Source organism: Natator depressus, chromosome 5 (genome assembly GCF_965152275.1).
Source record: "Natator depressus isolate rNatDep1 chromosome 5, rNatDep2.hap1, whole genome shotgun sequence".
Classification (NCBI taxonomy): Eukaryota; Metazoa; Chordata; order Testudines; family Cheloniidae; genus Natator; species Natator depressus.
Genome location: NC_134238.1, coordinates 32463279 through 32585174, shown reverse-complemented (window position 1 = coordinate 32585174; position 121896 = coordinate 32463279). Strand labels below are relative to the sequence as shown.

General features: G+C 42.8%; 1 long non-coding RNA gene across 1 annotated transcript; it reads left to right on the top strand.

Annotated features, from left to right (window-relative positions):
• The first annotated feature begins 222 nt into the window (after positions 1-222).
• Positions 223-77805, top strand: LOC141987313 (uncharacterized). Its single transcript, XR_012639492.1, has 4 exons — positions 223-305; positions 10737-10868; positions 74340-74530; positions 77386-77805. It is a non-coding gene; the product is annotated as an uncharacterized LOC141987313 (long non-coding RNA).
• Positions 77806-121896: the final 44091 nt, after the last annotated feature.

The window sequence follows — 121896 nt, the reverse complement described above, 5'->3', positions numbered from 1 at the left end:
CAACATTGTTCAGTTGAACAATGTGGCCACCCACTTCTTCTGAGGGAGCCTCAGATAAAAAGCACATGACAGAGTTCCAGACATTTCACTGGCTGTAATATGTGACTGAATGGAATTCAAGGTGTTCGTTTTAACCTATAGTATAAACCCCTCCATGGTTTGGAATCTTGTTACAGGAGAAATGGCTTCTCTTTCCATACCACAGGTGTGATCTTTTGGAGTCCTCTGAGTCTAAATGGGAGAGGATGGCTGGCAAAGAATTCTTGGTAAAGGTCCATCAGCTTTGGAACTTGCTCCCATCCATGGTACGTCAGACCCTAGATTCATGAACTGACTGAGAACACCTTTTCTTGTGGGGATTTGGGAAGGGACAGGGCTTTTAGAAAGACTTTCAATAGACAGATACTGGTTAGGGCTAAAATGAAGCAAATAAAACTTTTTTTTTCACAGGGGTGATTTTGAGAGTAAGAACATGTCTCCACTGCAACAACCACAAAAAAAAGCATGTTCTTAATGTGGGTTGGCTAGTAATTCAGCGAAGGCACAGCAAATCAGCTTTCAACTTGGGATAGCAACTCAAGTTAAGCCTATAGCGGAGCTTGGAGTTGAACTCAAGCAGCTTACCAAGCTAAAAGCCAAGCTGCCCTGTCTTAACTGACATTTTAATCCAAGTTAGCTAATGCAGGTTACCTAAAAACATACTCGTTTCCCCTTTCTCAGTGTAGACATACCCTTAGATAATTTGTAAGTTTTTTGATATCTCTGGATCCAAGGCACAACAACAGATTGATTCTCAGCTACACCCAATATCTTCTATTTGAAGAGAAAATCAATGTCCATGAGATAATTTCTCTGAAGATGTGGGCCACACCACAAAAGACTGCAAAAATCCCTATTCTAGGTGATCAAGGGATAGAAAAACAGAATCATTGTCAATTTCATCTTTTACGGAGAGCACTATTTCCTCCCAATGAAAAAAACAAAAAGAACTGAGGTATCAAAATAGAGCCACATAGCAACAACTCTTTGGCATCTTTTATCCACATGATTCCACAACTGGTAAGCTATAGGCGGGGGATAGAAATCCATTCTGTGATACAAATCCTGACTTCTGCAGTGTTGCACAGGTGTAAACTGAATGCAAAATTTGGCCCAATGTCAAATTTAACCCATATGCAGTAGGTATTTTATCACTGCACATTAGCATGAAAACTCCTATTTTAGTGCTCTAGAATTCATGTAGCACTCAAAGGTTTGAAACCTCCTGATTTATTTAGCAGTTTAATTTAATTTCTATTCTTAGCATAAGGAGTTAATAACACAATTCAGCAAGCAGAAAGCCTTTTGGAATTCTGTAGTAGTAGGAATGAGCGGTGTGCTAATTTGGTGATTGTACATATCCCAGCTTGGGATCGGGATTTTAGCAGTAGCTCTAGTAGTAAGTCATGCATATAGATTTTGAAGGTATGACCTCAGGAGCTGCTTCAGACTGTGAAGACTACTGTATTCTGTTACAGAGATAGCATACGTTGTACCTCTATAGTCAACAAGTAAATTCTCAAAGATATACTGCACTTTGGCTCTGGTGAAAAAATTTCCTGAAGATCTTTTTTTTTGTTGTTCGAAAATACCTTTGAGAAACATGTCAGCTTTGACAATTTCATTGTGAAAAGTGTGTTTATTAGGCTTGGAACATTCCCACCCTATTGAAAGGTTGAAGCTTTCCAACCTTATCAGAATGGAACATTTCAAATGACTTGATTCTGGAAGTTTAAAATTTATAATATAAATAAGATAAAATTTACATGTCAATTAATGTTTTATTGTTTTGCTTTTTGTTTTACCAAAAGTTTTGTTTTGTGGGAAATTTCAAAGTTCTTTGGTTTTGTCCTGATTCAGAAAGAAAACAATTTTTGAAATCTCTAAATTTCATGCAGAACAGAAATTACAAGCTTTGACCAGCTCCCCTGCTCATCTGCAATCACACAAGCTGCCATTACTTATCAAATATATTTGTTTAAAAGTCTCAAGGGACTGCCTTACCCTTTAACATGCAAGGAACTGGTATGTATCATTTACACTTAGAATTTCATCAATTTGACAGATTTCTCATGAGCTACTGTAGTTAGATCATACTGGCAGAGCAGTTTGGGGAAGATCAAGTTGTCATTAACCGTCTTGTACCTGTTCTCTGAACAAATCAAAGACCTGTTTTTGTAGTGTATAAGACAGAAGGTGATGAGCAATTTTGGGTGCCTTAAAGAGGCCCCATTTTCAAAAAGTGCTGAGCACCCAGACTCTCAACATCAGGTCCCCTTATAAGGCCACGGTCACACAAACTACCACTACTGATCAAATATATTTAAGTATTAAGGGACTGTTGGCATTTCCCATGAATTGGCTCTGCACATATAGTTAAAACAAGTAATTCCATTATTTAAATATTCCAGGTTACAATATCAAGTGGCTTCCAATTAAGTTTCTTCTAGTAGGTCAAACACTCTCTCAGGGCACAGGCACAAATAATTCACAATTATTGCTACTTATTAGTTTTGTCAAGAAAACCAGTCAAGAATCAGGACCCCATTTCTCTAGGTCTTGTAGAGAGAGACAGTAAGAAGATAGTCCCTTCCCTATAAGAAGGAACAGGTCAACCAGACAAAAATACTTGGCAAGCATCTATCTATATCATTTACATACCATTTATCAATAACCAGGGTGTCACGGCACCTTATAAGTTAAGACTTTCGAGATTTCAGTGAGAGATACCAACCATACCAGGAAACCAAGATAAGATCAGCTGGGAAGACCTAGGTAAAGAGGAGTATTGCAGCTTTGTTCTCTTCTTCAGAGACCAATAACATAACAGATCCAAAGGTCAGAAAATGAATATTTTAAATGGACTTTCATTTCCCACTCCAAACTACTACATTAGTGTTACAGAAATTCCATGCCTGATGGGTAAGGCTATAATAAAAAAATATGGGAGAAACAGAGTTCAGCATCCTTCCTACCTCCAACCCTTAGCAAGGTAAGATTCAAATTCAGTTACGACATCTGAAGGAGCAACTCCATTATGTTAGATCTAGCCCTATGGCATTTATTGAAAATGTGCTTTTTCTGCATCAGCCACAAGATGGGAGTGTTGACTTTTGAAGTTGTGCTGCAATATTTATCCTTCATGCTATGCCAATGAAAGGACTCTGAGAAAGTGTTTTGTTCCCTCTGGAACAAGTTCCCTGTGCCACAAATGAAATTGGAGTTCTTTTTAAATAAAACCTAGTATATCTTGAATTAATGAAATAACGCAGTCAGTCCATTTCCTACTGTCAGCCTACGGTGCAAGTATCAAATGATCCTTAAATGAAGTTAATCCTATTAAGTGTCAGATTTCTCCTATAAAATTCTGGCCCAATTTTTATTCAGTTTTGATCTGACACTTTTTCAGATAATGGCTTCCCCTTAGCACTCTCATTTGGCTGTAAGGATAAGTGGAGTAACAGCTCAAACCACTTGACAGTATATTTGCAGGTCAGTAGATGCAATATGCGTAGAAAGTAGCTTATTTTCTAAAATGCCTAGGTCTGGGTAATTTGAGAAGTAATAAATTTGTAAGGTGACTAAATTTACAATTCTCAACATTTTTGGAAAAATGGCAAATGTGACATTACAAACACCATATTCTTCATTAAAGAGTAATAGTGAAAGGTCACTGGGCTTCAGAATAAAGCGATAAAGTCCCACTAGAAACAATACATACAGCAACATCTCCCCACTTCAGAAAACTACAGAACTACAGAACTGCAGCAGGGATAAGCCTAAAACAAAACCACACATCCTAAAATCCCTGACAGTTGGGGAAGTTTACATCACAATCTTGGATTTGAATGCTTTCAAACTCTGGAAAAAGGGGGTGTCTGGATTCAAACTCTATGACACAATCATGTCTCTAGATTCCAAATGTATCTTCCCATTTTATCACCAAATATGTTAGAGGCTGTCCATTGCTTTTCTGATTTATATATTTTTTTCCCTTTGAAGAATCTTTCCCCCCAGGTGCAGAGAGAAGGAAACATTTGCAAAGAAGAACATGCATAAATTCTGTCACCAGTCAATGGGATTTGTGTATGTACAGAACCACTTGTAGGCAACTTTGAAAAATTGCTCTGAAAAGCAGACACATTTATCTCAAAACAACTGGTACTAGCAAAATAGGAAATAGCTTTTGCCTTAACAGACTACATCTGAATATTAGAGCAAAAAATGAGCATTCAAACAAAATCACTGGATTGGGTCAATGGAATAATTTCATAAATTAGGATTGGCTACTGCAGTGGTCTCAACTTTTCCAGACTATAGGACCCCTTTCAGGAGTCTGACTTGTGTTGGGTACCCCAAATTTCACGAGGAGTCCGGTGGCACCTTAAAGACTAACAGATTTATTTGGGCATAATGCATCTGAAGAAGTGGGTTTTTTACCCACGAAAGCTTATGCCCAAAGAAATCTGTTAGTCTTTAAGGTGCAACCGGATTTCTTCTTGTTTCTGTGGATACAGACTAACACGGCTACCCCTCTGATACTTGGTACCAAATTTCACCTCACTTATCTCTGGCTTTGGCTTCAGCCCCGTGTGGTAGGGCTTGGGCTTTGCTTTCTGTCCTGGGTCCCAGCAAGTATAATACTAGTCCTGGCAACCCCATTAAAACGAACGTGTCCACAGTTTGAGAACTGCTGATATAATATATAGAACAAGTCATTGTTTGTATGACATTTTAGTTTGTACTGACTTTGCTAGTGCTTTTTCTGTAGCCTATTGTAAAACTAGGCAAATATCTAGATGAGTTGATGTATCTCCTGGAAGACCTCAGCATGCCCACAAAGGTACACTGGTTGAGAACCCGTGGTTGAGAACCAGTCGGCTAGTGCCTGCCAGGGTTGGCTACAGCTTGGAAAAGTACCTGTAAAAGCTACTACACCTCTACCCCGATATAACACGGTCCTCGGGAGCCAAAAAATCTTACCGTGTCATAGGTGAAACTGCGTTATATCGAACTTGCTTTGGCCTTGAGCATTTCTGTTATTAACAGTCACTTCCTGACCCCCGACTGACCTCCTCAGAACACCTGACCTATCCAACCCACCCCGCACCTTGTCCCCTGACAACCCCCTCCCGAGACCCCCCACCCCAACCACCCCTCCCAAGACCCCACCCCCTATCTAAGCCCCCCTGCTCCTTGTCCTCTGATCGCCCCCTCCAGAGACCCCCCCATCCCTAATCACCCCCAGAACCCCACCCCCTAATCAACCCCCCTGTTCCCAGTCCCCTGACTGCCACGACCCCTATCCACACCCCCGCCCCCTGACAGGCCCCCCCGGGACTCCCACGCCCTATCCAACGCCCCCGTTCCCCATCCCCTGACTGCCCGCCCCCAGAACCTCCGAACCATCCAACCTGTCCTGCTCCCTGATGGCCCCCCGAGACCCTCTGCCCCTTATCCAACCCCTCGGCCCTGGCCTGGCACCCTTAACACAGCGTGTCGGAGCGAGTCACACTGACACACTGATCCGCCGGAGTGCGCAGCCCTGCCCCCCAGAGCGCTGCTTTACCGCGTTATATACAAATTCGTGTTATATCAGGTCGCGTTATATCAGGGTATATGGCTAGGTTTTCAAAGGAGTTCAGTTCCCATTTCGGCACATAAATGAAATGACCACATTTTCAAAAAGCACTCAGCATCTAACACTTCACCTTGAGAAAATCTTGCCCATTCACACTCAGGGTATGTCCGCTGCAGTTGGAGGTGTGATTGCAGCTTGGGTAGGCATACCTATGTTATCTTTAATCTAGCTAGAGCAGCTAAAAACAGCAGCAGCACAAACTAGTGATGCAAGTATATACCCAGGATTCTGAGCAAGCTTGTACATTTTGTGCTGAAGCCACATCCTTGCTGCTATTTTTAGCCATGCTAGCTAGGTTAAAGCTATATAAGAGCAACCATATTGTGTCAGATCAATGGTCTGTCTAGCCCAGATTCCTGTTTTCTGGCAATGGCTGGAATTAGATGATTTAGAGGGAATTAACAGAATGGGACAATTGTCGAGCGATCCATCCCCTGTTGCCCACTCCCAGCTTCTAGCAATCAGAGGTTTAGAGACACCCAGAGCATGGGGTTGTGTCCTTGACCATCTTGACTAATAGCCATTGATAGACCGATCCCCCATGAACTTTTTTTGAACCCAGATTATACTTTTAGCCTTCACAACATCCCCTGCCAATGAGTTCCACAGGTGGAGTGTGTGTTGTGTGAAGTAGTACTTCCTCAAACCTGCTGCCTATTAATGTCATTGGGTGACCCCTGGTTCTTGTGTTATGTGAAGGGGTAAATAATACTTCCTTATTCACTTTCTCCACACCACTCATGTTTTTATAGACTATCATCTCCTCCCTTAGTTGTCTCTTTTCTAAGATAAATAGACCAATCTTTTTAATCTCTCATTTTAAGGCAGCTGTTCCATACCCCTAATAATTTTGGTAGCCCTTTTTTGTACCTTTTCCAATTCTAATATACCTTTTTTTGAGATGGGGCAACCAGAACTGCATGCATATTCACGATGTGAGTGTACCATGGATTTATGTGGTGGCATTATGATATTTTCTGTCTTATCTGTGCATTTCCTTATAGTTCCTAACACTGTTAGCTTTTTTGACTGCTGCTCCACATTGAGCAGATGGTTTCAGAGAACTATCCATGATGACTCCAAGATCTTTCCTGAATGGTAACAGCTAATTTAGACCCCATCATTTTGTATGTATAGTTGGGATTATGTATTCCAATGTGTGTTACTTTGCTTTTATCAATCTTCAAATTCATTTTGCAGTCAGCTTTGGTCTAAAATATCCTGAATAATTTGTACTGTCCACAAAGTTTGCCACCTCACTGTTTATCCCCCTTTCTAGATCATTTATTAATATTTTGACCAGCACAGGTCTACTACAGATCCTTGAGGGACTCCACTGTTTACGTCTCTCCACTGTGAAAACTGACCATTTATTTCTACCCTTTGTTTCCTAACTTTTAACCAGTTACTGATTCATGACCTTTCCTCTCATCCCATGACTGCTTACTTTTCTTAAGAGCCTTTGGCAAGACTAATAGATTTGTAAGGTCATACGGGACCATCGTGATCATCTAGTCTGACCTCCGACACATTGCAGGCCATAGAACCTTACCCACCCACTTCTGTAATAGACCCCAACCTCTGGTTGAGTTACTGAAGTCCTCAAATCATGGTTTAAAGACTAAAGGTTACGGGGAAGGTACCTGGCACCAAGGTACTTTGTAAAAGGCTCTCTGAAAGTTCAAATACACTATATCAACTGGATCACCCTTGTCCACATGCTTGTTTACCCCCTCAAAGAATTTTAATACATTGGTGAGGCATGACTTCCCTTGACAAAAGCCATGTTGACTTTTCCAACAAATCATGTTCACCTATGTGTCTGATAATTCTGTTCTTTCCTATAGTTTCAGCCAATGTGCCTGGTTCTCAAGTTATGCTTACCAGCCTGTAATTGCTGTTTAATTTATTAATTTGTTCCAAAACCTCCTCTATTGACCTCAGCCTGGAACAGTTCCTCAGATCTGTCACCTGAAAAGAATGGCTGAGGTGTAGGAATCTCCCTTACATCCACTGCAGTGAAAATGGACAAAGAATTTATTTAGCTTCTCTGCAACAGCTCCTTTAGCACCTCGACCAGTGCCCCCACTGTTTGTTTAGCAGATATCCTGCTTCTGATGTACTTAAATTTTTGGGTAGTTTTAGTGTCTTTTGCTAATTACACTTTAAATTCTTTTTCTGGCCTGCCTAATTATACTTTTACATTCAACTTGCCAGAGTTTAGGCTCATTTCTGTTTTCCTCACTACAATTTGACTTCCATTTAAAAAAAAATGTCTTTTTGTCTCTAATCTCTTCATTTACTCTCTTTAGCTATGGTGGCCTCGTTTTGGTCCTCTTAATGTTTCTTATTTTTATTTTTTTAAGTGGGCATATATTTAGTTTGAGCCTCTATTATAGTGTTTTTAAAAAGTTTTTGTGTGGTTTGCAAGCATTTCACTTTTGTAACTGTTTCTTTTAATTTCCATTTTACTAGCCTCCTCATTTTGGTGTAGTTCCTATTTTTAAAGTTAAATGCTACTGTAGTGGGCTTCTTTGGTATTTTCCCCCTACAAGGATGTTAATTACATCATGGTCGCTATTACTGAGTGGTTCAGCTATATTCCCCACTTGGTCCAGATTCTGTGCTCCATTTAGGACTAAATCAAGAATTGCCTCTCCCCTGGTGGTTTCCATGGCTAGCTGCTCCAAGCTGCAGTTATTAATGGTGTCTAGAAATTTTCTTTCTGCATCATGCCCTAAGGTGATATGTTCCCACTCAATACGGGGATAGTTGAAAGCCCCCACTGTTATTGGATTTTCTGTTTTTGGAGCCTCTCTAATCTCCCTGAGAATTTCACCATTCTGGTCAGATAGTCAATAGTATATTTGTAATGCAATTCTCTGATTATTCAAGCATGGAATATTTATCCAGAGAGATTCTATGATAATATTTAATTCATTTAAGATTTTTAATATGTTTGACTATGTTTTCTTTCATATATAGTGCCACTCCCCCATCAGTGTGACCTACTCTGTCATTCCTACATATTTTGTACCCTGGTATTACTGTGTACGACTGGTTATCATCAAGTTTGTGATGCCTATTATATCAATATTTTCATTTAATAGCAGGCACTCATGTTCACCCATCTTAATATTTAGACTCCTTGCATGGCTCTGCCAACCTGAGCTGGAATCCCACCTCTTACTGTAGCATAGACACATCCTAAATTGTAATTTTTTTTAAAAAAAGAGTTCTATTTCACTTTCTCCCTCCCTCTCACTCCCACGAAAGGCTACTGAACTAATGATGCCTTTAAATTAGTTTTGAATGTGGCCATGGTAAGGAAGCAGAATCCCCTTTTTAACTAAAACCAATAAACTGTTTAATTAGATATGGCAGATATAATCAATAAAGACCATCTTTTCAGTTACGATCACCAGCTTGAGCTAACAAGATGGATATAAACAGCTGGAAATTACTGAAGTTAGAAGGGGGCAGAGGGATGGCTAATTGAAAACTTCGGGTTTTTTTTCCATCCACACTTTGAGGTATGCTAAAATTAACCACCTCTGGGCTCCCATCTTTTCTGAGCAGAGCTGTATTTATAGTCTTGTGAATACAATATCATCCTAAGTGGGCACTTTACAGATAAATTGAAGAGGTAAGATTCTGGCCAGCAGTGGGGTTTGGGTTCATACTGCAGCTAGCACAAGCTATATAGTGATGCCCTGATGCCATCATGCATTCCCTATGTTTCAAACCATGAAAGTTGCCCCTTTCCGTTTCTCCCATCTGGAGGGGAACTGTTCATTTCTCTTCAACTTGATGCAAGCAGTAGCAGGCCCATAAGTACCGAAAGAAAGACAATGGTTTTTTGGCAAGCAGTAAAGGGGCTGAATGCAGCAGATTCATTTGTGCTTTCCCTGCAGTCCTGGGCTTCCGGTTAAACCTGAAACTAGGACAACTTGTTTTCCCCTTACTGTGATCCTACTGGTAACCTGATATTGTGGGCTCTCTAATGATAACAAAGAACAGACAGTCATGAGACATGAGTCTGAAGAAATACAGGCCTCAGAGAGAGACAGTATTACTTTTAAAGAAATGAAAATAAATCTCAATAAAATCAGTTCACCCTCAAAATTGAGAGAGAAAGGAAAAGGCACCTTCCAACATTTCTCTGGCAACGGCACTCTCTGGTCCTTCAGCAATTTCAGAAAAAGGTGCTTTTCTGCAGCTGTTTATGAGCTGCCAGGCTCTCCTTAAAATGCAGTTTTACTCTGAAAATGGCACCCTTTGAGACGGATCTGCTCCCTGCACGTATCCGGAGTTGGATCTGCTCATTTTAATTTCCTCTAGTACAGCTGGATGAGATTCTTTTCCTCCTTGGCCATCAACTGAAGTATTTACTAAGTTACAATCAGTTACTCCTGTGCAAATCCAGTCACAATATCAAGGCAGCCCAGGTGTAACTAGAGGAATGTTTTGAAGACAACAGGGTTTGTGAAAGGGCACACAGGCTGTTCAGGGTTCCTGGAGGAGATGCTGAAGCCCTGCCATAACCTTCCCCAGTCATGCCCCTGAAAAAAGGCTCTACTGAACCATCCTGTTTATTTTCTGAGTGGAGGAGAGGATTCCTAGCTAGGACTCAGAGCCAGTTCAGGATGATAATGCCAGCTAATAGCTGACCAGGTGCTGGGTTACTCCCATGAACAGGGAAATCTTGGGGAATAAAAAGAGCTATTCTGTTTTCTTAGCTTGCCTTGGTTGGGGAACTATAAAGCTACATGAAAGGAATGCAGCCAGAGACCTTTACCAAGTTTGTAGCATTACCCATTTTTGACCCAAGCAACTAATCAAAGTTGGAGGCCTTGTAAGTTGTTCCAGTTGGGAGTAGAAACTGATGAAGAAAAGCATCTGGTATTTTCTTTGATGCAGTCTTGTTTATTTACAAGGAATGTACAAAGTCCTGCTTCTCAAAACACAGGGTGATCCAAGAACAAAAACAGTTTCTTTGCTTGCAGGCGCAAACATCTTTCAGCCAGCAACAAAGCTCTTTCTCTGCTTCTTCCAGTGCCATATCATGCTGACAGGCTCCTGCTTGGCTTTCTTGCTGTGTCTCTGTCCTTTGTTGCCTCCAAGTGTGTCTCTTTCCACATAGACAGACACCTGGTCACAACGGTACCCAGTGGAACCCTCCACCCAGGTATGCTAGTTTCTGGGCAGAATGTGTTATGCCTTGTTTTAGGTGTGGCCCCATAGCTGTCTCATACATTTAAAGTGAAGGATGCAGTCACACATCAGTTCAGAAGAGAAGAATGAGGGGGGATTTGATAGCTGCTTTCAACTACCTGAAAGGGGGTTCCAAAGAGGATGGATCTAGACTGTTCTCAGTGGTAGCAGATGACAGAACAAGGAGTAATGGTCTCAAGTTGCAGTGGGGGAGATTTAGGTTGGATATTAGGAAAAACTTTCTCACTATGAGGGTGGTGAAACACTGGAATGAGTTACCTAGGGAGGTGGTAGAATCTCCTTCCCTAGAAGTTTTTAAGGTCAGGCTTGACAAAGCCCTGGCTGGGATGATTTAGTCGGGAATCGGTCCTGCTTTGAGTAGGGGTTGGACTAGATGACCACCTGAGGTCCCTTCCAACCCTCATATTCTATGATTCTATGATTCAACGAGGCTTTAAAAGCTCAACTTATAATAAGGTTTAACCAGCTCACAACAATATCACATTGATGAAACCAGAAGTTTTTTGATGTGGAAAGGAAAATAATGAGATACAGATAGTTAAATATGAAGGCCACCACTCTATTTAAAGACTATTACCTAACTGGGGGAACAACCCCAAACTACTTAGCAGGGTTGTTTCAGTGTGGATCTCAGTGGACACTAATAGCTCTATTTACTATAAACCTGAGGGTGATTATGAAAACCATGCTCCCTCTACACCCTCAGGTCCAGAAGTCAGAGTCCCAACCTGCTCCCCTCTTCCATGCCAACACAGGAGAGATGAGATGAAGCAGACACAGAGGCATACCTAGTTACCATGCGAGGCTGTACCCAGCACTAACACCCAAGCAACCTCAATTGGACCTTTTCTAACCCAGAGTCATGACAGTTATAACAGACAGACAGAGTCTAACCCAGAGTCATGACAGTTATAACTTAAACCCTCAAACCAGATGCCCTGGATACTGAGTGGAAGTGGAAAAAAATCCACAGCAGCTTGCCTTAAGGGTAAAATCTCTCTCAAAACCGGTGATCAGTGTAGCCCCCAGCCTGAGAAGAAATCCAGCAACATTGGAAAATGTAAGGCTGAGCACTGTATTTGAATTTACCCACTTGTTTATTTATCTAATCCTAGCTTTAACTATTTTTCAATACAGTGGATTTTCTTTTTAGAATCGTGGTAGAGTATCTTAACGCAACACGATGGAGGTCTGAGAGGTGACAATAGTTTGCAACAGCTCCTACAGGCATTTGAGTCGGTCATAGACAGCAGTTATCTACAAGTGGCAAAAAACATCTGACTCTTTTGAGACCTATTATGAACTATAAAAATTCAGATAAATTTTTGATTCACTAAAATCATTGGGCGAACAAAGTCATTTCATACACATTGTGCAAGCTCACAGAATGCTGAGAACTGGAACTAAAACTAGCCAGCTAATATTGTGCAGAAGTTGTGCAGGGCAACCACAGCTCTAGTGGAACAGCATTCCAACTTGTTTCAAGAGAGAGCAGATGCATGTGGGGAAGGGTTGGGGGAGGAGGACATATTCAGTTGGCACGGCATGGTTCCTCAGCTTTCCATGATGACCCACAGAGTGTGGGGATGGAAGAGAACATGTAAGGGTCGGTGTTGTCATGACAGGGGTAGGAATTCACTTAAGAGTTTGCTGCAGAGCCACACTCCACCCATCTGCCTAAAACCTGGCCTGGCTACTGGGATATGGATTTGAGCTTTAATCCATCTACCGACCTACCTCTAATACCAGAGAAGGTGAATGCATGTTATACATCCTGCCCCACCAGTATTTCAGGCAAGCTTCTATGTTTCAGATAACAAAAATCTAGTTCTTTCAGGAACTAACAGCACACACTGTCTACAGCTCCTAGAAGTGTACAGGATCTGTTTGCTGTAAAATCACTGAGCTGCAGCCCAAGGATAAAATTTCTTAGAAGAGAAAAATTAAATCAATTCTCTTCTGTTGCTGGGGTAAAGTTGGTCAATAGCTGATACTCCAAAGCATCTCCATCAACAATTTATGAGATTTATTCAGTTTATGTGAAAAAGCACTCCACAATCATCAGTACACAGCGATGGCCCAACAGGGTGTTGCTAACTGGATATCATTTAATAAAAGTTTTTCAAGTGCTCAGCATGCTTTCATCAGAGGGTGATTTTTGTTTTTATCCTTGTTTTGTATGAACATTAGGAGGTAATCAAGAAGTTGTAAAAGTTGATGATTTATGAAGCTTTTCAAGTGGTGGGTGCAATTCCAGGCTAGAGATGTTGCTTATATCCATCAAATTGTTGGTAAAAGCATGATAAGACTATTGACTAAAAGTGCTATTAAAATGGGTTTTTATGGCACCCTGCTAAAGAGATACAGTATTATATGTGGCTCAGTTTAATAGTAAGCTTAGTCAACATGGAGAGCATTTATAAACAGCTGATAGGGGCCCTAACTTCATCAAAAGTTCTATAACCTTTTGTCAAAGCTTCAATGACTTAACATAATGTGCTGTGTGTTCAGAAGCAAGAATGGAGTCACATTTAATCTTCCTCAGCAGCTACAGAAACACTCCCATATCTACTCCCACGTTTCTCAGACTATCCACCACATTCTTGTCCCTCACGGTCTTCTCTTTTCCTGTGCCTTTTGGATTTTTTTTGCGCTCTCTCTCTTTAATATGTTTATTCTGATCTACTATTCTGATTTCTTGGCTCTCCTCTTCCTTTATTACTTTTTCAGCAACATCTCCTGCCCCTCCCTGTGGCTTCTACCCTTGGTCCCCTTTACCTCTGTTCTCGCTTTGAAACCAAGGGAGAAGATGAGGTTGCAACTGTAACCTTTATGTAGAATCATCTGTTTTCACCTCTCTGCCCAGTCTCCTTTCTGAAGTCCCAAAACTGCGCTTCTCATTCACTATCTACTGCCTCCCTTCTCTTATCACCAGTAACTAAATGATCCTTCTTGTGCCCCAGGCTTCTCTCAGTTTTGAAGACAGGTTCAACACTTGACTCTCCTCCCTCCTCCTCTTCCCCAAATATTTAGTGTTTTGGTAAGTCCTCACTGCAAAGAAAGTTCTGGGGAGCATTTGGTCTCTTACACTGAGTACTGTTACTTTCTCCTATAGTATTGATATACATCCAATTCAAAGTTCTACATCCTCCTCATCACTGCTCTCTCAATTTGCTAGTTATTGGTTAAGAGAGATACAATTCACATAGCACACTTAGTGCTCTAGTACACATACCTTGGACTTCCAAAAGGAAACTAATTATAGCCTCCTGCTTTGGGCAACTCCCTTCTTTTGCCATGAAAGTTCTCTTTGGAAGTGAACTTTCCGTTCACAACGTAACAGGATTTTTCAGATAGAAGAATTTTGAGTCACCATAGTTTTAGGATGAGATCCAGTTTCCATGACTCATTTATATCATCCCAAAATCTGATATGTAATATATCAGTGCTTTGAGAACACAAGTCCAATGTTATCATGATTTGCATACCCAAATAGGGTATTGATCTGAAACTTTTCCCTGAAAGTCTGGTTGCTACTAGAGCTACTGATCCCCTGGGCTTCTTTCCTGCAGTCCTTCTCGTTGTCTGGCTCGTTATACCCAATCTACTTCCATCTGCCTGCGGGTTGGCTCTTCCTCAGACCTGCCCCAGGAGTTTCCTATCCCTCTTTTTCTTCAGGGCAAATCACAGAAGACAACTAACCTCCACCCTGCAGTTGTCCTCTGCCATCCCTTTACAGAAATCACCAAACTCTTCCCCAGCTGAATGTGAAAATTGTGAGTCATCTGATCCCCACCTAAATAGGATCAACATCTGGGAGAGCTGATCCTTCACAGCCAAGGCTGAGCCACACTCCTGATAAAGGTCCAGTCAACCTCTTACTCTGCCACAACAGGGAGAGTCTGAGTAATGTCTTCCTCCTCAATGTCTTTTCTTTCACTCAGATCGGAATGAATGGACCCTTTGCAATATGGTAGACAAGGAAAGTCAGCACAAGCCTCAACTAGATGTATGCGCAGAACTTTGATGTTCTGTCAGCCAGATCCTCAGCTCCTGTAAATCAGAACAGCTCTAGTGAAGTCAATGGAGCTATGTTGATATATAACAGCTGACGATTTGGCCCTGTCTGTGTTGGGAGGGGAGCTGTAAGAAGGGAAAAGCTTCACTACAATATTAGAAAACGCAAGTACAACTGTTGTGTGTACCACCTGCACTAACATAACTCCAAGTAGCGCCGTTAATGTACCCAATTGTCATGTCTCTTGTGCGTCAGTCTAAACACTGCTCTTTGGAAAAATCCCTGCCTCCCGGCTAAGCTAAAGAATTATGCAGCTTTGACGGCAAACAATAGAGCCTTTGAACTAGAGATTAGCAGCCATGAAACTATTTATGTATAGGGAAAAGTGACCCACTTCTCCTAGGAATATGACCCAATTTAATCCACTGGAAAAAAACTGAGTGGCTATTTGACCTATATTTTTTGAAGTAAGAGGCATGTAGCAAACAGGAAACTGCCCAGAGAGTTCAAGAAGCAGCAACACTTATAATCACTGGTTCCATAGGTGAGTTTGGATTTTGCCTCTATTAATAGGCAGAGATTAGAAATGTGCAGCAACTATCTGCCAAATACCTGCAGTACCTCCACAAAGCTTCAATCCACCATGCTGGAATCTCTTTCCCTTAACTGCTGTCTCTGGGAGGCCATTACATCCCAACACCAACTCATATCTCATATGTCATATCTTGACAGTACCACTTACAGAAAGGACTTTATATTTCAAGGACAATGCCTACAGTCAAGGCATAGCAATTGCTGATAAACTATTTGCCTTATCTAGCATTCATTGAACGCTCCCAAAGTTCTGAGGAGTTTAATCTGGAGAACAAGAGGGTACGTCTCATAGTACAATCTAACTAAAATCTAAGGCTGTAATACCATTCCCTACTAGAAGTGGGTCAGAGGTATAATGTTCAGCTCTGGGTTAGTTTGAGTTAAAGGCTGAGCAAGAGCAAAGGTATGGGTCCAATTCAGCCATCTTGAATGGTGGATATCTCAAATGACTTGGTGTTTTGAAGAAATTCTTGCCATCCTGTGCCAGGTATGAACCGGATCTTAAGGATAGGTACAAAGTCAGAAGAGGCCTAACTTAGATGTTCAGGCTTGGCCCCCATCTCTTGTGCTATCTATCCCATATCTAGCTATGGGCCTGATTCTTTTATTCCTGAGCAGGCAAAACTCCCACTTACATGGACGAGAGCTTGCTTCTGCAAGGACATAGATTTGGAATGTATCAATGAAAAGTCATTCCAGATACTTCCTTCATTGTGAATGGCAAATGCTGCCTTTTTAAAGGGACGTGTAAGAGAGCTTAGTAATGTACAAACCTTTCATGATATTTGTGTCAGAAGCATTTGTGAGCCACTTTGAAAATTCCCTAAGTGACACTTTTTCTCCAAGTAAGTTTAGAGCTGAGGAAAAAAAAAAAAGATGCCAGCTTCACAGCCCTGGAGAAGCTAAGCCTCTATCTGCAGAGCAGTTATTGTTATTGCCTGTGTTTTACAAGGTCCCAAATGCTGTCTTGCCAGTGATGTTCTGGAGACACCACTGCTAAGGATGAGAGGGCAGTGCGGTCTCCATGCCCATTCAGTTCTAGTACAGCTGATTGAATGAGCTATTTGTGGAAAGCAATTCCAAGAAGATTGCAATTTCCCTACTCACATTGAGTAGTGCCTTACTTCATGAGTAGAATTGAAAAGGAGGCACTGTTCAACATGAGTTAGGATATCATAACCTGAGCCAGAGTCACTTTTAACCCACGTGAATAAGCTATGAATTTTTACAGACTGGTTGCTATTTGCAGCTGTTCCACACACTTAATGAAAACAGCTTTCAGTTTATGAATTGCTCTCACCCCCGTGAAGTATTTATTTGGTTGGTACTCACTATTTGGGGTTCCAAAGTCAGATGGGTATTGTTTCTGTTCCTTGATTTGATGGCCATTGCTGCCATGATATATACGGAATCAGTTTATCTTAAAAAGGCATTTAATAAAGAAAATAACTGCATACCTCGGAGACAAACAAATAGTCTCAAACATACAGTGTGAGCCCCCAAATCATCTTCTTTGTTTAACAGATGCGGCACCCTGTCTGGAGTTTGCTTACACATCACACATTGAGAATGACTGCTGCTAGATAAGAGACACACAAGGTGTGTGAGGTATCATCTGTTGGACCAAACCTCTGTTAGTGAGAGAGACAAGCTCTGTGTAAGATCACAAGCTTGTCTCCCTCACCAACAGAAGTTCGTCAATAAAAGATATTACCTCACCCACCTTGTCTCTCTAATATCCTGGGACCAAGAGCTATCACACCACTGCAAGTAAATATCTCATTGAAGTCATGTAGCAAGTAAGGTTCCTGAGTGGCCTTCTCCCAGAAGGCCCTTTAAATTGCTCCCACCTGGCTGCAATGAAACTGGCTGCAAAGTTTCTCAAACAAACAAGAACTTATTCCTTTCTTTCCCCCTGCTCACCCCCCAGCATTTCTGCAGGGGTGGAAGTTTTCAAAGCTCCTCCAGTTTCTTCCAGTCTCTCTCTCCATAATGAAGGAAGAGGAAGATTACGTCCTGCCCTCTGCTACAGAACTTGCCTTGGCTGGTTGAGAGAGGGGAGCTCTGCTTCACCCTATGCTACAAAGCTACTGAGCCCAGGCCCTAAGAAGAACAGCATCTGAGGTTTTTCCAGACCCCTCCACAACTGCTACCCCATTCTCTCTTAGCATCTGACTGTGTCATTCCCTGGGTCTCATTCAGCCCCAGAACTCCTGGAACAAGATTTCACTCTGTTACTTTTTTTGCACTACTAGCCCAACTCTAATTCTAGACTGCTCTGCTGAGACAAGGTTGTTTATTTGTGCCAGTTTTGTTGGTGACTTTGGAGATATGGATCCTTAGTCTCCAGGAACCACGCTAGTGTCATCACTCTTTTCCACACAGGGAAAACACCCAACAGATGGCGATTACTTTAGTCAGTTTTTACTGCACCTCTAACAAATTCAAACAAGTGATCTGCAGATGTAGGGCTAACTCTCCTGAGATCGCCAGTCCCTTCCCACCCTAGAGAGACATCTTAAAAAGAAGAAAAGTTAAGATCTTCAAGCCCTCCATTCTTATGTGCTGCCCTTGTTCTAAGTGTGGTGCCAAACACAACATGTTTGTCAGAATGACAGATTTACAGTCTCGATTACACATAAATTTCATAGTCATCAAAAGTGTGCATTTGAATATGAATCTTTCACAACAGAATCATCTTATTTACAGGAAAAATGTCAGAAAGCATGTGGTTCACTTTTGAATCTAATGCAGGGATTTAGCGCTAGAAACTGAAGCTAATTAAGTCAAGATACGAGCACTGCCAATTGTTATATAACAGAAAATAACTGAGATTGGTGGCTGAAATAATCTGAACATTGCATTATTTGGGCTGAGCATTTTTCATTATTAACGTAATACTTTAAGGTGAATAATTTAGTCAAATACAGCTGCTAAAATTCTGTATTTGGAATTTCCAGAGATTACAACTCCAAGAAAGACAGACTTTTACCCACGGAAAGCTTCTTTGTTAACAAGGATCAACAGAAGCATTGCATAGGCGAAAGTGGGCCCTGAGGTATTTGAGGTATCCAAAACTCTATTCTAGGTCTGACTTGGCCCTTCCTGGAGTTTCCATCCACTGCAGCATTTACACTCTACCTGTAAAAGGATAACGCTTTATCACCTGTGAGACCAACATTAATTCTACTTCAGAGTTTCTTTCTAAAGGTGTTAAATAGAAACTCTGAATAGAATTAATGCTGCTGGCACCCACTCCCTAGAGAGACTGTACAGCTTGTGTCACATGCAAGCCACACAGTTCAAATTTTAGTCACATTCGTTTGCAGCAAGACTTTCTTGAAATATTCCTACACACTTTTTGGGGCTTTTCTCTCTCACTTAGCTCCACACCTCATGTGGCCCCTTCAGTTCTAAGTGCATGGTTTAAATCTGAAGCCAGGTGCGTGGTGACAAAGTTGCAGCTGTTTTGTGGCCTATGGGAAATGAGCTTGTGACCCAAGTCTAGTTCCTACGAACAGATGCACGGGAAACAAAAAGACACTATCAAAATTGGCAACTTTATTGGCAGTTCTTAGTACTGAACAGGCACTGGAGTGAACTATCCCATTGCCCCTGGAAGTGTTCTCCTGAGTCTGTATGTTGAGAGTATAGTGCCATTGCCTGTTCTGCACTCTCTGGAAAAACAGAACGCTTTAGTTCCCACATCTGTCAATTCAGCATTTTAAGAATGCTCTCCTCACAGTGGAAGGCTTTATGAAACCCTGGAGGCAGGTCCTGAAAACAATTCCCATGAATCCTGAATCCCCCAGTTCCCTTTGGGCTATCAAACCCTGGCAGCATGGCTCCAAGCTCTACCTTTCCCCTGCCCCCTCTAAGGTGACAGAGCCCCATACATGTGGTTCTCATACACAGGGATTATAATGACAGGTTTCAGAGTAGCAGCCGTGTTAGTCTGTATCCGCAAAAAGAACAGGAGGACTTGTGGCACCTTAGAGACTAACAAATTAATTTGAGCATAAGCTTTTGTGAGCTACAGCTCACTTCATCGGATGCAGCTGTAGCTCACGAAAGTTTATGCTCAAATAAATTTGTTAGTCTCTAAGGTGCCACAAGTCCTCCTTTTCTTTTTAGGGATTATAATGTCAGTCTTTTTCCTCCTGAAGACCACAGTCCAATAAACACTTAGGTACATGCCTAACACTATTCACACACATCTCATGGAACATCATGCAATTATTCACGTGCATAAAGTTGAGCACATGCATAACTATTTGCAGTATTTCCTTTGTCTAATTTTCTTGCTCTTACTAACAGTCTATTTACATTTGGGTGCTGCTGCTGCTTTGCAATGTTCATTTCAGCTAATCTTCCCACCCACCTCCACACACACTTTTGCTTTTTTTTTTAAACAAAGCTTAAATGTCAGAAGTAAACTTACACTAAAAAAGTGAATCCTTCTGGCTTTGGCCCTACCGCTCACAGAATTTTTAGCATGGAAGCATAAAGGCCTTCTGTATATTCCTATAAAGGCATTTCTGCCCCATGCTGAAAATTTCACTTAAATGCAATTGAAGCAATGCCGACTGACTCCATTGCTAACACATAAGAAAGCTGGATGTTCCTGCCTGTCACAGGATCCATTCACCGCAAGTGGTATCTGCTCCTGGTCACTCTGGGGAATAGTTCTCTTCCAGGTCTGATGCCTTTCCTCATGGGTATCTCCCTCCCATTGTCCTCTTTCTTGCTCTGGGGCCCCTCTCTTGCTCTGGATGCTGCAGCCTCCTCTCCGTGACTTGGCCCTCTGGCCAGGTCACTATCCGTGTTGCCCCCTTCTGGGGTACCAAAGTCTCTCCTAAGAAATGGGTTCAGACAGTCTTCTCATTCACTGCCCAGACAGTGCCACTTCCTCAGCAGACGATAGGGGAACATGGGCGCACTCTCTACTCTGGATTTCAGCTCAGGGCCCTCTAATCAGCAGCCAGGGTCTGCACTCCTACTCCTTGTTGCTTTTCCCCTGAGCCTTTTCCTTCACCTGGCCTCCATTAATCCCTTCAGGGCAAGTGTCGGATGGACACCCCATGACCCAGCCATTCACTTCACAACAGTTTTTTTTTTAAAGAAGAATTAATGATGTTTGGGAGGTGTTTCTCGAATTCAAACTTGAGTTAATTCATGGAAATCCTATGGCATCCTGTGCTCTGCATGAGGTCAGACTAGATAATGGTGCCTTTTGGCTTTATACTCTATAAAATGCATTTGCATTAGAAGTAGTCTATACATTCAGAAGGGTTCTAGTATTAATATAAGACACAACATATCTTAGGGTTTGATCCAAATCCCACTGAAGTCAACAGGAGTCTTTCCATTGACTTGGATCACACTCTCACTGACTACTGAAAAACCCACAAACTCAAACTGTGATTGAAAACTTTCAGTTTTCATCTCCAGAAATGTTGTATGTATATTACATGTTATTAAATGTCATTAGGGACAATCCACATGTACAAAAGGAAACATTCTGTTCCAAATTTAAGTATATAGGATACACTGCATCTAGACTAACACCCTTTCAGCCGAATGACAGAGATCCATAGGCAGGTAGATAAGAACCTGTTGGCCTCAATTCTGAATGCAGTTGGGAGGTTATGAAGACAAATCCTTCACACATAGTCCATGACCATCCATAGTGGTGGGTGAATCTTGGAGTTCAAATTTGGTTCAGAAGTACACCCAAGAGTTTAGATGTTTATTAAAAATATATGAACATCAGTCTGAAAACAGTGGGTCAGGAAATGTCACAAGTTTTAAAAATCTGGTTGTAGCCAGATATAGGTCAAAAACAATCTCTCTGAAGGTATTTCTAGTTACCATTGGTTTTATAGGGCAAATATTTTTCACCAGTAGCTGCTTCCTTAAACATGAAGTTTATTTAAAATTAAAGTTAATCTCTACATTTTTCATAATTATGTATCCACAATTATCTAAATTTTCATGAATCTTTACATACAGTTACTTATAACTAAAGGCACTTAAAAGTAGGAGACTTATTTTACATAATTACAACACATACGGTAATTAGCCAAGAGGTATTAGTTATTAGAGATTGAGATTCACTTTGTATGGTTTTTATAATAAAATCCTTCTTGTTTTTATTAATAGCTGAATTCCTCTCAGAGTCCTGCATTAAAGTGTACATTTAAATGAAGCTTTTATATGGAAGGCATATAAACATATCTTTTTGATGAAGGGAAAATTTGATTTATGCACACAGTAAGTGCTTCTGGAATAGAGTTTTGTAGATTTAAGTTGCTTCAACTCCTGTATCTCTGAATAAAGAGTTACAAAGCTATAATTCATCCCTAGACTAACCAGACTTGGCAATATAGAACAAAATAAAACAGGAAACAATCCCCCCCCACACACACACCATACATCAACACTCTACACTCAAGTAGCTGTGTCCATCAAGTCCTTCTAGATCAGTGAGTCTGCTCACAGCTGAAATAGAAGGTATATCTCTTTAACAGCACTGATTTCACATTGACATTTGTGTCTGGTCTTTGGCCAAATCCTGACCCCAGCTCAGAGCCCAGGTATGTGATCTTTCTTCCATAATAGCTAGGATTAAGATGGAATGAAATCCCCATCCCAAGGCTGTCAGTCTGCAGCAGAAGTGCTCCATCAGCTTCAGAAGCCTCAGCAGCCAATGCTCCATCCACCCCGTAGCAGCCATCTTACCTTCTCTGTATTAGGTGTTGCTGCACCCCAGTTCTCCAACTGACTGGCAATCTTCCTCTCATTGGCTGGGTAGTTTAATTTAGCTCTGTAGATAAATAAGAACATCTCCATCCCCTCCAGGATAAAAGAGTCCCAATACAAACATCAGATACAATGAAAATTCAGCTTCTACACTGTCTCTCTTCTCTGGGTAACAGCCCACCCTCAGTGGTGCATCCTCCTTCTTCCCTCTCCAAGGGGTGAAGCACTTCACCTAGCATCTCCTTCTGTGTCACACCCCTTCCTCAAGAGTCTGTACAACCTCCTCCATCCCCCTTTGATGCAGGGATATCGTGGGTGAAGTCACATCACTTCTAGATGGCATCTCTAAATCAAAGGAGAGCTCATTTCTAACATGAGTTCCCTACACTCTAAACAGTGAAGCAACTGTCCACTCCAAATACAACCTATTCCCATTTCATTTCCCTCCCCACTCCAAGGGCTACTTTCTACAAATGACTGTCTTCCTCTTTAGGGCTTTTATCCCTAGCTCTTCCACAAACTTCTCTCCACAACCCCTCCCAGGATTCTCAGTTGCAAGACATCCCCTCTAGCATTTGCTATTCTCTCTAAGTCTCTCCAAAGCTGAGGGAAAAAGCTGCTTCTTATACCTGGTTTCTTTTTTCCCAGCAGGCCCAGGGGTGCTGGAACAATTTGAATAGTGGGGATGCTGAGAGACAATGAACCAAACTTGTAAACCCTGTATCAGATGGAAATCACTTCAAGCCAGGGGGTGTGGAAGCACCCCCAGTTCCAGCACCTATGATCAGGTCTTACCCTAAGCCCATCAGCTTGTCTGGAAATTACCACCCCCAGAATGCCTAGGTCTGAACTGACCCAGGAACAGCACCTTGCTGAGCTTGTAGCTTCCCAAAAAGGACTAGCACATCCTGTTATAAGTCCCTAGCAGGGGATTGCCGAAAGGAGCTCAGCTGTGTATTCCCTGACCATAACTTCACTTCTCTCAGCTCAACCTCATTCCTCACTTCATTAGAATGAATGAGACTCTCAGATGATTAGCTCCAAGACTGAGTGCAGACAATTGCTACTGGAGGTGTTCTCCATTGAAGTATTCTCAATTAATCATGGTATGTCTGACACCAAAATTTGACCCTTATACTTGGAAAAGGCTTTAAATCTTACACCTTCTTACACCCTAATAGGTTGTTTTTCTTACTAAAATCCATTTTACGGTAATCTAATTTACCAGTCTGTAGATTACTGTAAACCACCATTTACAGAACCTCTGAATTAGGTCCACTTTTGGTAATTCTTTGCTTTCCATACTCAATAAAGTATAGTACAATATAGAATAGTATAGTATAGTTGGGTGCGTGTGTGCGCGTGGTGAGTATAGACAGAGACAGAATTCTGTTGCTTTTCTTATTTCTTTCGTACTGGATTTTTGTAAAGTTAAAAATGAATGACAAATGTCACCATCAACCAATCATGACAAAATAAAGTAAAAAAAGAAAAAATATTGTAGTTTTTAAGGAATATAGAAAAAATTAAATTATACTTACAGTTATATGTTACAAATACCTTATCTATGCATTACCCAGCAGCACACACTTAATCAGATAACAAATACCTTATTTTTAGAAAGACTCTCCCAGATTTGATTTACATTTCACAGTTCAAGTATATAAGTGAAGGTTGCCAAATTTTACCATATAAATCTTATAATCTTATGTGTTTTCATAATAAATATTGGGAAAATGAGACTTTTTACAGTTATTATGGTGTGCCTGCAAAGGGTTGGCTTCTAAACTCTTTTGGAAAAGCAAATATTACAAGGTGTAAGCACATGAAAGTATATTATCTATGAAACATCAAAGAGGATTTGGGGTGGGGGAAGTTCATGTTTTATTTTAGGTTAATAAAATTTGGTCTCACCATTAAAAATAAGCTTTCACCTGTTGTTAACTTTCTTCTTAGTTACAATTGCCATTGTTTGAATGAAGAAGAAAAAGGGGCTGTTAGAAACTGTTTACATAGTCCAAGAGACAGGAAGGAGACACATATGTCTTTGATCAGAGCGCAGCTCTAAGCACAAAAATATCTCCTTGAATTTCATAAATTCTAACAATGGGCTGCTAATGTGATTTTATTTTTTATTGATTTTATTTATTGTTTTTATAGCTCCATACAAATTATGAGCATCATTTTCAACAGGTAAAAACATATACATTAGAAACTAAGAACTGGATTCTACCAACACTTACGATGTGAGCAGTTTTATTCATCTGAATAATCCCATGACTGGTGCCATAAACCACTATTGCCATAATTGTGATTAGCAAACTTTGGATAATCAAATGATACACAAGAAGCAGTACAAAAGTAACCAAGAAAACAATCAAAACTAGACCAAAGCAAAGTTTTGTATTCTAAATGTAAGAAGTAAGCCCATACTTTCAGTCTGAATTACTTATAGATGAAGGGGCTTTTTCTTATATAGGTATCTATTACTCCCCACCCCCATCCCAGTTTTTCATACTTGGTCACCCTAGAGTTAAGTAGGAGTGTGCTTAATACCTAACTGAGGTATTAGGTTGGTGTTGTTTGCCCCACTGGGGCACCTGGCATAGGCCACTGTCAGAAGACAGGATACTGGGCAAGATGGACTTTTGGTCCAACCCAGTATAGCTATTCTTATGTTCTTATGTTTGTTGCAATTTGCAGCATTGTGGTTTCCAGCGTGGTTAAGAGAATAAAATGAACAGTTACCAGAGGTAAAAGTCCTGGGCTTTTGGTGATGGGCCTTGGGCTCATGCAATAAGGTGAGACATTGTGGCCTTCAGAGGACGAGGTCCTCGTCTTGCTGCACCCCTTTCCCGCCTCATGGCGGTGGGGGGACGGTGCTAAGGCTAAAAGAAATGAGTCCTGGGGGCTAGGCTGAGGAGAGTCACCCTTTGGTATGGTTTATATGCGAAGGAGCCCTGTAACCTTAGCACTGGAACCAATTAAATGCCTGGTGGGCGGGTAGCGCCCCTCCCCTGTGTTAAAGTTTAATAAAAGTTGCAGCCTGCTGCTTAATTACATGCATGTGTCTGTCCTCATTTTGCTGCTGTGTCCACATCAATGGTGCCTAGACAGAACAGCAGTCAGATCTGCTATGGAGACTCCTATAATTCAGAGTTATAGATTTTAAGGCCAGAAGGGACCATTATAAACATTTAGTCTGACCTCCTGCATTACACACACAAGTCTTATAATTTCATGCAGTAATTCCTACATCAAATCTAAAATATGTTCCTAGGCATTTGAATAACATCTTTAATAGTCCATTAAGCATGGGCCAGATCCTGACGTCTTTATTTAGGAACAGAAAATAGGATGGAAGTCAATGGGAGTTGAGGGCACCTTGAAGACTCATACTTTAGTCCTTATTTTGTTCCATTGAAATAAATGACAGTTTTGCCTGAATAAGGACTGTATTAAAAGTGAGTAAGGAGTCTATCCAGGGAAGCAGTGACTCTGAAAAAGATTTGGGGGTCCTGGTGCATAATCAGCTGAACATGAGCTCCCAGTGTGACGCTGTGTCCAAAAAGGCTAATGTGATCTTAGGATGCATAAACAGGGGAATCTGGAATAGGAGCAGAGAGGTTATTTTACCTCTATAGCATAGGTGTGACCGCTGTTGGAATTCTGTGTCCAGTGCTGTTGTTCACAGTTCAAGAAGGATGTTGATATATTGGAGAAGGTTCAGAGAAGAGCCACAAAAATGATTAAAGAATTAGAAAACATGCCTTATAGTGACAGACTCAGTGAGCTCAATCTGTTTAGCGTAATTAAGAGAAGATTAAGGGGCGATGATAAGTACATCCAATGGGGAACAAATATTTGACAATGGGCTCTTCAGTTTATCAGAGAAAGGTATAAAATGCTCCAATGGCTGAAAGTTGAAGCTACACAAATTCAGAGTGAAAATAAGGGGTAAATTTTTAACAGTGAGAATAATTAACCATTGGATCAATTGTCCAAGAGTTGTAGATTTTCTGTCATCGGCAATTTTAAAATGAAGATTGTATCAAGATATACCTAGATATACTCTAGGAATTATTCTGGGGAAGTTCTATGGCCTGTATTATACTGGAGGTCAGTCTAGATCAGTGATACTCAGACCTCAGTGGTTCAGGAGCCAAACTAGCATTCAACGATACCCAAAAGAGCCATAGCAGTTTGAATTCATTGTTTCATTTTCTATTTATGTATACATATTATTCTCAGCAAAATGGCTAAGTATTATTATTTTATCAGCTACAATTGGTTAATAACATTGTAAAAGAATCCTGATTGGTTTAGAACTTAGACTGGTTAATAATTAAATCATACAGTGTATTAATACCACATGCTCAACGAGACGCAGGAAACATTAAAGAGCCACTTGCGGCTCCTGAACCTCAGTCTGAGTGTCAATGGTCTAGATCAGTGGTCCCCAACCTTTCTGTGGGAATAGCATATTGCTATTCCCAGAAGAAAGACTGTGGCAGGCGCCACACACCCTGCCGCTGAAATGCTGCCGAGAAGCGGCAGCGGCAAGAAGCGTTGCCACCGAAATGCCGCTTCTCGGCACTGCATTGGGGACCACTGGTCTAGATGATCACAACAGTCCATTCTGGTCTTGGAATATCTATCTATCTATCTATCTATCTATCTATCTATCTATCTATCTATCTATCATCTAATTTCTACGTCACCTGTAGCATCTTAGTGCTATTTACAGCACAGCTATTTACTGTCACGGCTCTTTTACTATTCTAAGTACACATTTTTGTTTTGGCACTTAAAAGATATTACAAGATACACATTGCTGCCTGCTTGCATTAAGAATTGGCTCATCACTCAGGCAACTATGCTGTTTCTAAATCATCAGCATTCTTACTTGTCCTGCTCCTATCGCTGGCTTTTTTCACAGACTGGTTTAGCTAAAAGATATTCACACGCTTAAGCTGACACATTCACACTAAAAAAATCACTCTTCTGTTTTTTCATTTCCCATTTCCCCAGATGTTTTATTATTTTTTCCTGGGGGGTAAGGGTGACCGTTTTGCATACAACTTTCCTAAGAAGGCAGAGGAAGAGCTGTTTTCCTAGACGACAACAGTGCAGCAGGCAAGGAGTGAATACATATATTGTGACTACCCTGGGGACAGTCCAGACAGCAGGAATTATATTTTATACAGTTTCAGAAGTAGCATTTTCATTCCTCACCCCCTTTCACTTTTTCTGTCTCTTTATCTCTGTTGCACACATCTATCTTCCCTTAAGAACAGCTATGCTCATCATATACTGCCCTGTACATAACATGGTACTGTACTTTCAAATCTTAGAAGGTGACAAGACTGAATAACTGGAAGATTGTAATGGCAAAGAAAATTACACTGTAAATTCTTCAGAGACGGGATGTGTAACTCCTATGTGTTTGTACATTGCCCAGCATACCTGGGCCTGAACCTGACTGGCACTTCTGAGTGCTACATTAGTATAAATATTAAATAAATAATAACAATAGTTAATAAAACATTATAAACCAGTATCGTTGTCACTTGGTTAGCACTCTTGCTAATCTGAAAGATTTTCTAAAATATGGAATAGTATTTGCTCACATAAATTATGTAGGAATGTTGGAATATGTTCCACTATATTACAGATTAACTAACATAGACTGTTCATGATAATACCTTTATTTATCTAGCCTGCTACTTTAAAGTAACACACACACACACACACACACACACACATATACATGTGTGTGTGAGGAGTGAATTGGTTAAGAACGTAAATATTCTTTCTAGGCTCTTTAACGGGGACCTTTAAAATGTTGTTAACCTGGATTCCAAAATGTATACAGAAAGTCATGAATATGTTGGTTATTTTTAGACAACAGCTCTATGTCACTGTTTTCTCAGCAGAGATGTATATTACCAAACACTGGTGAAAACAGATCCTAGTAAGAACTCAACAGACTTGTAAATGTGTTTTTAATATGTTGGTGGTGGAAATTCCAATATTATTAGTCTTACACGTAAATAGACAAGCATAAACACAGGAGGCCACATGCTCCAACTTTTCCTGTTTGTTATGACTATGCTTCAAACCTTTGTCATGCACAGTATTTAAATATTTTGCAGTTGCTATTCAGTTTACCCTGAGAGACAAGGACAAGATATAATAAAACTTAGCTTTCATAGAGTTCTTTCCACCAATAGATCTCAACGTGCTTTAAAAATATTAACCTCACAATAGCCTGGTGGGCTAGGGAAAGGTTACAATCTCCAATTCTAGGGATGGGGAACTGAGGCACGGGGAACATAAGTGATAGCCCCAAGGTCAAACAGGAAGTCTAGGGTAGAGTAAGGAGTTGAACCCAGTCATCCCCATTCCTAAGCTAGTGTCCTAACCAATGGACCATCCTTTCACCAGGTAGTCAGCTGATGTAAATCAGCACTCTTCTACTGAATGCTTTTTTTGCCTCTGTCTTCACAAACAAGGTCAGCTCCCAGACTGCTGCGCTGGGCGTCACAGCATGGGGAGTAGATGGCCAGCCCTCAGTGGAGAAAGAGGTGGTTAGGGACTATTTAGAAAAGCTGGACGTGCACAAGTCCATGGGGCCGGACGAGCTGCATCCGAGAGTGCTAAAGGAATTGGCGGATGTGATTGCAGAGCCATTGGCCATTATCTTTGAAAACTCGTGGCGAACGGGGGAAGTCCCAGATGACTGGAAAAAGGCTAATGTAGTGCCAATCTTTAAAAAAGGGAAGAAGGAGGATCCTGGGAACTACAGGCCAGTCAGCCTCACCTCAGTCCCCGGAAAAATCATGGAGCAGGTCCTCAAGGAATCAATTCTGAAGCACTTACACAAGAGGAAAGTGATCAGGAACAGTCAGCATGGATTCACCAAGGGTAGGTCATGCCTGACTAATCTAATCGTCTTCTATGATGAGATTACTGATTCTGTGGATGAAGGGAAAGCAGTGGATGTATTGTTTCTTGACTTTAGCAAAGCTTTTGACACGGTCTCCCACAGTATTCTTGTCAGCAAGTTAAAGAAGTATGGGCTGGATGAATGAACTATAAGGTGGGTAGAAAGTTGGCTAGATTGTCGGGCTCAACGGGTAGTGATCAATGGCTCCATGTCTAGTTGGCAGCCGGTGTCAAGTGGAGTGCCCCAGGGGTCGGTTCTGGGGCCGGTTTTGTTCAATATCTTCATAAATGATCTGGAGGATGGTGTGGATTGCACTCTCAGCAAATTTGCGGATGATACTAAACTGGGAGGAGTGGTAGATACGCTGGAGGGCAGGGATAGGATACAGAGGGACCTAGACAAATTGGAGGATTGGGCCAAAAGAAACCTGATGAGGTTTAATAAGGATAAGTGCAGGGTCCTGCACTTAGGACGGAAGAACCCAATGCACAGCTACAGACTAGGGACCGAATGGCTAGGCAGCAGTTCTGCGGAAAAGGACCTAGGTGTTACAGTGGACGAGAAGCTGGATATGAGTCAGCAGTGTGCCCTTGTTGCCAAGAAGGCCAATGGCATTTTGGGATGTATAAGTAGGGACATAGTGAGCAGATCGAGGGACGTGATTGTTCCCCTCTATTCGACATTGGTGAGGCCTCATCTGGAGTACTGTGTCCAGTTTTGGGCCCCACACTACAAGAAGGATGTGCATAAATTGGAGAGAGTCCAGCGAAGGGCAACAAAAATGATTAGGGGTCTGGAACACATGACTTATGAGGAGAGGCTGAGGGAACTGGGAATGTTTAGTCTACAGAAGAGAAGAATGAGGGGGGATTTGATAGCTGCTTTCAACTACCTGAGAGGTGGTTCCAGAGAGGATGGTTCTAGACTATTCTCAGTGGTAGAAGAGGACAGGACAAGGAGTAATGGTCTCAAGTTGCAGTGGGGGAGGTTTAGGTTGGATATTAGGAAAAACTTTTTCACTAGGAGGGTGGTGAAACACTGGAATGCATTACCTAGGGAGGTGGTAGAATCTCCTTCCTTGGAAGTTTTTAAGGTCAGGCTTGACAAAGCCCTGGCTGGGATGATTTGATTGGGGATTGGTCCTGCTTTGAGCAGGGGGTTGGACTAGATGACCTCCTGAGGTCCCTTCCAACCCTGATATTCTATGATTCTATGAAGTCAATGACCCTATACTGAGTTATACCTTTGGAATATTTGGTCCACAAAATATACATTTACTTGGTCTCCCCTTATTTCTGTACTAACAACAATAGAACAAACTAAGATAAGTTGAAAAATCTAATTGTTTAATTTTTTGCACCTCACTCAGCGGGGAAACTGAAACCAAACTGGTTCATTTCCCTTTCAGTTTATAGTTGCTTTCTTTTGTTTATCAATTGTTAATACAATGCTGTTGTGGTTAGGGGTCCAATGCTACAAGGGAATACATTTTAAACTTTTGCATTACTTCTTTTGAATATCATGGGAATTTTTCAGTTCATACTAGATTTTATAGCACCCCCTATAACTTTCAAATTGTAGCATTAAAATATCCCTTTAACAATCCACTAATGATGAAGAGATTCATTAGAAATATCCTGGCAAGCTGACCAGGGTTGCCCATGTCAGAGAAACACATAAGGGAAAGGTGGGTTTAAGTCAAACTCATTTTCTCACTCCTTGGTTGGCAATGGCAGAAATTACACACATGAATTCTGGGAATGAGGAAAGATTTGATTCACTGCACCTTTGAAATGCTCCAATGGCTCCGAGAATCTTACTGTTTGCCCTGATGAAATAAAAAAGTAGATGTATTTGAGTCACGAAGGTGTGAGTTGAAACTGAATTTTACCCAAATTCCAAGAGAACTGTCATTTTTGCAGTTGTCTTGGGATTGACACTCACCACAGCAGCTTGCAGATGTATCTGATCTTTCCCAAGAGTGACCAGCCTGGGAGAAGGTCCACTGTAGAGTGTGTTGGGTGTAGGGGATAAGAAAGTATATAGGCTGAGGACCTTGTGTCTCTGAAAATGGGGGCGTACATGGTTTTACAAAAGCCTAGTGATCCATAAAGATACAACCTGTGCAGAATTCTCACTCCTGGGACATTATCTCCTTAGCTTGAGACTGTAGAACTCTTGGCTTTTAAGGTTTTTGATTGTTTAGAGCAGCAGAAGTGTCACAGAACACAATCTAGGTCCCCTTCTGGCCATTGCGCATCACCACTACTAGAGTAGAAATGCACACTCTAAAGGACTCAGTCATTTCCTTCATCTGTGTGGGAAGTGAAGCTCCCAGAAGGATAGGTCTATTCCTGATGACCAACATATAGGCCCATGGATATACTCAGTGCTTAATTTATGCCAGGGCTTGTCGGGGCTGAGTCCCGACACTTCTAGGCTTGGCAGTTTATAGTCCCGGCACTTCTGAGAATGCCACTTTAGTTATAAAAGTTAAAAAAAAACTGCTTGAGCCCTGGCATCTCTATCATTGCAAATTAAGTATTGGATATACTTCATAATACAGGTGCATCCGTGACTGCATAGTTTCACTGTAATTACACTATGGTTCTAATTTTTGATACCTATATTATGCCCAATTCACATATCCATAAGCATAACTTAAATACTAAATTATTTATAATTACTTCGTTGGTCTCCTAATTAATACACATATTTTGGAATTCTGGTACATTAAGTGGCAGTTAAACTAATTTCTCTGAAGTTAAACTTTCTGATATATGTACTTATCACAGAATCCTACAGTCAGAGGCTTAAATGTAGGGATGAATTGCTGTGTTTTGAAGCAAACCCTTATTCTGGTCTAATTCCTGTTTGAGCTGTGTACTTACATCTGCAATTGGACTCTAATATCCTATTCTTCTGCACTGGAAATGGAGTACTTCAACTGCCATTTCACAGCATTCTGGTGTAACTACACATACTTTTTAGGAAAATAGTTCCATTTAGTCTATATTTACATGGGTCTGCATACATAAAGAAAAAAATACATAACACAAGAAGGCCAGAAGTACGTCTGAGCATACGTAACTCCCTTGGAAGAAAACAAGTGGATGAGACTTTTGGACATGTTAGTTTTTATCTGTATTCAACCATACAATGTACTGAACTGTGCTGGCTGAAAACCAGTATGTGGCAACTACTGGGACCAGACTGTAACTACAGTTTCCAGAAATCTTCACATTTTAGCTACACTATAATTAATGTACCTCTCCATGAACTGTAGTTGATTAAGTCTTAAAGAAAAAACAAACAAAAAAGCAGAGTGCAAGAGAAGAGAGGGGGGGAAAAAACCTAGAAAAAGGTAATCTCCAAATAAGGGAGGCAGGGATGTGAAAGAGAAACCTTCAGGATGATACTTTCAGAGAAGCAGAATCACAAGGCAAATAATTTTCCCTTTTGTTCTTGCTTTGGTAATCCTTGCAGACGTGCCATTTGAAGGAATCTTTAGCCTGCTGAACTGGTAAAATGGACTACAGTCTGGATGAATGCATATACACCCCAGGACCTTCTCCACCCTTTTGCCACTTGCTGACACATTGCCTACCTTCCAGTACTTCCCCTCATTCTCTCCATGGGCCTGTCAACTAGCTCTCTGCAGACTATAGAGACAAATCCAAACTGGCACAGAAGAAGAATGTGGGGCTTCTAGAATGAGAACTGGGGAACCTTAATGTCTCTTTCCCTTTTTCATGCACCTCCCCGATGTACAACAAAACCATCCTCTGTGTGCCTAAGTTGTTCCTCCCATCTATCCCAGTAGGATAAATTTGATCCCACCCCCCAAAAGATGGAAGCACAGAAAAAGGGAGGGAAAATAGTCCATATAGTTGCCTATTAATATAGTTGAATAAAAAATGCACAAACTCCCGTGGGATAGTGCTTGGGGTATGCTATAGACCGCCGGGCTCTAATTTGGATATGGATAGAGCCCTCTTTAATGTTTTTAATGAAGTAAATACAAATGGATCATGGGAGACTTTAACTTCCCAGATATAGACTGGAGGACGAGTGCTAGCAATAATAATAGGGCTCAGATTTTCCTAGATGCGATAGCTGATGCATTCCTTCATCAAGTAGTTGCTGAACCGACTAGAGGGGATGCCATTTTAGATTTGGTTTTGGCGAGTAGTGAGGACCTCATAGAACAAATGGTTGTAGGGGATAATCTTGGCTCAAGTGATCATGAGCTAATTCAGTTCAAACTGAACGGAAGGATTAACAAAAATAAATCTGCAACTAGGGTTTTTGATTTCAAAAGGGCTGACTTTCAAAAATTAAGGAAATTAGTTAGGGAAGTGGATTGGACTGAAGAATTTATGGATCTAAAGGTAGAGGAGGCCTGGGATTATTTAAATCAAAGCTGCAGGAGCTATCGGAAGCCTGCATTCCAAGAAAGGGGAAAAAATTCATAGGTAGGAGTTGTAGACCAAGCTGGATGAGCAAGCATCTCAGAGAGGTGATTAAGAAAAAGCAGAAAGCATACAGGGAGTGGAAGAAGGGAGGGATCAGCAAGGAAAGCTACCTTATTGAGGTCAGAACATGTAGGGATAAAGTGAGACAGGCTAAAAGTCAAGTAGAGTTGGACCTTGCAAAGGGAATTAAAACCAACAGTAAAAGGTTCTATAGTCGTATAAATAAGAAGAAAACAAAGAAAGAAGAAGTGGGACCGCTAAACACTGAGGATGGAGTGGAGGTCAAGGATAATCTAGGCATGGCCCAATATCTAAACAAATACTTTGCCTCAGTCTTTAATAAGACTAAAGAGGATCTTAGGGATAATGGTAGCATGACAAATGGGAATGAGGATATGGAGGTAGACATTATCATATTTGAGGTAGAAGCGAAACTCAAACAGCTTAATGGGACTAAATCGGGGGGCCCAGATAATCTTCATCCAAGAATATTAAAGGAACTGGCACATGAAATTGCAAGCCCATTAGCAAGAATTTTTAACGAATCTGTACACTCAGGGGTTGTACCGTATGATTGGAGAATTGCTAACATAGTTCCTATTTTTAAGAAAGGGAAAATAAGTGATCCGGGTAATTATAGGTCTGTTAGTTTGACATCTGTAGTATGCAAGGTCTTGGAAAAAATTTTGAAGGAGAAGGTAGTTAAGGACATTGAAGTCAATGGTAAATGGGACAAAATACAACATGGTTTTACAAAAGGTAGATCGTGCCAAACCAAGCTAATCTCCTTCTTTGAGAAAGTAACAGATTTTTTAGACAAAGGAAACGCAGTGAATCTAATTTACCTAGATTTTAGTAAGGCGTTTGATACCGTGCCACATGGGGAATTATTAGTTAAATTGGATATGATGGGGATCAATAGGAAAATTGAAAGGTGGATAAGGAATTGGTTAAAGGGGAGACTACAACGGGTCCTACTGAAAGGTGAACTGTCAGGCTGGAGGGAGGTAACCGGTGGAGTTCCTCAAGGATTGGTTTTGGGACCAATCTTATTTAATCTTTTTATTACTGACCTCGGCACAAAAAGTGGGAGTGTGCTAATAAAGTTTGCGGATGATACAAAGCTGGGAGGTATTGCCAATTTAGAGAAGGACAGGGATACCCTACAGGAGGATCTGGATGACCTTGTAAACTGGAGTAATAGTAATAGGATGAAATTTAATAGTGAGAAGTGTAAGGTTATGCATTTAGGGATTAATAACAAGAATTTTAGTTATAAGCTAGGGACGCATCAATTAGAAGTAACGGAGGAGGAAAAGGACCTTGGAGTATTGGTTGATCATAGGATGACTATGAGCTGCCAATATGATATGACCGTGAAAAAAGCTAATGCGGTCTTGGGATGCATCAGGAGAGGTATTTCCAGTAGGGATAAGGAGGTTTTAGTACCGTTATACATGGCACTGGTGAGACCTCACCTGGAATACTGTGTGCAGTTCTGGTCTCCCATGTTTAAGAAGGATGAATTTAAACTGGAACGGGTACAGAGAAGGGCTACTAGGATGATCCGAGGAATGGAAAACTTGTCTTATCAAAGGAGACTCAAGGAGCTTGGCTTGTTTAGCCTAACTAAAAGAAGGTTCAGGGGAGATATGATTGCTCTCTATAAATATATCAGAGGGATAAATACCGGAGAGGGAGAGGAATTATTTAAGCTCAGTACCAATATGGACACAAGAACAAATGGATACAAACTGGCCACCAGGAAATTTAGCCTAGAAATTAGACGAAGGTTTCTAACCATCAGAGGAGTGAAGTTTTGGAATAGCCTTCCAAGGGAAGCAGTGGGGCAAAAGATCTATCTGGCTTTAAGATTAAACTCGATAAATTTATGGAGGAGATGGTATGATGAGATAAGACGGTTTTGGTAATTAAATATTAATGGTAAATAGGCCCAATGGCCTGTGATGGGATATTAGATGGGGTGTGATCCGAATTACCCAGGAAAGAATTTTCTGTAGTATCTGGCTGATGAATCTTGCCCATATGCTCAGGGTTTAGCTGATCGCCATATTTGGAGTCGGGAAGGAATTTTCCTCCAGGGCACTTGGAAGAGGCCCTGGAGGTTTTTCGCCTTCCTCTGTAGCATGGGGCACGGGTCACTTCCTGGAGGATTCTCTGCTTCTTGAAGTCTTTAAACTACGATTTGAGGACTTCAATAGCACAGATATAGGTGTGAGGTTTTTTGCAGGAGTGGTGGGTGAAATTCTGTGGCCTGCGTTGTGCAGGAGGTCAGACTAGATGATCATAATGGTCCCTTCTGACCTAAATATCTATGAATCTATAAACAAGAAAATATAGGAATAAGGAAAAATGGGAGAAAAGGGTAACAAGAAAGATAAACTATGGTAAAATGGAAAACTAAAGTTAAAGAACACTACTTCATTAAAAAAAATATGGAATTAAACAAAAGGAGCTGAGAAAAAACAGCACAAAATATAGATTTTAAAACTGATTCTCCAGCATTTTATCCACAAGCAAACATATTTTTCCTCTCAATCTAAGTACACTTTGAAATCTAAAACTTTGATAATAAATTTAACATCTTTATTCAAACTGTGTGGTTCACCTTGCATTAGGAAGAGGTGAATTTTAAATCAAGTAGTGTATTGTAAAAGATTCTCATTTTGTTTAATGTGTTTTTATCTCTTATGATCATATCATCCCAGATCAATTAGCTCAATGGTGACTCCTGGGTTTTCTTCAGATTTACTGCAATAGGTTTCTCTTTCTCTGGCATATCTGATATGCCCAGGAGTTACCTCATGTCATTTCACTCAGAGAGAGATAGCAATGCTAATTTCCTGGGGAGGAAATCTTTGTCTGCTGCTTTATTAGTAATGTGACTCCACTTTATCTTACAGGTGTTTTTCACTGTGGGGTTAGAATCCATCTCAATCTGATAAGGTATCCCTAATCAGAGGAAATTAGTCCTGTACTCACAGAAAGGATAAAGTGCCATATGTCTTGACTTTTCACAGCAACTGGTAAACCCCAAGAGGCCATGTACATGACATATTTAATTCTGAAGAAAACAAAGAAAGTCTTTATGAAGCAGTTACAGTTTTCTAATAAACAGGTCATTAGTATCAAGGTATTAGTTTTTTTGTTTAACATAAGGGGAGAAATTGTATAAGACTTCAAACAAATAATTCTATAAATGTGGGGATTCTGGATTTTTTTAAAAAAATTTTGGTATGTGGATATGCAATCATTTGTAAAAGTGTTAAATTCAGAAATCACTATATATTGGGGGAAATGAGTTGAAAACCCATCCCCCCTCCTGCCACAGCCCTGAATTGATGATAAACTTTTTCTGTTAGCTCACCATTTAAGTACTTCTATTTTCCAACACTTTTAGGAGCTCTAAGGAACTGTAACCAGAGCAGCATTGGCTCCACTTCTATGGAAACCACTGTGATTGCTGTTTGTGTTGCAGTCATTTGAAAAAATTGTTGTTTGTGTTGCTTGAAGAGAACTGCTTCACCTGTCTTTTAGCCAAGGTACTAATATGTATGAGGTGCAGCTCTGCCCTCTACTAGATAGAATGCATGATGTGCTCAGGTGTTTGTGATCAACCTACTAATAATCTTCTAGAGACTGGCTCAAGAAGACAGTAGAAGTCTTACTAGTACAATAGCTAAGAGACATTCTTCTTTGCTCAGGTGGTATTGGCCCATGTTTTTGAAGCCAAACATTTCAAGCTATATTTACTGATGTGTGAAACCTGGCATGAACCTGAAACCTTGTTGGTTTTATTTACCTTTTAGCTTGTGATGGCAGGCGTGGAGTTCATGAAACTGCCCCGGTGTGTCAGACACAGCTTTAATGGAAGCTTTTGGGTCCTCCCAAGATTCACCTCAGATTAATGAATCGTAGAGATTTGGAAGGGAAGTATCCAAAACTGACTGGGGAAGCTTTGCTAAAATGCAGGCCAATGCCTCCCAGTAGGTTTCTCACAAACCAGTCCAGCCTCATATTCACCATGGTTCGGGATTTATCCTCAAGCCTTGCACTCGACTAGTTTTCTCTTCAACGCCACACATGTAGAGTCCAGTAGATGTACTCTCTGAATGTGGACAATTAGTATGTACAAGTGCACATTTCTTTATGCATATTTTTAATTTATAGAATATGCCTCGTATAATGTTTTTGGGCACAGGTAACAAAATTAACATGTATGACATCTGAAAACCAAACATTTACATGCTCTTCTCACCCAAGATAAACCAATCTATCATACAGTCAAAAGTCTGAGAAAAGAAATGGATTTTCCACCATACCTTGAAGATAAATTTAGTTGGGCTCTAGGAAGCAAATACCAGATGCCACAGCTCCACTGCAGCTGATTTATAGAAGATGGAATCATTGTTACTGCTAGGTGAAGTAAAATCTTCACAATGCTCAGTATTGCTTAGCTGATGCATTACATTAGACAGCCATGGATTTGTTACAGGAAGCAGTTTCAGTTTTAAAACAGATGATTTTTCCAAAACACAATTTGTTTTATCCTTTAGAGTAGCTATAAAATGCCACTACAATTTAACCTAACATAACAACAAAATATAAAGAAATAGGAAATAAACAGTATTTTCTTATGGAATAAATAGTCCTATTCATTTTACCTTTCCATAACAGCACATTCTGGAAAAAAATGAATACAATTAATTTTTTTTAAATTGCAAACACCAGAAATATTTGTCCTTTTAAAATTCCAGTGGTGCATGGCCACCTCTGAAATGTGCTGTAAATGTAACTTTAAAAAAAAAGTTAAATCCATTCTGCATAAAGCAATTATTCAAGCTGTCAGCAGGAGTAACATTTACTAACACAGGAAAGCATAAAAAGGCTAATGTGCTCATGGAAAATATAGAGTAAGCTATGTGTAAATTAAAACACACCTCATAGCAGCCCTACATGCTCCTGTTTGCCATTGTAGATGCTCAAATTCAGAGCACATTGCTCAGAAGCTGTTGGAAAATAGAGTAGTTAGCTATCTGAGCAGGGGTGCTGGAACAATTTCTATCATGGGGGTACTGAGAGCCACTGAACCAAACTGTAAACCCTGTATGTAATGGAAACTACTTCAAGACATGGGGTAGTACAGCACTCCAAGTTCCAGCACCTATGTACCTGACAGGAAAGTAGTTATCTGAGATGACCATACTTTATGTACCATTTGACCTGCCCTTATTTCCAGAAAATCTGTTTACCTGCTTTAGAAATAGAGCTCTAAGTATTTTTATTCTATATACTTTAAGAATAATATTTCCCACATGGAGATACATCAAGAAAAAGTTGATGTATTGTACTTTCTAACTGGTTCAATTTAAAGACACACCCACAGTTCAGTTTGAAGCTTCTTAGGCTAGTAAATCACATTCTAATGCGTCTTTCATCAGGCTTTGCCCTAAATATTCCAAGACCCATACCTTAAATATGTTCCCTGCCTTTGAAGGGCTTCGTCAAAAGACACTAGGCTCAAAATTTTCAACCTTAGGCACCTTAAGTTGGCACCTAAATAAACGGTCTGATTTTCAGAGATGTTGAGCCTCTGGAATGTCTCAGGAAAACAGGCAGATTGTTGAGGTACTTGTATCTGAATTTAGGTTCCCAATTTTAGGCACCCAAGTTTGGCTTCTTTTATAAGGGAGATGGTCCTGCGCACTAGGGCTGAGATCCAGATCTGAACGTTCTTTGTTTGCAGTGTTCTGACGTGGGCTTTTCTTTCAGTTCATTATATATCAAAAGGAGCTAGTTGTAAAGTTTGGATCTAGCTTGCAGCCAGGATTGTGGTTCAGCCCCATCACTGTTTTCTTTGATTCCAGGCACCACATGGGTTACATGTGATTCAGATGTCTCTTTACTGTGTACTTACCTCTTCAACTCACCTACTGATGAACACTCCTGCAGAACCTATTGCCTTCCAATGGTCTTGTACAGCGGCAGAAAATATGTCCCAGGACCACCATCAGAACACATTCCAGATGTTCAGTGATATGCAGGCAAGGTGGAAAGGAGACTTTTCTGAGGCTGCTGAACAGCAAGCCTTTGGCTGAACAGTGCTAGCTTTGAATAGTACCGCAAACTGAAAAAAATGACAGGTTGGCATTAGTAACTTTGAGTAGGTAAGGACAACCTCTTAACTCATTGATGGGAGATCAGTTCATTGCTGGAAGAATAAAACAATGAAAATACAGGAACTTTTGCCAATTAGGATCCAGTCTCAGTACTTTTGCTGTTAAGAAAGGCAGATATTGAAGATTTACATGTTGAAATGGTTGGATTTGTGAAGGAGATAATTGTTTAGCAGAATGCAGGCCCCTGCAGATTCTTCTCTCTGAAACTCTACAAACTTCCAATCTGTGGAAGCACATAGGTAAATAATATATAATTATTTTTTTCCTGAATAGAGTTATGAGATGTCAACATTACCTTATCCCTTTGTTCTAGAAGATAGCAGCACAGTTAATTATTTACTGTAGAATTCCAGTCTGAAAAGTACAGTTCATCTCCTAGCCAAGGATGTAATAAGTTACAGTGGGAGGTCTGCAGCCTTAAACAGCCATCACACTACATTTTGTGAGTGGAAATGTTAGGAACACTGACAGTATTACTAAATTACAAAAGTCACTTAACTTGGTAAGAACAGCTGCAATAGCAGGGCCATCACACAGAGCGCATGTTGCTCTGTGCTCAACCCCTGTGGCACATTATTGGATGAACTTTCTCTGTGAGCAATTTTTGCACTTTGGAACATACTGATGTAAGCTACGGCTTGTGTCATTGATTTGAACTTAATCTGCGTGTTGCATCTTTATTGTATTGCCATGATTCATTTAAAAGCAAACGTTTTTGAGCATGGCTGGCTGGCTTTCACGATAGGGTAGGCAGCGAGGAAGGGAAAACACTTCAATGCAGCTTTTTTGGCTTATGTCTTAAAGGGAAAATGGCTAAAAACATTAGTCTCCCTGCTATTCAGAATTTTGACTCTTTTAGCTGTGGAGGCTGCATTCATGATCCCATCTACTGTTTCCTGTCCAGCATTTAGTTGGTACATTATGTTCCATGTCTCTTTCCATTAGCTGAGACCTATATGATGTCAACTGAGAAAAACAGTACCTGTATGTTATAAAATCCTTGCAGTAGTGTGACAGTGGACATGGTATAGGGGCCTTTTACTTTGTTCTATTGTACATTTTGCCATTGTATTTCATGCCTGCAGCTCAGCTGCTGTGAAAGAAAAAAGTTTATCTACAGATCAGCTGGGGTTTTAAAATTTTTCTTTGAAATGTTTGATAAGGGAACTAAGATAGTAAACTCTGACATTCTTTTCAGTTTACCAAATGTAGGACAAAAAACCCCCCATAAGGGACCTAATCACAGCTCAGATACTTTACTTCAGAAAAAACCTTACAAATGTCAAAATAATCTACTGTTAAGTGTGAAGTTTTCTGTAACTTTCATGTCACAGATAAAGCACTTCCACTGAGGGTAACGTACAGTTAAAGAAAGTCAGCTCATCTCATGTTTCTGAGGGATGCAGGCAGGTTTGGGTTGAGAATGGGGAGCTGGCATTTTCTGATTTGGGAGTGGGGAACAGTAGGAAGCCCCACCTGTGCTCAGGTAAAAAAGAGTGTGTCCAAGTGATAAGTGGATTGTATTTTGACAGGGCATTTATAAACACCAGGATCAAAACACAACAGCAAATAAAGTTCATATCCTGTTTGTTTTATATCCCTAATATTTAACACTGATATTTTGTATGCGGTAAAGGCTTGTCTACATGCTGCATTAGTCCGAACCTGAGGGATGTAATTTTTTAGTCAGTATTATCATGTCACGTACTAACTAACTTATGTGGACCCTGCTAGTGTGCACTAAAGGTTCCCTAGAGCACATTAATGTAGTACTGTTTGAAATAATAGTATGCAAAGGGGAACTTTTAGTGCACACCAGCAGAGTCCACATGGGCCAGTTAGTGCAGACTAAAATTTACATCCCTCTGGTGGGGACTAAAGCATCATGTAGACAAGCCCTAAAATAGTAATCAGTCAAGTGGCTTCTACTTTTGAGAATCCCAGGCAATGTATGTACAAGCCAAGAGTGAAAATAATAGTGTGGGAAAAACCTTCAAGTCTGCCTGCCTAAGCTGCACTGACAACATCTGTGAGTGTCCCCACAGTGTTTGGAAACCCACATTTGAATACTCAAAAAGGCACTGCATGCACAAAACAGGTAGTTACACATATGACACTTACTGAAGCAAATGTGAGGTCTGTATATGCAACCAAGCAAATTTGTAGGCTAAAACACACCTTGCCTCCTTCACTGCAGGAGAATAGAACCCAATTTCAACTGTGATCTAATGGTTACTAAAATATAAAAAGAAATATGGATTATCATGCCAGTGTAATTTAAAGTATCATCAGGGATTAAATTCTTATAAAGTATTTCCTGGAGCCCCCCCGCTTATCCCCCCTAACATGATATAAAAACTCCAGGGAGGTTGAAAATATTTACCAGAGTTCTGCTCTGGACAGCTCCAGCTGAGTTTAAGCTCTGAGTATGATTGAGAAGCACCAATAATAATTAATGCTTTTCATGCAGATCAATCCCAGAGTATTTTACGAATTGTATTATAGAAGGAAAGCACAGCAACAATGTCAAGAGTTGGGATTACATCAGGGTTTCCATTCTCAATCATTCTTTTCTCTTCCAGGATGATATTTGGCAGGTTTATTCTTATAAAGGATCTGGGTCATTTCCTCTGTATTGTATTCAAACACATGCTATAGTACATATATATTTCTTTAAAAACTGGGATGATTGACAAACACTATATAACAAAGCCTGCTAAACCCTCTGCATCACTTTTAATGCTATGCATCTGAGATCTTATTTAATATTGTATGCTAGTATACTGAATTATTTGTGAAATAGTATCAGATCATATAATGAACATGAAATCAAAGGCCCAGAGCTTCCTGATGTCAATCAGTCCATCTCCATTTGAGCTATGCTGATTTACACCAGCTGAAGACCTAACCATAAAGCCTATGTACTAGAAGGCATGGTTAAGATTGTCTATGCAGATTTAACATAGCCATTTCCTGATTGTGACTTTAATGTAATGTATATTTATGGAATATAAAATAGCAATGGAATGCATTAGAATATTAAAACAGTACTTTCATGTAATATACACATTACAATTCTACACTATATTAAAAATAACATAGCACTCAAATGATCCAGTTATCCTCTCATGATTTGCTTAGGAGAATAGTCATGATCATAAGAGATCCTTTTACTACTTGACCTTTCTTACTGCCTGTTTGTAATATTTCTTGTTTTACTTGGTATAAGGAGGTAGAATTCCTGGCCTGCTTCAAATGGAATATATGCCCATGATTTATAATCCAAATATATTCCTTTCCTGGAGTTTGGTTTTATTGGTCACTCATTGCAGTAATATAACACAATCCTAAACCTAAATTTTCTCTCCATGCTTGGCTGTTCCTAGTGTTGTATATTCCTAGGGTTTCCCTGCAGGGCTTCTTCTGTCCGAGCCCCTAATTTCTTCTACTCAGGAGAGACTCTACCCTTCTTATATCCTGATTGGAGCTCATGGGCATCATTGTAAGACAGCAGTAATTATATTGTATCTTTATATAGGTCTCTAGCCCCAGTCTTAAAGTAGCTCATCAGAGGAGCCTTGTTCCTGTGCAAGGTCCTAAAAACTCTCACCCCATGATGCTAAATAATCCAAAAGCAGACAATAACGGATCTGGGTGAAAAAAAGAGAGACAAAGGTCTACTTTTCCTTTAAAAACTGGAGACGGTCATGAGACTCGAATGTGAAAATGTGAAATACAGACTAGGAATGAACAATAGTAGAACTGAATCTCTGAGAAAGCAGAAAACAACTGAATTTCTGATGTGACAGCATTTTAAAGAATTAAATCTGGAATAAATTGTGGTTGCTTCAAAGAAAGGGCTCCCATAGCATTAACTGAAACTTCATCTGAAGGGGTTACGTGTTTGTCCGTGCCTGTTTTTTGCTGGTGTCTTTTGTAAGAAGCCATTCTTAACTGTACAGTATTTGTAAAAGTAGTGGACAAATGAAGATTTAAGAACAGTTAGCTGTCTAGTTGCTATGGAAACCAACAGTAATAGACACTGATTGCTGAACACAGTAAAGTAGAAACAGAATGTACCATTTTAAAAAGGGTACCTCTAGAAAACATAAAAGTAAATTAGTCACCGGAAATAACCAATTTATGTAAAGTTTATTGTCCACGTAAAATGCTTTCTATGCATAAAACATGTTTTATGGGTGGCAGGGTGCTAAAAGGACACTTTCACCTTTTTGAAGAAGATTTATAAATAATGTATCTGTTTAGTTGAGATTATGTGTGCACACGTGTATATCCATTGTATAGTAGCAAACAGATAGTGTCCTTTATTCCAGACGCTGATAATAGCCTACCATTTCATCTACATTGGGTACAGTGAAATGGTTTGTATATTTTGCTAGATCATAGAGAACTGACAAAATCATGTTAACTATTGCATAGGGGACTGGATCAATCAGTTACAGTGGCAATGCTAGTATGAAATACACAGTTTACTTATTTACTTATAGGCAGAAACAAATGATACTTTTAAAGCTCTTCAAATTATGATTCTCCAGTATCACAGTGCAGTAAACTTTCATCTCTTAACAGTTGGCACACTCAGACTGTCACTACACATTCAGAAAAACAAAACTTGGGTTTGTTGCTTTTTTCTTTCTGTTTTATTCCTACACAGAAATAAGAGAATTTGGGAGGACTCAAATAAGGACAATTCATTTGGTGATCCAGATTATCTTATTTTAAAAGATGGTTTACATTTTAAACTAGGTATGACTTAATTCTAGGATCTGTGCATAATGGACCAACATGTATTTAAATTTTTTTTGCAAGAGACAGTTGTCCCTTAAACTGGATCTGGGGAGTCACTCAGATCCTCAAAGGTATTAAGGCACCTAACTCCCATTGAAATCAGTGGGAGTTAGGTGCCTTAATACCTTTAAGAACCTGGGTCCCACTGTACATTAAAGAGTTCTCCACACACCCTGGTGAATTTGAGTCTTTCTGTAATTCTTTACAAATATTAACTAATTAATTAACAGCTAATTTATTTATCATTATTAGATTTTAATAATTAATTAATTAAAAAGATATTATCTCACCCACCTTGTCTTTCTTATATGCTGGGACAACATGGCTACAACAACAATGCAAACAACTAATTACTTGTCAGAACACTTGCTGTACAGGTATGAAGCATAATAGCACCATGTTGGGGAAACTAAGATAGAAAGATTAGGGCAGATTTTTCAAAGTTGGCATTGAAGTTAGGCCCTTAATGGTAAAATTTTCAAAAGAGCTCAGCTTCTATTTGGGCACCAAAATAAAGAGCCAGTGTTTCAAGACAGCTCAGCATTTTGGGTGCAGAACAGTTTTGAAAAATCAGATTCTTATTTAGATGTCTAAAGTGGAGCAAAGCACTTGTGAAAATCTATTCCCACTTTCATATGTAGAAACCTCAATAAGTGACCTGATGGCAGCGGTATTAAGCACTCAGAGCTCCACTCACTTCAGTGGACATCTGTGACTAAGAGCAGAAGGTGGTCCTGTGTTCAGTTTCCCAGTTCTGCTTATGACAATGCATGCATGTGGTTAACTGGCAACTGTGGTGTCTTTATGCATGCAGTCCTGGCTCTTTGCAAAGCCTCACTAAAATCAATGGAGTATTTGTCAAGAAAAGGTGAAAGCAGCCAGAACTAATAAATAAAAAAACAGTTAGTGAAAAGCAGCCCTTCCAAAGCCAAATGGGCTGGATGCCATCTAGTCTGAGGGAAGGTAGAAGCCAAGGACAGGAACTTCCATAAGAGAACTCCAGTGAATCAATATCAGGGAGACAAACTTACCTATTCTTTAATGGCAGCCAGGCTTAATTAATCAGAAGTAACTATCTTCAGGATAGATCCATGCTAACAGTCCTGACTTATGCTAGGAAAAATTGCTATATATGCGCAGTGAACCCAGATTAGGAAAACAATATCCCATCTGCTTGCTGGCTGCCCTGATCACACAGCCCTCCCCAACTCTAGGGATGCACACCTTCTTTCTTTCCTCCTTTCACATGGTGTTTGGATCTGAATGGGACCTGGCCCATGGTCTTGTTTCCACAGAGTTCTCTTAAATGTCCAGAGCTTATCGATCCTGTTTGGAATGGAACACAAAGTGCAGCCTTGGCATCAGTATTATGACCAGGATGGGTGAGCGTATTTGGTCTGTTTGCAAACCTGCTTGAACACTGGGGCTCAAAATGAAGAACACAAATCAAGGCTTTTGAAGTTCGTGATTCACTTAGGCCAGGCAAAATGCCAGTTCCCAGCTGCTGCTAACAGCAGCAGCCCTGAGCCAGTAGTGCATAAATGACAAAGGTAGGGGGAAGGAGAGAGAACATAATTTTTGCCACTAGAGGAAAGAAATAAGAGAAGGGTGACCATATGTCCCATTTTAGCCAGGACAGTCCCTTTTTTAAGCCCTATTCCAACTGTCCTAACTTTTCTGGCAAAAGCGGGCATTTGGCAAATGCCCACTTTTGTCAAAAAAGTCAGCTGCAGAGGGCGAGCGGCGATGCCAGCCCCATGCAAGGCGGGAAGGCAGGGCATGGGGCAGGCAGGGCTTGAGCGAGCAGCGATGCCAGCCCCAGGCTCTCATACAGGGGGCAGGCAGGGCTTGAGCGAGCATGGGGGAGGAGGGCTCAGATGAGTGGCTCAGGCCAGCCCCACACGGGGGAGGCGAGGGCTAGCCCCAGATAGTGTCCCGTTTTTCCTTTGGGAAATATGGTCACCCTAAATAAGAGGATCTCTTACCTTGTCCCCTTGTAGAGAGGAAGAGAAGGAATAGCCTCCATCAGCTCCCTTAGCACCTTCATTGTTCCTGGAGGTTTGAGAATGAAGATGGCAGCCCCTCTTAGCCCCTAGACTTCATCTTTTCCCCAGCAAACCTCAGGCTACTTTCCCTTCCCTATCATATCTCTTGGAGATGCAGAATGCCCCTCCATTTTCAGTTTATGGCTGGAAAGAAGCCCATTGCCCTACTCCAAGGAAGGCTGTTCTAGGGCTGGTGGCTTGCTGCTCTACCCTGCGGCAGCTGGTAGACAGGAAAACATTCCTCCCGCTCCACTTCACTGTACCATTTGGTACCATGGGCCTCTGATGCCCATGTTGCACTGGACTACAGGAGAACCCAGCCAAGTACAGAAAAAACCTTGTCCAGACTTCTCAGGCTCTGGGGAAAGTCCATTTCCAAGTAGGACCTGGTGTTTCTCATAGCCTGGTGCTCTATAACTGCCTCATAGCATTTAAAGAGTCAATGTATGTTTTCTAGTCTCACTACTCTCTGACAATATCAAGGGCTGAAGTGAGCTGGCTTGAGGGTGTATTCAGGTGCCAGGCACTAACATACAGCTTCGTTTTGGAGCAGCAGTGAAGAATGCTGAAGAATGTGTTGCCCTAATATCCCGAAGAGGAAGGCTGGGTCAGAGATCCTTCACTCAGTTCTTAGCACTCACCTTCCCCCCACCCTCCCACTCCCCATCTCCTAAGAAGACTCATAAGGGCCCCTAACTTCTAAAGTTTCTGACATACAACAACAATTTTTTTTTCTGGTTTCTATTGTTTTCACAGTTTTACAGTCAGTTGCAATTAATTCTCATCCACGCCCAATCACATGCTAGAAGATTGCTTTTTAGTTTGAAAAAATATGTGATCCTGCTAGTTGATAAATCTGCTGGAAGCACCATGTGACAGTAATAGTTTCACTCCACATAACAAAACATTATCCACAAGGTTTAATTTTATTATTGCTGTTAGTTTCTGCAAAGGATGCCGAATAAGAAAGGTCAAGGTATCATCAAAGCATAGACAAATTTTTGCTGAATGACATAAAACTGTCAGAGATGCTGAGCTTTGATGTTCCATTAAGTGATCAATGTAGATTACTGACTTTTGGCTAAATGCTGCTCAACTGTATAAGGTCAATATTTGTTAGTTCATTGGTAGAATAATTAATCAATCAATACAGGATGCCTGAAGACAGGAAAAAAAATATTGCCAGGCCTGTATTTCTGGCTTTGGTAACTAAAATTATTTCACAACATCTTCACAGCATTATTAACTCCCTGTGTGCAGAATTTATTTGTAGCCATTACATTTCTTGTGGAAGGAGGAAAAAAATACCCAAGTGAAGAGCACTTCTTGTAACCTTGAGCTCACTGGAAAGAAAAGCCTCTAACAAGCAAAGTGCATCATCATTAGTTCTTCCCTTTCACATCATCACACTCAGCTTGGAAAATAATTACATGCAATTTTTCTATTTTACAGTTGGGCCACATGACACAATGTTCTTTCTGCAGAATTGTTCTGCCATTCATCTCATTTTGTCTTTTATTGTAGTCTATAGCATCTACAGTAATCTCTGAAACACCTCAGATGTCAGATATGATACAGCGCCAAGCACAGTAAGACCCTGAACCTTGATTGGGGCCACTTGCCACTACTGCAATACAAATAAATAAGAGCAACAATAATAATGACTAGTACTTCGGTAGCCATCTGCTGCATTTTCTGAATACAAGAGAACTTGCATGAAACTTCGCAGTTCCACTAGTACTTATCCCTAATGCACCATAGGTTCCTTCAACTGACATGAAAGAAACTTGCATGATTCCAATATAGTATTCAAAATTAAGGCTAATATTCTGTCCTTCACTTCAGATATCCTAGTTGCTCTGAGACCATGAAAAGTAAAAGAAAGAAGTCCTTCAAAATAGGCTACAAAGTGGGCATTTGCTTGAGACATGGTTCCAGTTAAATAAGTATTTAGATGTTTTTTAAAAAGCATCCCGGGGAGGTAGGCAAGTGCTATCTCAATTTTACAGATGGGAACTGAGGCACAGAGAAACTAAATGTCTCACAGGAAATATGTGGCAGAGCAGGAACTTAAACCAATGTCTCCTAAGTCCTAGGCTAGTACCCTAATCACTGGACTTTCTCCTTTCTGTCAGGGGAGAAAAGCCTCTTATTACTTTGCTAAAATTATTAGAACTATTTTGTGAGCTCTTTGATGCCATGTTAGCTGCACAAAGGGCATTGTAGTTATCTTGAGACAAGAAGGTGCTGGCAAGATAAGGAATTATAGACCTTTATTAATTATTTAACTTTCTCAGTGACACTAAAATTCAAATTTTGTAAAGATTTTTGGTTATGATATTTCCTCATGTGTCTCATGATGAGACACAGACCCCAGAGACTAAGCTGAAAAGACCAAATTCTCAGCTGGTGTAAATCACTGTAGCTAGAGCTAAGCTAATTTACTAGCTCAGGATCTATATTTTATTGTTACAATGAGGCTTGTAATATTTTACTTCAACATTATTTATACAGACTCCATTAGTGGCTCAGTTACTTGAAAAATCCATTGATATTCGGTGTACAAAAATATTCGTATCTGTCTGGATTTAAAATTAGCCGACTCCAGATTTAAAATATACTAGATACCACAAGAACAGAGTCAATGTATTGTGGCAGGAGTCTAAAGTATTCTGAAGGCAGCACCATAACTGTGCTTTAAATCGGCCAAATATTTTAATGCATTAACATGCATTTGTTATTCTTCTTTGGAGGAATTTTTTCAAATTGTATTAATTATTGTTTTAACCAGTATAGATATTTTATATATATCTTGTTATAACCCTCCTCCCCAAAAGTAAAAGAGCCAGTGGCACATTATGTATTGATCAATTGCAGCATACTTTCATTTTAGGGAAAGAATCAGATTTTTGAGTATATAACTGGAAATTTCACAGGGACTATAACTGTTCTAGCTTCCATTTATTATGTATTTGAACAGTGCCATTAATATACATAGTGAGGAACAGAGTGAGAACTGTACCCAGCAAGTAGCATGCGTCCTGCCCCCAATGACCTAGCTTTTTTCTTTGTTTTTTGTTGTTGAATGCTCTATGAAATCAGCTTCTAGTCCAAGATCTCAAAGTAAAATTGTTCAAAAAATGAAAACAGAATGTGCTGCCACACCCTCTCCAGCAGGGCATAAACTGCACTGTGCTAACACCGGATTTTTCAGTTTCCGGATACTGCCAAATACTACTTTCTCAAAATATTAGCCACGTTGCTTAGCTTCTGGGATGTTCATGTCTAGTAAGCTGAATGTGACTTTCTTTTTGAAATCCGTGGTAACACTAGAATTCGGTGTGCTTTGCACTGTCATGTATTCATTCATTTGAGTTGACTTATAGTGTCAGATGTTCCTAAGCATTATCAGAAGGGAAAAGAAGCACTTCAGTGAAGTTTCTTATGCACTGTGTTTCACTGGGCTACCCTGGGTTATTGTGCCATAGCAAGTTATGTCACCTCACAACTAATGTATCATGACAGAAATGAGCCAATGAGGACATGAAGTTCCACAGCACTTAGCTCTAGCTAACGGTGCAGAAATATTATTTGTAGCTTAACAACTTTAATTTGGTTTTCATTCGGGGTTTGGACAGAGCTGGTTTTAGGATTTTTACCCCCACAGGAAAAGCTTCAGGATTTCACTCTACTTCAAAGGAAAGATGTCAATAGCAGCACATACTCTTTAAGTTGCAGCATTAAGTAGAGATAGAAAATGCCTCTGACATACAAGCACAAGAAACCCTGCTTTGTGCGAGAAGCAATTTCTTTAAATGTCAGAAGACTGAGTGGTGATTTTTTTTTTTTAAATGGGAGACCAGCAAACTGCAATGTCCTTGCTCCTGTGATGACTCCTTCTGTCATGGTGTTTATGGAAAAGAATGCTGTGCATTATTGTTGTTGTTTTTTATTGTGGTAGTTCCCAATAAGGATCCAGGACCCCTTGTGTGAGGCACTGTACAAATACACAGGAAAACTTGTTCCCTAATGCAGTCCGAGAAGGAGTTTGCAATCTAAGGTTTCAGAGTAACAGCCATGTTAGTCTGTATTTGCAAAAAGAAAAGGAGTACTTGTGGCACCTTAGAGACTAACCAATTTGATAAATTGGTTAGTCTCTAAGGTGCCACAAGTACTCCTTTTCTTTTTGCAATCTAAGTTTTTCAATATGCCCCATACAGCTACTTACACTGAGTATCCATAGAGACTGGATTAGCGATGAGGATATAAGTGTACAACATAACAATCTTTTATATATTATCCATTTGCACATTATTACAAATATACCCTGCCACTAACACTGTTGGAGGGCTGTGGCAAATAAGAACACATTATTTGCTCCAAAGTGTGCACATTCTCTGGCTATAAGCTAGTATAATATAGGGTGATAAAGGATAGCATCTTTAGGGAATCACATTACTGAGAGAAAAGGCTTCTTCAAGAAACATGCAGGTTTCTGTGCAGATTTGAGAATCTCTGAAGGGACGCCTTTGAGAGTTTTACATTATTTAGCCTGTGTCCCCATTTGGAGAGATGCAGCATATTCACTGGGATATCTTGTCACCTTATTGTTCAAGAGGAGGAACATTTCACCTTCAAGGATCTGTCATTCTTCTAAACATTTTCAGATAGAGTTCCCCCTTCAAAACACTCATAACAATTACCGTTCCCAGACTTGAAGAAGAGCTCTGTGTATCTTGAAAGCTTGTCTCTCTCACCAACAGAAGTTGGTCCAATAAAATATATTGCCTCACCAACATTGTCCCCATAACAATTAAGGCATTTAGGGCAATTCCTTTGCCTAACAGGAGTCATTGCTGAAGAATTTCCTCCACCTCTGTGAGTTCTTGGCAGTAGTGGTCTACTTTGGCTGACAGCCCTCACCTAAGGATAACTACAACTTGTCTTTCTCAGGGAAACATTCTCCCATGAGATATGATTTATGAGTGAGGGAATAAAAAGCCAGAGGAAAATAACTGAAATGAAAGTCATTGAGAATTTCAGTCCTGATGATCAAGAATTTCCTACTTGTATGTCTGTTTTGTTTATTTATTAGTTTTTTAAGAAAAACCTTTGGAGATTTTGACTAGCATCTATAGCTGTATGTTGAATCTTGAGACCTGTGAGAACTTCAGTGAATCCCAAATGGATATCAGTTTGTGATTAAAGATTAAAACTGTAAAATATGGAAATTATCCAACTGTTTAGAAGAGGTAGTGGCAGTGGCACTAGCAAATGTAACGAACAGATTGAATCCCTGGCTGCTTGGATGCTGTCTTTAGCATTAGCTACGAATTCCATTCAGGTCTAGCTGGTTGTACGGATGGATAATAATGTTCTAAAAGCAACAAGTTCAGCAGATAGTTTTTCTAAGGTGGATTGGCCAAGTTAACTTGTGAGTTTGGAAGAAATGAAACAGCAACTAACTTGTTGGATTTGTAGATGATAAAGGCGATATAAAACCACCTTTGCCTCTCACTCTCACCTTTCATAGAGCACAGTTTATCTGGGCCTATATACACAAATGGTAATCCTCAATATGTTGAACTATATTTCCATACATTATTTAACACGTTGATATACATATATATAGGGAAAGTACATATCTGTGATACACCTACCAGGGTATACATTTTCCAATATGTCTTATATCGAATAAGGAAATGCTGCTATGATTGAGATCATAGGCAACCTCTGGATTATGGATTCTGAGAGGAGACACTAAACAGAAAAGTGTTGTTCTCCTTCATTGCCTGGGGGCTGCCTTAAGTGCCAGGTCTTTGATCACAGAGACAGTTTTAAACTTAAGAAAACTAGAATTGAGAGTAAAATAAATGACAGATGTGGTTCACCTTTCTCTCTCTCTCTTTCCTGTTCTCTTAATCCCTTGAAAATCCCTGGAGTTTATACTGTACACATGATGAAATGGCATGTGTCATGTGGTCCTTGGAAGCAAATTATATGTCCTTTTACTTCTGCCATGTTACTGAAGTACTAAAAGATATGACCCACCATATATATGGGAGTAACGCACAAGGATTTACGGTGCTGCAGACTCCTGTAAAATAAATATCCTTACCTCTGCATAATCTTATTTAAATTGGAATCCTTTTCCATTTTCACTCATTTCCCCTCTCCTCCGTGTGTTGCTTAAACTTAGAAAGTCCCATATATCAGTGTATATTCTGAAATCCAAAAGTCATTTTTCAATGAATTTCAGGTACCAACAGCTGTGATGTTTAATCAAATCAGATTGAAGCGTGTGTGTATGTGGGGGGGAAGCCACTCATTTAGTATCAATAGACAGTAGATGTAAATAGACAAAGACAGAAAATGTAAATAGAAAAGTAACTTTTAGATTGAAAAAAATATATTTATGAAGTTATGATATAATTTAGGATCTTGATAGCACCTTTGGCTGATATACTAGACCTTCACTTATGGACAGATGGGATCAAATCAGAGTAGACTAAACAAGTTAATATGTTTGTTGTGGTCTTAATTGTACCCCTTTTAGAGTTTTGTTATTTGGATTTAAATGCAGCAATGCAAAATAGGCCAGTCCTGAGCCCTAGGTGCTTGCTCCTGTGTTAATTAAAAAATACAATGTAAAAATCATTGATGAGCCTGTCTAATAAATTCTTGGAAAGACTCTAAGCATATCCGCAGGTATATGCAAAATCTACATATGCAATCACCAATTGTACATGCACAAATGCATATTTTTGCAAATGCAAATATACGTGATTGCAATTTTTGCAGGTACAACTAAGGAGGCTTGCTTAAAATGGGACCAATAACAGCTACTGTAAAATAACCTATTGAAGACATTTTTTTGAAACTCTAATGCCACTAATACAAATATTTTATGTGCATTAATGCAGCTGAATAGATATAATGAGGACTGCCAAGATAGAATGTTTGGCCATTCTATCAATGTCCTTGTAGGACATTATGATGATCTTATGATGGTCTATAGTCCTAGATCATCAATAGGTGCCTCCTACACTCCCTTTCCCTATAAATCATCTTCAAAATTCACCAGGATTTATGGATGACTATGACAGACTGAAAGCTTGTCTACAAGCAACAAGCTGGGGTGTGAATCTAGCCCACGCTTGCCTGCTGCCACTTTAATCTAGTCCTCTTTGAAATTAGACTAATGAAAGTGCATTAATGAACTCTTAATGTGCATCAGTAAATCCACAGCCAGGTAGTGCAGGGTAGATTCACACCCCAGTTTGTTGCCAACTAAATGTTTGTGTGGGCAAGACCTGTATGTATGGGACATAAATTAGAGCACCACTGGCAGCAGTTGCACTGCATTTGCAGCACAGAAAGTTTTTAAAGTTCTGTACCATAGCTGTGATGGAAGTGAAAAAAAACATTGCCTTCCTGCTCTTCATGCAAAGAATTTTCTCCAGTGGAATTCTTCAAATGTAGGTTGCTGACAGATTAGTAAATGACTGCTTCTTCTTCTTCTTAGTAACAATTAGATTTCTTCTTCTGTAAGGAAATTTTCTATTGACTTCTGACCTTCTGTGGTGGAAGAAAGGCACTATCTTATCTAGTTGGGTTCCAGCCAACATCATTCGCTAAGGTTCTAGAGATGCACCTAAAGATGCAGCTAAGCACCAGTGGTCCATTCATTACGTACCTATCTCCATCTTTAGGCACCAAATTATTTAAAAATCTGGTCTTGAGTCCATTGTTGGTTGAGATTGTTGGTGCCCACCTCCTGTAAATGACTGGAAATTGGATGAGAGGAAACTTGCAGAAGAATTAATCCAGAAAGAAAGTTAGGTTTAAGGCAGCATCTAGTTTGGGTGACACCGAAGAGCTCAGAAATGCAACCAGAGGCTAAGCAGCTATCTCACAAATTGTAACACTGGCCATTCAGCACACTTCATGAGGATCTCTTTCCTACAGTGCTACCTGTTCCTCATTCACATTATTTATTACCAATGAAACAAAGATCACATAGGAAACCTGGCAAAGATAAAACTGATCCCAGGTCTTCTAAATCCCAATCCAGGGGCTTAATCACAAAACCATCCTTCTTCTCTAACACAGGTTCAAACCCTACCAGCAAAAACATGCCACCGTTTATTTGGTAGTGTTTTGTACCCCTCACTGAACTTTTAAATTAAGCTTTTTGGCATAGGGTCCTGTTACTTGCATGTCACACCTCACCTATTGTACAGTACTTTGTGCACTGACTGTGCTAGATAAATATTTACATGCTAGTACTCAGGATGACCTTCCTGTCTCTTGAGCAAGTATGTAATGTAACCCACTTGTCTGTGTATATTATGCATCCTCCCTCTTTGCCTGATCCACAAGGATGTAGATCTATTACAGCTCTTAGCTACATAAAGAGTCTGGCTTTTAAGATCAAGCTGTACAGAATCATGCTTTTAGTTGTGGAGGTCCCTGGTTCAGTCCCCAGTGTTGGCCAAGATTGCGGCCTGGTAAACATTTTCCAGTGTTGTTGTAGCTGTGTCAGTCCCAGGATAGTAGAGAGAAAAGGTGGACGAGAAAATCTTTTATTGGACCATCTTTTATTAGGGAGAAAGACAAGCTTTCGAGCTTATGGAAGAAGAGCTCTCTGTAAGCTCAAAAGCTTATCTCTCTCACCAACAGAAGTTGATCCAAGAAAATATATTACCTCACCCACCTTGTCTCTCAAACATTTTCCATTCATTTTAGGTTTACAGGGAAAGATAGTCACCCCTAGCATCCGATGAAGTGAGCTGTAGCTCACGAAAGCTTATGCTCAAATAAATTGGTTAGTCTCTAAGGTGCCACAAGTACTTCTTTTCTTTTTGCAAATACAGACTAACACGGCTGATACTCTGAAACCTATTAATATTGTTGTGTTTGTCTATTATAAACCCTCTAACACCTACTAGCATATGGCAATGCTGAGTCTTCATTTGTCATGGTGTGCAAAAGCAAGGGAGCCCCACAAAGTCCTAACAACATTTGAAATACTGGCCCCCAACTTACTTGACTTCAGTGGGGCTGCTCCTATGCTTAGAGTTAGGGACGTACTTAAGTATGTGCTGAATTGGGGCCATTGTACTGGACACCAGATAAGCCAGTGTGCTGTTTGCTGTTTAAGACTTTAAAACTGTCAACTTCAGGTATAATTAACTTCAAAAAAAAATATCCAGTCACATGAAGTCCTCTTCTTCATGTTTGATCACATTGAAATATATTCAAATTTTTTCATTAGATTGGCAGCCTTAATGATAACAAACGCATAAAGTGATATCATCCAGTCTAGACTCTAAGGCCATTAATTTTTTCCAGCTCTAAATCAGCCAGGCTACACACACTGACACCCAGGATTTTGGTTCAGTCTGTTATAAACATATAGGCCAAAACAAGATGATGAGATCTTGATTACCCTAAAGTTTGGGGAGTGTCTGGTTTGGGGTCTGGGTTTGGGCCCCATTATATTGAAAATATTAGTCATTTGGGCTGTAGTAGATTTATAATTATGAATGGCTTTTGCAGCTAATTTTATAAAGGACTAAATTGTCATGTTTTGCTTTTAATAAATGACATGTCCAATAAAATTGCCATTTTTATACATGACACATTCTTTAAAGTAAAATCTTTATTTAGGATAAAAACGGTGATTTAGACAATCCTTATTTACTTGGTGATTCCCTGTCAAAGATTTTAAATGGTAGTGAGAATGGTATCCATTTTTTATCATCATAATAGACAGATTGTACAGGAAAGCACATCGGTACAGATTAACCTGTGTGTACAGTGACTGTTTGTAGGGTAAGTGGACTTTCTTTGAGCATACAGTAACGTTATCTTCAGCAACCTGTCCTGCATAGCAGAATCTCCTTAATTTAGAAACTCAGCCAGTCACAAAACATCCTCTCCCAGCATACGCTAATGGCTCTCTCTTTAAACAGCCATTTGGGTTTCTAATATTAATCATGATGTCCTTCGCCAGTGTCAGAACCTGCTGCTATTGTCCTAATGCCCCAATTAGATTCCCTGATAGCCTGCTGATGTTTTCCCTGCAGCATTATAGACCATACCATCTCTGAGAGCATGCTAGATATTTTCCTGGAGCATTTGAGATTAAAATTTCACTTTGCATCTCATTTGTCTCTCAGTTCATTAGATCTCAATTTCAGTAAAAGGCCCATCACTGAAAAAGAGAAATTAACATGTTTTATTAATTATTTTCACCTATTGCCAGCCACAAGAAGACTAACTTCATTATTTTTTCTAGTACACCAGTCAAATTTAACTAATATTTATTTAATCAAAATCTATCCTAGTGCAATTAAATAAGAGCTTACATGTGAGTTATAAGTTTTGAGTAACCAAGCTCTTATTTTTGAATAGATGTATTCAATGTAAATATATTTATCTAATGCATGTAATGGAAACCACCTGGCTTAAAGTGTTTTCTCTTTTTATTGTTTTTGTTTTGGTAGGGGTCAATCAAGGCAAAGTGCCCAAGAACAATAATGTATTTTTAATGCAGTATACTTAATAGCTGAGTGATAGCCCTTTGTCTATGAGCAATGTGGCAAAGGAAAACAGCTGATAATAACAAAACAAATGGAATCAACTGCTGTATCTTCCCTTATTTGTTCCAAAAGAGGGCAGCAAACGTCTGTTTTGTAGATGTGGTATATTTTGAGCTCATCAACAGCTGTCACTGAATGACAGATAAATACATCTTACAGTTCAAGCAACCCTTCCCCCTACATAAAACATAAAGTATGTGTATTTAAAAAAAATGATTTTAGGGTAAACAATATAAAAAGTGATAGGCTTATATAGTCCAACATATGGTATTTAAAATATTAGCAGCAAATGGATATTAAATACTGTAATTTTCTTTTGTCTTCACTCAGCTCTGCTAGACTTCAAGTCAAAATAAAATATCTCTCGTGTCGTTATAATACACCCACAGAACTCCCTCTTATTGGTCAGCTTTCTCTTATGTGTCCTTATTCATTAAAAAATAAATCTACAAGCCCTTTGGATGGCACCATTTTGTGCAAACTAAAAGCGGATTATTTAAAGTACAGTACAGCGATGTGTAGCAGTAGTGCTATTTATCTAGGTGTGTGTTAGTAAAAGATGGGAGGCGGTTAAGTTCAGACTTTATTCTTAAATCACATGAATTCTGGGGAAACAACTACTTTTCTCATAGAACTAGTACAACAGGCAAGATACAGAATTTATATAATATTGAGTTCAGTATTCACCGTGTGGCTGTGGCCTCCTAAAGATAACCTTATGGCACAGAAACAATAACCATCACTTCTGCGCTCTCTTGTTCTCTCTCTCTCTCTCTCACACACACACACCTGTTTGTCTCTGAATTCCCCCCCAGCCATCATATGCAATTCTTCATTTTTTTTTGGTACAGGAGCTTATTATAAAAATAGCTAATCTTTAAAATGGGAAAAGGAAAACAAAACAGTTGTATTGTCAGATAAAAGTGAAATAAACGGTGTGAAAGTAGATCTTAAATAAAAAGTAGGGAGAATAGGTTTGGTTGTTGTGATTTGAACTCTGTGAGATTTCAAATTCCTGCTTCTCATAGCAAAATTAGAAAGTATTTTACAAAAGATCCTTCAGAGCAAAATTTCACACAAAATATTGAAAATATTTTGAACCACTTTTGCAGGCATTTACTGCCATTTTTTTTGAGAAATTACTTGCCAAGGGATTACATGTATGACTATGAGCTATTAGCTGTAGTTGGCATAGTATGTGCTATTCATTTTCAGGTGATTTATTGATGAAAGCATTATTAAACTACTAAAGTCTGAACTCAGTGCTCTTGAGCAGCTACCTAAACAAATAATTTTCCCATTGAAGCAACAAATACATTTAATATCAAGAATAACACAAAACAAATCAATGGCCATGTTAGGCAGAGAAGAAGACTTCACATTTTTGTTTTAGTTAGACTCCTCTGAAGGTAGCCAGGGAAGGAAGGAGTAGTGGAAAGTTACCCAAAAGCCAAAACAAAGGAAACAGATAGGGCTTTAAATAGCAAGTCACAGAGGAACAGAGGGAGCCAGGAAGCATGGGGGAGGAGAAAGCTGGGTCACAAAAACTGGGTAAGGGACTCCATGAGGGAGAGATTATGCACCATTTAACAGCCTCCATGAGGCAGGGGATGCTCTGCCTGCCTGCCTTCCTGGACACCGATGGTCCCTAATGACTCCTGAGGGAATGGTCACGAGCTAGAAAGTGAGGTAAATAGTGGTTTAAGATGCTGATGGTTTTATACGATCTGTACTCTTGTGCTTTACATGATTAAATAATAAAGAGCAATAAAGTGCTACAGTCTGTGCAAATCGGATGAATGTGTGTTGACTACTTCAAAACTGCTGTGTGTCCCTGAGAGCATTAAACTGTAAACCAGAAGCTTCACTCCTTTGCAGTGGAGTTCTGGGACAAGGTTTGTTTAAGTAACCAGGGTATCTCTGGGGTCAGCATTGTTCCTCAGGGTTTCAGGCAGGTGGGGTGAGGAGCTCCACTTCCATGAAGGGGTAGAAGACTAGAGTCAGTGCCCAGGAAATGTACCAGAAAGCCCAAGGGAGGAGTCAATACTGGAGCTTACTGAGGCTTAAAAAGCCTAAAACTCTTAGAAATCCAAAGCAGTGGGGACTTGGGCTTCTCTCGCGCTGTCTTAGTGGATGACACATGAGAGGCTGCTCATGAGCATCTGTGACTTGAACACATCAGGTACCGTGCATTTTCAGAAGAGTAAAATATTTTTATTTGCTTTGATTTTGGTGTGTCCATCTTGAGGCACCTTATTTTCAAAAGTGTTGAACATCAGCAGCTGTGAGTCTCTCTCATGGAGGTACAGGTCCTCAGCTCCTCTGAGAATCAGGCGCACGCTGCCTGGAGTTGGGGTACCCAAAGATAGAGGCATACAGAATGACTGGAAAACTCTGGGAATGCTGTCCACAGTCAGGGCTGTCCCTAGCCATTTTGGGCCCCCAGGCCTCCGCGGGAAGGCAGGACCAGGCTTGGGGGTTAGGGGGGAAACCGCCGCCCAGCACGAGCCGGCGGAGCGGAGCAGGTTGGGGCCGGGTTGCTCCACTTGCTGCCTCCCGGTGAGTGCAGGGCAGGCCTGACCCCGCACTCACGGGGCGGTGGGAAGTGGAGTGACCCGACCCCAGCCCAACCCAGCCCGCTCCGCTCCCCTGGCTCCCGGGCTTGGGCGGGGGGGGGAACGCACCCCCAGCACCAGCCGGCGGAACGCAGCAGGCTGGGGCCGGGTCGCTGCACTTACCGCCGCCGGTGAGTGCGGGGCGCCTGACCGCCGCTGCAGTCCTCAGGGGAGCTGGGGCGGGCGGAGGCGGGGTGGGGGCGGAGCAGGGGTGGGAAGAGACGCGGCCGGGGCGGGGGCCATGGGGAAGAGGCGGAGCAGGGGCTGGAGCAGCAGGGTGCTGCTGCGTCGGGCACTATGGTGCCGCACGGTAGGGGCGGCCCTGTCCATAGTACATAGGTCAATGCTCGTTTAGTTTAGCTTTAGTCAAACACAAATGGTTGGTCTCAAATTACTGGGCGAAATATAATGGCCTATACGGAGGTGAGAGGAGATGATCCATTCTGGCCTTAAAACTCTGTGACTATGTCTTCCAGTATGATGCCTATGGGCCCAGATGATGGAGCTGTAGAGGAACCCACTCCGACCATGATTGTGACCGGGGGGGAGTTACATTTGCCTCCCACATAAAACCATAGACGTCAACTACTTTAAAAAATGACTGGTAAAGCCACATTCTTTCCCACCACACACTCCTTGGCCCTAAGGCTGTCTCTGCGCTTGGAGCTGGGCCGGGAGGAGGGATGATTCCCAGCTTGCATAGATATACTTGTGCCAGCTCTCATCCAGCAGTGTAGCTGCTTTATCACACACAGTGGTGAGCAGCAGCACAGGTTAGCTGCTCCGAGTACATACCCACAAGGTCCAGGAAGGTTTGGATTCAGGGTGGTTAAGCCTGTATGTTTCTTGCTGCTGCCCATGCTACCATAACTTCACTCCTATTTTTAGCATGCTAGCTCTATGAGAACAAGCTTGAATATGTCTACACAAGCTGGGAATCACACCCCCAGCCCCAAGTGTAGACGTAGCCTAGAATGGGGAGTGGGCAGAACCGCCATAGAGCCCATGTTTCTGTGTATATATCAGTTCCATGCCTGCAGATCCCCACCCAGTTGAACAGAACCCCACCCTTCTGTGCTCCCTTCATGTGACACTCAGCTGTGCTGTTGTTTGCTGCCAACCAATGCCAATGGCCTTTGATCACCACATAGGATGCAACAGAGCTTGCAGGCCTACCTAGGGTTGCTTCAAGCACTATTATCTAACCATGTTTATGCGCTTGGGCTTTAGTCTCTGTACTAGGGGGGAACATGTGGCTTACAATAGCCATCTAAATTATTTGTAGAGTGCCAATAGTAGACAGAGAATCAGCAGTTTTCCAGCTCCTCCCTCTTTCCTCAGTCCCGTTTTTGGCTTGCAGCATGTTTGTGGGATGCTTGTGGAGAGCACAGTGGGGCTTTAGAGTCTATTCTGTGCCTAAATCTCAAGAATGCACACATTCTCTAACAGGCATTCCTGTTCTCTTCTGGCTAGTTGGCTGAAGGCTGCTGTCTATTTCCATGGTAGAATAGCATAAGCCTATTTAAGACGTCATCTTAGGGTTTACAATGTGCCAACAGTGTCTTCTGGCTTTGTGCTTAGTCCCAATGAGGTCTGTTCCAACCCATGCATGGGAGCCAGTGCCAGTAAAACAAATCTTGCATTTCTCCCTCCCTCCCTCCCTCGCTTAGGAGGAGGCAGTGAACAGTTCTATAGCCAGAGGCTGATGTTGTGCCTTTTTAGAGATGAGAGGTTCCTATTAGAGTGGTGTCCAATGAAAGAAGGGACAAAAATATCTTGTGAATGACAACAAAGAAGGTCTCCTAGTCTTTGTGTCTGGCAAGCTACCGGAGAAACTAGAGAGCAACTGAATGGGGTTTTCCTAATAGGAGTTCCAGTTGGCTCAGCTTGAGTCCTTCAGCTAATCTCTATTGGTTCCTGGTTTCAGATCATTTCTACTGAAGGCCAGCAAACAGCAATGAATATGTTGCTTTGTTCCAAAATGTTAACTGAAACCAGTAAAAAATTTCCATTCAGGTATGTGTGAAGGGGACAGCCAGTGCTCCTGCAAATACATAAAAAATAAAGGCATCTATTGTTTCAGTTCATGGTTGGATACCAAGGAGGTTTAATGGGCCAGATTCTATTCTTACTCAAACTGACTACAACTTTACTCCATGAGTACTCCCACTGAAGTATTGTTTGTAAAGTGTTACTCAGCATGAGTAAGGATATCAGAAGCTGAGTCTGAGAGTAACATTTTCAAAAGCATGTCAGTGACTTAAGATCCTAAATCCATTAACTTTCATTGTGATTTAGTCTCCTCAATGCCTAATCACTTTTTTGAAAATAGGATTTAGGCACCTAAGTCACTTAGGTACTTTTGATAATGTTACCTTAAGTCTTTAGTACTTAGATCTTTTGCTTTTCCACCATTAATGAAATCTGTGGGTTCTTTATTTGAGAGTTACATACAATACACCTAATTATTTAAAGTGTTTTGAAGTATCAGATAGTTCTAACCAACATATAGGAAAGGTAAACTCCTGACTTAGGAGCAAACAACATCGATCAACTGAGCCCCCATGTTGGTTAGCAAATATCTAGTTTTTTAATTCCCCAATCAGTAGCTAAATATATGTAAACAATTATAATGCTTATGTTGCCATTGCAGCTAATTGTGATATTAAATTCCCCCTGTGAATGGAATTTTAATGTTGTTGGTGGCATTTTGTCAGCAGTTTTCCTGCTGTTTAAAAGATCAGTGTCTAATGGGATTAAGCTAGATAATCAAATCACAAACTGGGATCTGGGTACAATGTTTGGATGCCTGGCGAGTACTTCCTTACTGAATATGAATGAAAGATGTTTAGGGAGAAAGAAAAAATAGGACCACTATTCTTTTAACACTCTGCTGCTAACACAGAATTCTTGGCATTGTCCTCAGATTCTTGTTCTGACATTTTGATCCTCAGTTATTAGGAAGAGCAAATCCAGCTGAGCATCAAAACTCTGGAATGGAAAAACATTTAAGGAGATATTATAGTACATCAAGTGTTATTTAGAGAATGCTACCCAGGACTTTTATCTGCATTGCTACATCTTTCTACGGGACCCTTTAACTCCTTCCTCTGTTCTCTTTAGCTTTACTGTGGACTTGCAGTGTTATTGCTAGTGATTTTAATTCTCTCAACACTGGTCAAATTCTACTGTGTGTCTGTTGGAGGGTGGTTCTCATTTAAATGCATATCCATTTGATCCGCTTATATTAGGTGTAAAACCTGCTTTGCAAACTGGATTAAAATAATTGGTAGTAACTAATATTCAGCTGGGGGTTGTTATTATACCTATGTTGTCATTTGCCTTTCCCCCACCTTTGTTAATGTAAGAGCTGTGCAGTCTCCTGTTGATCTTTATATATATATATATTATTGTAGCCTAGTCGTGGACCAGGACACCATTTTACTAAGTTCTCTACAGTCACAGGTCTGCTTTGTGTACTGTAAATACCTTACAATATAGTGACAAAATGCAGGTGGGCTATTGGATAACAGTATCTTTTATCTTGTGTGTTTGGTGGGGTCCAAAGGTTGTGCTCCAGGAGTAGGAGTTATCAGTGTATTCTGGTTCCTGCTGTGCCACTCACTCACTGTTTCACCCTTGGCTAATCACTTAACTATTTAATACTTTAGCGTCTCCATCTGAAATGGAGGTATTAATACTTACATATGCTGCTCCTGGGGGAATTCTGCACCACTGCACAATGCAGAATTTGCACAGAACTAATGTTCTGCACAGAATTTCATTCCCCCTCCCCCCCCCCGCAGAATTGGTGCTGCATAGCTTCTGGCCACCATTTGGGGCCGCTGTACCCGGCAGAGCCCCCAGCTTCCCAGCTCGCAAATAGAGAACATTGCTGGAGGGTTTCTGACAGTTGCCATTTCTGGCATGCCCTGAAGGAGGGAGGCGGTATGTGGGCCATGGCCACACAGTGAGCGGAGTGCCCAGACCATCAGGGATGGAGACCCTGCACAGTGTGAGCCCTGCATATCCCAACACTGAAATCACCACAGAAAACTCCTTACAAGCCCAGTCTGACCAGCATCAGGCTGTTTCTCCCTCTGGATCCCTGGGCTCTGAGGGGAGGGGGTGCAGATGTCTGAGCCAGGTGTCTGGCCCTGCAGCTGGGATCTGGGTGGAGTGGGTGTGGGTTTCTGGGCTAGGGGTGCCCTGCACAGCCCCCTCCAGCACTCCACAAACCCCCCCCCCCAGAACCCTCCAACTGTACCCCTCTTTGATCTCCTCCTCCCACCACCAGCAGTGTCTGCTATTTGGGAACCTCTATATGGTAATTCTATAGGGACAGAGTGTAAAAACGAGAATAGACTAAAAGACTGGAGGGGCAGAGTTTTCCCCCGAGATGTGCGCAGCTGGCACATGGGACGCATCCAGACTGAGGCGCCCAAGAAAAAGCACAACAAATAAACAGGAACTGGGTTGTCGTAGGGGTTCCTTTAACTCTCTACTCCTGGAGGAATTTTTTTGTTGTCTGTATTGTTACAGACATACTTGCTGACAGGTATTTTGAAATAACTTACCAAAATAATTGAAACTGGCATGATTACATTTTGTTAATTTCACAAATAAAATATGCAGAATTTTGCAGAATTTTAAGATATTGCGAGCAGAATTTTTAATTTTTTGGTGCAGAATTCCACCCAGAGTAATATGCAGTGGCCACCATTGTGGCTGACACAGCATGTCTGGAACTGAAAACATAAATTTGAGTAGACAGCCTGAGTTAAAGAACCAGGCTTTGTAGTTGAGAGCTCTGACATTCATATCCTCTGTGGATTGGACACAGAGAAGTACACATAATGCACACTGTCCATTGGTTACACACATGCCCACACAGAGTAGCAGATTTAATTAAAGCCATTCTGAGACTCTCGTACAATATAAATGTTCTGTAGAAGTACATTGGTCACCTTTAAAAAGTCAGCTGTTCACCTGCTGTTAGCGGAGATCTCTCAGTTGGTCTCTCAGATGTAACTGTGGGTAAACATTTACTTTTAAATGGTGACCAGTGCAAAGTATTAAATTTTGATGGGACTGTTTCACTGCTGGCTCACTCCTGATTTGCACTGGTGCAACTTCACTGGTTTCAAATGACAATTATTGCACTCATAATTAATCATTTCTAGACCCAAGTAACTTATCACAGCAGTTTTACACCTCTATAACTCCACTAAGGTCAATGGAGTTACTCCTGATTTACACTGGTGTAAGTGAGCAGAGAATCAGCCCCTATATGTTCTCTTCAGACACAAAACACCTTCTTTATATCCTTACTGTATTGATCCAGTATAAAATCCATGTACCATAGAATCGGGAATTCTGATGTACATTTTGATTAAACAAAGTGTATATGCTTAATGTTTCCCATACATTTTGGGTCTTTATGTTAATCCTTTCTTCAGTGAAAAGATACCTAATTGCTTATTCTCGCTCTTTAGTGGAGAATATTAGTATACTCTCTACCTAGTTCATCTAGTTAGTGTCTGTATGGAGAAGGTATTTATACACACATCTTTTCTTAATAAGCTGCTTGGTAATTAATATATAATCATACAGAATATGGCACTGCACACTTTCCATTTTAAAGTTCCTTTCCATAGAATTGTGCATGAGCAAAAGGCAATTTGTTTCACGTTAACACTTTCTTTAATAGAAAATAGTATTTGACAAACATAAAAGATTTCTTTCTTTCTATAGAAAGAAAATTCTATGGTATTAGCTTGTTCTAACATTAAAAAATGTTCTAACGCAAAGGGTAGATCGTCTTCCTCCTCCGCTAGTTTTCCCATTGAAAGTCTGGTTTTAAAGAAAACTTTTGCTAATCTGGAAACACCCACCAGTTGGTTTTCTTCTTTTCACACTCAATGGATCTTCAAGTACCTTACAAAATAAGTAGTTGTTGCTATGCAGGGCTATATAGGGCAGAGGTGTGGGGGGGCATAAATGGCAGTTTGCTCTGGGCCCCCTGTTTGAGAGGGACCCCAAACCTGTGGAACAATATGGCAGGGAGGTAGCCAGGCCAAACTGGAGTGAGTGGTGTTGTAACCTGGCATGTGGGATTGCAGTGCTGCTCAGGTTTTTGCCTGGCTCCTCCTCTGTCATGGGGTGGAGGGGTGGGGGTAGGGGGGGATGGCATGGGAGGGATGATATGGCAAATTTTGAATGAGTGATGTTGAAGCTTGGTGCAACCTCTATAACTAGAGATGCTCCTGTGTACACCATGCCGCATCCTGCATGCCAGGCCCTGACCTGCCAGTTGCTGAAAACGCTGTGGCTCCTGTTAGCACCAGGGACTGGCCAGGAAGTGGGATGGACCAATCACCCAAGGGTAAGGCACACCAACAGTGAGAGCTAAGGGACGGGGTGCGGGAGGCAGGGGCTCTTGGGAGGGAATGTTAGGCTTTGGGGGGGTGGTTAGTTTTCCCCTGGGCCCACATATATGGAAATCATTGTGAATCTAGCAATAACTCTCTCACAGCATTTGACACTTGAACGTATTGCAACGGACAGTAATGGACAAAACCATGTTTTTGGTTTTGCAAAATATAGAACCCCTTAGATTTGGGCTGCATTTTTGCTAAAACAAAGGGGGATTTTACATTTTTCAGAAAATGCTATAAACTTACCTTCTACCTGCAAAGCTTCCGAAGATGAGCAAGCTGAGAATAAAGGGAGAAAACGTCCAGCGGAGGGCTACAAAAATGATTAGGGGATGAGGCTGAGGGAACTGGGATTGTTTAGTCTGCGGAAGAGAAGAATGAGGGGGGATTTGATAGCTGCTTTCAACTACCTGAAAGGGGGTTCCAAAGAGGATGGATCTAGACTGTTCTTAGTGGTAGCAGATGACAGAACAAGGAGTAATGGTCTCAAGTTGCAGTGGGGAAGGTTTAGGTTGGATATTAGGAAAAACTTTTTCACTAGGAGGGTGGTGAGGCACTGGAATGCGTTACCTAGGGAGGTGGTAGAATCTCCTTCCTTAGAAGTTTTTAAGGTCAGGCTTGAGAAAGCCCTGGCTGGGATGATTTAGTTGGGGATTGGTCCTGCTTTGAGCAGGGGGTTGGACTAAATGACCTTCTGAGGTCCCTTCCAACCCTGATATTCTATGATTCTATGTCAATTTGATGACCTTCATTCCATCAGGAATGGCACCGCAAGTATTGCAGTCAGCATACAATTTACATTCAGATGGTAGCTTTTATTTTAAATGAATCAGAGGAGGGGACAGAATAAGAAGAAAAATATTCAGCTCTGGATTTTTTTATTTATTTGAAATCAGTTGTGCATATTCTTAGATAGCATAAATCAGCATAGCTTTATTGACTGCAACAGAATTACATAAATTTACATCAGCTGAGAATCTGACTCATTGATTACAAGTTTAAATATTCCCCTGCGGTGCTGTAAAGCCAAATACAATAGTGTTGTGCTCGTTCTTGAGAACAAGAATGTGAAACTGAGCAGCCTATTTTTAACTGTCCAAGGTGAGTGAAATGAAGAAAGTAAATGATGAAGAGTATATTTGATTTTTAGCAAAGAGATGAAAGGCCTAATAAGTGTTGTGCAACTGGAAAAGGAAGTGTGATGAACAGCAAAAAATATTGTACTGGAATACTGCTTGGTGTCTACTGCATAGCATCATTGCTCTAGGTACATGCAATACCAAGAGAATAGGTGTGCACACAGCAAAAGGGAATAGGGACACGCTGTAGATCATAGCGTTATGTGATATGTTCTCCTTATGTACACAAAACAAGAGCAGAAAAACTGTTAAAAGAAGCCACAGGCAGCTTTCAGATCCAGGTTACTACATCCAGACTCTCTTTGGTTGTCCTCCTCGACCATTTTCCTGGTCACTTTGCACCACTGTCATCACCTAAACAGTGACTTCACATTTTGCACGCTCAGTGACTCATCCCCTATTGATGATAGACCCTGATAAGTTTCTGGAAATGTCTGGTAAAGCGTGGATCATTTGCTCTAGCTCAGATTCAGGATTTTATTATTTGGATCCCATCTCTAGTTAAAAATAGATACCAAGCACTGTATATATTTGCCTATGCAAGTTCTGTAAATAAGTAAATATGAAACAGAGCTCTTCTTTACTGTTGCCAATTGGCTGAATCCCCTGAGGAGTAATGGTCTCCAAAGGGCTTAATGAGATGACAAACTGCTCAGCCTTAAGCTTGTAAGAGCCATGTTATGAGCATTAGCAATAGCTGCATAGTTAAGAGCAATGGATTTGCTAACATTTTTTACCATCTGTACACAGAAACACAGTAATTCACTGAAACAATGCTTGTTGTTTGTAACAATACTCTGCAAGCAGATCATTCTTCTATCTTTTTTCCCGTCCTAACATTGATTGCAACATTCTGCTTTCTCCTGGAGCTGATATTTTCTTTGAACACTTTCTTTTTTAAAGGGAGTTAGTGCTAGTGTGGCAGTTCTCAACTGTTCCCCTACGGGACCCCCATTCCATTCCCTTTTCCATATTGGGACTGCCCTCCAATTTAGCTGGGACACCTAGACTAGAAACATGAGAAGGGCAAGGTTATCCGGACAGCTGTCCATGATCCCCTGTAGGTTACAACCCACAGGCTGAGAATGAGTGTGCTAGTGAAAGGTACTAAGCACACATCTTGGAAGACTGAAGTTTATCTACAGAAATTGTACAACATGGTAGCAGAAATGCATTGTTACTCTGCATTACTCCACCACTATCATGTCTCAGCACTGTTCTGGAGTGATGAGCCCTGGGTATAGGACAGGAATTCAGTCTTCAAGGCTTTCGCTGTTCAGTCTCTGATATGCCTGCTAATAAAAATGATTATTAGTGCCAATGAGGACATCTAGTACCTACAAACTAGAGTAGGAACACAAATTCATTCTACATGCCAACAAAGCAGCTGTCAGCTGGAAATGTCACTTGGGTTGCTACTGATGTGTCCAAACTTTGGCCACTACTGACCTGGATCAAACAAGTGACCAAGAGGTCAAATTCTCTGCATCCATTACACGTCATGCCGTGCATGCCTCTTGGCAATATGCACTTAAATATACCAAGTAATGTAACTGATGGTTATTTGCTTCTTATCTGATTATAAATAATAATATTAATAATAATAATTCTGAAGCTCCGTTTCATAAAGATATACTATAATATATGTATAATATAATATTCTTCGTCCTGCACTTAGGACTGAAGAATCGCATGCACCGCTATAGACTAGGGACCGAATGGCTAGGCAGCAGTTCTGCAGAAAAGGACCTAGGGGTTACAGTGGACGAGAAGCTGGATATGAGTCAACAGTGTGCCCTTGTTGCCAAGAAGGCCAATGGCATTTTGGGATATATAAGTAGGGGCATTGCCAGCAGATCGAGGGATGTGATCATTCCCCTCTATTCGACATTGGTGAGGCCTCATCTGGAGTACTGTGTCCAGTTTTGGGCCCCACACTACAAGAAGGATGTGGAAAAATTGGAAAACGTCCAGCAGAGGGCAACAAAAATGATTAGGGGACTGGAACACATGACTTATGAGGAGAGGCTGAGGGAACTGGGATTGTTTAGTCTGCGGAAGAGAAGAATGAGGAGGGATTTGATAGCTGCTTTCAACTACCTGAAAGGGGGTTCCAAAGAGGATGGATCTAGACTGTTCTCAGTGGTAGCTGATGACAGAACGAGGAGTAATGGTCTCAAGTTGCAGTGGGGGAGGTTTAGGTTGGATATTAGGAAAAACTTCTTCACTAGGAGGGTGGTGAATCACTGGAATGCGTTACCTAGGTGGTGGTATCTCCTTCCTTAGATATTTTTAAGGTCAGGCTTGACAAAGCCCTGCCTGGGATGATATAGTTGGGGATTGGTCCTGCTTTGAGCAGGGGGTTGGACTAGATGACCTCCTGAGGTTCCTTCCAACCCTGATATTCTGTGATTCTAATGACCACTCCATTGCTCTTTACAATGGAATAGAATAATTAACTACATTAGCTATTCTGCCACTCCAAAGCAGTAAAGCCTATGGCTTGCCATAGATAATATGCAAACAAAGAGAAAAAAGGCATCCAACTAAAGTGACACAAAAACTAAACCATGTTTTTATAGACATTATATAAAGGCCTTCACTAAAATATAAGAACCTACTAGGAATTGCTTTTAAGGTGCATATACTGTAGCATTGTTACAGAGAGATTGATATAATGATTCAAATTATGACTTTCTTCAGTGAAAAATGTGGGGGGGGCTGTTGTTTGTTTGTTTTTGTCATCTAATTATAGAATATGAAATATATCATTTTAAAGAACTAAGTTTTCCACATGCTATCCCAGATCATATGTATGAGTAAAAAAATTCCACTTGTATAAGAAAAAGCCTCAATTCTATATTACTCAAATGCTCTCAGACCACTGAAGGCTTCAGAAGGCAGCAGAAATTCTATTTCACTTTTGTTTCTAATGAGCTTCACATTGTGGTTCTCTTAGATTAGTAACACATTACAATTACTGTGTCAGGGCACAGTTTTTCCTGGAAAAATGATCTATTTAATTTAATTTAAAAAAACATGGGAATTTTTCACACTAGGCTTTGTAAAAGCATATTTTTTAATATCCAAAATGTTGGTCCTAAATTGACCTGTCAGTGTCCCTTTAATGGTATTTCTAATCTTGAGATAAGCATTCATTTTTTTTCAAAAATGTGAAACCTAGTTGGGCTTTGATGCTTTAAAATTCCTGAGGTGAAAAGAAAAATCATTTTTTCCGCAAAATCCTTAGGAATCCCCAGCTACGCAAAGGCTGTGGGCCACATGCTGTTCTCAGTTACACCGTGGCAAATGCAGAGCCGCTCCAATGGAAGCCACTGGATTTACACCAGTGTAACTGAGAGGTGCATTTGTTCAGAGGCTCTACAGTCAGTTTAAAGTATTAACTGGTTACATCTGCAGCTCTGTATTTATATTACCAAAAAAAAGTGCATGGATTATCTGGGAATAGAACAAATTCCTTTTACTTTTATGAACTAATATTGATAAGTGCAGCACTGCAGGAATTGATTCCTTCCACAATTTGCAGTGACTCCAGACTACGCCATCACCTGCTTCACCTTTGTTCCACAGTATAAACTTACCCCAGCTGCAGTCCTTCATCGTTGTTGGATTTGGCCATTCCCTCTGGCAATGGTTTCCTATTATATCTTTGGTCTTTATGTAAACAGTGCAAAGAAGAGAAAATAAAGTGTATTAACAAACAGTTACTGTTTGAAAATGCTGGTTTTCAAACTTGTTCTCAAGACATGGTGGTGAAAACACCCATGCCCACTCTTCACCAGCACTTACACCATGCTGTTCTACTGATGCAGGAAACAGGCAGTAATTTGCTAGTGTGGAAGCATCCATAAAACATGGGAGACAGATTTGAAGAAACAATGGCAAAACTCTTTCTGTCTCTCTGCTGTCCATTCTCTCACTAGCATCAGCCTCTTTCTTTTCCCCCCATGCAATCTCCATACAGTTGGTTGGTGTAAGAGCCTCCTACATGACAATGCCCACTCTCTGGACCAGCCTCAGTGTCTCTCTCCTAGTCATTCACCCTGTCTCTTTTCAAATGTCATGTGACAAATGAAAGCTTTGTGTTTTGTAGGATTCTGAGTTCTGCTGGCTCTTGGGGGTAAACTCATGGCTGTAAACTGCTAGTTAATTTTACTTGTGACTTAGAAACTATGCCAGGAGCACCTAGCTCCTATGGGTAGGTCCCTGTTTTTATGTCAATCCATATAAAGCTTAACACAGTGTTCTGATTATTTAACATTTATTCTGACATAGCACCCAGAAGGCCCAATCAATATTAGGGCTCCATTTTCTGGGTGCTCTAAACACGAGAACACAGTCTGTACCCTGAAGAGTTGATAATCTAAGAAAATATAGGTCATATTCTCTGTGTGTGTAAATTGGGGGCAGCCCCTTTGAAATTAAAAAAGCCGCACCAAATTACATCAGAAAAGACTATGGCTCCATATCTTTTCTCTTCTCTGTACCCGATTATTTCTCTTTCATTTTGGTATTGGCTTCATAACTAAACCCTTTGGATTTTGTTGACATATTTAAACATCCTGACTCCCTGGAAGTGGCACTGCTCTAAAGGTTAATTTATTCACCTTACCATCATTGTATGCCACTGCTTTCAGAACTATACCATTCAGGCCTTGTGTTATTTAACTTTGCAAAGTGTTTTGTGATACATGTTATAAAAAGAACCACACAAAGTTGCATTGTAAGAGAAGCTGCCGTACTTGACTGTGGTTTGGCATAGCAAAAGAGAGGGAGTTTTTATTACCATTTTCTTGGGAGTCTACTTTTAAAGAATCACTCATTTCCTTGTGAATAATTTATGCTATCACTCTTGTTTGCTATTTGCCTTAGAAATCACTGCTATTGCAGATTTTAGGTTGATATTTACTGGTATTTTGTACACTGTTGTGTTATTTTTTAAGGTATATAGCGCATTTACAGTTTAACATTTATCAAATGCATGAAGGGACATCATGTTGTTGTGCCACTTTCTCAGCAGGCTTCTGCGAAAGCTGCTTATTATATATTTATTTATTCATCCCTACATAATATAATTAGGAAGGATTGTCTTGTGGTTAAGTAGGGAGATGCGTTCTATTCCTGGTTCTGTCACAATCATCTTCTGTGACCGTGGAGAAGTTAGCTATAGCCAGAGGTGAAAGTAAGCCGGTATGGGTCTGGTATGGCATACCGGTAAGGAAGTGGCTGCCGATACATAATCGATGGTACCGGCAGAGCCCCTGATGGGGGTGGAGGGGGGGAGAGAAAGGGGAAGCTGCCCTGGGCCCAGCGATTTAAAAGGGCCTGGGGCTCCCGGCAGCGGTCGGAACACCGGGCCCTTCAAATCGTCGCCAGAGCCCTGGGCGGCACAGGCCCGGCAGTGCTGAAGGGCTGGCTGGGGGAGTCTGGCCCCAGCCCTGCCCCTTCTGCCCAAGGCCCTGCCTCTTCTGGGGGCCCAGAGCTGCCCCCTCACCTTGCCCAGGACCCCGGCTGCCCTGCGTACCGGTAAGTCCTTTAAGTTACTTTCATCCCTGGCTATTGCCACATTTTCAGATGTGGCCACTGATTTTGGATGCCTCTGTTTTCAGGTTACTAATTAGTGGTACCTTTGGCTGGATTTACATATTTCAATTAAAGCTGTGCGTGTTCAGCTCTTCTGAAAATCAAGCCTAATATATGTCTTACACTGGTCACCCCAAAATTGAGACACCCAAACACCAGTGGCCACATATGAAATATTTGGCTTCTGTTTCCCACAACCATAAAATGGAATAATACATATGTTACCATACGGACTGTTGTTCATGTTTATGAAGAATATTGAGATCCACAGAGACAAAGTTCTAAAAACATCAGTAGAGTAGCTTTACTCCTTTTGATAAATTTTTCTTTTCATGTTAATATATTATTTTATTTTCTCTGACTTTCAGAATTAGGTATTTATTCCAAGGACATCTTTTTGCAGCCCTTTATCTGTTGTTCTTATGAGCTGTTTATAACATTAATATACTCCAAGCCATGCATTTAGTCTGATTTTTTTTTATTCTTGTTTGAGTAGTCACAAATGTTCCTCAGAAATGAAGGTTTAATGTCTTCTAACCATATATCATTTATACAAGTGTGCTCCGGTTGTAGGACTTCCACTTCTGGTTAATTAGGATGTTGCTCTTCTAGTTTCCTTTCATCTTCCATCTTTCCAACACCACAATTCTCTAGTTCTTGCTAGCATTTATTCCATCTCATTTCCAATTTTCATTTGAGTTGAAGAGCTTGCCCATTCTTAATGTTCTACTACTTCAGAGAACTTTCCTTTTACATGGCTTCAAAATGCATAGTCGCTCACAGAAAACCAGTGCTGGCAAAATGCACAGCTCAGTTATTTATTCTTCCCTAGAACAAAGGAAAAAAGAAAATGTGCATCAAGAATGAAGGAGAGGGGCTTTGTGTGTATGTGTGTTTTTTTCACAACAAAGCATGAGAAAGAAACAATATGAACTTATTTATTTACTTGGGAGGCCACTCATAATAACGCCGACACAAACTTTGGGATGTCTCTTTAATCCCGAGAGCAGTCATATAGTCGAGCAGTAATGAGTTTCTCCACATTTTTCAATGTGCTTTGAACACAGTGTTTATGCTAATCTCTTCTTCCAAGTGTCTGTTGTTAATCATGATCTTCATTTTTCTTAAGAACATCCACAGTAATACTTCTCTCTCTCTTTCATGGTCAAGATGAAGCATCTGCCGACAGCCATCTTCATTAACATCAAAAAGGATAAGAGAGCAGGAGGACCGGCAAACCTGTGCAGCATGCACTCGAGAGAGAAGTATCCTGGAAAAACAGCTAATTGAGGAATACACCAAGACCCTTCCTTCTGTTTATAGAAGCAACTTAGCTGAACTGCAGAATGGGCCAGAAAGTGGTAAATAGTTTCAGCAAAAAAGTTTGGAAGAAATGGGAGTTTTTTATTTATAGCTTAAACTTTGTCTGTGGAAAATTTCCATTTTTTTTCAACAAAAGGAAAAAAATAAACTAAAAATGGTTAGTTTCTGAAAACCAAAAATGTTTCAGCCATTTGGTGTTCAGAAGTGTTTGGATTTTCATAAAAAAAGAAAGAAATTTTTAAAAGGTTTTGACCAGCCCTAAAGAACTTGTGGGGTTCCATTGCACAGGTGGGCAAAGAGTAGTAAGGGGTTCCCACCCTTTGCACAATTCAAAACTCAACTCTGCGTGGAATCCCCCTGCCACGGTAGCACTGAAATCCAACATTTGTCGACAAGGCACTTTATATCCATTTGAAGGGCAAGCTGTATACCTGCAAGGTGATACACTAAAGAGGAGTGAGGCAGAAAAATCAAGTTTTTATATAGTCATCCTGATTTTTTTAATTGGAAAAGCAATTTAAATTTCTTTTGCAGTTTTAGGTCCATATCTCAAAGCTACTGAAAACAAATCTGAGATTACTTTCTCACTTTTTTTGGCTCCTTTAGTTATTACCTGTGATCTCAGAATGCTGTGATAAAATTAAGAAAAGGAAAAAATTTATTAAGAACATGAGAATGGCAATACTGGGTCAAACAAATGGTACATCTATCCGTGTATCCTGTTTCTGACAGCAACCAGTGCTAGATGCTTCAGAGGGAATGAACATACCTGGTCAAATTTGAATGATCCATCCCCTGTCATCCAGGTACAGCGTCTGGCAGTCAGAGGCTTAGGGACACCCAGAGCATGGAGTTGCATCCCTAACCATCTTGGCTTATAGCCATTGATGGACCTATCCCCCATGTACTTATCTAACTCTTTTTAGAACCCAGTTATACTTTTGACCTTCACATATCCCTTGGCAATGTGTTCCACAGGTTTACCTTATGTTGTGTGAAGAAGTACTTCCTTATGTTAATTTTAAACCACCTACCCATTAATTTCTTTGGATGACCCCTGTTTCTTGTGTTATGAGAAGGAACAAATAACACTTCCTTATTTGTTTTCTCCACACCATTCATGATTTTATAGACCTCTATCATATTCCCCCATTCATCATCTCTTTTCTAAGATGAACAGCCCCAGACTTTTTAACTTAGCTTTTTAACTTTAACTAATTTATTTTTAATGATAGATTGATTTTTATTACAGCAGCATGAAGAGGCCCCACTTATGATCAGGTCCCATTGTGCTAGAGGCTGTACATACATAGTCTGGTCTACACTACGAGTTTAGGTTGAATTTAGCAGTGTTAGATCGATTTAACCCTGCACCCATCCACACAACGAAGCCATTTTTGTTGACTTAATGGGTTCTTAGAATCTATGTCTGTACTCCTCCCCAATGAGGGGATTAGCGCTGAAATAGACATTGCCTGGTCGAATTTGGATTAGTGTGGATGCAATTTGATGGTATTGGCCTCTGGGAGCTAACCCACAGTGCTCCATTTGACTGCTTTTGCCAGCACTCTCAACTCGGATGCACTGGCCAGGTAGACAGGAAAAGCCCAGTGAACTTTTGAATTTCATTTCCTGTTTGGCCAGTGTGGCAAGCTGATCAGCACAGGTGACCGTGAAGATCTCATCAGCAGAGGTGACAATGGAGTCCCAGAATCGCAAAAGAGCTCCAGCATGGACCGAAGGGGAGGTACTGGATCTGATCGCTGTATGTGGAGATGAATCTGTGCTATCAGAACTCCATTCCAAAAGACGAAATGCCAAAATATTTGAAAAAAATCTCCAAGGGCATGAAGGACAGAGGTGAAACAGAGACCCGCAGCAGTGCTGCATGAAAGTTAAGGAGCTCAGGCAAGCCTACCAAAAAACGCAAGAGGCAAACACTCGCTCGGGGTCAGAGCCCCAGACATGCCGCTTCTATGATGAGCTGCATGCAATTCTAGGGGGTGCCCCTACAACTACCCCACACCTGTACATAGAATCCTGCAAGGGAGTCTCACGCAACAGGGTTGAGGATTTTGGGGATGATGAGGACGGGGAGGTTGAAGATAGCACACACCAGGCAAGTGGAGAAACCATTCTCCCCAACAGCCAGGAACTGTTTATCACCCCGGAGACAGTGCCCTCCTAACCTGGGCTTCTGGACCTTGAAGACGGAGAAGGCAGCTCTGGTGCATGTACCTTTCTAAATATAATACACGGTTTAAAAGCAAGCGTTTAATGATTAATTTGCCCTGAAGACTTGGATTGCATTCGCGGCCAGTACAGCTACTGGAAAAGTCTGTTAATTTGTCTGGGGATGGAGTGGAAATCCTCCAGGGACATCTCAGTGAAGCTGTCCTGGAGGTCCTCCTAAAGTCTTTGCAAAAGGTTTCTGGGGAGGGCAGCCTTATTGCGCCCTCCATGGTAGGACACTTTATCACGGCAGGCCAGTAGCACATAGTCTGGAATCATTGCATAGGAAAGCATGGCAGTGTGTGGTCCCGGCGTTTGTTGGCATTCAAGCAACATCCATTCTTTATCTCTCTGTGTTATCCTCAGGAGAGTGATATCATTCATGGTCACCTGGTTGAAATAGGGGAATTTTATTAAGGGGACATTCAGAGGTGGCCATTCCTGCTGGGCTGTTTGCCTGTGGCTGAAAAGAAATCATCCCTGCTGTTAGCCACGCAGTGGTGGGAGGGGTAAAGCAATCATCCCAGAGAATTGGGTGTGTGTGTGTGTGGGGGGGGTTAGTTGGGTCTGTGCTGCATTTTAACCCAAAAACATCAGCCCCTCCTTTTAAATGGCCAATGTGTCTTTTTCAATTTTAATCTCCCTTTTTTTCCTCCTGCAGCTGCAAATGTTTCAACGCTGCAACTAGCATCTCCGTCCCAGAGGCTAGCACAGATAAGAAGGTGAAAAAAATGCACTCGCGATGAAATGTTCTCTGAGCTCATGCAGTCCTCCCGCACTGAAAGAGCCCAGCAGAATGCGTGGAGGCAGAGAATAGCAGAGTCCAGGAAAGCACAAAATGAATACGAGGACAGGAGGGACACGCGAGAGGACAGGAGAGCGACAGGAGAGGTGGTGGGATCAAGAGGAAAGATGGCGGCAGCATGATGAAAGGAGACAGGATGCAATGCTGAGGCTACTGGAGGATCAAACTGATATGCTCCGGCGTATGGTTGAGGTGCATGAAAGGCACAGACTGCCACTGCAGCTCCCTTGTAACCAACCGCCCTCCTCCCCAAGTTCCATAGCCTACTCACCCAGATGCCCAAGAACGCAGGGGGTGGGGGGGCTCCAGGCACCCAACCACTCCACCCCAGAGGACTGCCCAAACAGCAGAAGGCTGGCATTCGATAAGTTTTGAAGTACAGTGTGGCCTTGTCCTTCCCTCCTCCCCCACCCCACCCGGTGCTTCCCTCCTCCCCCACCCCTCCCAGGCTACCTTGGCAGTTATCCCCCTATTTGTGTGATGAATTAATCAAGAATGCATGAATTTGAAACAACAATGACTTTATTGCCTCTGCAAGCGGTGATCGAAGGGAGGAAGGGAGGGCGGTTGGCTTACAGGGAAGTAGAGTGAACCAAGGGGGCGGGTTTTCCTCAAGGAGAAACAAACAGAACTCTCACACCATAGCCTGGTCAGCCACGAAACTGGTTTTCAAAGCTTCTCTGAAACGCAACGCATCCTGCTGTGCTCTTCTAACTGTCCTGGTGTCTGACTGCGTGTAATCAGCGGCCAGGTGATTTGCGTCAACTTCCCACCCCACCATAAACGTCTCCCCCTTATCTCACAGATATTGTGGACCACAGCAAGCAGTAATAACAATGGAAATATTGGTTTCGCTGAGGTCTAACCAAGTCAGTAAACTGCGCCAGCGCGCTTTTAAACATCCAAATGCACAGTCTACCACCATTCTGCACTTGCTCAGCCTAGTTGAACAGCTCCTGACTACTGTCCAGGCTGCCTGTGTTTGGCTTCATGAGCCATGGCATTAAGGGGTAGGCTGGGTCCCCAAGGATAACTATAGGCATTTCAACATCCCCAACTGTTATTTTCTGGTCTGGAAAGTAAGTCCCTTGCTGCAGCTATTCATACAGACCAGAGCTCCTGAAAATGCGAGCGTCATGTACCATTCCCGGCCATCCCACGTTGATGTTGGTGAAATGTCCCTTGTGATCCACCAGTGCTTGCAGCACCATTGAAAAGTACCCCGATCGGTTTATGTACTCGTTGCCTTGGTGATCCAGTCCCAAGATAGGGATATGCGTTCCGTCTATCGCCCCACCAGAGTTAGGGAATCCCATTGCAGCAAAGCCATCCACTATGACCTGCACATTTCCCAGAGTCACTATCCTTGATAGCAGCAGCTCAGTGATTGCATTGGCTACTTGGATCACAGCAGCCACCACAGTAGATTTGCCCACTCCAGATTGATTCCCAACTGACCGGTAGCTGTCTGGTGTTGCAAGCTGCCACAGGGCTATCACCACTCGCTTGTGAACTCTGAGGGCTGCTCTCATCTTGGTATTCTTGCGCTTCAGGGCAGGGGAAAGCAAGTCACAAAGTTCCATGAAAGTGCCCTTACGCATGCGAAAGTTTTGCAGCCACTGGGAATCATCCCAGACCTGCAACACTATGCGGTACCACCAGTCTGTGCTTGTTTCCTGGGCCCAGAATCGGTGTTCCATGGCATGAGCCTGCTCCATTGCCACCAGGATGGCCAAATTGCCAGGGCCAGTGCTTTGCGAGAAATCTGTGTCCATGTCCTCATCACTCTCGTCACCGTGCTGCCATCGCCTCCGCGCCTCCTTTTGCAGGTTCTGGTTCTGCATATACTGCATGATAATGCACAAGGTGTTTACAATGCTCATAACTGCCGCGGTGATCTGAGCAGGCTTCATGCTTGCCGTGCTATGGCGTCTGCAGGAGAGCAGAGTTGCAGGGGAAGTGGTGGTTGGATGACCAGTTTTGCAGACCTACTGCACCGTCTGCTGCTAGGACACAAGAGCTGAGCGGGCTGCACGCTTGCTGTAGTATGGCGAGAGAAAAGCAGCTGAGTAGAGTTGCAGCGGAAGCAGCCCTGCGAGACCACCAGGAGAGCAGGGTGGCAACGGAAGCGGTGGATGACGATGGTCATATAGAGGACCTGTGAGGTGGATTCATAGCATCAGGAGAGCAGAGTGGCAGTGGAAGCGGTCATTCAATGATGACCGTTTGCAGACCTACTGCACTGTCTGCTGAAAGCAGTATGGCTCCCTCATGGAAAAAAGTCATGAAACGATGGTCTGCTGTTGTTTTCACGGCGGGAGGGGCGACTGACGACATGTACCCAAAACCACCAGCGACAATGTTTTTGCTCCATCAGGCATTGGGAGCTTAACCCAGAATTCCAGCCCGCAGGCGGAGACTGCGGGAACTGTGGGATAGCTACCCACAGTGCAATGCTCCAAAAGTAGATGTTAGCCTCGGGACTGTGGACGCACTCCACCGACTTAATGCTCTTAGTGGAGACACACACAATCGACTGTATAAAATCGCTTTCTAAAAAATCAAGTTCTATAAATTCGACCTAATTTCGTAGTGTAGACTACCCTATAGTAAGAGGTATGTGTTACAGAGCAGAAACAGACAATACAGATAAAGGGTGGAAGAAAGGAAGCATTATTCCCACCTTACAGATAGAGAATTGAGGCACAGGAAGATTAAGTGATTATCCAAGGTAATCTGGAAAGTCTGTGGCAGAGCCAGCAACCAAACATGGATATCCTGAATCTCAGTCCACAGACATACTTCTTCTCCCTAAAAATAAATAAATAAATAAATAAATAAAATCTCCTGACTGCAGAATAGTTCCCTGTGGGAGATGTATTTCTCTTCAGTTCATTCATTTCACATTAAAGAGAACAAAACACTAAAAATATATATTGTAGAGAACCAGCATTGGAGGAATGCAGATCACCTAATACTCTTTCCCATTTCATCCTCTTGGATCAGTACTGCACAAAATCAGATGTAAGCAGGGATTCCTATACTACACAGACTTTTCAAACTATATTGAAAATAGTACATTTGCGGCTGTTTGTTTATCAGCAGGAAATTCTCTTTTGTTATATAGAAAACTACAGAACATCATTAGTAAAAACATTTTCTGCAAACATCAGGACAGAATGACACTTCCATTAGTCAAGACAGGGCTTCAGCGTCTACAGGATCACAGCAATTTATTTTTGTTTTTGATAAAAGGCAAACATGACATTTCTTGCTTTCCAAATGTACTCCGTTTCCAAGGAGCTGAGCCATAAACAACTACCTGGATTAAGATGGTGGTGGTCCCAAGATTTCAATGTTAGTGCCAAGCCTGTCACACTGTTTACTGTGCATGTGCTAGGTACAAGCCAATCTGTTCCAAGCCTGCCTCTGAATTACTGATGGCTAGTGCTTTGCATAGCTTTCTGAAAGCTCTCTAAAACCAATGGATTTTATACAATGAATCAGTTTAATCAGATCCTTTATGGTTTTTAGTTGAATTGAAATGACCATTTATGGTAGGAGGAAAAAATGCCATTGTGGTTTCATTTGATTAAACAAGAATTGACACACATAGAATCTAATTTGCATTTGAAGGGTTGATAAGTGGCTTGAGTAGAGAAGCAATATACTGGACCTCACTTTAATTTCTTTTTAAAGCTGACTCAATTATCAAATGTATATAATTAACAAACATTTTGTAATCAACTGTTAACAATTGTTAGAAACCAGGTTTGTTTTATTCTATTATTATTATCAAGTACTAATTTGAGGAAAGTGCTTGACGAAGAGTGACTCACCAGCCAGCACACTCCCTTGAGATCGGGCACGACATAGCAGGCTTTCCTTTGGAGTCCACTGCCAACAGCCACTCCAGGCTGATAATGGTCTGTGTCGTCTCATGACTCAGCTCTTTTACCAGGTCATATTCAGTCCCACCCCTCTTGCGGTAACAGAGTCCCATATTAAACTGTAGTCCAGTGACCATACGCCAAGTCTTCATTAGCAGTCTTTATACCCTTATGTTAGGGGGCTTTCATGCCATCTTCCTCAGTGGCTGTAGGGGAGCCCAGGCTCTCCCTGTATTTTGGGTTCCAGTGCAGGGACTTTGAAGCAAGTAACTAAAGTCCGCTTTTTTAGATTCCTTCCGTCCTTCCTGGACAACTTCGTACATCAATCTATCTCTCAGTCCTTTTCTCCCACCCCTTCCTGGGCTAATTCTTCCACAGATTCTTTGCCTCCTCCTGAGCTCGGCAGAGCTCTTTCTGGCTTCTGAACTGACCAGTGCCGCCCAGAGCTTTCTCCCTGAAGGTTGGCTCCTATCTGCATCTCCCAAAGCCCTCTGTGTTTCTGTCTCTCTTTCCTCCCTTGTCCTCTCATCAAGACTCACTACAGGAGCTCACGCCACTCCTGTGGCTTCCCGCAGTCTCTTCTGGTCCTTTGCTAGTGCTTCCTACTCAGGAGAGGATCCTGAGACCTACTCTCCCCTCTGGGTCTCCTTTCTACTGTCCTAAAGTCCTTCCTTCATTAGTTATCCTGCTTCTCATCCTTAATTCAACCATCCAACTCCTCCCCCACATGGACCTAATCTTAAATTGGTCCTGGCCCACCCTTCAGGTGAAAAAAGGTGCACTAGTTGCTCTCTGGCTCCAGTTTACTTTTTCTCTGCCAGGGTGGGATACAGACCCTCTAACACTGCCATATAACTAAAGCAACCAAAATACTAAGTACCGGCTAAAGCTCTTGAGCTTAGCCCACAGTCATCCTAGTGGCCATGCTGGGGTGAACAGAACCAAAGACTGTTTGGGAAAGTCATTCCACTGGGAGGGAATGGCCAGGACATTTCTACTTATGTCTGGTCTTGTGAGATGTGTCAAAGAGTGGGAAAACCCCAAGACCAGGTCAAAGCCCCTCTCCATCACTGAGGTTCCCTTTCAGCGAGTAGCTGTGGATATTCTGGGTCCTTTTCTGAAAAAGACCCAGAGAAAGCAGTACATACTGACTTTCATGGATTTTGCCATCCGATGGCCGGATGCAGTAGCTCTCAGCAACACCAGGGCAAAAAGTGTGTGCCCGGCATTAACAGACATTTTTGCCAGGGTAGGTTGGCCCTCCGACATCCTTACAGATTCGGGAACTAATTTCCCGGCAGGGATCATGAAAAGCCTGTGGGAAGCTCATGGGGTGAACCACTTGGTTGCCACCCCTTACCACCATCAAACAAATGGCCTGGTGGAGAAGTTTAATGGAACTTTGGGGGCTATGATATGTAAATTCATAAATGAGCACTCCAATGATTGGGACCCAGTGTTGCAGCAGTTGCTCTTTGCCTACAGGGCTGTACCACATCCCAGTTTAGGGTTTTTACCATTTGAACTTGTGTATGGCCGCGAGGTTAAGGGGACATTACAGTTGGTGAAGCAGTAATGGGAGGGGTTTACGCCTTCTCGAGAAACTAACATTCTGGACTTTGTAAACAACCTACAAAACACCCTCCGAACCTCTTTAGCCCTTGCTAGAGAAAACCTAAAAGATGCTCAGGAAGCATGCCAGAGAGCGTTCCTTCGAAGTAGGGGACCGGATCATGGTCTTGAAGGCGCTCCAGGCCCATAAAATGGAAGCGTTGTGGGAAGGGCCATTTACGGTCCAAGAGCGTCTGGGAGCTGTTAACTCTCTCATAGCATCCCCCACCTCAAACTGAAAGCCTAATGTGTACCATATTAATTCTCTAAAGCCCTTTTATTCCAGAGAATTAAAAGTTTGTCAGTTTACAGCCTAAGGAGGAGATGACGCGGAGTGGCCTGACGGTGTCTGCTACGAAGGAAAAAGTGACAGTGGCGTGGAAGAGATGAATCTCTCCATGACCCTTGGACATATGCAGTGACAGCAGATCAAGGAACTGTGCACTAGCTTTGTGCCAATGTTCTCAGCCACCCCAGGACGGACCGAAGGGGCATACCACTCCATTGACACAGGTAATGCTCGCCCAATTAGAGCCCAATCTTACTGAGTGTCTCCTCAAGCCAAAACTGCATAGAACGGGAGAGCCAGGACATGCTACAGGTTGGTGTAATCCACCCCTCTAACAGTGCCTGGGTATCTCCAGTGGTTCTAGTTCCCAAACCAGATGGGGAGATACGTTTTTGCATGGACTACCATAAGCCAAATGCTGTAACTCACCCAGACAACTATCCAATGCCACACACAGATGAACTATTGGAGAAACTGGGACGGGCCCAGTTCATCTCTACCTTGGACTTAACCAAGGGGTACTGGCAGGTACTGCTAGATGAATCCACGAGGGAAAGGTCAGCCTTCATCACACATGTAGGTCTGTATGAATTTAATGTGCTCCCTTTTGCGCTGCGGAATGCATCCGCCACCTTCCGAAACCTTGTAGATGGTCTCCTAGCGGGATTGGGAGAATATGCAATTGCCTACCTTGACGATGTGGCCATATTTTCGGATTCATGGGCAGAAGACCTGGAGCATCTGCAAAAAGTCTTCGAGCGCATAAGGGAGGCAGGACTAACTGTTAAGGCTCAAAAAGTGGCAAATAGGCCTAAACAGAGTGACTTACCTAGGGCACCAGGTGGGTTAAGGAACTATCAACCCCCTACAGGCCAAAGTGGATGCTATCCAAAAGTGGCCTGTCCCAAAGTCAAAGAAACAGGTCCAATCCTTCTTAGGCTGGCTGGATATTACAGGCTATTTGTACCGCACTACAGCCAAATTGCCGCCCCACTGACAGACCTAACCAAAAAGAAGCAGCCAAATGCAGTTCAGTGGAGTGAAGAGTGTCAGAAGGCCTTTAACCGGCTTAAAGGGACACTCATGTCTGACCCTGTGCTAAGGGCCCCAGACTTTGACAAACCGTTCCTAGTAACCACAGATGCGTCTGAGCGTGGTGTGGGAGCAGTTTTAATGCCCCAGGTCAGAACCCGCTCTTTCACCCAAACTTACTCCCAGACCCTGACCCCCTTCTGCACCCCAATCCCCTGCCCCAACCCAGAGCCCCTTCCTACACCAAACTCCCTCCCAGAGCCCACAGCCCTCACCCTCTCCTGCACTGCAACACTGCATCAGCCTGGAGTTCCCTTTTGCACACAAACTCCCTCCCTGGCTCTGCACCCCCTCTCTTAATATAGTAGAAATTTACCAAATTTGGTACAACTTACCAAAATTCATGGAGTGGCCCCCCTGCGAAAATTATTGCCCACCCTGCCTTAGTGTGAAACAGTCTTATCTGAGCATGCTGTAGTTCAGCTCCCTGAAACTAACGGCTTCTGGCCACACACGCATCGCCCTCCAGGACTCTACAGTCTTCACCCTCTCTGTGCATGCTAGGGATAGGCACATACAAACCCCTGAGACCTCTGAGCATTCCCTGCAGTGTCCAGCCTTTAGCCACTGGACACTCACAGAAATTACCAGGAAAGCTGTCCCCAAAGGAACAGTGCACACACCAGCTTGTTTGATTCAACTGATGTTATGTTGGCACTGAGCATCAGAGCACTGAAAATTTAATAAAACAGATTTTATTGCAAGGATTCAGTCTTTTGCAGGACTAGCTGGTTTTCAGTCAAATCAGGATCTAAGTATTAATGTACACCCCCAGCTCTTTAAGGGGTTTCCTCAGTGAATGGATAATAAAATGTCTCCTTGAATAATGTTTATATTCTTCTAAGTTCATTCCCCCCACTCCCACCCCAAACAGAACAATCTCTGCCATCTTCTTTACTCCATATGCAGATTTGGCTTCCATTGTGTTGGCTTACACTGTTTAATTTACACAGTCAACACCATCGGCTCAGGATTAAACAAAGTCTGTGAATGGCTAGCCAACTACAAAAGCAGTTTCTCTTCCCTTGGTGTTTACACCTCAACTGCGAGAAGAGGGCCCTATCCTCCCTGATTGAACTAACCTCATTATCCCTAGCCTGATTCTTGCTTGCATATTTATACCTGCCTCTGGAAATTTCCACTACATGCATCCGACGAAGTGGGTATTCACCAACAAAAGCTTATGCTCCAATACGTCTGTTAGTCTATAAGGTGACACAGGACTCTTTGCCGCTTTTACAGTCAACAGTGAGACAGTTAAATCAACTTCCTTTGTCTGACTCAAAACCTGTTTGTCAACCATTTCTTAATTTAGACTTTAAAACATATGTTTAGTGCATATACACAACTTCTTAAATATCCATACATACAGCACACAATGATTCTGAGGATCAGTGTGATCTTGGCTTTCATTTAAGACCTTGCATGATATTTTTATAGAGAAATACTATGAAAGTAGAGTGATTGGTGTAGTGAGTTTGTCAGGCCTGATACGAGTTGCTATTATAGAACTGTGAACCCTTTGTCAGCTTGAATCAATGAACCTGTGTGTCATAGAACCAGTCCTGATTTTTGTAACTATATTTGTTATAAGTAATGGGTGAATAGTTCTGACAAATCATTTGCAACCTGTGGCCTGTTCATGAACTGTTCCCTTGTTTGGTGTACATTATTCATGTAGGTATATGTAATCCTGCCTCAGGATGGGGTGGATGGACTGGATGACCTCTTGAAGTCCCTCCTAGCTCTAGATTTCTATGATTTGATGTTTGGCAAATGCCACCAAATGCTATTGCTTCTGTTCTCCATCTAGGAAACATTTTATACAGAATAATAATGAACTTTTGCTATGAAGTTTTGAATGAATAAACATTTGTGATACACTTCATGAAACTTTCATAAATTGGGAACATTTTCATAAATTAACAGTCCTCATTCAAATATGCACAAATGAGATGATGCCGTGATTCACAGGGAGTGAACTTTTAGTGCTTTGGTGCCCCAATCAGGGCATTTTCATTTTTTATTAACTATTTGAACAGCTCTCTTCATTATCTGCTACTGAAATATAAAAGTAGCTGTGGTGGTGATTTCCAAATTGTTTCTGTTTCAAAATAAATAGTGTAGGCCATAGACAGATAATAACCCAGTTTGATTTGTTGAAAGCACTAGTATTCTATGAATATGGAATATAATTGCTGGAACTATTTAGTAGATTACTATTTAGTAACAATAAATAATGAATAAGAAAGTTGCTTTCATGTTTAAAAGAAAATTAAATCAGACAAAGTCTGATTGTAATCCTTTCTATGAATCTGGACATTATGGTCAAAGGGAATGCAAAGAAATAGTCATATCAAAAATCATCAGAATGATTCAGTCAGATTTTAGAATCTTAGGTCGAGATCCTCAACTGGTGTAAATTGTTGTAACTCCATTGTAGTCAATGGTGCTTCAATTACACATGCAAGTATCCTTCAGTTAGGACCCTATACTGAATTCCTTACTTAATCAAAACTGACTTTGAAATCAACAGGAGTTTTACTTGAGTAAGGAGTTCAGGATAGGGCCCATAGAAATTAGCAATGAGTGAGACCTGTTAGGTCATCAGTTCCATTCCTTGTTTAGGGCATGACTGTTCCCTACAGTACATTTGCTAGGGCATTGTCTGGTCTAATTTTCAATGACCCAAACAATAGGTCTTCCATCTTATTTATTTTCCCTTGAGCCACCCTAAACAATTTCTCTTAAACACAATATCTGTAGAAAATTATGTCTTCTCTAGTCCTTCCCTCCCCCACTTAGTTAATCTCTATGTCTTTTAATCTTTCCTCGAAAGTAAATCAAGACCAATATTATCAGAGCAGCAGACTGAAAGGCTCTAATGGAAAGAAGACTGCTATGAGATACAGAAAGAATATTCAGAAGGTCCTGGGAAAGCAAAGAATGATTTCAGTGAGAGCACGCCTATCGTGCAGAGATGGAAAAAGAGATATTAGAAAACATAATATGGGGCCCAATCCATCTGCCACTGTAATCAACAGGAGTTTTCTACTGACTGCAGTTAGAAGGGAAACATTATGTCATTGTTAAGTGGAACTCATCCAAGAAGCTAGTGATGACTCTGCAATTAGTGATGACTCTGCAATCTGTGCTTTTCGTAAAGTCACTCAAGATAGATCGGAAACTGGGAAAGAGCCAACAGACTTGTACAAATCCCCTTGCAGTTTGTCATGTTGCCCATAAAGAAAAAATGCAAGCCTTGTGGGAGTTATAAAAATTGCAGTATCATTTTATTAATCATATATTCAGAAGTTGGTTCACTGCATTTACTCCGAACACAGGCTGCTGTTGAAAAGGCAATAAATACTTTCAAAGAAAGAAGGTAAGAGCAGATGGTTAGAGCTGAGAGCTGATCAATGAAAATTAGAAACATTTTTTTAGAATACCCCCCCCCCTATTTTCTAGCCAACTCATAGAATCATAGAATATCAGGGTTGGAAGGGACCTCAGGAGGTCATCTAGTCCAACCCCCTGCTCAAAGCAGGACCAATCCCCAACTAAATCATCCCAGCCAGGGCTTTCTCAAGCCTGACCTTAAAAATATCTAAGGAAGGAGATACCACCACCTAGGTAACGCATTCCAGTGTTTCACCACCCTCCTAGTGAAGAAGTTTTTCCTAATATCCAACCTAAACCTCCCCCACTGCAACTTGAGACCATTACTCCTCGTTCTGTCATCAGCTACCACTGAGAACAGTCTAGATCCATCCTCTTTGGAACCCCCTTTCAGGTAGTTGAAAGCAGCTATCAAATCCCCCTCATTCTTCTCTTCCGCAGACTAAACAATCCCAGTTCCCTCAGCCTCTCCTCATAAGTCATGTGTTCCAGTCCCCTAATCATTTTTGTTGCCCTTCGCTGGACTCCTTCCAATTTTTCCACATCCTTCTTGTAGTGTGGGGCCCAAAACTGGACACAGTACTCCAGATGAGGCCTCACCAATGTCGAATAGAGGGGAACGATCACGTCCCTCGATCTGCTGGCAATGCCCCTACTTATACATCCCAAAATGCCATTGGCCTTCTTGGCAACAAGGGCACACTGTTGACTCATATCCAGCTTCTCGTCCACTGTAACCCCTAGGTCCTTTTCTGCAGAACTGCTGCCTAGCCATTCGGTCCCTAGTCTGTAGCGGTGCATGGGGTTCTTCCGTCCTAAGTGCATGACTCTGCACTTGTCCTTGTTGAACCTCATCAGATTTCTTTTGGCCCAATCCTCTAATTTGTCTAGGTCCCTCTGTATCCTATCCCTACCCTCCAGCATATCTATCTCTCCTCCCAGTTTAGTGTCAACTGCAATCTTGCTGAGGGTGCAATCCACACCATCCTCCAAATCATTAATGAAGATACTGAACAAAACCGGCCTGAAATACATCTATCAGATGTACTTAAGTATGCTTTTAATACTATCCCTATTCAGGGTAGCACTTGAGCTTTCATTGAACTTTAACATTTTTTTCCCTTTTCTGGTCAAGCAGGCTCTGAATCTCAGCATCAATCTCATCAAACCAATCTTGGTGGTGGTGGGTGACATAGCCAATGGTCTCAGCACATGCCAAGAGAATGGCAGCCTTTAATTCCTTCCAGAAATTTTCATCATCAGCAGCAGCTGTAGGCATAATGGCTAACCTCTCTTACAGACCCCGCTGCAGTTTCTCCCGAGTCACTATATCTTGCAGGGACTTAATGTTGAATTTTTCTCGTATTGATTTTGCCTGCTTATGATACCTTGAGATGATCTAGAAATTCATGATTGATCTAACAAGCCAATGGTCTGTCCAACAGTCATTGGTTCCATTCATGACGCTCGTGATGTGGACATCCTTCCGATTTCAAGCTCTGATGATAACATAGTCAAGAAGGTGCCAATTCCTGGAGCAAGGGTGTCTCCAGGTGGTCTTATACTTCTCACCTTGTCTAAAGAGGGCATTCATGATGACCATGCCATGTTCTACACATTTGCTCAGGAGAAGGATGCCATTGGCATTTCCTACTCCATACAAGCAACTCAGGGCTTAAGCCCAAAGGAAAATCCGCAACATTAGAAACAATCGGTGGCAAGTAAAGGCCAAGGAGATTGAGCTTTATGCTGATAAATATGATGCAAGGAGCTTTTTTTAGGCAATAAGGGCCATTTGCGGTCCATGCTGCCATGGTCCCACACCACTCTGAGCCCATAACAAGTCACAGTATGTTAAGGACATCAAAGCCATTAAATCCAGATGGAAGGAGCATTTTGAGTCACTCCTGAACCATGAGTCATCTGTCTCTGATGCTGCTATCGAATCTATCCCTCAACAACATGAAAGAGAATCTCTTGCTGTCCCCCGACATGCAAAGAAGTAATGTGAGCCATTATGCAAACCAAGAACAACAATTCAGCAGGGACAGATGACATAACAGCTGAAGTCTACAAGTTTGGAGGTGAAGAACTTGTAAGGAAGCTCCACAAACTTTTTTTCATATCTGATATAATGAGAAGATTCCAGAAGACTTGAGAAATGCCAACATTGTTACAATCTTTAAGAAAGAAGATAAGTCAGAGTGTGGAAATTATTGAGGTATTGCCTTGCTATCTACAGCAGGGAAAATTCTTGCCCATATCCTCTTAAACTGATTACTTCCCTTGCTGAGGAAATATTGCCAGTATCTCCGTGCGGTTTTAGACTTTAACCAACATGATCTTCGTTGCCCGCCAAATCCAGAAAAAGTCTCAGCAGCAAAATCAGGACCTTAATCGATCTGACAAAGGCATTCGACTCCGTCAATCATGAAGCCCTGTGGAAGGTGATGGCCAGATTTGGCTACCCTCCAAAATGCATTAAGGTCCTAAGGCTTCTTCATGATCAGATGACTGTCACCATTCTCTGTAATGGCCTGGAGATGAACCCTTTCATCATCAAAATGGGGGCTAAGCAAGGATGCGTTATTGCCCGAACCCTGTTCTTCATCTACTTAGCAGATATTTTGGTCCTCCTGAAAGACCGCCTTCCCAATGGAGTTGACATTCAGTACAGAATGGATGGGCAGCTTTTTAATCTTCAGCATCCCCGCTCAAAGTCTAAAGTCCTCAGGGTGTCCATTACTGATCATCAGTATGCTGATGACTGTGCCATCCTTGCACACACTGAGAATGACCTTCAGCCCACACTGGATTTTTTTTTTATTTTTTTTTTTACAAAAGGTTACCAAAGCCTGGGACTCTCACTGAATATTGAGAAGACTAAAGTGCTCCATGTGCCTGCCTCAGACCTTGCACATGACCTGCCACAACTCACTATTGAGGCACAGACTTTGGAGACAGTCAAGCACTTCTGCTACCCCGGTAGCCAACTTTCTTAAAATGCAAAAATCGACAGTGAGATCCAGCACAGCACAGGATCCAGTGTGCAAATGCTTCATTTGGGAAATTGCTCCGACGCATTTTCATGGACCGTGACCTACGGTAGGACACCAAGATCCAGGTTGTCTATAAGACAACTGTTATTCCCACACTCCTTTGTGGATGCGAAACCTGGGTGACCTATTGACAGCACCTCAAGAGTCTGGAGAGGCACCACCAATGATGCCACCGGAAGATTCTTCGCCTCAAGTGGGAAGATCACTGCACTAAATGCCAGCATCCTCACTGCAGCTAATGTTACCAGCATTGAAGCAACGATCCTTATGCACCAATTCCACTGGGTTGGACATTGTGTGCGGATGCCAGACTCTTGCCTCCCAAAACAAGTCGGATACTCTGAGCTCACCCATGGTCAGAGATCCCGTGGTGGTCAGAGGAAAGACACACTGAGAGCGTATCTCAAGAAAACTGATGTGGACATCACAAACTGGGAGGAACAAGCCACCAGCTAACCCCAATGGCACCACATTCTCCATCAGGCCCTCGAAGCTGAAAAGAGAGAGAAGGGAGGAAAAATAAATAACTTTCTCCCAGCAAGCGGCTGGCCCACCAGGAAATGTCTGTACCTACTGCAGGCAGATCTGTGGTTCCAGGATTGGACTCCTGAGACATCTCAGGACCCATATGTAAATCTGTGGCGGAGATCATCCTCAAATTGAGGGATCACCGATGATGATGATGAACTTTAAAGAACTTAAAAGATTTAAGAACATGAATTTAAGAACACGTGAAGAAGCGCAAGCTGAAGTGGTACAGCCATGTAACAAGGTCATCTGGCCTATCCAAGATCATCCTCCAAGGGACAGTACATGGCAAGAGAAGAATAGGTAGACAGAAGAAGAGATGGATTGACAACATAAAAGAGTGAACAGGAATGGACTTTGTGGAGACTCAAGCACTGACGCACAATCGTTGGGGTGGAGACAATTGGTTGATTGCTTATCAATGATGGTGCCCCAATGACCCACATGGTTATGGGAATGATGATTATGATGATGACATGCTTAAGTCCCATGGATATATACAGCTAGATTTTCAAAGCCAATGCTTTCAACGGGAATTAGGTGTCTAACCTGCTTAGATGCTTTTGTAAATACCACTAGCCACCTATCTGCATCTTTAGGTGCCTAAATACATTTCTAGATCTGGCCCATAGCTCCTAAGGCAGAAAGTGCTTAATTGATATAGGGAATAAGGATGCTTGTTGGATCAGGTCCATAGAGGGGGCTAAGTAAGTTCATTGGGAACATTTTATACATTTGCATATGCTTAGCAAAATAGAAGTAAATGAATCCTGAGAAATATTTCTCTCCTGCCATTTTTCATCCTGCCATCATTGAGGTATGAGAACATATAATAGGCCAAAGGGACTGAATTACACTCTGTAATCTGTTTGTTCTCTTTCCATCAATGCCATTGATGTGTATGCTTAAATGTTCTTTTTTCCTCCCATACTCTCTTTTATTTTTTTCTTTGTGTACTACGTCTTAGTTTGACACATCTGTGCATATCATCTCTTTTTCTGCCTATTGTGACAAAGTTCCTGCTCTACCTTGGTGGGTCTTGCGCTTATTGGTGGATTTGCTCACCTTGGAGCTTCACGGCAGCCCTCAGCTTGGCCGTTTTTCTGAATTCACGGTCCAGGTTGACTCCTCCTGTGTCTGACCAGGAGTTGGGAGGATTTGGGGGGAACCCGGGCCCGCCCTCTACTCCGGGTTCCAGCCCAGGGCCCTGTGGAATGCAGCTGCCTAGAGTGCCTCCTGGAACAGCTGTGCGACAGCTACAACTCCCTGAGCTACTTCCCCATGGCCTCCTCCCAACACCTTCTTTATCCTCACCATAGGACCTTCCTCCTGGTGTCTGATAATGCTTGTACACCTCAGTCCTCCAACAGTCCGCATTCTCACTTTCAGCTCCTAGTGTCTCTTGCTTCCAGCTCCTCACATGCACACCACAAACTGAAGTGAGCTCCTTTTTAAAACCCAGGTGCCCTGATTAGCCTGCCTTAATTGATTCTAGAAGCTTCTTGATTGGCTGCAGGTGTTCTAATCAGCCTGTCTTAATTGTCTCCAGAAGGTTTCTGATTGGTCTGGAACCTCCCCTGTTACTTTACCCAGAGAAAAGGGACCTACTTAGCCTGGGGCTTATATATCTGCCTTCTATTAATCTCCTATAGCCATCTGGTCTGATCCTGTCACACTATCCAGAGTGAGTTATTGTTTATGTTATTTAAATGAGGTTCAAGAACGCTGACTGGAAAGACTAAGAGGACAAGACCTTTATATGAGTTTACTGGTACTACTGGACAATGGTGTTGCTCATGGGTGGAATCATGTCACTCCTCATCTTTGGTATACTTATGGAAAAGATTTGACAAGTGCACTATATGTCTAGCACCCACCTCCCCACACTCTTCTCAGATCTGATTGAAATAAGGAGAAAAAACTAATAAAATTGCATCTGTTAACTCAAGATTGCTTAATTTCCCTCCATCTAAATCGTCACAGAATGAAAACTATGAGGCAGTCTTTATGATACAGGGGTTTCAATCCATTGATCTCCCCATAGAGGCTGAGAAATTAAAACTAATGAACGTTGCAGAAAGATATAGAAGAGAGCAGGTTATTATTTCATGAGGAGCTGTATACAGTGGAAAATTTCACCAAATTGTGATTTATGAGAGATCTAGGAGAGTAAACTCAAGGACTATGGGCGGGGGGAAAGGGAGAAATATACTTTAACAAATGTCAAAGTTCTGATGCAGCAGAAAAATCAATTTAAGAGCAACACCAAAAATGTACAGTGAAAATATCTGTCAGAACTTTTGCATGGAGTGCAGGCATGACAGGTAGGAGAGTTAGCAAGTGAATACATTTTAGAACCGCGCTGTGTAAAGGATTCTTCCCTTGAGTGGCAAGAAGTATCTTGGGCTAGATTGTAATTTTTCAATCAGGTCTGAGTAAGGGGCAGTACAAATCGGCAGTAAATTACCATCACCCATTTTGTGGAGCGGTTCAATTCCCCCTCAACTCCCATCCCCAGCCATCTCATAGGGTTGATGACTAAGGGGATGGATGAGCAGGGAGTACTGAGCTTATAGTTCCCTACTCTGAGCACAAGCCTGGCATCCCAATGTGATCAGTGAAATCAGGGTTAGTGTTCTAACTCCCTCTTGCTGCCCTGAGTGGTTAAGTGAAGCTGTGGCAATCGATCCTTAATGACAATCTTTTGTATTAGATACAGTCTAAGCAATCAGTGGCAGGGTAATAAGACTAAATGGGGCCCTGATCCAATCCAACGAAAGAGCCCCCAGCAAAGAGAAGACCCTCCCCACATATCACCGATTTGATCAAAGGTACTTGTGCTGGTTTTGTTTAAATTAGTTTCAGGTAAATAACTTCTCTGAGGATTTATTCCTGTACAGAATATGAGCAGAGAGCTGCATGTGTAAATGCAAGGTAAAATATGATGAGCAGGACAGCAGGCATATAAGGATATGATTTGGTCATGGAGGTCATGGATTCTGTGACTTCAACAGATCTCCATGACTTCTTTAGCTTCAGCTTCAGGCCCAGGCAGCGAGGCTCTGGCTTCGGCTTCAGCCCTGCCATGACCATACTGTGATTTTGTACATTTTCCCCATGACTGTTCTGTGAATTTTGCTTAATTTTACCATGATAAAATCGTATCCATACCTACCTCTTAGTGCCTCTCATGGGTTTAATCTACATAATCATTTGTGTTATGCTCCCACACTGAGACACTATCACCAATGGTAGCAATGGAGAAAGTACTACCCACTGGCTGCCACTGCAGTTTTAACTACTGTCAGGGTTCCTTCTCCACTCTGAACTCTGGGGTACAGATGTGGGGAAAGAACCCTGACATGGTGGCAGAGCAGTGGGATCATTTTGAACCAGAGATCATTTTGAACCAAAAGCACAGACCTGAAGAGGTTTTTTTTAAAGCTGAGAGCAGCTAGAGGGTTTTCTGTCTATTTGCCTGGAGACAGAGGTGTTAGTTTTTCTACAAATGGATTTTTCTTTTTTTGAGCTGGAGTTTTCTCTACCTAAAGGCAGGGTAGTTAACCTTCTGCAGGGAAATTCACGTTTTTTTTTTTCCCCTCTAACTCTTGGATATAGCTAGAGTTAAGCACAAGAAAGCAGGAAAATGACTACCAGTGAAGCAGCTAATAAACTAGAGCTGGTCAGATTCGAAGCTGAAGAGAAACAAAAAGAGCATGATAGACAGATGACCTTAAGGCGCTTGGATATGGAGGCAGAAAAAGCCAGGGTGGAGGCAGAAAAAGCTGCCCACAAGAGAGCTATGGAGGAGAAAGAAAAAGAGAGGAAGCATGCACTGGAGATGGAGAAGCCAAGGGCTCAGCAGATTATACCAACCAACCCTAGCAATCCTCCTCCAGATACCGCTTCCCATCCCAGAAAGTTCCCCACCTACAAGGCAGGGGATGATACTGAGGCCTTCTTAGAAAACTTTGAAAGGGCCTGCCTTGGGTACAGCATCTCTACAGACCAGTACATGGTAGAGCTGAGGCCACAGCTCAGTGGACCCTGAGCAGAGGTGGTGGCTGAAATGCCTAAGGAACACATGAACAGTTATGAACTTTTTAAAACCCAGGCGAGAGTCAGAATGGGGCTAACACCCGAGCATTCCCGTCAGCGGGAGCCCTAAGGTGGAGACCAGACATGTCATTTACCCGACATGCCTACCACATTGTGAAACATTGGGATGCCTGGATATCAGGAGCAAGTGTTAAATCTCCAGAAGAGTTGCCCTTCCTAATGCAAATGGAGCAGTTCTTAGAGGGTGTTCCTGAGGAATTAGAAAGGTACATCCTAGATGGGAAGGCCAAAACTGTAATCGAGGTGGGGGAGATTGGAGCCAAATGGGTGGAGGTGGCCAAAAAGAAAAAAACTAGTAGCAGTTGGAGCAACTATCAGAAGGAGCAACCCAAAACAAAACCCTATCACTGGGGGCAACCCAAGGCCGCACCTACATCCCAAGGAAAACCCCAGACACCTTATCGTCCCACCACACCATTCTCCAGTAACCCACCTCACCCCAGACCAGTCAACTGAGCGATGTTTTAAATGTGAAGGCCAACTGCCCCAAGAACCCCAACAGATTACAGTTCATTGCACCGGGATCACACCAAAGGTCTTCAGGCCCAGATGCCTCCCAGATACCCTTAGAGCGAAGGGAAACTGTGAGTGTGGGCGGGAAGAAGGTTACAGCGTGGAGGGACACTGGAGCGCAGGTGTCAGCTATCCATCAATCCTTAGTAGACCCCAACTTAATCAACCCAGAGGCCCAAGTGACGATTCAACCCTTCAAGTCCAACTCTTTCAATTTGCCTACAGCCAAGTTGCCTGTCCAGTACAAGGGCTGGTCAGGAATGTTGACTTTTGCAGTCTCTGATGATTATCCCATTCCCATGCTGCTGGGGGAAGACTTGACCAACCAAGTAAAGCTGGCCAAGAGGGTGGGAATGGTCACCCGCAACCAGACTAAGCAAGCTTCCACACCTATCCCTGTTCCCGAGCCTTCCACCGGGGCCCCGTCTGTGTTACCAGAGACCCAGATGGAGGTGGTGGAACTGGATCCCCTGCCAACGACTGCAACGGCCGTAGTGGATCCAGTCCCAGAGACCCAGCCAAAGCCAGTCCCCGAACCGAAACTGGCGAAGCAACCAGCACCAGAACCATTGCCAGCACTGAGTCCAGTGCTTGCAACCCCATCTACAGCTCCAACACCAGAGGGCACCACCAAGCCTGCACTGGCAGCAGCAGCAGATGACCCTACACAAGAGGCTCAGCCAGACCCTGAAATACCTCATAGTGCACCAGTGGAGAGCGGTTCACCATCAATGGAAACAGTCCCATCACCTGCATCGCTTCCAGAGGGACCAAGCCCAGATCCACAATCCAATGAGGGACTGATGTCTCCAGCATCAAGGAAACAGTTCCAGGCTGAACAGGAAGCAGATGAAAGCCTCCAGGGAGATTGGACAGATGCACGGAGCAACCCACTGCCTCTCAACTCTTCTAATCGATCCCGGTTTGTTGTAGAAAGTAGACTTTTATACAAGGAAACTCTTTCTGGTGTGCACCAGAAAAACTGGCATCCTCAGAGACAGTTGGTAGTTCCAACTAAGTACCAGGAAAAGCTCTTGAGCTTAGCACACCATCATCCTAGTAGCCATGCTGGGGTGAACAGGACCAAAGACGGTTTGGGGAGGTCATTCCACTGGGAGGGAATGGACAAGAATGTTTCTGCCTATGTCCGATCTTGTGAGATATGCCAAAGAGTGGGAAAACCCCAAGAACAGGTCAAAGCCCCTCTCCAGCCACTCCCCATCATTGAGGTTCCATTTCAGCGAGTAGCTGTGGATATTCTGGGTCCATTTTCCGAAAAAGACACCCAGAGGAAAGCAGTACATACTGACTTTCATGGATTTTGCCACCCGATGGCCGGAAGCAGTAGCTCTAAGCAACAGCAGGTCTAAAAGTGTGTCCCAGGCACTAACAGACATTTTGGCAGGGTAGGTTGGTCCTCCGACATCCTTACAGATGCAGGAACTAATTTCCTGGCAGGAACTATGGAAAGCCTTTGGGAAGCTCATGGGGTAAATCACTTGGTTGCCACCCCTTACCACCATCAAACAAATGGCATGGTGGAAAAGTTTAATGGAACTTTGGGGGCCATGATACTTAAATTCGTAAATGAGCACTCCAATGATTGGGACCTAGTGTTGCAGCAGTTGCTCTTTGCCTACAGAGCTGTACCACATCCCAGTTTAGGGTTTTCACCATTTGAACTTTTATATGGCCACGAGGTTAAGGGGACATTACAGTTGGTGAAGCAGCAATGGGAGGGGTTTACGCCTTCTCGAGGAACTAACATTCTGAACTTCGTAATCAACCTACAAAATACTCTCCGAACCTCTTTAGCCCTTGCTAAAGAAAACCTAAAAGATGTTCAAAAAGAGCAAAAAGCCTGGTATGATAAACATGCCAGAGAGCGTTCCTTCGAAGTAGGGGACTGGGTCATGGTCTTAAATGTGCTCCAGGCCCATAAAACGGAAGCATCGTAGGAAGGGCCATTCAAGGTCCAAGAGCACCTGGGAGCTGTTAATTATCTCATAGCATTCCCCACCTGAAACTGAAAGCCTAATGTGTACCATATTAATTCTCTAAAGCCCTTTTATTCCAGAGAATTAAAGGTTTGTCAGTTTACAGCCCAGGGAGGAGATGACGCTGAGTGGCCTGAAGGTGTCTACTACGAAGGGAAAAGTGATGGTGGCTTGGAAGAGGTGAACCTCTCCATGACCTTTGGATGTATGCAGTGACAGCAGATCAAGGAACTGTGCACTAGCTTTGTGCCGATGTTCTCAGCCACCCCAGGACGGACCGAAGGGGCATACCACTCCATTGACACAGGTATTGCTCACCCAATTAGAGCCCAACCTTACTGGGTGTCTCCTCAAGCCAAAACTGCTATAGAACGGGAGAGCCAGGACATGCTACAGGTTGGTGTAATCCACCCCTCTAACAGTGCCTGGGTATCTCCAGTGGTTCTAGTTCCCAAACCAGATGGGGAGATACGTTTTTGCATGGACTACCATAAGCCAAATGCTGTAACTCGCCCAGACAACTATCCAATGCCACGCACAGATGAACTATTGGAGAAACTGGGACGGGCCCAGTTCATCTCTACCTTGGACTTAACCAAGGGGTACTGGCAGGTACTGCTAGATGAATCCACGAAGGAAAGTTCAGCCTTCATCACACATGTAGGTCTGTATGAATTTAATGTGCTCCCTTTTGCGCTGCAGAATGCATCCGCCACCTTCCAAAACCTTGTAGATGGGTCTCCTAGCGGGATTGAGAGAATATGCAATTGCCTACCTTGATGATGTGGCCATATTTTCGGATTCCTGGGCAGAACACCTGGAACATCTACAAAAAGTCTTTGCGCGCATAAGGGAGGCAGGACTAACTGTTAAGGCTCAAAAAGTGTCAAATAGGCCTAAACAGAGTGACTTATCTAGGACACCAGGTGGGTCAAGGAACTATCAACCCCCTACAGGCCAAAGTGGATGCTATCCAAAAGTGGCCTGTCCCAAAATCAAAGAAACAGATCCAATCCTTCTTAGGCTTGGCCGGATATTAGAGGCGATTTGTACTGCAATACAGCCAAATCGCCACCCCAGTGACAAACCTAACCAAAAAGAAACCGCCAAATGCAGTTCAGTGGACTGAAGAGTGTCAGAAAGCCTTTAACCAGCTTAAAGGGACACTCATGTCTGACCCTGTGCTAAGTGCCCCAGACTTTGACAAACCATTCCTAGTAACCACAGATGTGTCCAAGCGTGGTGTGGGAGCAGTCTTAATGCAGGAAGGACCAAATCAAGAGTTCCATCCTGTCGTGTTTCTCAGCAAGAAGCTGTCTGAGAGGGAAAGACACTGGTCAGTCAGTGAAAAGGAATGTTACGCCATTGTCTACCCTCTGGAAAAGCTACACCCATATGTTTGGGGACAGCGTTTCCACCTGCAAACCAACCATGCTGCGCTACAGTGGCTTCATACCGCCAAGGGAAATAACAAAAAACTTATTTGGTGGAGTTTAGCTCTCCAAGATTTTGATTTCGACATACAACACATTTCAGGAGCTTCTAACAAAGTGGTTGATGCACTCTCGCGTGAAAGTTTCCCAGAATCAACTGGTTCAAATCGTCCTTAAGATGTGGGAAATATTGTTAGTCTTTATACAGTTAGTAGTATATTTAGTGATGCATGTGTCTTATTAACTCTGTTTTCTCCTAGAGCTCCAGGAAGAAATCACAGCCAGTGTTTCACCCTATCTGTGATTTGGGGGGCGTGTCATAAATATAAAGGAAAGAGTAACCACCTTTCTGTATTCAGTGCTATAAAATCCCTCCTGGCCAGAGGCAACATCCTGTTACCTGTAAAGGCTTAAGAAGCTCAGCTAACCTGGCTGGCACCTGACGCAAAGGACCAATAAGGGGACAAGATACTTTCAGATCTTGGGGCCGGGGGGGGGGGAAGGCTTTTGTTTTGTGCTCTTTGTTTACGTGTTTATTCTCTCTTGGGACTGAGAGAGGCCAGACAGAAATCCATCTTCTCCAACCCATCCTAATCCAAGTCTCCAATATTGCAACCAGTATAGGTAAGCCAGGCAAGGCGGATTAGTTTATCTTTTGTTTTATGTGAATTTTCCCTGTGTTAAGAAGGAGGTTTATTCCTGTTTTCTGTAACTTTAAGGTTTTGCCCAGAGGTGGATCCTCTGTGTTTTGAATCTGAATACCCTGTAAAGTATTTTCCATCCTGATTTTACAGAGGTGATTCTTTTACCTTTCTTTTTTTTTTTAATAAAATCCTTCTTTTTAAGAACCTGACTGATTTTTCCATTGTTCCAAGATCCAGGGGTTTGGGTGTTTGATGATTTTGTAACAAATTGGTTAGGATATTATTCTCAAGCCTCCCCAGGAAAACGGGTGTGTAGGGCTTGGAGGGATATTTTGGGGGAAGACATCTCCAAGTGGTCTCTTTCCCTGTTCTTTGTTTAAAACGCTTGGTGGTGGCAACATACTGTTCAAGGACAAGGCAAAGTTTGTACCTTGGGGAAGTTTTTAACTTAAGCTGGTAAGAATAAGCTTAGGGGATCTTTCATGCGGGTCCCCACATCTGTACTCTAGAGGTCAGTGGGGAAGGAACCCTGACAACTACTATGATGACCAGGTCTACCCAGGGTACTCTAGGTCAATGGTTCTCAACTTTTACAGACTATTGCACTCCTTTCAGGAGTCTGATTTGTCTTGCGTACCCCAAGTTTTACCTCACTTAAAAACTACTTCCTTGCAAAATCACACATAAAAATATAAAAGTGTCACAGCACACTATTTCTGAAAAATTGATTACTTTCTCATTTTTACCATATAACTATAAAATAAATCAATTGGAATATAAATACTGTACTTACATTTCGGTGTGATACTTGAGCCTGTTTTTCACTTGTAAGCCTTCTCTGAAGCTGGAGCCCCAGGCGACGGGGCTGAAGCATGTAACTTCGCTTTGCAGGGCCCCCTGTGGCCTGGGGCCCCGGGCAATTGCCCTGCTTTCCACCCCTAATGCTGGCCCTGCACTTGCAACCCCTCCCTAAGACCATTCTGCAATCCTCCTCGGGGTCGTAACCCCCAGGTTGAGAAACACTGATTTAGATGAGTTGACCTTGGTGTACCCCCAGTACTGTGTATACCCTTGGTTGAGAACCAGTGGCCTAGATGATAGAGTAATTATAACCCTGATGGCCAGTCTACACTAGCACTCCCAGTGATGCTACCACCATTGGAGCTGCAGTATTCATGCCAATGGTTCAAGAATTTAGCAACAGCACTACATTAATCAAGGCTATATTACAGAAGAATCAGAATCTCAAATCTGAACACATCCCTTGCCAAATTCTTTCCCGTACTCTATGGTGTATAGAAGCAGTGTAAAAGAGCTGCAAAGGGCATAAGGAGAATTACCTCAGTCCAGGATTAATGGGTCAATATAAGCAGCCCAACACTACCGTCCTCATAGGCCCCTGTGTATCAGCATGCTGGGGATGGGAAGTTCAGTGGTGGGAAGTATCAGAGTCGTAGAACTGAGTGCTACAAGGATTATGGGTGGTTGTATTTAATTGGGGCCCTTTTGATACTCACAAGAGCCCAGAATCCATGTAATAACGAGGTGGAGTAAAGCCAACTTTCCCACACTCCTCCTAGAGTTCTCTCTCTCAGGAGATGCAGCACAGAATATGTTCCCGGTCTTTGGAGACATTTGGAACAGGATTCTGATCTGACCTCTGTGGCTTGGCCTATTCCATCCTAATACATTAGGTCAATCGTAAATTAGCTCTGTCATGCCTCAAAAGCTCACATCTTTTGTCCTTATTAAATAATTCTCCCTGCCTTTCAAGTGACATTTCTGTTAATTTAACAGAGAATAACATTTTCAACCAGTTTTTTTTTAGAAAACAAGCCACATCCAGCTTGACAAGTATCATCTAGTTTCAACCTGATGCAGGATGCATGCACACCACACGCATGCATGTACGCACACAAAACCCAGTTAAAATATTAATGTTGAGAATTAGGATTAAATTGGAATATCCAACTCAGTCCCGGTCAGCAGAGCAACAATAGATGAGGAAACACATTTGGGTATCATGGCTGATTCAGTTAACTTCAACAACCAGTTTATGTGATTTGTTTTCATCATCTTGGGTTGGCAAGCACACAGTTCGATTGTGGTCTCCTACATGAAATTTCACAAAGTATTGCTCAGCAAAAAATGTTACAATGAGAAAATAAATTCAAATACCACCCCATGAACAGAGGATACTGCTAACATAAATTGATAATGAAAATACTGACCAGCAAAGAAACGTACTGATGTAGTATCTTTCTGAAAGCATATTGATTCTCCAGTACATTAATTCCTTACACTGAAGAATTAATGTCAGGGAGTGAGTCATAGGTCAAAATATAAGTTATATTTTCACTGTGGTCATTTATGGGTTCTTCTGGGTTTTTGGGGGGTGGGGGGTGGGGATGGGGTTGTTGTTTTTTGTCTTTTTTCACACAGATACTTCTTGTTTCATTATGTTTTTAGAGTTCAATTAATTTAAACTGATTAAGTACTCTTAATTTTTGCTGTGAATGGTACGCACAATAAACTGATCACAGATGGAATTTACAAGGATCATTTGGTAAACCATTTATATTATATATTCAAAAGAAATTAAGGTGTGGTATAATATCAGAGTTTTGGAGACTGCATCTAAGAGTAGTTTGTATCTGGAAGTAATATTACTAAGGACTTGTCCACAAGTTGTGCCAGTATAACTTGAATCTGCTTTTAAACCAATAAAATTAAATAATTTTAAAAGACTGTGTGAACATACTTATTTTGGCTAAATCTGTTCCTAACTGATTTAAGATAAACCTAAAAAAGCCATTCAGATCAAACTGCAACTATCTTATGGAGAGGAACCCTAAATATGGGGAGCAGCAGAGAATTAAGTTTATAGCTGGTTGAAAAATGGATGGAGTGTGGTTCTGTGGAAAATTTCAGTTTTTTGGCAAAAATTCAAATACTGAAAATGTTGTATTTGGGAATGCTGCTACAGAACCTTATGGGCTATAGACTGGGAGTTGGGTCATACTGCAACCTACAGGAGGCACCAGAGGCACCCGCTTGGATTGTCATGGGAGTCCAGGGCCATAGTGCATCATGGGAAATGTAGACTGGATGGGAAGCCTGTCTCATAGAGGAGAATGGGAACAGAAGGCAACTGAACTTCAATTTCCATGAGGCACAGCATTAGCAGATTGAAATCAAAATATTTTGGTCTTTGGGTGTTCATTTTTTCAACCCAAAATTGAATTTTTCCATGAAAAGTAGTGTTTTCACAAAAAATATGAAAACTCAACTTTGTTATAAAACAGTTTGACAGGAAAATTTTGGCCAAACCTATTTATGTCTTTGATTCTTTGTAATACATGACACACAAAAGTCTGGGTTCCTGATCAGGAAAGTGCAGTGTAAAGTTAAACACATTCTTAAGTGCATTCCTGACTAGGGATGCTTTCCTGAATTGGGGCCCTTGTTATATAGAGAGATATTTTGGGTACATTCTGTTCTACTATGCTCTAATCTCTGTTGCTGGTTTCAAAATTTACTTTCTATGGGGAGAGCTTCTTGCTCTCCTAGGGCTTCTAAGATGATATTTATATACGCACACAGCTAGTGGCATTATATCTTTAGGGAGATGGGGGAGATACAGACACCATTCTTGTCTCCTGCTTGGTGGACTAATTTGAGGCAAGGCTAATCATGTGACCTAGGCATGAGGAATAACAGCTCCATCCCCCAGAAAGAGAGGGAAGTTCCTGGATTTAAGATCCCAAATAGATATTACTCTATCTAAAACAATCCTTTGGAGGTCTTTCTGGATACTAGGTTTTGTGGGATCGAGTTTGTTCCTGTTTGTTATTTTCTGGTATAAATATAATGTTAATTTATATTAATTCCAATAAACTAAAATTTTCACTGGAACTGGAGTTTCTGCGTGGACCCCAAAGCTGTTGGATCTAATCTAGCTGGTTTATAACCCCTTAGAGATTGTTTTCATAAGAATATTAGAAAAAATATGGTTGTATTTCTGCAGGTTTTCTGAATCATTCCCAACACATGATAGATTTTAGTTCAAACTCACCACCGTCTTGATGTTTCCCTTTATTTTGCTTCTTCAGAGACTTAATTTAAACAACACTCTGAAGGAAAATTGTATTGATGAGGATTGTCCTAAACCTTAGTTTCCTCACAGATTGGCCTTTTCCAGGGCTTCTCCCTGAAATACTTTCTTATCTCCAAAAGATACTCAGCCTTTGGTCTTGCTGAGTGAAGCTTTGAAGTGGAGATCCAAGTGGTCTGATTGCCAGGGTGTGTCAGAGGAATAGCTGTGCAATTTCATACAGTCCAACTGTTTTACAAGCTGTCCAAGGATTAAGGAAAAGTAAAATTGTCAGAGCTATTGGCTATGCTAAATTATCAAAATAATTTTAGACAGCATTTTTCTATTATAAGCAATGTGCCCTTTGCAATTGCTGCAGTATGTGTTGTGACAAAGTTCCTGCTCTACCTTGGTGGGTCTTGCGCTTATTGGCAGATTTGCTCGCCTTGGAGCTTCATGGCAGCCCTCGGCTTGGCCGTTTTTCTGAATTCACAGTCCAGGTCGACTCCTCCTGTGTCTGACCAGGAGTTGGGAGGATTTGGGGGGAACCCAGGCCCGCCCTCTACTCTGGGTTCCAGCCCAGGGCCCTGTGGAATGCAGCTGTCTAGAGTGCCTCCTGGAACAACTGTGCGACAGCTACAACTCCCTGGGCTACTTCCCCATGGCCTCCTCCCAACACCTTCTTTATCCTCACCATAGGACCTTCCTCCTGGTGTCTGATAATGCTTGTACACCTCAGTCCTCCAACAGTCCGCATTCTCACTCTCAGCTCCTAGTGTCTCTTGCTTCCAGCTCCTCACATGCACACCACAAACTGAAGTGAGCTCCTTTTTAAAACCCAGGTGCCCTGATTAGCCTGCCTTAATTGATTCTAGCAGCTTCTTAATTGGCTGCAGGTGTTCTAATCAGCCTGTCTTAATTGTCTCCAGAAGGTTCCTGATTGTTCTGGCACCTTCCCTGGTACCTTACCCAGGGAAAAGGGACCTACTTAGCCTGCTCTCCTACTGCTACCCTCTGGCATGGGCTTTTCTTGCTTTTTGCCCCTGCTTTCGGCTTTCCCCCCCGACTGGGCCAAACGGTCTCCCCCTTTCTTTTCTTTTGTTGTTTTTTTTTTTCTTTCTCCGCTGTTGCTAGAATGCTGGCCGGCTGCCGGCCGGCTGTTAGCCCCCACCCCGCCTGCCCTTGGACACTGCTGCTGCTCCAGCTGAAAACCCCCCCCTGAGAGGGGGGGCCTGCTGACCCGCTCCCCGGAGGGGGGGAGTGGAAGGACCCAGACCCAGCCGCTTGCTGTTTGTCTGCAGACCCGTCTCCGGTTGAGAGGAATCTTATCACTTGCTCCGGCATTTCTGGAATGCAAAAAAGAAAAACTGGAACAGACAGAGAAACAGCCGTCTACCAGAGGAACACTGCCCTGGGAACTTACAAATCGCCATGGAGGGGGCCCAAGACTGAGTAACTTTCGAACTGTGCTCTCGTGTGGGGGGAGGCTTTGACTGTGTCATGACTGTGTTTGTAGGGACACAGGGGGTGTGGCACGGAGCTGCCCCCCGATCCATCTGTGTCCTCCCAACCCCCACACTACCATCTTCACAACTGCCTCCTCCACCGTCATTGCTGGCTGTTTAACATCTGCCTCTGGACTTAGCTGCTCGCCCTGATTCCACCGTGTGGGCCAGAAGCACCAGCCAACCAAACAGGACTCTCTGGACAAGCGTACGGTGGTTCATGTGCCCCCCCCCCCCCGAACTGCCCATCCCACAGCCTGTCCCTTTTTACCTGACCCCAACTCCTGTTAACCACCTGCCACCGCCCCCGCTGGGGCATCGGCAATGGACGGCACCGGGATGACCTCCGCCGCTGCCATGCCCACCGCCTCCCCAGACTCTAGGGGAGCCCCCCCAGCCAGCGGGAAAGGCCAGGGCAAGAAGAAGGGGAAGGGTCCCGCTAAAACCACTAGGCCCTCCGTGGCAGGGGCCACCCCCACTGCTGCAGCCCCACCACTGACCATGGCATCCCTCCCCGCTGCCCCCTCCGCTGGCTCTGCGGGTGTCCCTCCCTCATCCCCCAGGACGTATGCCCGGGCGGCGGCAGCCCCCCCCGCCTGCCGCCTCGTCATCTCTCCCGCCCACTGCCTCCGCCACCATCAACAGCGGCCGGGGCCCCTTCCCCACCATGACAAGGAAGCACGGAGTCCATTGCCTCCTGGTGCCCGCCTCGCCCCACGTGGAGACCTACATGCGGGCATTGGTGAGGGTGGTGGGGCCCTCGGCCATTGTGGTGGCTTCCAAAATGTATGGGAAGGTCGTCTTCTTCTTAGCATTGGATGCTGCCGCCCAGGAGGTGGTGGAGAGGGGCCTGGCGGTGGGGGGGGGGGTGTTTGTCCCCATAGAGCCACTAGAGGACCTGGGCATCCGCCTGGTCCTGACCTCTGTCCCTCCTTTTCTCCCCAGTGCTGCCCTGTTACCCACCCTTTCCACCCTGGGGAAACCTGTTTCTGTCATCAGCCCTCTCCCGTTGGGCTGCAAGGACCCCACCCTCCGTCACATCTTTTCCTTCCGCCGGCAAGTGCAGCTTCTACTGCCCGTTGGCGGCGCGTGACAGAGAGGCGCTCGAGGGGTCCTTCCTAGTCCCCCATGAGGGGGCCCGTTACCGGGTGTATTTCTCCACAGGGGAAGCCCAGTGTTACCTCTGCCGGGCATCAGTGCATGTCTGGAAGGACTGCCCCTTAGCCCGGCAAGGAGGGGCATCTGAGATCCCCGAGACCCGGCAGGACATCGGCCCCGTCATTGCCGACGCCCCTGGCCGCCCAATACCTGAACCCGCCCCCCCTCCTCTTTGGACCACCACTTCTCCCGCTCAGGCCCAAGGGGCACCTCCCCTACAACGCCCAGACGAGCGAGAGAGCCCCGCCCTCGCTGCTGACAATCTGGCGGGGCTTATGGGGGAGGGTGTGGCAGAGATACCACCAGGCATGGGAGAGAGCCTGCCCCAGGGAGAATCCTCCCTCCCTTATGCCGCCCCACCATCCCCCCCCCAAGTCCCCGAGCCATCGCCTTTACCCCCTGACACGACCCCTGCTAACCAGCCCCGAGATGATGCCATGGAGGGCTGGGCCCTAGTCCAGGGGAAGCGAGGCAAGCGGAAGGCTCGAGCTCCACCTCATCTACCCAAGGCAGAGGCGCCCCAGAAGACCAGGAAGGGGGGCACCGATGCTGAATCTTCTGCTTTGCCCACGAGTGCATCCCATCCACCAGTGTCAGCCTGGAAAGACGTGGTAGCACCGGAAAGTAGCTCCCCTCCGAGACCCTCCCCACCGAGACCCTCGAGGAAGCCCCTTCTGTCCTGACACTACCTGAAGCCCCTGTGAACCCCGAGGCAACCGTCGTGGCAGGTGCCAGCGGGGAGAACCCCGGGGCGACGGAAAGTGTCCTCTCCTCCATGTTCGAGGAGATCGAGGCCCTAGATCTGACCCCGGTCGCCCAGGGGGAGGATGACCTTTTGCCAGCAAACCTCGATTTGGGCGACCTCACTCCACCCCTCTTTTCCCCATGCTCCTTCCCCCTAACTGCTGCTTCTGCTCCCACCTCCAAGGAGCCCCTGGACTCCTCCATCGACCCGGCCGCTGATGGCATCCCACTGACGACCACCAAGACTGCTCAGGTGACAGCCGGTGCCACGCGGCCGGGACACGAGTCGCCAGGGGCACCCCCCATTGGTTCAGAGCAATCGATTTCCTTCCCGGGCGGGGGCCCAGCAGAAGATAATCCACCTCCTGATGCTGTGGCCACTAAATCCACCATAGAGCCCGCGCCCGGTATCACTGAGAGCTCCCTCCCCACCCCCTTAACCCTTGAGTCTGATCGGGAGGCGCCACCATCCAGCTGCTTGCCTCCCGAAACCCAGAACCTTGCCTCTGCCCTGCCCCATCCAATTTACCTCCTGCAATGTTATTGCCGCCACCGGGGCTGTCTCCTTCCCTTTCCCAACGGAGCAGCCTTTCAGTTCTCCTGCCCCGACCCATTAGGAGCTGCTATCTTCCCTCCGCCGCCCCCTATCGCCCTAGAGCTTGAGGCGGGCCTAGAAGCTCCAGCCCATCAGGCACCCCGTCGGGGGTCTGAACCCTGCTTGTCCGTTTTAGTGGACCATGGGGCTGCACCAAGGGCCCCGCCGGGGAACAACCGGGAAACCATAACCCCACCCCCCCATGAGCTGCGTGGAGAGCTGCGGAAGTTTTTAGAGTATGTCCGTGTCTCCTGCAACAAGGTACAGCTTGCTCTCTAGCGATGGGGGGATTTTTTCAAATCCTCTGGGCCACAAGGGCCTTCATGGGGGAAGGTAAAGGGACAGGGAAGCAGGATGCCGCGGCCTACTGGCGGGTCTGCGTCTTCCGTGACCAATTACTCACCTACGGGATGGGTCAAGGACTGTTGCACGGCCCGCTGGGGGATGCGAGCATCCCTGCCAGTGAGGATCCCCCCCAACCCCCCCCATGACACCTCTCACCATCGCAACATTGAACACCCAGGGTTGTAGGATGGCTCTCCGCAGGTCCCAGGTGCTCTCCTTCTTTCGGGAGGGAGGGTACTCTGTGATTTTCCTGCAGGAGACTCATACGGATCCGATCACCGAAGACAGTTGGCGGCTGGAGTGGGGGGACAGGGTCTACTTTAGCCATTCCACGATTCGGCAGGCTGGAGTGGCGACCCTGTTCTCCCCCGACCTACGGCCCGAGATGCTAGGGGTCGCCGAGGCCGTGCCGGGTCACCTGCTGCATTTCCGGGTCCATATAGAGGGGCTCGTGATTAACCTTGTTAACGTCTATGCCCCAACATCGGGCCCGGAGTGGCTGCAATTTTATCAGCAGGTGTCCGCCTTCCTCGGCACCTTAGATTCTCACAAGTGCCTGGTCCTGGGAGGGGATTTTAATACCACCCTCGAGGAGCGAGACTGTTCAGGAACCGAGCAGAGCCCGGCCACCGTGGACACCCTCCGGGAGATAGTTGAACATCACTCCCTAGTGGCCATCTGGCGTGACCACCTCCCGGATGACACTTCCACGTTCACCTTTGTCCGGGTGGAAGCCCATCGGTCGAGTCACTCCCGGTTGGACCACATTTATTTATCACGCTTCCGTCTCTCATGAGCCCACTCCTCCAGCATTCAGCTGGCCCCATTTTCTGACCATCACCTAGCCACCGTGACAGCCTCCCTCTGTGCAGAGAGGCCGGGGCCGGCCTATTGGCATTTTAACAACAGCCTGTTGGAGGATGAAGGCTTCGTGATGTCCTTCCGGGAATTCTGGCTGGCCTGGCGAGGGCAGCGGCATGCCTTTCCCTCGGTGCGGCGATGGTGGAACCTGGGGAAGGTGCGCGCCCGGCTTTTCTGCTGCGACTACACCTGGGGCACCAGCCGACGGAGAAATGCGGCTATAGAGCAGTTGGAACGGGAGGTCTTAGAGCTAGAGAGGCATTTGGCCGCCAGCCCCGAAGACCTGCTCCTCTGCGGAGCATGCCGGGAGAAGCGGGAGGAGCTTCGGGCCCGGGGTGCCTTTGTTCAAGGACCATCGGGCCTGGGGTGCCTTTGTTCGATCCCGCATCCGCCTCCTTCGGGAGATGGATCATGGCTCCCGCTTCTTCTATGCCCTGGAGAAAACAAGGGGGGCTAAGAAACACGTCACCTGCCTCCTGGCAGAAGACGGCACCCCCCCTCATGGAACCGGCGGAGATGTGCGGGAGGGCCCAAGCCTTCTACGCAAGTCTCTTCTCCCCGGATCTGACCGACCCTAGTGCTTGCGGAGTGCTTTGGGAGGAGCTCCCTACAGTCAGCGCGAGCGACCGAGACCGGCTAGAATTTCCTCTCACTCTGGCCGAGTTCTCGGAAGCCCTCCGTCGTATGCCCACTAATAAATCTCTAGGCATGGACGGGCTTACCATGGAGTTCTACCACGTGTTTTGGGACGTCCTTGGCCCAGACCTAGTCACCGTCTGGGCTGAGTCTCTGCAGAGCGGGGTCCTCCCTCTTTTGTGCAGGTGAGCTCTGCTCGCCTTATTGCCGAAGAAGGGGGACCGCCGCGATTTACAAAATTGGCGTCCCGTCTCGCTCCTCAGCACGGACTACAAAATTGTAGCGAAAGCAATCTCGCTGCGGCAAGGGTCTGTGCTGGCGGACGTGATCTTTGATAACCTATTTATGGTTCGGGACCTTTTGGAACTCGGGCGTAGAGACGGTCTGTCGTTTGCCCTCCTGTCCCTAGATCAGGAGAAGGCATTCGATAGGGTGGACCACGGATACCTCCTGAGCACTCTGCAGGCGTTTGGCTTCGGACCCCGGTTTGTGGATTTTCTCTGGGTGCTATACACTTCCGCAGAGTGTCTGGTTAAGCTCAACTGGACCCTGACCGAACCGGTCAGCTTCGGGCGAGGAGTATGGCAGGGGTGCCCCCTCTCAGGCCAACTGTACGCTCTGGTGAGCGAACCCTTCCTCTGTTTCCTCCACAGGAGGTTGACAGGGTTGGTGCTGCAGGAGCCGGAGCTGCAGCTGGTCCTGTTGGTGTACGCTGATGTGCTCCTTGTCATCCAGGACCCCGGCGACTTGGTGCGGGTGGAGGCTTGCCAGGCCATCTATTTGTCAGCCTCCTCCGCCCGGGTCAACTGGGTCAAGAGCTCTGGGTTGGTGGTAGGAGACTGGCGGCAGGTAAGCTCCCTCCCACCCGCGCTTCAGACTATCCGGTGGAGCACGGGTCCGCTGCTCTACCTTGGCGTTTACCTTTCTGCCACGCATCCCTCTCTGCCGGAAAACTGGGAAAATTTAGAGGGTGGGGTGATAGAGCGGCTCCAGAAATGGACGGGACTACTCCAATGTCTCTCCCTCCGAGGGAGAGCACTGGTGCTTAATCAACTAGTCCTGTCCATGCTCTGGTACCGGCTCAACACCCTGGTCCCGGCCCCGGGTTTCCTGACCAACCTCCGGACATCGATTCTGGGGTTTTTTTGGTCAGGAACGCACTGGGCCCCTGTAGGGGTTCTTCATCTACCCCTGAAGGAAGGAGGACAGGGCCTGAAGTGTCTACACACTCAGGTCCGTGTCTTCCGCCTCCAGGCCCTACAGAGGCTCCTCTATGGTGCAGGCAGTTTGGCGTGGAGCACACTGGTGCACGCCATCCTGTGCTGCATCTGAGGGCTCCGATATGACCGGCAGCTCTTTTATCTCCATCCGGGAGGTCTTCCGCGAGACCTCTCGGGGCTGCTGGTCTTCTACCAGGACCTTCTCCGGACTTGGAAACTGTTTTTAACGACCAGGTCCGTGGCGGCCACCGAGGGGGTAGATCTCCTCACGGAGCCCCTGCTACACAACCCCCAGCTTCGTGTGCAGGTGGCGGAGTCCTGCTCGGTGCGCCAGAGCTTGATCCTGGCAGAAGTCACGAGAGTCGGAGACCTCCTGGACTACGACCGGGGAGACTGGCTGGATCCCCTGATGCTTGCCTGGTGCATGGGGCTCTCCAGACCTCGCACCCCCGGCGCGTACTTCAGGAGGCAAAGGCCGCTTTGCTGCCCGCTGCTCAAGCTTACCTCGACCGGGTCCTGCTCGAGGGCACGCCCCGCCCACCCTCTACCCCAGGCCCACTGGACCTTTTAATTGGACCCCTGCCCCGCAGACCCAATCGACCCCCTCATCCCTTCACTGCGAGCCGGCTGCATGAACTGCAGCCGGTACGCTTCCAAACCGCGCCAAGGAAACATCTATACACGCTCGTGCTCCACATCCTTCACGCCCTCACCCTAGTGTCCCGCCCCGACACAAAGTGGCGAGACCTTCTGCCACCTTTGGAGGGTGAGCAGCCCCGGTGGGCCAGCCTATATTCCACCTTGGTTCTGAGGCCCGTCGGGGACATCAGTTGGCGGCTCCTTCATGGAGCTGTGAGCACGGGCACGTACTTGGCACGGTTCACCTCCGTCCCAGATACTTGTCCCTTTTGTGGTGTGAGGGAAATCCTGGCGCACGTATATTTGGAGTGCGCCAGGCTGCAGCCCCTGTTCCAGCTCCTCACAAATCTCCTATTACGTTTTTGGTTGCATTTTTTCCCTCACCTTTTTATTTATGCACTCCCCATCCGTGGCCTCACAAAGTCACGGGATCTCCTAGTTAACCTCCTCCTGGACCTGGCTAAAATGGCCATCTATAAAACCAGAGAGAGGAGGTTGGCCGATGGAGTTTCCTGTGACTGTGGAGCCGTTTTCTGATCCTCAGTCTGTTCACGTATCCAGGTGGAGTTCCTCTGGGCAGTGTCCACCGACTCCCTTGATACTTTTGAGGAGCGGTGGGCGCTGTCCGAGGTTCTCTGCTCGGTGTCCCCATCCGGGTCCCTTTGTCTGACCCTTTGATTGGGGGAGAGCCCCAGCCATTGCTGTTGCGGACACCACCACCTTAGAGGGGTCCTTTCACACGTGGGTGCACGTGCCCCCCGCCCCGGATTGTCCACCCCACAGCCTGCCCCTCTTGTTGGGTGCTTTCAGAGGAGGGAATTTTTGGTGACACTCGGGCGTGGCGCCAGGTAACTCGAAGGGGTGGAAGACCACGGGAGTTGATGAAGCCCCCTTGCTCTGTGCCACCAGGTAACTCAGAAGGGTGGAAGACCACAAGAGTCGAGGAAGCCCCCCGCTCTGGGTCCAGGCAAGCTTGAACACTTCCCTCCCCTGAAGCTAATGAGAAAACAATTGTGATTGGTGGCTGGGTTACACATTGCATATGCTGCTGTTTTTACTTTGTAAGTGTGTTATGCAAATAAAAAAAAACATCTTTTGCTTAAAAAAAAAATTACTCTCCTATAGCCATCTGGTCTGACCCTGTCTTTAGACTTTAACTTTAGACGGACAGCAGAAAGATGTAAAATTAATAGGTTCAAATGTTTTCTTCCACATTTGTTTTTTGTTTTTAAAGTATGTAATTTATAAAACAGGGGGCAGTAGTTAAAGCTGTTGCTTATAGGTTTTAACTTAGCATCCTTTAAATATAATAAATGCAACCCTATCATTCAGATATATACAGTTCTATAATTTCAGCAATCAATAACAGAATAAAGGTAGCAGGATTGGGGGTGGGGTTGGTAAATGTATGGTAATTATATCCCATTGTTGAAATTTTGTACAGGTTCTGTTCTAGTATTATTTTAAATAGAGTCAATCAATATCCGTTAGCAAACTCTGAGTAGAAGATAGAAGGAGAAGGTTGTACAATTGACCAGAAAACACATGATAGAAAAAAAATTGTGAAATTGACTAGAAAACACGTTACCTACTAAGGAAATCCAGCCCAGTGCAGCTGGCTAGATGAGGTTTTTTTTTGTTTAATAATGTAAACACCATGAAGAATGTCACACTTTTGAATGAAGATCAATTTGAGTATAATGAGTCCCTTCTCACTTACACTTGTTTTATGCCACTATAACTCCATTGGCTTCAAGGAAAATTACTTCTGATTTACATTAGTGTAAATGAAAGGATAATAAAGCCCCTTGTATTCGATCTATTAAATTACATGACATTTATGACCATCTTTATAATAATTTCAGATCATGTAAGAAACAAGAATTTTTAGTAAGTTGTTTTGCGAATATCACTAATTTTAAAATAGTGTGTATAAGTGATGGTTGAATCTTAATATGCCAAGATTTGCTGAGGCACCTTCAAATTAATGGACCAGATCCTCTGCTGGTGTAAATCGGCATAGGTCTATTGATTCCAATGGTACTGCTCTAATTTATACTAGCTGAGGATGTGGCCTGTAAGATTTACAGCCAGAGTTCTTCCAAACATCCCATTTGGAAATCTGGGTAAAAATCCTCTTCTACCAAGATCTCAGCACAAGGCCTATGCACCATTTAAATCCAATTTACGCCCTCAAAATAATGTTTAAATGGGATTTAAATTGCATAGGCTTTGTGCTGGCACTCAGTACAGAGGGGAATTTTACCTCTGAATTTGAAGTAGCATTCCCTACTGGGTTATGTGACTGCTATTTCCAGCTATGGCTGATACTAAGGGACAGGTTTTCAAAAATGGTACCCACATGATGCACCATAATTATGGAATTCTGAAGATACTGAATGGCAGCTCTGCCACAGGAAGACACCACGATGCATGATGGCAGATGTAATTCAGCTGGGGAGCAGCGCCCATCAGGGAGAACAGGAGCATGAGGTACCCTAAACTACAACAACCACAAGGCACTGCGGTGGTCCAGAGAGGCACAGAGACCTGACCGGAAAGCATTTTGGGTTGACAAACTGTAACAAAATGTTTATATGCTGTAAAGAGTTAAAAAGTCTGACTGTCATGCATAGGTAAAAGGAAGTGAATGGGCACCTCAAAAGAGCTATCTTGATGCTTTATTTTTGTAATTGTTTCTTTTAAGATCTAGCAAAAAGTTCCAGATGTGTTTTTCTTTCTTTTTGTTTTTAATAAAATTTACCTTTTTTAAAAACAGGATTGGATTCTTGGTGTCTGAAGAGCTGTGTGCATATGTTGTTTAATTAGCTGGGGGCAACAGCTAATTTCCTCTGTTTTCTTTCTCAGCTCTTCCCTGGAGGTGGGGTGAAAGGGCTTGAGGGTACCCCCCAGAAAGGAATTCCCAAGTGCGCCTTCCTGGGTTTCAAGGGGTGGTGGCAGCATCTACCCATCCAAGGTCAGAGAGAAGCTGTAACCTTGGTAGTTTAATACAAGCCTGGAGTGGCCAGAATTAATTTTGAGAATCCTTGTGGGCCCCCACCTTCTGCACTCAAAGTGCCAGAGTGGGGAATCAGCCTTGACAGGCCCTTAGGCAAAGTGCTTAATCATGAGCCTAACATTAAGCCCTTTTAAACTAAGAGACTTGTCACTCACTTGTGTAAGATTAGGCATCTAGTTTACTGAATCAGTTCCTTAAGCTTTAAAATTAGAAAATTAATTGAAAAAAATGGATGGGTTATATTTCTCATTGAAAGCTGTTGGAGAATATGACAAGTGTCAAGGTTGTTTTGTTATAAGTAATTTGAGCCCCAACATTTCTGGAAAATGTATTTTTAAAGTGCATACATTTTCCCCATTTTTTTCCTAACTCAGGAATGACTGAGAGTATTTTTCTCAAACAACACAAAAGAAAGAAGGATAAAGTGAAAGAATGAATAAAAAGTACACAAACTTTTAGGCTGAAATGAGCCTCTTGAAATTTCAGCCTCAAAGGAATATGTTTGAGAAACTTACATGGTCGGCTGAAAATAGGAATTGAGAATGAGAAATTCCTTTTCACATTGAAGTATTGCTACCAATGCTGCTATAACGTAAATACTGCTCAGATTATATTTATATTTTCCGAGTTTACTAGTTATGCAATTAATTTTACATAGCTTCTTCTTAAGTAAACTAATGCTGTCCTATAGGTTTCTCTGATTTATAGGAGTATTTCTATCTCATGTCTGAGTGAAAAAATATTCTGACTTGCCCATGACTAGTCATAAATCGTAGTATAAGTCTGAGTATGTATATCATACTATAAACTAGTGTATAGTTAAATATTTCTGTACACAGCAGCTAGAGCACAGTAATAAGAATTGCTAACATTCCACACCAGCTTTACTGATTTTCTGTGTTTATTTATTACTCATGTAGCAGTAGCACTTAGAGGCCCCTTGTGTACTATGCACATATACAATAAAAGGCAGTCCCTGCCCCAAATGCTATCAAGTAGATAATAAGAGCCAACAGGTGGAGTCAGCACACCAACTGCCCAGCTATTGTGAGGTGCTTTGTAATCATCCAGGCAGAGATAAATGTTAAGAAGAGATTTGAGGGTGACCTTGAAATCTTTCCAGGGAGCTCTTCATATGGAGGAGAAAGCACAAAGGTACTCAAGGGAAAACTGGACTAGCATGTGATAAAGGCTGGCAACAATGGCAGAGTAGAAGTAGGACCTGGTTACACCTGGGGGAATTCTGCGCCAAAACATTAAAAATTCTGCATACAATATTTTAAAATCTTGCATATTTTATTTGTCAAAATAATACAATTTAATCACTCCAGTTTCAACTATTTTGGTAATTTATTTCAAAGTACCAGCCAGCAAGTATGTTTGTAACAATACAGACAACAAAAAAGATTCAGGAAATGTTATTTTGACTATTAGATTCCTTGCTAGGCATATTAATACAGACTTTGAGTAATAATTCATTTAAACTACAATACAGAAACATATTTCCCAAACCCCTCAGAAGCAGTGCATAGGCTTGGGGGAAGCCAGGAGTAATGGAGGAGCTGAGGGAGAGGGAAGTAATTGCTGGGAATGAGCCTGGGAGTGAACCTAGAGAGTTGTTCGGTGTTGGTGGGAGATGTATGGATTTTTTGGGGGGTGGGGAAGATTGTTAGGGAGTTGGGGAGCCTCCCCATGCAGACTTTGACTGACCCTTTCAGTCAGGAATATCTGCTCTTGTCCCCATGTGTCCCTGAACGTCTCCCCCATCCCCATATGTGCCTCCACCCCCACTCAGCCATCCCTCCTCCCCCCAACCCCATGTATCCCTGCATCCCCTCCCCCATCCCCATGTGTCCCTGCACCCCTTTCCCCATCCCAATATGTCCCTGCACTCCCACTCAGACAGCCCTTGCCCCCCATCTCCATATGACCCTTCACCCTACTCCCATTCAGTCCCTGCCCCAGTCTGTCCCTCCCACTAGCTCTTCTGAACCTCAGTCTACTTAACTCCCCAACAGCCCTGGGTGCCCTGCTCTGTCTCTCCCCATCCCATATTCTACGTCTCCTCACCTGGTCCTGCAGGCAGGGCACTTTGAGGAATGCTGCCTCTCCTCCTCCCTCTCCATGGCTGGCTGCTCCAGCTTCCCTGTGTTTTGGTGCCACAGCAGACCCTGTTGGGTGAAAGGCATAACTGCAAAGCTTCTCCAGCAGAATATATTTTCTGCTGAGGAAAAAAATCTGTGGGGGAATATGAATTCTGCATGTGAGAAATGGCACAGAATTCCCCCAGGAGTAAGTAGGAGTCAATGGTTCCATAACATTTAGGAGCTGATTGTAGAGATTAATGCTGAGTCCCATGGGCCAATATCAGTGGGGAATTTTGATGAAAAACTGATAGCCTGATATGCCCCATGGAATTTTCAGAAATACAGGTGGGCTGTTATAATTGCTTTTGTAAATATCATATTGATCATGTAAAGGATATTATTATTCTCAAATTTTCCTCGTGAGACGCATTGTTCTATAACCCCAAATAATATTTGATTTTCAATTTTATGAGCAATACAGTCCTATCTGCTTTTTGAACTACGACGTAGTAGAAAATATTATAATTCCTTTTTATTTACAGATGCTGTAGGTAATAGGTACTTCAGGTTTAGTAAAGTGCATGATTGCTTTTTAAATTGAGCATTTCTTCATAATAATGCATTATAAATAAATTGTTGTGCTATAAAACATCATCATGCTTTCACAAACCTTCAAAGTCCTTAAAAGCAGTCACTCTTATTCGGTTTTAAAAACTAGCTATTAATATTTACATTTGTGACTGTGCACAAATACATAAAATCATTGTAAAAGCAAGAGGCTTAAGTGCCTGCCCTTCCATTCACCAGGTCAAAAAGAATTTTAGATCTGTCTCAGAGGATTTCTTGCTATTACTAATATGAAACCAGGATGTTAAAATGAAAAAAGAAGCAAATTTAATAATAATAATAATAATAATAATAAAAATACTAGTAAGGGCCAGTGCTCAGCTTGATGGCTCCAGAGAATGGAAAGAGATTATGTTAAAGCATAAATGGAGCTTTAACATTTTTAAATCCAGAAGGTCTAATCTAATCTAATCCTTTTCAATCCAATTTTTTAAATGCAGCCTAGACATCAGATTAAAGCTTGTGTTTTCCTTTTTTAGGCCATTGCAAACAGAGTCAGCATCTGTGCAGCCTTCCCCATGTTCAACATTTCAAAAAGGGGGGTTTAGATTAAAGAGAAATATAGCTACGAAAATAGAAGGAAAGTTGCAACTTGGCTATCAAATGTCTCAGTTCCACTCACTAAGGTAGAACAAAATTTAATTCCTTATTGTAAACATACACTTTCTGTTTTAAAATAATGAAACGGAAGGAAAGGATTCTGTTGGTGGGTATAAATCCTATTGGTTCACACGATACACTGATATACAGGTGGAGAAGTGGAAGAATTTCCATGCAGTGTTACATTTTTTCAACAGATCAATGTGTGAGTAATTCTGCAAATCTCAGCTGATTTAATTGTAAGTCTCAAGCCAATGAAACCTATTTTTTTGCCCTTGCATTAAACAAGTAAAAATCGAGTTGTCCTGTTTAATTTAAATTTGTGAAATGAATTTCATTGTTGTGTTTCTTGAATCTAAAATGATCTTTCAAAGCAGGGTGCACAGGATTATTGTGCTCCAGAGCAGTGGTAGCATCTATTATACATAAGCACAAATAAAGTCCCCCACACTTAGCAGAAGTAGGTCTGAAGCCCCTTGTCTGCTTGCCTCCTACTCTCAAGAGCCAAGATTGGGAATCTGAATTTAACGCATAATCCTGATGTGACAAGTTCTGTGTTGCTGAGCTACTTTTCAGCAGGGTTCAGACAGTTGTCTTTCTGGATACAATATCCAGTTTTTAGAGTTAGATCAACAACTTGTTAGAAGGTGGAAAAAACAAAATGTAGAGTGGGATTTTCCAAAGTGCTCAGCATTGGCTTCTTTTCCCATTGAAGTCCATAGTAAAAATCTCAAGGACTTCAGTGGGGAAAGAGTTAGGCTAATTATGAATGCTTTTGAAAAGCCCACCCTAATGTACCCTGTTGACTTCCTTCTGGCAGTGTTTTCCTTTTACTAATAATACCTATGCCAGTTTTCCATTATGGCAGGATCGCTAGGTCTAAGCTGGACAGCGCTGTACAAATTGTTTCTTACTGTACTGAATAATAACTAACTGAAAAGGGGATGCATGAGTGTGGAGTAGATATATCAGAAGTTATATGGGGTTAAATGTTCAAAAGTGCTTAACTGACTGAGGAACCTAAGTGCCCTTTTCAGAAGTCACTTAAAGTATGTCTATAGTGCGGTAAAAGACCCATGACATGGCTGCAGCTGGCCCGGATCAGTTGACGGGTTCATGGGGCTCCAGCCTGAGCCTGAACATCTACACTGCAATTCTATAGTCCTGCAGCCCAAGGCCTGCAAGCCCGTTAGCTGATCTAGGCTCTGTGTCTCAGTGCCATGGGTTTTTTATCTCAGTGTAGCTGTACCCTCAGGTGCTTTTGAACATTTTACGTAAGGTCTAAAGTGCAATCTTCATCATGTTAGCAGACATTTAGTTACTGTCCTCTTTGGCCTTATTCTGATACTAGTCAGGACTCATAGCTCGATGGCTACCCACATCTCTAATTAATTCAGGATCAGATTCAGCAGCATGTCCTCTGCACAACACCACCACTTGTGCTGTGAATAATCAAACACTCGATCAGACAGAACTATACAAGACAAACAGGTAGAGCAGTGATTGGAAGAGGGTGTACAGGTAAACTTTCCTTAACCACAACAGGCCAGATCCTGCTTACCTTCCTTGTGCAGGTAATTGATTGGAGGTGAGGAGTGATGATGAGCAGGAGTTAGTCCATAGGTAGCACATTTGCTATAAAGGGAGAAGAGATGTTTCCTGTTGTCTCCAGATACCCCACAGTATTCTGCCATTTTTGTCCAAAGACAACATTTTTACTCATTGACATCAAGTGTAATTTGTATAGCAAAAACCCCCTAATCACATTCCTCCAGCTATTCCATCAGAGCCCATCTTCTTTTATCCAGACAAGAAGGGAGCATTCCCATGTGAGAGGCAGTAGAAACAGGTTATATCCAGCTACTGAAGCTTCTGAATACTCATGGGTTCTAATGATGATCATGTTACACATGGAGCAGCTAAATCAAACTATTCTGTTAAACTCGGATATACTTCAGTCCAAAATATGTGTGCCTTTATACGTCCCCACAAGGAATGCCATAATGCTAGTGGGTCCTGTGTAGATTGCTGAGTGACAAATAAGGAAAGCAAAGGGCCCTTGGTGTTCAAGATTATGGCTTATTTTCTCAGGTTGGCAGCCAGCACTGACACTATGCTGTTCTTCTGGAGGTGTTGTTTTGATGGATGGTACCAAGTGACAGCACAGAGAAAGTGAGAGAGGGTGCAGCAGTGACAAAAGTGGTATCCAAATCCTATGAGAGTCCGACTTTTTGGAGTGGCTTTGGGAAGAGGCTCTTTGTGGTGTTGCTTTTTCCCCCCTTATGATGTGTTAGTTTGAGACTGAGATAGCAAACAGACACATGCGAAGAAAATGTGTGAAAACCTTAAATAGCAAGGTTGCACTGATAGCTGGATGCTGACTGTTGATAAGAGTATCAAGAACACAGAGTTAGTTGTGAGGGCTTGTGCTGGTTCAACAAAATACAGTGGAACTGCCCTGCCTCTGAAGTGGGTCCCTGAGCAGCAAAACCAATCTTGTTCTATTGCTCATGGAGGAGCAGGATTGGTGTGGGAGACTCCTGCTCCTCAAGAACTCTCTGCACCAGCATGAGGCTGGTGGGATGCAGGCTGAGGCAGGACATGGGTGCATATGGGAAGGTGAAGGGTCAGAAGATCTACTTCTATGCTGCTGCTTTGGTCCTCACCCCTGCATTCAAGGGACCACAGACACTACTCCAACAAAATGTCTTGCAATAATCTCTGAAGAGCCACTCTGTAGCCACTTCATAGTCTGGAAGAACGGATTCCTCCCTCTCCTAACACATTTGCCCAGCACCTGCTCCAGCTGCTTGAACTAGACTCCAACTATGCCCAGATATAGCTTTCCAAAAACACCTACAAAATATAATGACAGGTTTCAGAGTAGCATCCGTGTTAGTCTGTATCAGCAAAAAGAAAAGGAGGACTTGTGGCACCTTAGAGACTAAGTCTCTAAGGTGCCACAAGTCCTCCTTTTCTTTTTACAAAACATAAATTCCTCCTTGGGCCACTCTTTTCAATACTTTTCTTTTGTTTATGACTGAGTTACTTTTGAGAGTTTGTGTATTGTAGTAGAACATTGGGTATGATTTTCCCCATTTTATAGCTGAGGACACAGAGGCAAACAAAGGCTAGAGGCTGTGTGGTGTTTCTTGTATAGCTAAGTGTTTAAACACACTTATATCCAAGTTATCTCATTTTTCTAATGACAACAAAACAAGGACATTTTTATGGAGAACTACTGGTCTGGTTACAGAATCACAGAAAGGCAGGGCTGTAAGGGGCATTGAGAGGTCATCAAGCCCAGCACTGAGGCAGGACCAAGTATACTTAGACCATCTCAGGTGTTTATCCAACCTGATCTTAAAATTTTCCAGTGAGGGGGATTCTGCACCCTCCTTTGGGAAGTCTATTCCAGAACTGAACTCCTTTTATAGTTAAAGTTTTTCCTAATATTTAACCTAAATCTATCTTGTTGCAGATTAAGCCCATTACTTCTTTTCCTTCCTTCAGTGAATGTGGAGAACAATTGATCACCTTCCTCTTTATAATAGGCCTTGACATATTTGAAGACTGTTATCAGATCCTCCAGTCTTCTTTTCTCAAGACTAAATATGGTCTTTTTTAACCTTTCTTCATAGGTCAGGTTTTCTAAACCTTATCA